Consider the following 143,513-nt stretch of genomic DNA (forward strand, 5'->3'; position numbering starts at 1 on the left):
TCTTTCTTTCCTTCCATACAAGTTCCTGCAATTCATTTTGGTTCTTTTTTGCAGTTAGTTCTCTCCCTCTTTCTCTTCCTCCTTTGCTCCTTCCATCTTTCTTAACAGCTTAACTCTGTGGTAACCAGCCTGCACACAACATTCTTCTCCACATCATCTGGTGTAGAGGATGCTGAAAATAACAGTGATTTTAAGGTTTTTCTGGGTTGCAGAGCTGTCATTCAAACAGATCACCTATAGGACATTACTGAAATGAAATCCTGCATTGTTTTCAGATAACTTAATGCTTGTTCTGATCCATGTATATCTAAGGCCTTCCTCAGTTCATGACATGCTGCCCAGGACAGCAGTACTCACACTTGAGGTAGTCCATGCCTTATTCTTAAATGCCCTTTCTTGTATAAGGATTAAATCCATACAATCACTTTCTTTTTTTCCACCTAGCCCCAATTTCTGACTAAATCTGGAGACAGGATGAGGACCCTGTTGACCCATGACCAGGCTCTGTGACCCAGAACACATCTGCGAAGGAAGAGCAAAGTGATCTCTGGTCCCAGCCACATCTGACATCCCCATGCCTCCCCAGTTTCCTTCCTCCCTCTGCTGCTCTGAATTCCCAGCCCCCATTTGCCCTTTAACTGCTCCCTAGTTTCTTATTCTGTTTATTGCCCTCTCCAGACTATTTCTTTCCCAAAGACGCTGCCTGATATTCCCCCACTACCCCCTGCCAGCACTGACATGCTTCGCTTTCTTTCCTGGTTAGCCAGTAGACTGTGATTACAATATTACAATTCTTCCATACACACACACCCCTGTAGCAGAGCTGCATTTTAGTAAAACGCCTGCAGATACTTCTCATATTTCATCAGCGAGCAAGGTTTAGATTTACACTGCTTGGGTGTGACATGAAATCAGCAACCAAAGTATGTGTCCTCAAGCAATTAATTTCACATAACCTCCAGCTCATGGGCAGGGACTCACTAGATGTTCTGCCTGCCAATGCTCACTTTAATTCATCTGGTTCCTGACAGTCAAGCATACCTCACTGCCGAGACTAATCTCTGTCTTTTTCTTTGAAAATAAAACAAAAACCATCTTTCTCTGTCTTGTTCTCTATGGAAATGGCAGTTTTGCATAGAATGTCTGAGATACCTGGGACAAGGGTGAATCAAGGGTGTGTGAATTTTCACTGGGAGGAGCAGAGTTATACATACATACACACACTGGATTTCCTCCAAGAAATGATGTTTTATTCAGAAAGTTATGTCTCTGAACATCTTGCTGAATTCAAGGTCTGGACCACTAAATCAGTTCTTCATCGTGAGCAAAGCTGTACAATTTTTGGCAAGTTAAGCATGAGTTTATGTTCTTCTATGGAACAAAAGCTTGCAAATGTAAGGAATTCTCCACCTAAGCTACAACAAAACTGGCAATGTGCTATAATAAAATACTTGAGGGTTCTGGCAGTCACAAGGCTGGAATATAAATGCAATTCTTCTTTTCTAACATAAGCATTTTAAAAACAGTGATACTGTAGTGGATAATAGAGCTATTAGAAGTGTGTATTTGATTAAGAAAACCTAGGCTACACCAGAAAAGACAGTGGTACTGTCTTGTAACTACTACCCCAATATGGACTCTGTGTCAAGTACAAGATAGCTTTACTGTCACGGCCTTCTCTGTGATCTGGGACATGGAAGACCACCCTCCATAGAGGCTTCTCTCTTCTTAATGACTCACAGATGATTTTGCTGGCATTTCTTGCAGTTCCTCCCTGAAGAAATTATTGAAGTGTTTAGGGTTCAATTCTTTCTGAATCAGTGCATCTTCATGTAACAGGAAAGACTCTTGTCTTGCACAGAGGTTAATTTAAAGCAGCTCTTCAGCTTCTTCTGGCCTGATTGCCAGTTGTGATTTTAAAGTATAGCCAGTGACATCTGAAAGCAGTGGTTCTGTTTGTTTATTGGTGGGCACAAATATATCTGGTAAGTGCAGTTCTGCAAGAAAGCACTTAAAACAAATATATATGTAGATCACTCTGAAAAAAATGCCTCATTTATATTTCCATTGAAACTAGAATAGATATGAAGAGCACAGTAACACTGTTTCATAGAGTAAATTCTCAGCTATAAACCACTGATTTTCAACATATTCACCACCATTAGCTACACATTTTCACCAGAGATAAACAAGAGCCCACATGCTGCGCTTGTAACAATCTGCATGGCCATCCAGAATGTGGCTTGTCTTTCATGTCATTGTCACCACCGCTGAAACACACCACCCACTGCTTCACTGTGCTCACATCCACTGTTTGGTCTCCATAAACATTCAGCAAGTGTCAACAGATGTCAATGGGTGCAATTTTTTTCTGCATGGAGGAATTCAGTGACACATCTTTGCTTCATCCACACTTCCACTTTAGTCACCATTGTGTCAGACTACGCTTCTGCTGCCATCTGTCGCACAGCAACAAAATGAAATGGAATACTGGTGGGAAGGTTCAACCTCTACTGCTGTACCACCAACATCCACCTCTGACATTGTGGGCCAACATAATAAAATAGGAGGCATTTCTTTCAGAGCAGCCCTTGTATATGCATATGTGTATGTATATATGTAAATATATTCTAGGGCCTCATTCGCACATTAATTGTAATTCACACAGTCATTTGCACCAAGGACAAATATGGTGGATATGATCTCATTTATGGAACTGATGAAAAACTTTCAGGCTTTGATAACCTGGTTTCACAGTTGTGGCACCTTGGTTTCTTTCAAGGATGGTTCTCCTTTCAGAACGCTATCAGAAAGCGCCTTGCCCTCAAATGAGATAACAACTCTCAAATACTGTCAAAAGCTTTGTTCCTTGAAGACAGGTCTGTGCTATAAAGGCCAACTATTCTTACTCTCCATTAATATTTTTTTTTACCATTAATTCTTATTCTGAAGCAATGAAGTCCTTCTAACTGTGAAATGGGAAAAAATAAAAAGGAGGGAAAGGAAGGGTACTTACAGCATGTCTTTTCAAAGTTGAACTCTGAGGTTTGGTTCATAACATCACCAATCTGCCACAGTGATCTGGTAGAGTTTTTTTCAGATAACAGCATGGGAAACAAAGCCCTTGCTTGTATATTTCCCTCACTGCCTTCTCAATGATTCTGCTTTTTCCTTGATTGTGATTGGATATTTGAACATACCTGATGAAACTCTAATTACACTGCAGTAAACATGAAAGACTTTCACAGTCAAACTGCTCACATAACAATGACTTTGGTTTGCTTTTGTTTGTAATATGAAAAAAAGAAGAAAAGAAAACCAAACCCAAGCATTCCACTGTCAGTTATATTTACTTTAATTAAAGTTCAGAGACAAGAGAAAGACCCCGATCACTGGTGCTATTTAACTCTCTTCAAGTAGCCAACTCACAAAACTAAAGATGTTCCACAAAAATGTTGAAAACAGTTGCTTACTCAGCCCACTGGTCTAGATTGTGTCACAGAGATAAAGGTTGCTGTTAGTTGCTCTTCCATAGTGCTGGTTTTACAATGGCAGAACAGGGAAGGTTATTCAATATGTAAACCTTCCCTTCAAAGATTCTGATAATGATTTTTGCCACAAAAGTGTTGTTGATCAGACCCTGTTTGAAAATGGGGAGTCTTTACTACCATCCAAGCTCATATGAAGGAAGGTATGCTGAGCACCAAGGGAGTGGATTCAGGAATGAAATGGAAATAGATCAAAAGAACACCGTTTGGATCTGTCTTTAGTTGAGGCTGAACTTGGAGGTTGTTTAAAAGTACTCCTTTGATCTAGAGTTTTTTATTCCTGAATCGCATAAATGCAAGGAACAAAATATTCAAAATATTATAATTATTTCTCTCTCTTCCTCTCCCCTGCCCCAGGAAAGTAAGCAGTTCAGAGCCTGATGAAGCTTTTGGAAATATAATGGTGTAGCATTTTTCAGCGTTCATTTTTACCCATGTTTCGAGCAACCAGTCAGAAAACCTAAAATTTCTTCAAAAATGAAAAATGAAAAAAATGGGTTTGGGCTCATGCTGAAATGAAAGACTGATTTTTCTAGTAACCTCTGAGGCAAATGAAATGGTGCCAAGTGTAATTTCACATCCTTGCTGATTGTTCTCTTTCTCCAGTGCAGTCATTCATTTGCTCTGTCACATGTCCCAAATTATGAGAACATTATAAAGAACATTGATCAGAAGATTTCTGGCCCAGGAACGTCAATGGCTGCGTGGGTTTTTCCGGAAGTTTCCAGGCTTTTTTTCTTCTCTGTTCTCAAATATATATATATTTGAGATATATATAAATATATATAAAATGTATATTTTCAAAAAGAAAGTGAAGTGTTAACCCTGTAATTGCTTCACTGGAAAAAAAAATGGTGCAATCGGTCAAAGCGAATGTGATCACTTACTTAATTAAAATACACCTTATGCAGAGCTACCCGGAACTTATCTTTTTCTACTCAGCACAACTTTAGCCAAGGGTGACTAAAACTGACTAGTACATATAAATAAGAACCATGAAGTTTTCCAGGAGTTTGAGCAACACAAACTTGCAGTTGAGGCTTTTATTTGAATATGGCTGAGGCAGCTGCTCTACATCACCCACTGTGTCTGTACAGCCTGGACCAGTTGTTCTGCAAATTCATGACTTTTTGCAGGCTTGTGTCCAAATGTTACTCCTTATTCATTCACCCACTGATAGTTTTCTTTGATGGAAGAAAATATGCTCCCTCTCAGTAACCTTTTCAGGATAAAAACTGCTTGCCAGAAGACTTTCATATACCAGGTTTTGGGGGAATGTTCCTTGGTGTCAGGTAATCTTATATTCAAGATATAAATGAAGTAGCATATAGGCAAAAGTGGTAGAACATTTTAGGTTCTTAGGCAGTGGAATGTTTGACAGTTATTTTTACTATGTCTACTTTTGTGTTTGAATCAGCAACTGCCAATCAAGAAGAACATTTGTCTTAGGGACTCCATCTCAAATCAGGTAACAAGAGGATAGAGGGCCCTGTATATCAACCAGAAAGTAGCACCATTTTTTGTCCGGGGGGGGATCTAGGTTCCCTCCACTCTGGTCCAGACATTGGCCAACTGTACTACTTGAATGAAATCAGTTTTTATTTTTGCTCTGGGTATGACAGCCACATAATTCCAGTAAACAGTAAATATGATATAAGTAATAAATTTTGAGTCTTTGTTCTACCTGTACTGTTTATATAATGGACGTTTGAATAAATCCAGTTTAAAAGAAAACTCCATGAATTGATCTTGGCATTTAATAACACGCTGTGAGCTCTAAGGGAGATTCTGTCTCTCATATCTTTAGATTAGTTTCTAAATCTTATTTCCTAACAATATTCAGCAACTGTTGTCAGTGCTAGGAATCAGCTCCATTTGATTAAAATTACTCTGTACAAATGCTGGGAAAAACATGCTTCTCTCCTTTACCATGATTTTGAGAGGCTCGCTGTACATAAGTGAAACTGCCTCAAGTCTCTCCAGAATTTCTGAAAGAGTATATATTTTCCTTCAAATGCAAAATAATGTACATTAACAGATGGGATACTTTCTGGATTTTGTTTCTATGAAGGACACTGAATAAAGTGAAGGGAAACATAAGGAATTTGTACAAGCTTTACTCAGCCAGATCTGAGTTCAGACTTGCAGAACTTTCTGTTTTTCCAAATAGAGTTTGATGGCATCATTAATATGTAGCATAATGGGAGACAGAGACCAGCTGTGCTTTGAGAGTTAATCTCATAAACATCTTCCAGAGAAGGTCAAATTCATAACCCTGAGGGCTTCCAATCTGTTCAGACTTGAAAGGTATGTCAAAGAGGAATTGATTTGAAACCATCCAATTTTAACACACAGTTGGGCCCCAGTGCTGTGAATCCCCCAGCAAGATACCAGTACATGGAGTATGCTGAGAAGTAAGTACTGAGTGCAGCCTGTAGGGCTCTGCTCTGATCTGTTATCATTCTTCACTAATGTTTTCAGACAAAAAGCCCCTAAATCTGCATGCAAAAGTTCACTTATCCTGCAGAAGGGAAAGGAACGGAAGGGAAAGGGAGGATTACAACAGCCACCTGGCTCCATTCTTGCTCACTATTAAATTCCTTAGAATTTTAGTAATAGTTGCTTAATAATAGGGAAAGTTACCCAGAAAGATTCAGTAAAGCTCATTCTTTTTAAGACTGTGGGTTGTGTCTTATTATCAGTCTGTCTCAAAGCTACTAATAATTTGATTTTTTTCTGCAGGAGCTAAGAGGATAAACTTTTTCACAAAGAGTGAGAAAAATCTGACTTCCACCACAGACCATGGAAAACGATTCAGAGTCATCTCAGTAGAAAAGCCTACTGCATTCAGGGAGATTTTGTATCTTATCTTCATAGGAATAGATTTTTTATGTCAGACTCTGACATAAAGGTGTTGGGCAGTACTCAAAAGCCTGAAGAGGATATATGAGGTATACATTTTCAAGGAGAGTACAGACTTTCAATCTACAGTCTAAGATTGCTAGCCAAGTGCAAACAGGAGGAATTATTTCTCATGCAAAGATATTCACTTTGTTTCTTGATCCAGGTATTGAAGCAGTTTTGAAAGTGAGCAACTCCAATTTTCTTCCACTTTTGATTACCACTGAAGATGTTTAAGACAGAATAACGTTTATGTGTCCCAAATGGATGTTCCAGGTCTGGGCTTCTAGAAATAAAACACTTTAATGTTGCACTACTTAATATTTATTGACCACGCACATATCCCAGGGGATTTTACTTGTTTGAGGGTAACAGTGTGGTACAATCAGTGAGTGCAAAATTCATACTGCAAAGGAGAATTGCATATATATACGTATATATGCTGTTTGGTTTAAGTTAAACTTTTATTGTAGGTTGATTCTTAAATTATAGTTCCCAGCTGGCATCACTCAGAATTTATGTCCAGAAGGATCTTAATGTTTCCACAACATTTCCATCAGTCTTCACTTCCACCCATTTATAGAACTTGTCTATCTCCATATGTCAAAGGACATTTATATGTTAGAAACAATTCTATGCTAGAAAGATGAAATGGCAGATTCCTATGTCGGTAAGGGATAGGATAAAAAACTGATAAATTGTGAAGGACCAAGAGGATGGATTCTCCTTTCCCACATGTGACCTTTTCAGAACCAAACCAGAAACCATGTATGGGGAGTTTGTTTTGTATATTACTGTAAGTGACCACCCTCTCCAGATACTCAACAGGAACTAGATGGTTATTTACAGTGCTAAGGGGAGAAGACTTCCACTTAATCTAAGTTTTGTACTCTATAAATTAAGTACCTTAGGTAATAAGTTATGTGTGTAACCTCACTAGTGAGTGGAGAGGGACCAGCAATTATAGAAAGTGATTCATCCCGTTAATCATATGGGTTACTATATTAAGATAAATCCAAGACCATGTGGCTATGCAATTTCTTTCCACAGACCACGGAAGGAGTCTAGATGGCTAGCTGAGAATGGATGCCTAGAATCCATAAATCATACCCTAAAGTACTGCAAAGCCTTTAAAATCTGTCCTTTGCACAATCCTGTAGTCCAAGCGAGCACTACAGTGTTGAGCTAAGAGGTCTATTTGCTACTTCGATATATGCAGCTTGCAGCTTATACATACCATGTTGTACATGTTCAGTGATAAGAGCAAGGCCTTCATCGATTTATTAAAGAAAATCAGAAATTATACAACTTTCTTGTCCAGAATCTTCACTTATTGCAAGATACTATAGGAGCAATAATTGAGTATTTTTGCTTGGGAGTACTGTGAAGCTGTTGCTTGTCCATGGCACACTAGTCCCTGGGTCAGTTTTCCAAAATATGAGTATACTATAGTTAAGATCCATTTCAAAGCTGTGCTTTATGCATTTCTTCATAATGAAGACAGACTCACCTGCCAAATATCCTCTCAGAATCCACAGACATTCAAAGGTACTAGGCCTGCTAGATGACATTGTTTTATCTTTAGAATTTGCAAAAACACCCCCAAGATATCATAAATTTAACAGTTATTGTCATCTGTAGCCTTTGGTTTTATGTCCTTAATGTTGAAATACTGGCTCACGACTTCTGCTGTTTCCATGAAAGTGAAAATGGTGCCAGTTCAGCAATCAACATACTTTTGTATTTTGCAAATTGCAAGCTCAGAAATAAAAATAACTAGAACAGTGTTTCTTGGTGAAAAGACTTTGTCTATTTTTATCCTTATGCCAAAGAACAATAAATCACAAAACACTATTGCCCACAATAGTAAACTTATGGACAGCCGAAGCAATCACTTTTCGTTTGATACGCCTAAAAAAGTACCAGTGAAGTCTACTCTGGTCTTAGCAAGAAGATCTCTTATTGCAGTGACACCAGGCAATTGAGCATATGTGATCTCAGTCTCATACTTGATCAGCAATTCTATCCTGAACAACAAATAAAATAAAATAAAATAAAATAAAATAAAATAAAATAAAATAAAATAAAATAAAATAAAATAAAACAACACATTAAAATAAAATAGAAAAGGCTTTTGTAAAATAAATAAATAAATAAAAATTGCATAAATCAGACATTCCTGTGGAAAGAATCAGTGTCAGGAAGCAGATCGTTTCCAAAAGATATAAATAAACAAAAAAACTTACGCTGTCAGACAGGTTTTCCAACAGTTCTATGAGCGTAAGGGAACTTAATGTCACTTTCCAAATTATGCTACTATTAGAAATTTTCACTTGGTATATGAGGTCACACACCAAGAGTCCCCTTCATGCACAAGCATACTTTCTTCTGGGATTTCCAGACACAGGACTTATAATGATCATCACATTTTCAAAGATGTCCAGCTTTTGTGGTCTTAGTCTAAGTACACAATACTTGATGGTCTCTGGGAAGCTTCAGTAAGGATTTTAATATCTGATTTTTTTGAAGTATCATCTAAGAGCTGCATTCTTTTTCTTAAGATAATTTTTGGATGCTGTCACTCAAGAAAAAAAGATTATAACTCAAAAGCACTTTTAAAGTACTGAAACCAGGAGATAAATGTGAACACAACACTGATATCTTTAGAATATTTTTTTTCTTGTTGCAGTCTGCTGTGGCATTTACTATAGAAAAATGCAATTCTGTTACGTTATTCAAAGGCCTCTGAGTATGTATATATATATATATATATATTTCTATATATTTCCATAATAGAAAAAACCATGGACCATTTCACAATGTTTATTAAATCTATACACAAGAAAGTCTGAAGTAGATGTTCTTTCATCCTGATGATTACTTTTCAGTCAAATATCTTTCCCCTGTCACTTTTTCTGCCATAACTTCTTTGTTTAATCCTACTTGTATCTAATTCAGTAGTGAACAGGAAGCCAATTCCAAGGAGCAGTAGCTCTATACATGTACACACCTATATCCAGCCATATTCAGAGGTGTTTAATAATGTATTATAGCTACCTTTTCGATGCCAGTTCCCATCAGCTTATCTAGGCTACTAGATAGCTTCTGCTTAGACATATTTGGAAATACTACAAATTAATTATGTTTTTTTTTGTTGTTGTTGTCTTTTTCTTCACCATAGAAATGCCACAGCACTGTTGTCATTACTCTGTACTCCGTCTGCTCATAGAGTGCTTTTTAGGCTTCCCTGGGAAAAGATCAGATTCCCAAATCCCAAACCCAGCAAGTAATTCTTTGGCCTTCAGTCTTTTTTTTTCTCTTGTCCACAGTATATATCTGCTGTTTTCTGTTCCTGGGCACTTGCTTGACTTTGTGATGTGAGGAGAATAACATTTAATTAATTAATTTATTAATGCTTCATTTTTGTCCTGGTGTTGGGAACTACAAAGCAAGTGTTAGTAAGTTGCACTGAGCAGAGAGAGAATTCAGTACAACAGCACACGTTGTCATTTGCTTGTCCAGGGCCACAAAATAGTTATTATAAAGCGTGTGGTCACTGAGCTTGGGACAGGCACATGTGATATCTATCCAAAATCTCTAGGACAATTCAGCCTTTTATTTCCAGCCTTCAGACCTTCTGTAGAAACCAGAGCTATATTGTGCAGTTGAAGAGGTCAGAATGCATAATGCAATACTTGGTCTCTTAGGATCAAAAGGTAAAGAAAAATGCTGTGAGAAGCTAAGAAAATTACTAGCTTTAAATAAGCAGTGAGAGAAAACAAAGGCAAATAACACTTCATTGTCACTGCATTATGCAGTTCAGTGTTTGTCCAGATGCTCTGTTGCCTGATACTTATTGACTACCACCAAACCATTCTCAAAACACTTTTCTACTTTTCTTTTTCTTTCAAGCTAAAATTGGAATGTCTGTTGTCCATTCCCTGTTGAGCTGGACTGAGATCCAATTTCATGGACTGAGACCAGCTGCTAGGTACCAGAAGCAGTGAAGCTGCTGGGGAAAAGGTGCTATTTACTTTTAGCTTTAAAAACATGCATTTGGAGCTAATGTTTTTGGCTCCAGGAATTCTCATATGATTATCTTAGGAAGCTCCTGAAGTCCAGAGTCATGGAGAAATGGAAATGTTTTAGAACTGTGGAGTAACACTGCCCCTCAGTACATGTCAGACAGACCATGCTGTTCCCCAACACAAAGTTTTCAATGTAGAATGACAGAAGACAGTAAAACATTATTATTGTTCTCGCTAATTTATAAAATGTTCCCAAGCTTTTAATATTTAAGTACCAAACTGTCTTTTCATTCATCTTCATCTTGTTTTTCAGGAATAATTGCCAACTGCTTCACATATTCAACAAGAAGACTAAGGAAAAAAGTAGCTATGGGCATGTGGTCACCTTTCATCAGTTTGGGGGATTCACTCCTCTCCTGTCAAGATCCTGACTTTCTTATTTTCTTAATGAGAGAACAGTGGAGATTGGCTTAGCATGGTTGGACTCTAAGACAGGATCTAAGTGTAGTGAGCTGGGCTGAAAGTTGTTGAATAGGGAGGTTGTAACATGAGTGAATATCACCTACAGGAACGTCATCAAAGAAACAAGAGTGATCCAGGGAAAATGCTCCAACAGTTGCAGAAGGCAACATCCCAGTACTGGGCAGAGGATCCCCTGCAACATGCTGCTCCGTGCATGCTGCAGCTTTAGGAAGGCTCCCTCCTGCCTGTTGTTTGCAACATATCTAAGATGTTCTGTAAACTGGCTTGCAAAATAGACTTGGTAGTTCTGTGCTTGGGCTAAAAGGTGACAGCAGGCAAGCATGCAGAGCCCAGCATCAAGGCTGGGGACACCAGAGTCAACTACCATCAAAAAACATGCTGCAAAAGCAGAAGCCTGCCACTGAAATCCCCATCGCTAAACAGAACTGAAAAGAACAGTAAGCCCATTGCTTCTCAACTTGTGAGACGGGTTTATATAACCATGAACCATCAGCTCTTTCACTTCAAGTACTGCCTCAGCTTACGTGGCATTGTAACAATCTGGCTTTGATGGAGAAAAATGTGAAGGAATGTGTTCCCAGGGGAGTAATGCAATATACAGACTATGTGAGTAAGAAGGCGGGTGTGCTGGTAAATGATACACATTTCCATCCAGAACATTTTTATTACTCTTGGAACAAAATTAAAGCTTGTTTCTACTCTCATTTGCTGAAGGTTAATCCAGATTTCTGAGACGTGCCCAGATACAATCTCTTTAATCAACTGCTCTTCCCATTCATTTCTCTTGGTTTTTTGGTTTTCTCCTGCACTGATGCTATTAGAGACATACCGAAAGGAATGCAAAGGAAAAAAATACAAGTGGAAACAACTACCAAAAAAAACCCAAAAAAACAAAAAAACCCTCACCTCAGACAAACAGAAAAAAAAGAAGTCTCAGGATTGTCAGTTACAGATTCAGTACAAGACTAGATGTTTAGACAGTGATGAAACATGCAAAAGATAATTTAAAAATAATATGGCTGCATTACAGAAATATCTTAAGCACTCCTTTGTTTTTAATCTCCTTCTTTACAGTTTCTTAATTAACATTTTCTTTATTATAAAATATCCTTTAGCACTTGCATTAAGATAAACATCTGCTACAATCCCACTTCCTCGTCTAGCATCTGATGCTATTCAGCTTGAACTGTTATTGTCTGCATCTCAGAAAATCCACTATTCAGTCTTTCCACAATGTCTAAGCGCATAAAGCTTTGTATCTCCTGAATTTGTTAATTTATTCCATCATTCTTCTTTTGCACCTCACTGATCTCACACTTAATCCCTCTAAAAAGTACGTCTCAGGCACTGTCTCAACTGAATTATCACTGGCAAAAACAGATGTTAAAAAGCCACCTACCATCTCCATAAAAATTGTTCCCCTCCTTAAAAGCTTATTAAGATTCCTGAGGCTCCAGTACACCCGACAATTCTCTCAGACTTCCTGATTCTGAGACAGAAATATTTTTGTTCAGCGTCTTCAATAAGTTTCTTAAACCCTATTTATTTTCAGCAGACATTTTATGTCTCATGACATACGTTCCATTTCACTGACTTCATCTGATGGGATTTCCAATTTGTGGAATATTATTACTACGTCTCACTGAATGTTTTCTTCATTCCCAATATCTGGATTTGGTGTGCTCTTTCTGTGTTACACTACTGAGCATGCCAGAGTATGCCAGCAGCGTTTTTCTTTCTTTATGAAGCAGTACTCAGGACTAAGCCAGCAGGGTTACTCCACAGTTTAGCACCTCTGTTGTTAAGCATACATCAGCAGAAGAGTAAGAAGAAAAATATTTTTAGAAAAGTCTGACTCTAAAAGAAATCAGATCCTGGACCTTTGACTAGACACCTGCCTGCATGGTATTTACATGAACTACCACCACTGACCTGACAAAAAACAACAGTGCATTTCAAGTTTAGCACCCCAGATCCAGCAAATATGTCTCATATGAAAAGCACTAAGAATACTGTAAATTCCCACAACAATATTAGACCTCTGTTTCTGGTTAGCTTTTTCAACACACTACATCCTGTTAACACAACAGCTATTAAAGATCTATCTGAGATTTCAGTTTACCTTAGTATAGGCCTTGGAACAAAACCAGACCATGATCATCTGTGGCTGTGTCTTTCCCACTGAAGATGACAGCTGATACAAGACCACTAATGTACCACACATCTGCATCACTCATATCCCCTCGAAAAATAATTACCAGTCTCCTTTCCATTATATATTTTGTATCTCAATGCCTAGTTCCAGATGGTACAGAAGACCCTCAAGGGCAGCACTGCCTTAGGAGCTGCATCTGTTAAAATGAGAAGTGGTCTGCTCTACAGACCTACTGTCATGACAGCTGTAAAATATGTTGTAATCATTTGTACTGCTGAGGCCATGGAGAGAAACATTTTCCATTCCCCCCAAGTGTGTAGATTAATGGAGACAGTTTACAGAGAACACGCTTTAGCCCACGCTGTCCCACAGGCTCTCACATTCTTGAGGAGATGCTGATGAAATTACCCAAGAGAAAGTCAAATGAGCACCCCTTGAAGAAGCTTTTCCAGGATCTTGGTCCCATTTTATTACAAATATAGATGTAGCAAGAGTATCTAGGAGTGACTTATCAACCAAGTTCCATCAAATATACACCCGTATTTGTGGCATGTCATTTTGGTGTGAACAAGAATATGAGATGGCTGAAACACCTTGAAGCCAGTGTTTACTATTCATACTAAAAGAGGGATGCTCTTATGTTTTCAACATATATTCATATTCAATAAGAGGTAATCCAGTAAGTTTCTTGTCTTGAAACACGATATTTTTCTTCAGTTTGTCATCTTATAATAAGAGATAATCAAAACATTTCATCCAGAATTTTAATGATAAATGTACCAGATGTCTAAGTGAAACAGCCCTTATGAAAAACACAGAAAAGCAGAGAGAAGGATCTTTCTGTCCACAAGAAGACAAATTGGATCTCACTTTCTTGCACTGTGGATAAAATGTGGGCAAATGTGCTTATTTTGAAATTTTCCAACAATTTAAAATAAATGTCAAGTTATACTATGACCAACAATTTCCGTTTGTCTTGCATCACAATTTCCCTGACCTAATTTGACAGACTACATTAAAGAAAGCCAACCTATTTATCAACACTACCAGGTTTGTCTCATGTGTTCTTTTTCCCATTTGGATTTCTTCTCTTTCTGGAATTAAATCAACCACTGACTCAGAAGTTTCCTCAAGTTTGCAAATAAGTGACCTTAGGGTTTAATCGGTAGTAAAAGTAGAAGCAGGTGGGAAGAATCCTTGTAATTTTGTTTATAAGAACATACTTCCAGAAATACTGTCTGAACTCAGTGGAAACGTAGCTTTAATTTTCCTCTTATAAAGGATAACTTAACTAAGGTTGCAGGAAAATGATCCACTTCAAATATTTATGCATGTTCACTTGCAGCCTGTTAAAAATCTCTTCAGGCAATGGCAGCAATATGTGTTACAGTTCTTGCATTTGGATTTTGAACATGAACATAAGGAGCTGGACTCAGTTGCATCATCCTCAATCATTTCTTCGAGTCATACAGTGGCATCAGCATTTGAGGAAGGTCACCTTGCTTGACATCAAAAATCTTGAAATAATATCTCATATAAAAGCAGAAACAATTCATTAATAATATTCTATTCAAAACTCATCCCATGAAGGGGTTGTTAACAGAATTTTGTATGAAGAAAGGCAAATAAATAAACTTAAGACTTTGTGTCACTTTAAGAGAAATATGAATGTAGTCCAAGCTAGGTGTTATGTCTTTTCTGTTTAGATGTTAGAGTACATTTCTGCTTACATTCTAGCGAATTATCCCCAGAGACTGCAGAAGAGAAAAAAATACAAAGTGTTAAGTGATGAATCATTAGAACTTAGTGGAAAGTTGACTGTGGCTGAATCAGAATTCAAAAAGTGTGCTGTGCTTAAAAAATACATAGGGCATATCTAAAGAGTGAAGGGTAAGCTTTGCATAGCCAGCAGACTTTTTAATACTTGCCTAAAGGTTTGATATTTGAGCTTATGCAGCTATTCTTCGTGCATCTACTTAAAACCAAAACTTGTGAGTTTTAATAAAATAAAGAAAAATATCATTCATTCATGGCAATGTGCCTCAAAAAAAAACACAACAATTACCTAAAATTCTTTAAAGTGCTTTCTTGCATTGTTATATTTTGCTGTTATGTCTAAAAAGCTGTAAGAACAACTGGAACATCTTCCATACAGTGATACAAATGGTAAAGCAGAACAAAGTTCTTCTAATGTTCTTATATTATGATTGCTTGAGAATCACTGACTAATGGCTAGTATTGAGTCATTTCTAATTAGGTAAGTGGGATTATTTCTTGAATATGGTATCATAAAGTATCCAAAGGGTGTTTGAAGCAAACAGTAACAACCAAAAACAATAACAACAACAACAAAAAAACACAACCCAAGATAAATGGTCTCAAATTAAAGAATATAAAATATTTTTTTTAAAAAATACTGTATTGTATGCATTTATACCGTATCATTATCATGAAATAAGACCTCAGGACTATCAGAAAAACTTTATTGAGAAAAGACAGAGAATAGAAACCAAAGAATGAAAATCTCTCTTCTCTCACCCTTTCTTTCCTTTCAGGCCAAGACAGCAAGACCTTTCTTCCGGTCCTCTGTACAGCAAATCAGGTATCCCCAAGGTCACAATACTCATTCGAAAATGATATTTAAAATGTATTTATTCAATTAAAAAACCACCACCAACAACAGCAACAACGAAACAGTAAAAACTCAGTGCAGTTTCAGATGTGGATGTGCTACTTTTGTCTGTTAATCTCACTGGAGAAAAGTGACTGAAGACCAAATAGAGCTTTCTATAAACACTTCGGTTTCCTTAATCTTTTCTGCTCTTAAGCTTCCTCTAAAGGCAGTCAACAGGGCACTTTCTCTCCACATTGCTCTCTGGGATCAATAGGGATACTTACAGTATCCTGGAGAACATGCCTAAATGATGCAACTGAGTGTATAAAGCCATAGTTCAAAACCTTACTGCATTCAGTTATGCATGCATATTTTACCATGTGTCTGCAGAACGCTAACCCTCCACTAAACAAATACAAGCAATTTTAGAATAAGCCTCTCTCCTTCTCTTCCTCTCCCTCTCTGTCTCATCATTCTTTCACCAGAAATGTCATTCCTCTGAAGTACATGGGAAATAGGCTATATTCCTTATATATATATATATATATATACATATATATTTAAAATACAAATCCAATTCCCAGGAGACCAGCTTAACAAATTTACTAAGTAACTGTATGTAAATAATAATAATGATAATAAAAAATATTTAAAAAATGATCAGCTAAGACCCTTGGAGAGCTTTTCAGTTGCCTTTCATGGTAAGAAAATGAAGGCTTATTTTTAACTGAAGCTTTTAGTGAAGCAGCAATTCCTCTTTATTTTCAACCAGATGGGAGTGAATGGAATGTTATTTTTTATTTTAAAAATAAGTAATCATTTTTGCCATCAGAACTCAGATAGGACTCGCACTGATCACAATACTAGTGGCTGAAAGGTTTGTGCATATTTGTGGTTTCTTGAATAAATATCAGTCATTCAATTTTGGTGTTCTCAAATTTGTGGAATGTAGTATTTGGAAGGGTACAAGAGCTGAAAATCGTTCCACTCCAAGAAACAAATGCTTCCAATCTTATTACACCGGATAGAATAAATGCTTTTTGTTTTGCTTTGCTTTTTCCTATGGGGGCACAAGAACAAATAAAGTCTCAACTACACTTAGCAACAATTGAACTCACTGATAAAAAGATCTTGCTTATTTTAGGTATGCTGATGACACTTAGCTTATCAATAGCTTGTTCTTTTTTCAATCATTTATTTTTTTTTAGGAAGGGAATTGATGGCTTCCAGCCTCACAGTCTTGATTGTCTGTTCCTGCCTGGTATTTCCAGTATACGCTGCAAAAATCCAGTTCTAAAAACTAAGCCAAAACCCATGATTTTTTTTTTCTGTATAAAGATGAGCAAGATTTTTGAACTGTTTTAAGTCTTATTAAAATGTAAAAAAGCCCCAAAACAAGCAAACAAACAAAAACACCAACAACCATGACCACGGTTTGCCAGAACTACCCTTACAGTTTATGCAGTGAGGTCTTCTGCACTTTCTATTGCTCAGCTGAAGACAGAGGAACTCACCTCCACTGCTTTACCTATTGCCAAATGGGACAAATTCATGAGGAAGCCACATCTGAAGAAAGAAACATCTGGGAATACTGCATACAGTAACCATGCCGGTTAGAGGCAGAATTTCTTCCACTGGATGATAACTGTCATGTAAGTGCCAGGAATAGCTGTCACTGGAAAACTGTTTTATTTCCAAAAACAGGCAACTAGTGTTCTCTTTGGTACTGCTTAAAGGATTCAGGGCCCTTGAGACTGAAAACAACTATTTTTTAAATACTATCCATAAAATTGACTATTTAATTAAATGTCACTATTAGAAGTGTTGTTTATGAGGTTTTAGTTTGTCTTAGACTACCCAAAACTATGGTTGAAGAAAAAAAAAAAAAAAAAAAAAAAGAAATAAAACCTAAAGGATCTGCTGAATTTGGTCCCATGGTACTTTTGGATACTCACCATGCAGTCACCACTAAAAGTGACCCTAGCAACAATAAATTGTAATCAAGCAATAAATTGCTAAACTTTGGAGGAATCAGAAAATTAGTGGGGAGACAGATGAGGGTATCTACATACACAAGAAAGAAAGAAAAAAAAAAGAAAGGATAGAGGGAGAAAAAGAAACTGTAGTGACATAACAAAGAGCTCCACCAAATGAGACTCAGAGCTGCAGGAAAGAATATAATAAAGAATAGATACATAAGACAAGGTCTCAGCAGGGTCTGCACCACTGCAATCTGTTGCACACACTTCCCAGTGCCCTCTGTGGACAGGAGACTCCCAACTGGGTGACACCTACCCTGCTCCCCACCAGTCCTCACTGAAGAGAAACTGGACAAAGCAGTGGTGAAGTGACAAATATTAAGAAGTCCTCTGCAGCAGTGGGTACAGCAGCACCATCATTTGTTTGGCTGCAAACAAGCAATTGGCAGTCTCCTTCCTGTCTCTGCCACCACAGGAAGACCAAGGGGGAAATAACTGGCAAGTGAAGATTAAAGAGCTTTAAAATTGCATCTAACACTGTTTCTTTCATCTCTAGCTACTTCTTTGCAGTGCTGCTATCATGCTGAGAAGACAGACAAAAAATGTTGGCCTGTCTTTTTCTGCCTTATTTATTTATTTATTTATTTATTTATTTATTTATTTATTTATTTATTTATTGGGTGTTTGAAAAGTTGTGAATTCCTTGCCAGAGGATCCTCTACACAGCAACCCAAGTCAACAGACTCTTCCTGAATCAGTAAACAACTGACAAAAACACAAGCGGTTGCATTCATGTGTACGTTCCATCTAGAGTCTAATGCCAAATGCAGAATTTAAAGGAAAACAAAAGCATTAAAAGAAGAAAGAACAGAAATCCATAAGGACAATTATCATTAAAACCTAAGCATACAACTGGAGGATTTACATCTATACAAAAATAAGTCAAAACAAAATGAAACAAAAGTCTCTCTCTGTGTGAGGTACAGCTCAAAGATTTGGGGGAGGACTTTTCTGAAGAAAACAAAGAGAAAAAAACCAGCCTATCTAGCTGCAGAGATTGTAGTAATTATGATCTTAAGTAGAATTTCTGTGCTAAAAAGTCACTCCCGGAAGATTTCTAGGCAGAAAAATTTAATATGTCAAAAGTTAAATCTGGCAGTTGGTGAAGAGACAAATATGGGTGGTGAAAGATGAGACAGGAGAGATCAGGGGCAGGATGGGTTTTGTAGTTTCTGATTATTAAACAAAGTTGGATTGCAGGGATGACGGTTCGACTGTATAGACAGATGCTATCTGAACTGATGTATTGAATAGTGTTCCAAATATCACAACAAGAAAAAAGGTTACAAAATATTCTAGAAATTCATCTCTGAAACAGTTTTGCAACTAAGGTACGCTTTTATTAGCCACTGCCTTCCTTCTCTCTTACATAATTTGGCCTCCAACAAGACAATGAGAATCAGGTAAGCAAGTGAGATTTAAGTAAACAACTAAGAGTGGAGTTAGTGTGTACCTAAACAAATTTATGGGACTATGAAAATACTCATGAGGGACTGATTAGATAGGAAGGGGAAAGGGAGGAGCATTCATCTACACACTGAAACAGGGATGGAGAGGATGCTCCTGCTTTCAAATACAATTTTCACTGCTAGACTGAACATTCTAATTTCAGTCTTTAACACTCACTCATAAAATGAACTGATGTCAAGATAGATCCTCCTCACCCCTCAGTCCCTCACACAAACAAATACAATTTTCAGAGTTTCACACAGATCACACAAGTTTAAGATCCTCCAAACTCTCGAAGGCCCCAAACAAACAAACAGTGTTCAAGATTTGACACATGGGTTACACAAAACTTCAAGTTCTCCTTTGCTGTTTATCTTGCTCCACAGCTGCTGCTCTGAACAGCTTTTCTTGTATTCCCACACTCCTTCCCTCTAACAGCTGCTTTACTTGCATGGGGTGGATGCACTGGAGATGAAATGTCTCGTTTGTACATGCTACTGCAGTAAAAATGTGAAATGAAAATGAGTTTTCAGTTTCTTTGCACCACTGCAAAAGCTGTGCAAGGGAGAACAGTTCATACATACACAGGCCCTGGGAGGAAGCTTGCACCAGTTTCACAGAGGCACTCTGGAAGAGAATTAGGTGCTAGAGGGAGACTTACACTAGTAGAATCAGTAAGAAAATGATGTGGTGTGCTTTTGTTCTGTTTAAATTTCAAGACTGAGAGCTACACAGCTATGATGAGCAGTTACAGTGGCTACAGTAACTTCTGAACGGGCACTTATTGTCTGCTTTTACTATAACAACAAAACTGTGAAAGCAATACCGCTATGGCAGCCAGGGCCTGTGTGAGTGTGTGTGTGCATGGAATAAAAGGGAGGAGAGGAGCTCTGGGCTGCAGTTGCCTCTTGGAGTACGTCTGGTTTGTGCTCGCTAACCTTCCTGCAGCTTCCAAGAACAGTTCAGTAAATCATGCCTCTCCCAGTGAAACTGCATGTACACCACTGTACAATTTCAGCAGGGATCCAGATGTGAGCAATTAGGCCATGCTGTGCTATTATGCAGCCTCCCATATGTGAGACATGGTTAAATAAGAATAAACCCACTCCTTCTCAAAAATGCACACAGTCCTTCCCAGACAGGCAGTGGTTAGCCCTTGCTGGCAGATCCAAGGAGTACTTTCCAAACTCATGGTCTGAATACATGCCCAGACGAAGTATGGGCTGCGCTGGGAGATGGTCTGAAGTCCTGATGCTCTCCTCTTGCTCTGCAGATGTGAAGAGGACTGACACAGAGGCTGGTGGGCGGCCACGTTGCACACAACCCCTTCCTGGCCCTCAGCCACCCTGCTCAAATAACCAGGAAGCAAAACTCACCTGACTGGACAGACTCTGTTATTTGGACTGAACCCCCTGAGGAGAGCATCTAGGAGTGCTGTAAGTCCCTTCTGGGCTTGAGGCTTCACAGGCCGTCAGAGGAAGATGTTGTTTCCATTTGATGTCAGTTTTATGTGACGAAATTCCAGAAAAAAAAGATAATAATAATAATAATAATAATAATAATAATAATAATAATAATAATAATAAAATCCATCTACAGAAAGCTGGAGATAAATGTTTAGGCCTTCAGTAGAGTCTAAACACATAGCAACAAGCCACTCGGGTTGAGTTTTGTTTCCTCAAGAGATTCCAGCCTGCTCTGAACCCAGTAAACAAAAACTGCCACTGGGGAAGGCAGATGTTTTTTTTATTTTCTCTTCAGAAGTCATGGATGTAATTCTGTGTACTGTGACTGAGAAAAAAAATTCCTGAAGTGCCTGGAAGGCCCATGTTAGTCAGATGTTGAATGAAAAGCTGTATGACAGCTCTCACACTAAAGACAAATAGACAGACAGACATTGCCAACAGACTTCAAGACATTAAGGATACCATTCCAGCTCTCCTCCAAAAATATAACACTGCATAAACTATTAGTTGCTCACTAAGATATCTAAAATGCTGTTCTAGTATTGAAGTATATGGCAAGTCTGTTGGACCAAGCTGAGCTGACCGTAACAGGTGATTATGCTGAGAGAAACAATGGCTTTTCTATGCCTTTAACTCTAGCAAATCCATATCTGAACTACACTCACTTGCCCAGAAAAGCCTGCAATCCAGCCAACCAAGAGACCATCTAAGAGTTAGCTTAACCAAGTGTTAACTATGATCATAGCATGCTCACAACAGCTGAATATTTAAGGGAGCAGGGAGATGACAGCAACCATTTAAATGGATGTAATGATTTTTTAAAGAACTATATTCACAAACCTAATTAGACAATATCAGATATGAAAAAAATATATATGTTGACCCTTTAGTTTCAAATATGTTTGTACCACTTCTGAACAAAGTCTAATCTACACTGACACCCTATGTATTTCTGAAGCTCAAACACCTAATTACCATACTTGGCTTTTTGTTGTATTTTGTTTTGTTTTGTTCTTTGTTTTTTTGTTTTTGCTAAATCTTCAAAGAGCTGGCTGCAGGAGTCTGGCCTCGTGGAAATCTTTTCAGCTATAGAGGTTTGGCTCTGCCTGCTGGTTGATATGCCACCTGTCAGAAAGCCCTTTCCTTTTGGTGTAGATTCCTGATCAATCCATCTGAGCAGCAACACTGAGCATGGCATGGAGAACTTTCTGCATTTCAGTTCCTCCACAGGAATGTCTGGGGCTGCTCCTCAGGAAGGATCCTGCTTTGACCCTGCAGGCAGGGTCCTGAAGGCCAGAACAACCACAAGAAATTTTCATCTGCAGGTCTGGGTGTTTTCTTTTATTATTTTTGTCAATCTTATGGCAATGACAAAGCCTTCTCAACAATGGTGGATTTCGCAGCACCCTTTTTCTCTTAGCATGTAACCCCACCAGGCCACACAGCAACATAAGTAAGCAGACCCAGCAACACTTTTTCTTGTGCTTTTTTTCATGTTTGTTTTGTTTTGTTTTATGAAGTCTTATTTCCCAGATAAAGATGCACACTCCTGTGCACTGATGCATACACAAAGAACATTTCTTTTCCATGGACATGGAGCGCCTATAGCACCAGACAGCAGTGCCTATCCCTTCTTCCCTTCTGATCCTCAGACTTTCTCAGTATCCTGCAGGTGACCTGTAAAAAGACCACTCTTCTGAAGATAACCACGATCACCCTTCAGCTACTGCTAGCAGTAGTTACGACAGAACTGGATTCCTGGTGCAGGGTGAAAGAATTTTTCTGGCAGCAGGATGAAACAAGGGGTTTGATATATTTGCTGAAGAGGATTTCTCAAACTGCATGCTTAATTACAGTCTTTTTTTTTTTTTCTTCTTTCTTTTTATTTTAGCTGCAAACTAATGAATAAAGTGGTAGTTTACAAGCTCTCCAAAGCTGAATGCATGGAACATTTCAAAGAAAGAGCACATGAAAAAGCATCATATTTATCTCACAAAGTTATAACATGGGCGGCAATTTATCAGAAACCTTCCTCTGTCATTTCATGTAGAATTCTTTCCAGCCCCTGCTACGTGGTATATTAACAATCCCTTTCTATCCAAAGCAGTGGTAAGACACGCTTCAAAACTGCACTTTTTAAAGACTATGTGTGACCTCTCCATTCTTTAGGTCTTCCCAGAATAGGATGATGAATACAGTGTCTCTTGTTTGAATGTTAAACGTGGTCAACAGTGTTTCTGCTGCATGTGGTGACTGTAAGGCCTACTATAAAATACACTGAAGGGTGACAGCATGCGAGGTTACAATGCTGGTAAAGCTGGACAGCTGTAGATGCCTGAAAAAGTCTTCAGGAAAAAAACAAACAGCCACTGAATTCTGGTATGAAAAATTCTAAAAGAGTATTTGAAAGCTCTACCCAAAGAAGTGTGTAGCTCAGATATCCGTACTTATGATTTTTGATCAGACACCAAGACACCAAGAAGCTGAGTCAATGCCAGAAATGCAGCACTGGGTAGGATCTCACTGCCCTCTGCCTCCTGCTGCCCAGGGCCCAGCAGGCTCTGAGCAGTTGACACAGCTGCTCCTGGCCACCAGTGACCTGAGCCAGCCTGGCTCAATGCAACCACCAGCACACTGAGGTAGAAGCTACAGCAGGCTGGAAAACTCTGGCGCTCATCAGGATACCACAGTTGTGCAGTCTTGAGTATTAAAGAACCATTTTCTCCTCTTTTGTTTGAAATTCATGTGCACTCTCTCCCACTCTGCATTTCATTCTGAGGTCTGGTTTTGCTTAACCCTGAAATGCAAAGGGAATAATCTGGGCTTGAAAAAAAACCATCACCCCCACAGAAACACCCACTAAGTGACCCCTACCCCACTGCAACTTCAGACATTTCTCCAGCAGCAAACCCGAGAATGGTTTTTCCACTCAAAGATGCAAACTGGCCTGAGTTTGCTAATACCTGTAATACCGCACATGAAACCTTCAGCATGCCTCTAAACTGTTTCAGTTCTGACCCAGACTGCCTATACAGCAGTCTCTTTTGACTGGAGGAGGGAATAATCAATGATCTCCCCTTCTCATCTCCCCCAGATCTGCTGCTGCAACGCTGGAGCTTAGCGAGCCCCAACACCGCCCCTTGGTGGCTGGAGCCGCCTCATGCGGGATACCACGGCAACACGGGGGACACCAGGGTGTTCCTGGAAGGTGTAAGCTCCCCCATCATCCCGAAGGAATTCCAGCATGAGATTGGACTCAGCAGGATGTGTTGTGCCCTCCCACCGAATTAAGCCTTTGCCTACCCTACCCTGAACCCATGTGTTGGTCCACACAGATGGGCATGCTGCCTGGTTCACAATTCCTTTAGTGCACTGCATGAGTTTAATTTTGTTCTCTGAAAAGCAAGGGAGTGCTGAGGTACGCAACTGATTCCTTCCCCAGACAACGTGGAGTCAGCAGACTCAGTGCACATGTGAGAGGTGGGAAGAGGAGCAGATGGAGCAAGACAGAGGTGCCTGTACCACACCTCTGTACCTCCTCACAGTGCTGGCATGGCCCCACTACAATCACAGCACTTCCACAGTTGCTCTGTGTTTTGCAACAGCCAAGAATACTCTGCACACAGCCACCTGCCAGGCTGAGCATGACTGCAAGGCAAAGGATGCTGAGTGTGCACTAGGACCATTTTCCCTCTCCTTCTCGATGCACACATCAGTCACCAAGGGCAACCAGCACTGGTCACGCAGTCACCGCCACGTGTACGAAGGCAGGGTGATCAGTTGGTCCTCTGAGGCCTCACTTCTCCATTGAATCCCAAACACTTGGGCATGTGTAAAGCAACCAGATGTGGCCAAGCCTGGAGATCAGGCAGAGCACAGCACGCTCCTTGTTAGTGGAGCAGCAGCAAAGGGAGTAATAACAGAGCCGACACATAAAGAAACAACGTTGCCAGCCCAGGTGGGAGCACTCCTTACTCCCAAGTGGGGCCGTATATCACCACTGTGCTGCTCTTTGCAGCAGGCTCTGTGCTATCAGATTTACTCTTTTTCAAGACAAGGGCTGATGGCTCCGTTATCAGGCCCAGGCAGAGCCGACTGCTGGGTGACACAGAGCAGACGGCCTGCATCTGCTGAAGCCTGGGACAGAAGATGGAAGCCGGAGATTACAGTGAAGCGCAGCTGACCGATAAGCGTGTTTAACTTTCACAGAGATTAGCTGTGAGAACAGGAAGGAGCTCTGTCTCTCCCTTCTGTTTGTTTAGCTTTCCTTAATTGTTTATTTTAAGGATGAAAAACATGCCCGCTCGCTCTTATCAAACAAATTAAAGCAAGCCGAGGGGACAGGCCTCGGCCTGCCGCTCACACCACCACCCTCCCGCCGGCAGCAGCCTCTGCCCCGCCCAGCGCCACGTCCGCGGGCGGCTGGCGGCTGGCGGCGGCCCCGGGTCCCCCTGGTTCCCCCGGTCCCGAGACAGGAGGCGAGCGGGCTGCGCGGGCACCCTCTGCTGGTGTAAAGAGATTATGACACTAATATGTGGGCAGAGAAAGCGCAGCCAATAGAAACAGTGCGCTTCTTGTGTTTTAAACGATGGGGTACAGCAAATTTGATTGCAAGGTTTGTAGAATTGCACAGAAACCAGCTGTACATCCTGGCAAGCCACATCACGCAGCTAACAGCAGCCTGCAGCTTCACCTGCTGGCCCCCTTCTTGTTGCCCCTGTGAGAACTTATGTATGGGGCAGCAGCATGGGGCTAGGCAGGGTGGATGGCTGTCCTCAGAGCCTGCAGCCCTGCCTGTACTGTAGCAACACTGCTTCTGTGACTTCACCGTCAGGAGTGTGATCTGAGTGAGAATGTTGATTTGTTTCAGTCAGCGCAGCAGCTTAGGGCCCCCTTTAGGGCTGAAGCCTCGTAGGTATTTACGACTGGTAGTAAAACCAGCATTCGCTCTAAGAAGATTCCTGTGTAATTAGATGTATTACTCCAAAAGTTATAACAGAATATTGCAGTCTTTTTTCAGTGACAAGTACCCTAGTAAGTACCTTAAATACATGCCGAAGATTCAAAATGACACAAGGAATTTCAGGTGCTGCATAGACAACAGTTTTCTCTAAAATTGTATTTTTATTAGAGATCACCTGAGATGGAGATATGCATCATATAAAAGTTATTTGAAGGCTTGCATATTCCAAATATATTCTCCTCTTTTTATATTAAAATGAACCAAATCAACTTCAAAAGTAATTTTAAGGATCTTAAATGACAACAAAGTTTTCAGACTTCAAACTGGAAGTTACAGTACCCTTCTTTCCTCAGCTTGTTGGTGCCAAATTGTGCAACAGTTCTTACCACATTCAAGGGGGACTCTGAATGTTCAGAGATAACAGATGCTGTAAATCCAAACAGCGGTGTCACTGGTCCTTGTGTGCTTCACTGCAGTTGCTGTATCAGAACCCAGAATCTATCAGGTCACTTGTATGAAGTGGTCTTTTTATGTTCTCAGAGGGATGGAAGGAGAAGATTTGAGGCACCAAGAGGTGAGGGACGACTGGGGCAGGAAAACAGCTTGAACCTTTAAAGTAATGGTGGGTCAAACTGCATGTGGTTGCTGTTAAGACCTGGTTTGTTGCCTTTGTACAGAGCGTGCTTCCACACAGGAAAAGCAGCACTAGCAACAGAGATACTCCACAGCCCATTATGTGGCAAATAAATAAGTGGATTGGCAAGATAATGAGGTACAATACCTAATAACTGTGGGTGTTGGTGGGTTTTTTTGGTTTTTTTTTTTTGTTTTTTGGTGGTTTTAAATAGGTCACATCTTTCTTCTCAGTCTGAATCCAATCTTCTTCTGAGCTTAGGGCCAGGCATGTGACCTGTTTGTAGCTGTAAAAGAGAGCAGCAGCAGACCCTTGGGCTATGGAGATATTACAGCAGCCACGCAACACACTTCTGGGTTCAGGAAAGCTTTTCAGGGCTGGGTCAGGCAGCAGCTACTAAGCAGGGACATATGATTTTCTTTTTTCACATTGTCAGAAGAAAATGTGGAACTGATAAGAAACACCTGTGGAAATGGAAAGCCATCTCAGAAAACAGGGTTTGTTTCCATGATGAAGAGATAAAATCTAAAGGCATGTGTTGCAAGGCAAGATAATCTCGAACAGAATGTCTGCTTTAAAAAAAAAAAAAAGGGATGAGGAAGCAGCAGTACATTTCAGGTAATCAGATTTCTGTGCAAAGAAAGGTCCTTGAGGATCATAAGGCAACATTGGTGCAGTGTATAAAGCTGTATGAGCTGCATGGATGTTGTTCATTCATTTTTCTTCATGGAAACATGATTTCGTTTACATTTTATTTGCATCTTGTAAATATTTTCTTAGAAAGCCGGCAGTACACTGGAAACCATAAAAGCATACACTGCCACCTGAACATACGTAATCAAAGTTTTCTCTTTGCTTGAAGCTCAGCCTCTTCCATGTGCATCGGTTTAAAGCCCAATAATACACTTAACCGCATAGGAATTTGTGTTTAGCTACATTTAACTTTTTGAAGGAAGCAAAAGATTTGTCAGGTGATTTGTTTTACTTGATGCATACATATCTTCATGCCTTTGCCCTGTTTGAGGTGAAATAAGCATTTTTTAAAGAAAGTCAATCTCAATATTTCTTTTCATAATCTGGAATGGCTGTGGCAGTTTAATGTTGAATACTGGGAAATGTGCAGCTCAGTGCGGAGTTAGTGGAAATGCTGCCATGAATCTGTGCCTCAGTGTCACAGCATTAAATCAGTGGGAAAGCAGAGGCAGCCTGCCGGTGTGTGCGATGCCCAGAGGAGGAAGCCATTCCAGCAATAACTTTAAGGACTGGGAAGTGATTCTAAAATGGAAATCTCACCAGCAGCTCTAGGAGGGCTCAGCTGGACAAGTTACACATGTGCATGCCTACTTAAAAGCACACAAATAGACTTGAAATCAATGAGACCACCCGCTGCCATACAATTCCTTTGAGAATTAAGGCTTTTACTGCTCAGTAACTGCTGCAAAAGGACATCGGGTTTCCTTGCATTACTCAATATTGAAATGGGCTTTGCCAGCATGAAACTCTGCAAGATCCCAAGCCAAATCAAGGAAGAAAGGCAGCCTTACAGGATGGCTGCCCTTTGCTAAAATTCTGCCTACTTCAGCCCACATTTGGCTGCATCTCCTGCTGAGGTCCATGTTCAGCAGCACTTATTTTTAACCAGGATACTGGGGGCCTAAAGTTCTCTTTCCCCTCCACCTTTGAACAATGACCAACTGACAAGTTCTGGAGGTCTGGGGATTTTTTTGGACGCAGTCATCATCATCCCCCATGCTAGCTACATCCACAGCAGACCTCTTCAAGACCTGCTTGGGATGCCAAGCTGCTTGGTGTGAGGGTATTTCTGTAGCTTCTCGAACTGTGTTATGTGAGCTGCAAACTCAGAGCCAATCCTTTTGCAGCATAAGGGATAGGGAAGCGTTAATATCTCTGCCTTATAGATGAGCAGCTGATTCACCAGAGGTCAGAAACCTCAGCTGCAAAAAAAAATATGGGCAGCTAAGTGGAGCTGTGCTGATTTACACCAGCCAAACACATGGCCCAAAAAGATAAAGTCGGTTGTGTGAGACATCTGTGCCACATCTGGGACACTGCAGGGCTTGAGTCCTAGGACCTTCCTTCCTTCCTGTCTGCCTGTAACTTGCATACACGTTGCTCTGGTGCAGGAGTCTCTGGTAACTTCTTTGTAACTTCTTGGCAAAGCAATGATGAAATTATGTGAATGACTGAATGCAGGGAATGCTGGCATTAGCTTATGTTGTTGACAAAGCTGCCTTTCTCTGGTTACTTTGCATATGGCATTAATTTGTACAAAAATATATATAAAATAGAGGATTGTTGCATTTGCAGATGTATTCTAAGCAGAGACACAGATAAGCAATTTTCAGAGTCAATTGCAGAGTCTGTCAAAATCTTACAAATCGGATCTGTTTTTCCTTTTGCCTCTGTCCTGTACAATACTGTCTAGGAGCAGCTTAGCACCAATAGATCACTGTTGAGGTGTTTTCCTGAAAACATTAGTTTATTATCAAGGGTTTTATTTAAGCCCAACATAGGCACATGTACATTTTCATCGCTGTCTTTTCCCAAGCAAGAGGGAATTATTAGTAATACAAAAGGTGTAAGTAAAATCACATGTGTACCTTAGTAGGCTATTAAAGCACAACCACTTTGTAACTGGAACAGCTATTGTAAGCAACAGAAGTATTTTGGCTGATTGGTAGGTTATTGTGACGTTCCAGGCATGGCTTCATAATATTACAATGTTAATTTGTTTTAATGTTCATGCTTGCAATGCTAATTTGAAGTAATGATACTGGTGAGAAACAACATGGCACCAATCAGTCAGAAATAACAGGAAAAGAAACTGTGATGAAAACTGATTTGGAACTCGGTTTATTGCTGCGCTATATTTAATTAGGAAAAGGCATTGTATTGAGAGTGTCAGTGTTGTAAGTGACATGAGACAGGAGAACAACAAATACATTTCATTTCTCACAGCCCCAATCTGAACTATACATATAAATATATGGGGAAAAATATAAGAAAAAAGAAATGTAATCAAACTGTTCCAGAAGTTAAGAAACACAAAATTTCCTTATCAGTTCTCACAAAATTGACAGACAATATGCAAGATCCTTAGAGGACTAATGACATATTATACTGTGAGCTATATTTATTCCAAGCCTCGGAGTATTTATTTTAGCAAGATTCATTTTAAAAACACACTTCTAAACATTCATTAAACTGCCTATTGAAAAGGGATAAACAGTAAGTGACCCTCCAATGAGGAGGGGAAAGCAGAGGACAAATGTTTAGCAATCCAATCTTTTCAGTGAAGAAGGAACATCTGTAAGCAGCTTCTCAGTGGTTTGCACAACCCAGCACCACCACCTGCTGTTGGGGAAGGAGGAATCAATTTCCCTTCCATGCTTATTCCATCTCCAGTCAGATAGAGGCACACAGAAATTGCCCAAAGGTTAAAAGGAGAGGAGGAGTACGCACAAGGAAAGAAAGCCAAATCTCTCACCCCATAAGAAGGGAGAGGCAGCTCTGCTGTTTTTAGTCAGTGGTGGTTGGTAGGGTGAAGAAATGGAGCTGGGTGCACCAGCTTCAACAGTCCACCATTTCTATTCTCCGGGCTCAGGTTCCCAGTCTTTATAGAGTTCAGCAGCGCTGCACACATTCTGTTTGGCTCCAGTATGTTACCTGTCTTCTCCCAGGTCCTGCAGCCTGCTAGCAAAACAGCTTGGCTGTCTTAAGGTTTTTCTGTCTGCAGAGGCTGCTGAAGTTTCCTTACATGATGCTTTTGTGGGGAAGGGCAAATGAGAACTGGCTTATAAGCATGGGGTGTAGTAAATCCCAAAGGACTCCTTTCTGAACCACTGGCAAGGAAGGCTCTCACTGGGCTGCAAAGGGGAGGCAGGGCCCTGCACAGCACAGACCCATCCTGTGGGAGTGGATAGGAGAACCTGGGATGTTTCCTTTCTTTAGTATTGCAGAACCATTATCACAGAATCTTTCAAATTGGAAGGGACCTTTAAAAGTCATCTGGTCCAACTATCCTTCAATGAACAGAAACAACTACAGTTAGATCAGGGTGCTCAGAATCTGCTCCTGCCTGACTTGGATATCTCCAGGGATGGGGCATTCACCACCTCTCTAAGCAACTTGCTCCTGTGCTTTGCTACCCTAATTGTAAATTTTTTCTTTCTATCCAGTCTATGTATGAGATCAAAAAGCAAGATTGCACCCAAGCAAGCTTTAGGAAAACCAAGGAGAGTTATTTAACACCATTCTGCTGCCTGCATCTGAAGCTGCACCTGAGAATCTGACCCGGCTTCAGACTGCAAAATAAGCAGAATTACAGCCGATGGGAACAACTGCTGAGAGCTGAGCTCCTGTGGGTATTAAATCACAGCACAAAGGTTCTTTCTTCCCACCAGCTTTCCCTCTAGGCAGGTAAATCTCCAGTTAACCATTTATGTCTATCTATCTGCATATCTAATTCTTTCCAGAAGTGATGTTCCATCTTATATTTTGTGCAGACAGTCACAAAGCATACTTAAAAGGGCATGTCTTATATTAATGGCAAACAGAACAATTCTCAGCAGATAGTAAAGCATCCCCCTGCTGCTCAATGGTGCTGGAAATAAACTGCATTCTAGGGAACTAAAAGCACGTCTGAGGCTGCACCAGCAAGGTGGCACTGGAGCTGGAGGAGCAGCACACAGGAGGACAAGTGCCCTACTACAGGAAGCATGAGGCTTAAGTGTTGGATACATGTATTGGAGAGCATCATAGAGAAGACAGATAAATTGAAATAACTATGTGTGTGTGTGTGTGTGTGTGAAATGCTTACAAAACAATGAGCTAAAAATTTTTGTAAGCATCAAATGCACTCAGGACAAGTCTGGAATATTTCCTACTATAACAGTTTCCTGCCATATGTATTTTTTTTACTTTGAAAAGCTGAACAGAAAATAAATTGCAGTAAAAAAGTAATCTCAGGAATCTGTGCAATGACATACTGCAGCACTGAACGTATTGACAACATGATGGAGGTCTTTTTTCACCAAGGAACAAAAAGGTTTTGCTATTTTCGCTTTAGCTACTTCATAGAGATTGTGAATACAGAGATTTATAAAAACAAACTACTTCTAACTTCTTTAAAATACATACAGCATTCTCTTATTCTTGTGACTGTGGTTAACTTCATGTATTATTGCAGTTTATTATTGCATAGGCAGAGGTCAAAAACTAACATCTATCCAATATCTATCTATTATTTCTACCCAAAGGAAGTTCCACTCTCTGGTTGCTCTCTGTGAACTCTCTGCTTTTTTTTAATGTATTTTAATAAAAATGGGCTTAGTCTTTCAGGCATATGAGTGCATGCAAATAATTATCAAGGTTCACGTGTACAAGAAAACGATGTTTTCAGCATTATGACTGCCACAGAATGGGTCCTTTGGCATAGACTGAATATGTGTAGTGAAGACAAAAAGAAACTGTGATGTGATAGGAAGTTGCTGAAGTATTTATGATAACATATTGCATCATACCTCTCAAGGAAATAAATCTTCCTTGTCTTGAAAAATTCTGGATCCTATGTGAGGTATATTATTGCTTTACAGATCAATACGAGTGAGTTTTCCAGCTTTAAAAATACTTCTTGGCTCACTAAAGACATCCTTCAGAGAGAAGGCAATTGCTGTGGTGCTCCAGTGAGCAAATTCTCTGCCCAGTTCAGGTTTTCCAGTTTGGTCACATTACCAAAAGCTGCCTTCTTAGTGTTCTTCCCAGTAATTTGGTTGTGACTGAGATCAAGCTTTTCTAGCTCTGACAGTTCTCAGAAGACATCAGTAGGAATTACTGACATTTTGCTGGCTGCTAAATATAACTCTTAAGTCATAGATGGAAGATTGTTGGACTATTCCTCAGCTGACTGAAAGTCACTGTCATAATATGCAAAGATTTTAGGGAAAGAACTGCCTCCTTAGAGGAGTATTGGTGGGATAACCTGTTACTGAGAAAACTCAGCACTACTCAGGTTCCTGTACTGAGTGCAAGTCTGCTCTGCTGTTTCTGGATCTGCTGGGATGCTCCTAAGATTGTTGTGAGCCTTTGCAAGCCTTCAAATGGTTTTTTGTATCTCCATCACTGATCTTATTTGCTGATACTGTTGAATATCAGATTGTTCATTTGCTGATTACATGCATGTGGTTTATAACTGCACAGGAATTTCATATTAATTTGGCACTACCAATTTATATCCTATGGAACAAGTATTATTTTGACTTTCTACCTCCTATCCTCAACATGTTTACACAAATACCTTATGACAATTATTTTCAAACAGTTTACTCTCTGAATGTAACCAACCTGTTTTATCTGGAGGACTCAACTGCTAGAGCAAGCACACTCTGCAGGGCAGAACTGATCTCCAAAGAAATGTTGGCAATCTGATTGTATTATCTTCCACTTCCCTATAGTGATATGACTGCTTTTCATTATATTATTCTTCTGTCTTCCACACTCTTTGCAAGCTTATTTCTAGTTTCAAAGATGTTACTCTTTGCTTTTTCTGTTTTAATAGTTCTTAAACCTTAAATTCTTCCATTCCCTTCTGTTCCCTTCCATTCCATTCCCTTCAGTTCCCTTCTGTTCTGATCCTTTCCATTCCCTTCCCTTCCCTCCTGACATTTTGTTCTGGACTGAGCCTGACTCTCTGGTGCAAGAAAGTACACATCTTGGCCTGGTTTCTGATTCATACCTCAGACAGATTGCATGGCACTCTGCCTGTCCATGGGAATACTGGGACAGAAGGCCTCTCTCTTGGCTCTCCTTGGATGTCACCAGTTGCGCTCCTATCTAACAGACCATCCTTGACCTCTGCAGCGGAATCCATTCAGGCATGTGGCAGCAACCAGAGGATCACTCAGCAACACACACACTGTACCTCCACAATCTTCTGCAGCTTCTGTCACTGCATTTTAAGACTGAAAGAATGCTGTTGTGTTTCAAAGGCAAAACTGCATTATTAAACTCCTCGTTGAACTTATGAACTGATTCGAATGTCTTCACTGCAGTTTTTCCTGCTTTCACATTTTTTTCCTGTTTATCCCCCATTGTCTCTTTCAAGGAAAAAAGAAAAAAAAAAAGAGATACATAAACAATAAAACATATTAACTTAGATAAAAGCCTGTGGATTAAACTTTTGATCTGTTAATTAAGAAAATTTTTATATTAAATTTTAATTAAATTAAGAAAATTTTGCTTAATATCTCCATTTTTTTTATTTTTATTTATTTTTTATTGATACCAGCCCCTGAGACATGGATCCTCCAGTAATGGAGAATATAATTTCTTCTTCCACTGTCAATGCCAGTGGATTTTTTAAGCTATTCAATACATTTGTATTTCAGTATGAATCAGAATAACATGGTTCTTTAATTTAGACATTCTATATAATCCATCTTTTAACATTGGATCAGTTTCAGTGCCTTTAGACACATGGCATGTGAGAATTCCTGTGTTAGAGAGACAGATTTCCAGAGGAGGTGTAGATTTAGTAAAAACGTGCCAAACTAAAATAGTTTATCCACATCTGTTTTATCTGCCTACCTCAGAAAAGTAAAAGAATGAAAAAATTATGGCAGCTAATTATTGATATAAATAAAGTTATAATTAATAAATTATTACTTTCTATTTTTTTCCATTGTCTTTCCATCCATTCATCCATCATTCGCCAACAGTCTGTTCACTAGACTACACCTGCAGTTAGGACAACTTTTCTTACAACCTTTTCCTTTCATTTCATTCTTACTTCTATCCTATGGGTGCAACTTCTTGCAGGTTTTCACCTGAACATGGAAGTCACCGCAGTGCAGAGTGCTGCTTGGCACTGCCAGTTGCCCCATGTATAGACAGCACAGGGCATGTGCTTTGAACTTCCCTACTCACATGAGGTGTTTGCCTGGAACTGGCTCACCTTGTTGCTGACTTGGAACAAACTTAGGAGTTCAAGAAGGGCTGGAGAATGAATAAAGCGGTACGATGACGTCACCACCTTTGTTAAGGATGTGCAGCAAGATAGTAATTACTGCAGTCTTGTAAGAGAATTTGAAAAGACACAATTGTCTGGTAGGAGTTAATCTATACAATTCTATTATAAGCTGAGAAAATTCTTCCAAGTGAATTATCCTTTAAGAAGATTGTTTAAAACAGTTTTTGTGATGAGATTTCAAACTAAACAGAATATGAACCATAACATTTTCCTCTTTGCACCCATGAATTTGTTTTGAAAACTCTTATCCTCAACTACAAGCTATGGTTATATTTTTGCACAACTCCTAATGTTACTAACTTAAACGCAGGTTATCCAAAGACCAGACTAGGAGAAAAAAGGAACTTCAGAATGTATCAGTTGTAAGTACAAAAGAGGTTCATTTTGTCAGTGTTGAAGATCAGCAAGATTTTCACATATTATTTCACCCAATCTTTGCATGGATTGTCACTGAATTGAAGAAAGAAAAGAACATGTTTTTCTCAACTGCATGTCTCCATTAAAATATATATATATATATATATAAATGATCGACTGAAATAATTCTGAACTAATTATAGCTCTGCCTAAAACAGTTTTGATTTCATTCAGGTAAGATGAAAACCCAGCAGTAATTTTCCTCTTGAATGCTTGAAATAGGATTGAGGATTGCCTCAAGGTTTCACTTTGCAATTATTCCACTGTGTATTATTTTTATAATCATTTCCACGTCAACTATGTGCTGACATTTACAGGTTATGTTATATGCTTCAGCATGTTCTTAGTTCTGCCTGTGTTTTTCACTGTAGGCTAAATTCTTCTGCTATTACTGCTGTTACTTTTCTAATGTCTCTGCCTGAGTTGTACATATGGTGCATGCTCTGGTTTGATAATATTCTTTGCTGGGATTAAAACTGGCTTAGTTAAGAGTTGTTAGCAATCAGAAGCACCTCTTGTTTAATGACAGTGCTTAGCATGACAGCAATGTTTTTCTGCCTTCTTTAACAAGAGAATCGTCCCCAAAATTACATGTACTTCATGATAGAAGAAAGACCAGAAGAAGTAAGTTTTGATAATGATACCAGTAAGGTAAACACAATTAAATGCTGTGAAAATCTTAGCTGTTATTTCACACACTTAGATAATGTTAATGTCTGAAGAACTTCCAGATGTGAAACAGAGTAAAAATTAAATCATCACACTTCAGCCTATTAAAGACAGACTATCCCACTTAGTATTTCCCTACTGCTGTATGATACAATCACACAGGGCTCTGTGAAATGCCATTGGTCTATGTAGCGTGGGATGCTCACACATCTTGGTCTTTCTCCGAAAGGTTTTTGCCAAGGTGCAGATTCTCAAGACACCATGTCTATAGCAGCATATGCCAAGTGAGAATAGAATCAAACAAGAATACTGGAAGGCCCACGTGTTACTTGGATGATTTTTTACAAGACACAGTCTATTTCATACAGGATAATATGGAAGTTTCATGTAATAGAATAGTTCAGATAAGATCTTCACAATGTTTCCATTCTTAGAAACCTGGTTATATAATCCTTGGTGTTCCTTGGGAACCATAAGTTCCTTCTGAACCATTATTCATTGGCACAGGGGAAACTTTTGCCCTAAAACCTCTGCCGTTCCTTGATGTACTTCTCTAAGGCACTGGAATATCACCATGACCACTTTGAGAAGTTTTTATAACTTTTTTTGAATTTTTAATTAACAATATAACTTACTTTCACCTAACTCTTAGTTTAATAACCAATTATGCATTTTTCTCTCATTCCAAGCTTTCCTCATTCCTTTTTTATGGAAATTGAATAAAAACATCATTGTCATGGAAAATGGTACAGTCTGGTAACATCAATACAGGTCAGCAGAGTGATTGATAGATATGCAGTAATCTGTTTTTCTACTTGGTGTATGCACTAAGGTTGCTCATTCATCTGGATTAAAAAATAGCGCTTCCCTAATACATGTAAAAATCTGCTCCCTTGAAAGTAGAGCAAGAGGTGCAGAGAGGGTCTTGAGTTGATGGTTCTTGCCCAAAGTGGGTCCAAGTTTGGTACATATGAGAAGAGCTGCATCACCTGCCAACAGATGGTGTCAGAGCAATATATTCTACTGCTTATTGCAAATGCATTCTCTTGCTGCATCTCCTAAGGCTCATGACCATGTTCTCTAACACGAGTTTCCTAGTTTAGATGGTCTGCCTTTATACTGGTAGTGTAAATGCACCCGAGAGCACTCAGGAACATCAGGACAACAGTCATGGAATGCACTCACATTATTTAAATTTTCTTATCTTTGAAAGCAAGTAAGACACTCTTCCACAGCTAGACTGCCTGGAGGGAATGGGTCCTAGACCCTGCAATTGCTAAAGCTGGAAATTGAAGGAGACAGCGTGAGCTGGCCTTGGCCAAAACTGTGCCAGAAACAGCTCTCATTATTTACAAAAGCAGCCTATGTTCTAATTTCAGCTGATAGTTTAAGAAAATAAATTAAAAAAAATGTGGCTGAAGATGGAAAAATATCTAAGAAAGGTGAGGTAGTTGGTAACTAATGCTTTGAGAGCTTTTGCACAGCTTAGCAGGAGACTTCTATGAGATGGGAATGGAAGGAGTCTAAGGACTAGCAGCCACTAAATGTTCAACTAGACCAAGGTTCTGCACCAGGAAGACATCCCATAAGAAATCTGAGTGCAATTTACATGGGGTGAAAAGGTACTGAAGAAAATAATTTCTGATCTAGCAATTCCTTTGTACAAAACACTGTGTTGTCAGTGAGACAACTGGGGTCATAGACATAGATTTTCTACTTATTTTCTCCGAAAATTAGTTTCTGGCACAGCTCAAAATGCAGTTGAATGAATCAAAGATTAGTCATCATGCATATTTTGGTGTTGCCATTTCCAGAGCGTTCCTTCTAAAATCATCCTTTCAGAAACAATATTCAGTTAAGGTACTGAGGAAGCTCATATATTCAACATCTAAGTCAAACATTTGAAGCTGGCTTGTTGAATAAAAAGTTGGAAAAACAGCCTAAGCTAAGATTTCCTATTTGCTCAGTTGTCCTCGTGTCAGCCACTTGTTGCCTCAAAAATTGGAGTTGTTTGCCTTGAACATTTATAGCAAGTCTACACAAAATGTAGCATATGTGCAAACCAAGAAAGGGACTTCTCACAAAATAAACATATCCTGCTCTGAAGTTGTTGCTGGTCTGTGGTAGAGCAGCAGAGGTGATTTTGTCTGGAGACATAATGAATCTCTGGGAAGTTAGATTCTGCAACAGTAGTAGGGTATCACTACTGAAGCTTTGTAGTCACTTGTTATGCTGAGGAAATGTTCATAACAGCTGAGGAAAGGGTTTTGTGGTGCCGCTTCTGCAATGAAAGGGAGTGAAGGTGGGCTGAAAATCAGAGTCCTACTCTACAGCATTGGAGTGCTGAGTAAAGCTCTGTTTGTAGATAACTCAGTGTTATATCTGCTAGGGAAACTATTTCCCTGTTCTTAGACCTGATCCAAATGCAGTAACAGAGCTCAAGTAAAAAGTGTTGCTGTCTGTTCAAAAGTAGTTGAAGAGTTTCCACCCTGCCTGACAGTGTGATAACATCGTACTGTGAGTGGAGAGCGCTGCAAAAAATTTCTAAGCTGTAAAAATCAAGTTTCCAAAAAGGATACGGCTTTATTATTATTTGGGTGAATTTTAAGCATAGCCATACATGTTCTTGAGATCATACTGCACTATGAAAAAGCACTGAGATCCCCATAGTCTTATGTCCTGAGCTAAGGGCCAATACTCTTCCCATATGTCACAGAATTGTATAATCATAGACTGGCCTGTGTTGAAAAGGACCACAATGATCATCCAGTTCCAACCCCCCTGCTATGTGCAGAGTCGTCAACCAGCAGACCAGGCTGCCCAGAGCCACATCCAGCCTGGCTTTGAATGTCTCCAGGGATGGGGCACCCACAGCCTGCTTGAGCAACCTGTTCCAGTGTGTCACCACCATCTGTGTGAAAAACTTCCTCCTAATATCTAACCTAAACCTCCTCTGTCTCAGTTTAAAACCATTCCTCCTTGTCCTATCAATATCCACCATTGTAAAAAGTCATTCCCACTTCTATTTATATTCTCCCTTTAAATACTGGAAGGCCACAATGAGGTCTCCCTGGAGCCTTCTGTTCTCCAAGCTAAACAAGCCCAGTTCCCTCAATCTTCCTTCTTAGGAGAGGCGCTCCAGCCCCCTAATCATCTCAGTGGCCCTCCTCTGGACTCATTCCAAGAGTTCCACATCTTTCTTATGCTGACGCCTGGACACAGTACTCCAGATGAGGCCTCACAAGAACTGAGTAAAGAGGAGTCAATCACCTCCCTCTCCCTGCTGGCCACTCCTCTTTTAACACAGCCCAGAACATAGGTGGCCTTCTGGGCTGTCTTGTTACCAGTCTTTCTACAGACACAGTAATAAGTTCCCCTTCCATCAGTGTCATTTGATCATTCTAAGCTTTTTACACCTATCCCTAAGGAATGAACCCCACAATTTCCATCCCCTCCCTCATATCATACAAAGCAGTCTTCCTGACCTACTGTTTTGGAACTTTCTGCTACAAGCTGAACTTCATCTTATTTAAACCTCTCATCTCTCTTTATAAATCTTCCCTCCTCCTTCTCTCCATTGCTGTTGACAACTGCACTCTTCTCCCTCAGATCCACACATTTCTTTTAATCTTTGATCCTGCTTCTCCCAGCATCTATCCAACATATGGTTCTGGCAAAGTATTTCTCAGATGCTGCTGAGGTTTTGTTTTGCCGTATTAAGTGTCTTTGTTTGTTTATGTTTGTTATAACATTAAAAAAATAAGTAAATAACAACCACGTGGCTCTTCACTGAAATCTCAGGATAATAAATTGTTTACATGTTGACAACCCTGGCTACACATATTGCAACCATCTCCAGGCTTATTTTGACAGTATTGAAGTCAATTCTCCCCAGAAATCTCAAGAGTTCAAACTTCAGTCTTATCCTGTTGAACAGGGTAAGTTACCCTGTTCATTAGCCTTTGTAGTCATGTGTGTTTTTTTTAATGTTACTCCATGTAGCAAATTTATATATTTTAAATTTGAGGGTCATAATACTACAGACCGGTTGTAGAGATTGTAACTAGTTCCTTTAATGTACTCATCCTCGCTCCAAAACTTCTTTTACTAACCACAGCCCTCTTTTTGTCTTGCTTTCCAGGATATGCTAAGGGCTCACAGTAAAATCATATTTTACCATTCAGTTACAGTGTACAGACTTCTCCCTGCCTTTAAAAATGAACCTCTCTGGCAGATGAAAGTCTTCTGCTTTCACACACTGTCTTGGATTGCACAGAAAGGATTTAAGACCAAAGCTTAGCATAGAAACCCATCTGCCAGCCTAGAGGCTCCAAAGCCCTGGGGAGATCTTCTAGCTGAAGTCAGCAGTGCTCAAACATAGCTATCCCACTGACCCCAACTCAGAGAATAAATTTAAGGCCTCTGCTTCCTCACTTTCCTCTCAGCACTGCCTACATCATCCTTGTGGCTCACTCATGGAAATGAAAATAAATATAGTCCATGGCAACTCCTACTATATAATTCTGAGTCTGCTTTCTCCATCATAAATGGTGTGTTATATAGCTGCTTTGCCACAGCTGTTTTTTTCCAGCTCTGAGCACTTTATCACAGCATCTATTCTTTCCCACTCGAGCAAAATTTACTTCCAACTGATAAATCTCATAAAAGATTTTTGGGATTTAGCACCTCCTCATGCATCAGCTTTGGAGAAATCCACTGCTGACAGAAAGACAGAAATATCCACTGCAATTGCATGGGGATGTTAGAGCAAAAGACCACCTGTATTCCTTCCACTTTTGGTTACTCACCCTCCTGTCTTTTGAGCCAAAGAATTGTGTAATCATGCACATCTGTGCAAATATGGGATGCAAAAAGCCCATAGTAGTCTGTATCAGCTCTCTCTCTCCTCCTTGTGGTTTTGGCTGAACCAATTCAGCTTCAGATAGAATAAATTTATCAAGCAGACTTACACAGAAAGTCTATGTTACCCATGGGCTTTCCATTTTCCATCTGGACACGTCTGATTTTGTTTTTAGTTCCAAATCTAAAATAGGTGTAGAGGTCCCACAAGTGTCTACTCTTCTTTTTTTTCTTGGGTTTTTTTTTTTTGTTTGTTTTTTGTTTTGTTGTTTTTTTTTCAGCTGTGAAGTAGTCACTAAGCATATCAATAACTCAGTATGAAGAAGTACAGAAATACTAAAAACTCAGGATTATATCACTTTAACTATTTCGATTCTAGAGTCTGTACAAGTGTAAACAGTTGCATGTGATGGGGAATAGGAAGGAGGAGCTGAATGGTAACATTTATAAATGAGTGAATCTACCAGGAGATACCTATAGAAAGACAGTATTTTTTCCTATATGGTAAGAAAAGTCCTGAAAAATGAGTCTGATAGTGAATAGGTGACTGGGCAGAAATGGTGCAGATGTTCTCATAACAGTTGTGCTGCTGTTCATGATAAGATTATTAGTTTGTTTCCAGGGACTGAAAGCGTTTCTTCTTTAGTCCAGAGGTCCATGAAGATTTCTGAGATGTTAGTAGAGGAGTGAATTATCTCTAATACCTCTGCAGTACTGTGGCAGGTAAATCATTAACCACAAATAACAGCTGCAAGCAATGGGTGATGAGTGTTGTCTGCTTCTGTGTGTGAGATACCGAGACTCACATAAGTTCACAGAAACCACCTGCATTCTTAAACAACTTTAAATTTAGATAGTCGAAATGATTCAAATTACATCTTCACTTTTGAAGACCCCAGTGGTTTATCTCCATTCAGTTCTCTTCAACACTTCATCATTTGCAATGCCCTTTCATTTCAGTCAGTCTCCACAGCCCAGATGAAAAGTTTTCAAGCCAGCATTTCCAGTTTTCTTCTGTTCTGAGCCTCATCTTAAGGAAGCGTGTCCAGTAGTTATATATAAATCTACATCATTTTCTTTCCTCCCTAAAAGCCTAACTTTGCTTCAAAATCAGTTTGAAGCATTGGAAATTATTACCTTGATGATGTGCTGAAGCCACTACCAATTCCATTACCAGGTAAAGTATTCTTAGTTCACTCCTATAAATCAGTTGGGCTTTTTTTATTGACTCTAAATGCCTTTTTGTGCAGTGCATGCTGTGCACAGCATTGTCTGGTCCAGGACCAGGCTTTCAGACAACACAAATGACTATAAAGTGAAGTATGAGTGTGCATGTGTGGGAGCACATCCGTCCACATTTTTTTTGAGTGTAGAGCAGTAAGATGTATCAATATACCAGAGTACACTAATGCAGATTTAACTTCAGTTTTATTCCACATTCCCAGTGCTTGTCAGAGCAAACAGTAGAATAAAGATTTTATTTTTCCTTTTTTTCCTCTTTCAGGTCTAACAAACTTCTTCTCCAAAAAGTAAGAACCTAGAAATTTACACCAGTTTCTTTCCTAAGAGGCAGCACATTAAGCTTCCTGACAGTAGAAAACAGTCTGTTAAATGTTGCTCAGCAGCATGCCAGAGCTTCAAAGAGATGATAGCACTTTCCTTCTCAGAGAGGCCTTAAGCTTAAAGCATGCAGATGTAAAAAAAAAATGAGAATCTAACACAATGAACTTCTGAAGATTCAGAGTAAGTTTGAGCTGCCAAATGTAAGTGAAATCTATTAGGCTTAGTTCAGTCATTTAGTTTGGTACACTCACCAATGAGAATTAACGCTTCTCTATTTATCAGGCAAATAATGACCAGAGATGTTTTGACAACAGTAATCCTATAATGGGTTTCTTTGTATCTAATAAGTTCAAAGGAAGAATAAAAAGCAACAAAACCGACACATCATGAACAAAAATCCAGGTTGACTATTGAATGAGTGCACTGAAACTTGCCTGTTAACAATATAATCTTACAAAATCAACTGGTTTAATGCATCTGAGGACATGTAGAAGAAATCAGCAGAGATCTGCAGAGCTATTTAAATTGAAAAACTCATGCTTCAAACAGACAACTTTTTGATCTATGATTAAAAAAAAAAAATAAAATTATATTATATTATAGTTATAATTATATTGGCCATAATATGACTTCTGTTGTTATCAGATCTCAGCTCAGCAGCTTAGACGTATCATCTCTTTTGTACCTAGAAGACACAGAGGAAAACCAGAATCAAAGAATTAGTCCAAAAGTTTGAGAAAACTTTATTTGAGATTCAGAATTTTCAATTCTACCATTAAAAGTATTGGGTTATCATGTTTTGGCTTTAACTCTTACTAACTGGCAAGTAGTTCTGCTTTTACCAAAGTCCACATTCCAGTCTATTGAGTCTTTTCTAGAGTAGTGATTGAGGACTGATAAGTTAATTCACTTTATCTTCCCCTTCAGCTTTCTGTTTGATCTAATGTATTCTCATTTTCCTTCACTTGCTTTAGTTGTATCTCCTTATCACAGTGAGATTTATGTTTGTCTTATGGAGCTGTATCTACCTGACCAGTGTAACCTTTGTTACTGACACCTGAAGCTTCCCTCTAGGCACTAAATTGAAGTATAAATCAATATGAATAGTCTGAGGGGATATCCTTAGTCCTCCGTTTCTCCTCCTTTTTCCTGTCAGATGACCAATACAAATGACCCATCAAACCATTTCCTTATTTTGGCCTGCTCTTTCCCATGTATCAAGGCATAAGCTTGGATTGTACTTGCCATACCAAGAATGTCCAAATAATTTCCCAGCCAAGAACCACAGATAATTCAGGCACAGCTGCCTGAATTTTCTCAGAGGACAAAAAGCACTGAATATCTGTGTACTACTCAGATATTCATGGACTGGCCAAACATCTTTCTTTCTTTGGCCATACCTCATCTGAAAGCTGAATAAAATACCACGGCTGTCCACACAACTGGAACAGCTCCTCCCTCAAACTGAACCATCTTCTACAGCTGCAATAAAACTCCACTAATGAGTAAGGCATTTGACTCACAGAAGCATCACGTTATCTTTCAGCCAAGGTCAAACAGAGAGATTAAGAAACATACAGAAATACTGATCAGAATTCCATCTTACTACTAAAGAATACCAAGAAAAATTTTGAGGAATAGGGAATCTGGAAGGAAAGTAATTTCAATTAGTTGTTTCCTTTAGGTCAGAGCCTTTATTCTCTATTTCAATAATGCTTTCTAAGATCTATTGCTGAATTTATAATAGAGTACATTGTTCTGTTCTTTGAAGTTTGGGTAGAAACTTCCAACATCTTTCCAACACAGTTTTTAAGCTTATAGTGTCTTTCCTGAATGAAACATCAGTTTAAATAATGGATTTTGAAGAACCTGATTCATTTTTTCCTTTTTCACTACATCAGTGATGTGTTACTGCCAGGCAAAAGGTGATGAAAGATCGTTCTCTGGATGACACTTTAAAAGATATAACCTTTCTTTTGTTAAATATGAGATCAGTTTGCCAAATCTACCAGCTGCATCTCATGAGGTATTGCTGTACCAGTTTTCTGGAACTGATGGAAAGTTCCAAGTTGAGAAGGATTTATGGATCCTTCCTAACTGTTTCAGTCTGTTCATCTGTTTAGTTTCCAGCTGATGAAAGCACACCTACTATCTCTCATAAAAAGTATCAGAGAGACAACACATACCTGGAACAGAGATGCACTGTGTACCTTTTTTTCCATCATATTCTACTAAATTATTCTTTTGTTTACTACTGGTAAGTTCAGGACCTGCAGAAAGATGTTGGACCACAGACTATGGACAACTCTTTGAATATGACTGACACTATCTCATGTCTGTGTGTGCTTTATCTACTTTCAATGTCTGTGATCCAAATTCATGAGGTTGTTTTTAATGAACCACATAATAGTAAATTAAAGAAAATGAAGCTCCCATCTATGACAAGAGAGCCAAGAAGTTACTTATTTCTATGGGCTGTTTTCACAGCCCTTGTTAGTACTGGAGTAAGTTTATTCTAAACATCTAGAAAAACTTCTTACCTCTGCTCCAAGTTCAATTCTGAACTGAATATTCTTGTATCTCTTTATACAAATTGCTCCAGCCCGTTCAGGTGGGAAATCCAAGCGGCGAAACAATAATCTCAATATGAATTGTCATGATTTGTTTAATATGGCAAATACACTTAAAATATATTTTTACATTTTATTTCTTCTATATACTTCTGTTCAATGAAACTACATCTCTTGTCCACAATAGCTTCAGCTTCTCCAATGATAACTGCTGTGAAAGAATTAATACAAGTATACTTGTCTATTAACAGTACCTGTGTAAATCGGCTTTGAGCAGCACTCACTGTCCCACTGCTTAAAGGTAAAGTCATCAAGTAAGGAACTAGTTCCACTTTGTCATCATTCATGTGACAAGCTGTAAAGAATGGCTGAAAGGGTGCTGGTGTCTGCTTGGATGGAGATCACAATGATTTCTTTGCCAGTGCCTTAATCTTGTCAGTTATGCTACATCACAGGTGCATAAAATGATAACCAATATCTGGTGTTATTTCAATATTAGTACACCCATCACTGCACTCTTGGAAATATGAAGATATCATTAAAATACATAGTTATATATCAATGGAAAATCTATTATATTCATCCAATTCTGACAGGATAATTTGAAATCTTTTTGTACTAAAGGTACATGATGAATTGAACATATTCAATATAAGCAGATGGAAAACTAATAACAACGTGTATATTTTCCTAAGGTGGTCTTGAAGTCTCTTTAACACAGAATGAACTTTCCAGGAGTGAGCTCTTACTTTTTCTCATCTGTTAATAGCATACCCTATCAAGTCCAAGTTTCCAGCTTGTGATTCTTTAATGAATTTAATTTCAAATGGTTTTGTTCACTTGTTTCTGTACTAAGCTGACAACATTGCAGTGATTGTGAATTTGGACTTAATTTCTATTTTGTGTTCAACAGAGTGATTTCTAAGAATTACATTATGACTGTAAAAGATACGACTACTGTGTAAGACATATATCTGTAAAATTATTGAGCAAGAAAATCAAGGTCAACATTAGTGATCCAGTAGGAAATTCCCCTTGGAATGTTTTTTCCCTCCTAGTGCTTTCCAGCAATGTCACTTTACAGAATACAAACAAACCACAGTCAATACAGAAAATAAGCCCTTTAACAATACTTTTAATGCAGAAAATTATTTTCTGTGTGTAACCTTAAAATATTCCTGAAAAATTATTTTGATTATCAAACATATGGTGTCTGCCACACCTCAAAAGGTGCTTTTCAACTTTAGCTCAGTTCACAGACATTGTTAACAGACTCTAACAACCAGAAACTGAATTTAAAAATACATTATCTGGATTCAAGAGTTCTTGTAGTTCTGTATTTTTCGGGTTGTGGATTGTGTCTTCTCCTGACTGAAAGAGCATAAGTTTTTACTGATGCCTTGTAATTTGTTTCAGCTTCTGTGCACAAGTCACTTTTTCTCATCAAACCAGGACAAATGCAATGGTTGCACATTAATCACAAAATAAACAAACAGTAAGAAACGTAATTTGATGTGCAGAGCACAGAACAGTCAAGCATCTAGATGCAGGTTATGTCATGGACCTAAATTCAGGAAGAACAGGGGATGTAGACATTGAATGTATCAACATTTATGGGGTTCAACCACTGCAACTTTTTCCAAAGCCAACACATTTGTCTCATGTGAAAACAGCATCATAGTGAGTTGGAAGCAACCTTAGGAACCTGCATTTCCAGCTCCCTGCCACCCACCAGATCAGGCTGCCCATCCAACTTGGCCTTGAGCAGCTCCATGGAGGGGACGACCACAGTTTCTCTGGACAGCCTGTGCCTGTGCCTCATCACCCTTTGGGTAGAGAATCCCCTGCTACCATATAATCTAAATATCCTTTTTTAGTTTAAAACTGTTTCTCCTTGTTCTATCACTGTCATGCTGTGTAGACAGTTGGGTATTCATCTTGTTTATAAGCTGCCTTTAAGTACTGAAAGTTTGTAATGAAGTCTCTCCAATGCTTTCACTCCTCCAGGTTGAACAGGCCCAGTTCCATCAGCCTTTCTTCATAGAAGAAATGCTCTAGCCCTTAAATATGGATGAACTCCACGAATTGTCAGAAAGACCTAAGCACTACAGCATGGATATTCTGGAGGATAGTTAATTGGTGGCCTTCACTTCCTGACTCTCCACCTTCCTTTCTAGTGCGACGGAATATGACTTCTACTGAGACATATACTTCTGGCATCTTCCTTTCTCTTCTTACTGTTTTACCTGTAATAATCTGTTAATTTTTTTATTCACTGGCATATCATTTTTCGCAGCACCTTGCAACAATAACTCTATGGAGTACAGTAAACAAAAAAAGCCTTTGCACACATTGCATATGTTTGTGATATTTCCTATTGCATCACATATGCAGGATCATGCAGCTGTTCATATCCCCATGGATTGTCTTTCCTGTTACAGATGTCACATATTTCCCATTTCCCAGGGCAGTGATGATTCAGGGTGACTTATTTTGACATCTGAGTTTTACTATTCTGCTATTTCCTATTGCTCCTTAAACCCCCTCAGCTCCATGACTTGAAATTCATTTACATGCATTACGATGAAGATTTATGGGAGCAGCTTTCACTCCTTTGATGAATAACTTTTCTCTAACCAAGAACAGAGGGAAAGGTTTAGTAATGATGGCTTAGTTTTTTGACTCAAAGAGCAACTCTGGCCTTCTTTTCTGCTAATCCCTAAAAAAAATCTGCAGAAATGAACATACAGTTTATAGGGATTATGATGGTTGGTAAAATAAACAGTGTTTAAAACAAATATAAAAACCAGATCTTAATTGTTCATACTATCAATTAGACATGATCATGTGCTCACATTCAATTTTGATTATTTGAAATTTCTGACAACAAAATAACATAGTTATACGAAAAGGGCTATTGAATCTCATTTGCAATGAGAATGCTTTCCCACTTGTAGAAAGGTTAAGAACTCTCAGTCATTTGTGGTTCATAGCTGAATTTTGAGGAAGAAGTGGTTTGCAGCCAGTCGTTTCACTGTGATTCACTGCATAAGGTTATTAACTATAGGATCTGCTTGCAAACACTTCTATGTGATAGAAATGTCTCTATCTCATTATAAGGTCTGGCACCAGTATCTCCGGTTATGCGTGGATGTTCCTACAGAAACTGATGTAAAACTAGCAGAGTTAAAATTAATTTACACTGGAAAATACATGCAATGTAATGCAGCCCTTGAAAACAGTAACCTGGGCTGAACAGAAACAAAGTGATTCTGTAATTTCAGCCTCGAATGGTAGATTTAAAGCTGTAGTACCATCTAGTGGATGAAGGAAGAATTCAGTATTCACAAGCAACTGTAATTCTGAAAATAGCAAGTATTATATTCTAACTTGGGAAATGCAAGGGAAGGAGATATGACTTACATGATCGATAAGATTTCATGTTAATGCGAAAAATCTATTTGATGAAAGAAATTTAGGGGAAAAAAAGAATTTGGTATATATGCACATATATATATATATATATATATATATATATATATATAGTCATTACAGGTAACATACCAGCTTAATATGATTTCTCTACTGCCTCTTTCTCATCATTTTTCAAGATCATGACAGCCTTTAATGCTGTTGGCTTTGGACTGTGCCTTACCTCTGTATAGACCCACTAAGGTTTTGTTTAGATTCCTCTTTTTCTTTTCTGGCCTCACTTTAGAGCATTTTGGGTCTCTGGGGTAGTATAGTATACTAGTCTTAAGACCTACCTAATCCATACAGTATAGATTGCTCAGTACACTAGGTACTGTAAAATTGAATGCAAAATGCTATTTCTATTTCATTATCTCACTCCTTGTGGGATGATGGATAATCAGTGCTATCAGAAGTATTCACAAAGTAGTTTCCATTTGCAGTGACCTCTGCTTTTGTTCTTCTGTAAAAGGCATTTATGTTCACACAAAGAAATCACTAGAAAACAATAGCACTGCTAGAGTGCCACTTTCACAACCTGTTCTCTTCTAAGTGTGGGACAGCGTCTCTGAAGCACAACTAACTGAAATATTTCATGGACATTTCTATGTGCTGGCCAATATTCTCTGATCTTTCATTTCTGTCTTGCTGATAGTGATTCATCAAATTACAGGTATCTCAAAAGGACTGTAATATTTTTGCAGGATAATTTATGAGTAATGAATAGGAGTGCAAACCTTCTTGAAAGCCCATCCCTGTTTGCAATCATGCTGAGGAACCTGAAAGGGCCATACTGTTGTGGCTATCTTCAACCTGCCAACAACTTGAGGATGTTTCAGAGAGGCAAATTTAAACACGTTTGTTTGAACTTCCTGGGCCAGACTCTTAGCTTACATGTTTATCTGCTCATCTCTGATGGAATTAGGACAATCCACAAAATCTATGCAACTCCTCTCTTCCTCCAGTCAGCTTATGCAGAGAGTTATTAGTAATTAATTCATATCATACACTCCTGAATCATATAGGACTCCCCCTGACAGCTATGAAACAGCAGTCAGTGATGACCACAGGCACAGAAGACTGACAAGAGCAAAATCTTTTGATAGGATGCTACTGCAGACATTGATAGAAAAAATATATACAGTTTAGTTCTATTAGACAACATTTGAACTGAGTGGCTACAATAAGAAAAGTGACATATCTTGCCTTAGCTTAGAATCTATTCATCTCCTTTTACCTAATGGTAACTCAAGCGTAACTTATACAAAATGCATATAACAAAAGATAAAATCAGCAGGTGGCGACTCTGCGCTGAATCCCAAATTTTATTTGAGTTACAGAAGGTTCTGCAGGCTCCAACTTTACAGTGCCACTTTTGCAGGGACTGTAGAAGTAAATGAACAAACAGAAGTTTGGGGGTCAAAGATTTCTTCATCTAAAACGTAATAAAAGCTGTTAAAAGCAGACTTTTTCACATGTTGGATATAAACTATCCTAGAATATACATATTCTGGTAATAACTGTCATTTGCCTTCTCATAGCACATCCAGGACTTTAAAACTACATTCTTTTACTGCTGTGTTTGTTTCAGGGGAGCGCAAGGGTGACATCAAGTGGTCTATTAAGTTATTTGTATAGAAGGATTACCAAGCTTTCAGTGAAGAGAGGTCTCTTGGAGACAAATGACTCTTAAAGCTAAGAACAAATAATATAAAATAAAATAAGGCTTCTATATCTCAAACAGCTTTTGAAAATATGTGCAGTGCTTTTATAATAGGAATATTTTTTAAAATATAAATCTTTCATGAACAAAAATCTAATAAATCACTCAAGAAAAAGGGGTGAAAAAAACATTGAGGTATACTAGTTCATTCTATTCCCAAATTACAGAACTGGGAGCATTCCTACCTATGTCCCTAGTTCTATAATTTCAGGGTAATTGTTTCTACGACAATTGGACTGACATCACCTCTCCTCAGTAAAATAAGAAGTTGATTAATTCTTGAAGATTTGACAGTTTGTACATTTATTTGATATTAATCTGGGCTGCATTGGCTTTATTAAATTATCTTTTGGAGTCATATTACATTGTGATACAGCGTTAACAAAAATTAATTTTAAGAAGGTCTGCAAAATCAAACTTCCAGAAACACCATTATTTCGCAGCCCCATGCACCATTTTTATCTGCCACTGGTATTTTGTCATGAATAAGATGATCCTAATCAATAAATTCAGGTCAGTTTCCAAATTCTTTGGTGGTATCCCTAGCCCAGAATCAGACAGGTAGTGCAACAACACAGTGAGGAGGGCTCAGAGAGAAAGGGGCATCTTTTATGAGACCAGCCGTTGTTGTTAAAAGGAACTTAGGAACCTCCTGGACCTTTTTCACACTGAACTTAGGGTAATGACTTAGGCATCCTATGAACAGAAGCAAAATGGAAAAGTTATAGGCTGACTGAGGACAAGCCTGAGCTGTTCAGGTGCATTATCCAAACTTCTCTGCAAGATGGTGCTGTTTGGTGGAGGCAGGAGGTGCCGGTCTTGAGATAATGATGTAGAGCACCGACCTTGATCTCATATACAAAAAGCCAAAAGGATGAATGAACATGCCTCTTTTGCTTGCACAGCTATTCCCTGCCTGGCTCTCCTTCAGCAGGAAGAACCTAGGGCGTACCACTCTCTGGTGCCTGCAGAGATCTGAAGGTCCATCTCAACAGTGGCAGATGGATGCTCTAGCCAAAGGGATATTCCGAGTTACAGATGAGAGGCAGAGCTGCTGCCTCTTCTCCCACAAGTGTCTGAGTGCTTTATGTGTAGTGTTCAATAGAGCTTCAGCAGAAGTCACCCCATCCATCTCCCCAGGCCACAGAGTCATGCTTTCTCTGCCCTAATAATTACTTAATTATTGCCACATGGAAAATTTCAACAGATGGTCTGGAGCTGAATAAACTCTATTCCTGCAAGCCAAGGATTCAACAAAATTTGGAGCCCACACCCGAATGAGCCCTCTAGCAGCTGAGCCTACAGAGCTGGCAGCAAGCCCTGGGCTTTTCACAAGACACCACCTTTTGTTAGTGTTCCCCATGAGTGCCTATGGAGAGTGGAGACAAAAAAGCACATGGATCCAAGCAGCAGCTGAGCAAGGATTTTAAGGCTGTAAGTTTTATATCTACACAGAGGCAAGGCACCTGTATTTTATTGACTTGTTTGGTTTGGTTTTTTTTTCATTCCTATTGTAAGCACTAGTTAGAAGTATCTGAAGTATCAGAAGTATCTGAACAAAATGGGAAGGCCACTATGCTCAGCAGAATGTAATGACCGTGCTAAAGACCTGATACTTTCTACAAAGAAATGCACAGGCCAGGGATAGGAACATTGTCCTCAGCAGCCACACAAACTTAGAAGAATTCACAGGCAAACCAGGCTGTGGGAGGGCAGCTCAAGCGGCTGGAACAATAACATGAGACAGCTCAAACAGGACTGGCTTAAATATAACTGATATCCAAAAGAGGTTTCCAGGGATGAAAATGAAATTTCTCTTACATGCAATGATAGTAACCACATCAAAAAAGACTGAGGGCCCCTTGTGCTTTTAAAATGTGTTTGATTTGGGCCGTGAGCTGGGGAAAGACTGAGGAAAAGATCTGACACGAATACTTGTTGGAAAAAGAACAGTTGGTGTGTTTTGTCTCAGTTGTTTTCATCAAAGTTACAAATGATATGAGTGAAATCAGCTCAGCATCGTTGGGTAAGCACTGTGTAAAAGCTAGAGACTGAATTTATATAACATATGCAAGGGAAAAAGCAGCTTATTTTTAGCTGTATTTTCAGCCGACTGTGGAGCAAATAGGTGCAGGAACTGAAACTGAAATATGACAGAATGGCACTGCTCTGAGAAACCCAAGTTAAAAAAATAACAAAAACAACAAAACAAAAACAGAACAACAAATTCCTACAGATTCCGAACCCAATCTAATAGCGAGTAATGAGCACAAACTCAGGGCCGACTATTCTGACTACACAGAGCAGGAAGCATGCAGTGTTTCTGGTTTTACTGTTAAAGAGATGTGTGATTGTTTCACACTGCACCGCCTTGAGTAGAATTACTTTTTTTTTTCTGTTGAAATGTTCCAATCTGTTCTATTTCTGGCTCTTTTTATGTCTCTCAACACCCAGCCAGGGGTGAGGGTCTGAAGAAATGCTGCGTTTAGGGTAAGCAAAGACAATGCCAATTTGCAGCAACTTTGAAAGTTTCAGTGTTTCACTGCTTAACACTGTTTTCGAGTTCAATTTAAGAGCAGATCTGTACGTATCTGTTTTGTCATGTGGGGTCTGGTCAGATGGGGGGAACATCTGTGTCACCTCCTCACTGGTCCCCACCACCCGAGCCCTGGACTCCCACAGACCCACTTGTGATGAGACCACCAGCCACAGTAAAGCAGAAGGGGAACAAACTACAAACACATCTGCATGAAAGACCAACTTCTACCAGCATCCTCCTTCTGCAGAAAATTAATGAAGCATGAACTTCAATGGGCTGTTATCAGTTCAAACACTCATGTTAATAAAAAACTCATTTTTGGTTGTTAGTTCTGGGCAATGCACGCTTTCCAAATAACCATGATCTAATGAGAGGTAAACCATCCAGATGCTCTTGTATAGCAAAATAAAACATGTCACACTCTTGATGTTATAAACCCTGTAACCACTACAACAAAATTGACAGAGGTACTTCAGAATCACTTTTCAGAAGGAAGAAAATAAAACCACAACAGGACCAATCTCAAGTACTTCAAGTCTAAAGCAATCATCTGAAATATGCTCTTCATATTATAGCCCTCACTGGCACATCTTTCCACATTCAGCTTAGAGCTACCAATGTAAGTAATGCATGCATTAATTAGCTAGAGATACACAGGCAGTAATTCATAAATATACAAGTTCTATGTAAAATGTCTATGGCACACAGTTTGACTCTTTGCTTTGATCTGCAGATAATCTCCAAGTGTGTGGATTTCAGCAGGCCAAATAATTTTTATCTCTGCCGGGAGTACTTTTGGCAAGTTTTCCATCAGTAGGAAACGAGCTGGAAAACTGCGGTGAAACTTCAAAGCAGCAGCTTAAGGTGATCATTTACTTCATGAATTTCTGACTCTGTCTGCTGTTTAACAACATACTGACTTCTTCCTCCCTCATGCACTTTTAAAAACTGTGATTAGGATGTATTTATGAAAATCACACCAGAGATATGTGAGAGATACCGTCAATGTGGAATACAGAGCATTTTCCAAATAATAGAGGAAGCGTTAAAGACTCAAATGCTGTCTTACCAGTACATATGGACTTGTTAAGTCCTTTTACACCTCAAAGTTGTATTTGCCGAGGTGGGAGGTGTGTTGTTTATTCGGCTGCTTTCAGCTTCATTTGTTTTTAAATATCATTCTTCTCCATATCACACGCTGTGATAGAGAACTTATGAGCTCAATACCCTCAACTACCACACAATTACAGAATGGTTTGAGTTGGCAGAGACCTTAAAGATTATCCAGTTCCAACCCCCTTGCTACACGTAGGGCCACCTCCCATCAGCTCAGGCTGCCCAGGGCCCCATCCAGCCTGGCCTTGTACACCTCCAGGGATGAGGCACCCACAGTTCTCCAGCTGCATGCCTCACACGACTACAATAAATTAGGGACCCTCCAAGGTTTGCTGTACCAAGGAAGGGACCACTCTAGCTAGAAGTTCAAAGGGCACAAAGGCAGTCTTTTCCACAGCTTACATTCTAAAGCAGGGCAAGACAGTACTAGAGATAATGAGGGAAAATGAAATGAAGTCTGAATAGCCATTTCTTCAAAACTATCCTTAAAGGTCACCTGGATTCAGAGATGAATAACATCCAGAGAGAATTCCCCCATGTCTTCTCTTAGAGTAACAGATACAGTTATTAATTGTTCAGACATTAATAAAGCTGGGCAAGTATCTTCAAGTACCAAGCAAAACCAGGATATATTTGACTTTTGGAACATTATTTGTAATTGTGTTTCTCTTCCTCTTAGTGTAATCATTATCCTTAAAATAGACTGCTTCCTTCTCACAAGTAATAGTCACTTCACAGTAAAACCACTACTGAAAGTCACAGAAAAAAAGACTGTAATTACATAATCATTGTTTCAGTTAGGGACTAAACACCTACAAAGCAACACAGCAGGATCTGAACTAATTGGTTTCCATGGAATACATAATGCATAATCCTACCTCAAGCAAGTGTGGAAGCCAAAGCAAGTCTTAAAAGTGAGTTAAGAAACTGTATCAATATGAAAAGTTTCGGTATTTGTTCACTTGATTACCAAAACCTTGAAGGAAAAACAAGGAGACTTCTACAGTTCTGGGAAAGAACGTATTTATCAGAGTGCTGGGAGAACACAGGATCTACTGACCTGGAACAGCAGCAAGAATGACAAACAAGCCCAATGACAGTGCCCCTGGCAGTGGCTAAAAGCTGATGTTTCACGGGCAGGGGGAGGACAGGAGCTTGCCAGACCCACAGCACCACAGGCAATAGTGATGGATTTTGTCTGCAGCTCATTTGTTACCTTGCTGTACAGCTGCCTCTCCCATATGGTGTAGCATGATATATCACAACCCACATGAGACTGTGTGCCCTGCTTCTGCCTAAAGTCATCTGCAGATTAAGGATGCATACACCCAGAGGTCTGATTACCCTCCTCTTCAGTTCACAAATGGATGCATGAAAGCAATAAGGAAGGAAGGTAGAAATGCAAGGTAGGTTGGCTATTTGCTGATTAAAAGAAATACTGGCAAGAAAGGAGCATGATCAGACATTCAAAGAAGAATCTGCTTCTGCACGCCCTAAGCAAAGTAGGATAGACTGGAAGCTCAGCAGATACGTGTGTAACACGTTACAGAGAAAAATTCCTCAAATCCACTGAAAACAGGACCAGACCCAAATGTTCCTCCGAGTTTGCAACATGGAGCACACTATCACACACATTCAAATGAGGATAGTTAGATGCTGTGGCCAAATCTGTTGGCTGTGTATCAGGGCTGTGGACTGAACACGCATCTTTAGATTTCTCCAGGAGATGTGACTCCCCCATCAAAGAATTGTCACAGAAGAGGAGAAACTACCTTCCCTCTCTACTGCTCCATTTTTAGTACCAAACTGTCTAAATGCAACCAGAGATCCATGTTTGCTTTCGCTAAATGCTTATCAATGCTTCAGGAGACATCCTGCAAGGCAATAATGAAAATAAGCCCAAGTTGGTCACAACAAAGCCCTGATACTATGTCCCTGATAAACACACACTAAATAACTGCAAAAGCCAAACAACCAACAACAAAACCAGGAGTATTTTCTATCTTCCAAAGCCTAGGCTGCAGACACTAACAAGTTCTCACGCTGTGCTGTGATGACTCAGGACTGGGACAAGGAGCTATTGACTTAATGGCCTATAACTTCATTTCACCAGGGACTCCATCAGAGAAGCCACTTTCACCTCACTGACATTTTAAAGGCAAACCATTGTAGGCTTGCACAACCTATGCTGTAATCAACAGCACGTCAGGGTTTACTCATCTCCTACTGCTTTACCACAAACATGAAATAGGCATTTCTTCTTAGAAAACTGAAACAATGCATTTTGACTGTGAAACCAGTTACTACACTTCCATGAATAAATAAATAGATAAATAAATAAATAAGAATAAAACAGAATGCCATACTGGTTTTGAATTTTAGGACACATGAATGTTCCTATGAGCTTAAATTCCTCTTAGAAGTGGCTTAGAGAAAAAGAAGGAAAACCACTTCCAGAACATTCAGCAGCACATTAAGTTCTGTATTCTATGTCCTGGAGGTGAAACATTTTCTGCATTTATGGCAGCTCTGGCATTACAGGCCTCATCCTGAGCCAGCTATTAATATATGACAGAAAGCATCTGTGATCTGCTGCTCAGAGGGCTGAAGCCCCAGAGCATCCAGAAAGCTAGTTCAAAATCCTCCACTCACATGGCCGATCGACCACACCATGCATAAGTCAGAGTGATGTACGCATTCTGACATGATGAATCTATTATATGACACACTCTACATAGTATTTGATCTTAATTAGAAGAATGAGCGTCTTCCAAATGACAATTTTAGGAAAAGGCATAGGGCATAGAGAAGCATCAACGTTAGCATCAGTCATCATAAAACACACAGGCAAGATTGACTTTAAGGCTTGTGGATATGAAGTTCACATTTAAAATGGGATTTATGCTGTCGCTAATGGGAACACAATCGCTGTTCTAACCTCCCCCTAACCAGGCTGGGGTAGCATCACAAACTCAGCTACTGACAGAGAGAAAAAACACCCAAGCTTCAGCTGGAAAGTGCCTGCCCTGCTCCTCTGATTCCCCAGGGCAGATACAGTACATAGGACCAGGTTCAGGCAGCCCCAGGGCATGATGCTGTATGTCATCATTGCCACCAGCTCCCCTTGTTCACCCTGCTGTGTTTTTGAGGGATTTTTTTGGCTGCAGGATTGGATGAAAGATGTCTAATTGGAAAGAGATTTCATTCATTCAGCATGGGAATGTGTCTGGTTTCAGCTTGATTTTTGAGAGGAGTGTTTTCAACACTTGGTCTTCTCTGAGCAACAATATTACCCCTTTTTTACCTGCTGTGGTGTTGGCACCTGCTATTTAGCAGCTTTTCCCTTTTGGTGCTATTTCTGCAATTAAGATGTCAAGCTGATAAGCAGGGAAAATTATGCAAATGGTGTCTAGGGGAACTCTGATGGGATGGAAAAAAAAATTAAAAAAAAAAAAAAAAAGAAAGAAAAAGGTGTTATGACAATACCTGGCAAAAGCAGGCTGGTTTAAAAAGAAAAGCATCTCTTTTTACCAGCTCACCTCAGAGCCATGCACAGTCACAGTCACACAACAGCTCCTCAGCTTCACCCCCCAGGCAAGAGACACAAAGTGCTGACTTGAGGCCCCAAGATCTGGGGAATGGCTTTCCCAAGGACAGCCAATCCTTGCACATCAGGGCTACCAACAGAACACAACAAGGATCTCCTTACAGGCTAAATAAACAAATGTGGGGAATGGACACTGCTATCTTGGGACCTGCCAAGGACTCACAGGAGAATTGTGGTGAATTTTATCATGTTTGGGCTACATCCTTTAGTCTATAGTCTTTTTAAATCACTTGGTATCAAAGGAGCCCTTGAGCCTCACTCTCCACCTCCACAAAAACACACTGTTTTTACTTTAATTTCACCATCTCCAGTCTACCCCACAGCACAAGCAGAGCCCTTGGCTTGTAGACGAATAGAAACTGCATTCAAACAGTCATTGATCTAACCCAAAACCTACAAGAATTAAAACTCGTAATGTTGACTCTAAGTGATCAGATCAAAAATCAAGGTCCTGCCGTCCCTGTGTTTGGTCTGTCCAGAAGCCACGGGATAAAGAAACACACAGAGCAACGTCAAACAGTACATTGGATCATTGTAACGTCTGCAGCAATACGCTGCATCTTGTCCCAGTGACAACCCATAGGCGTCCAGCTCCGATATTTTAGTCTTGCAAACATCTTTTCCTCCAAATGGATTGCTCAGCAGTGCTGATTATTCAGAGAAAAGTGGCAGACAGGGTCAGGCAGCAGCAGAATGAAAAGTGAAAACTTGAAAGATGCGAGATGAATATTTATGCGGAGCAATCTTCGCTCTCGCATTATGGTGCATAATGGGATCAGCAGAGCTAACGGAATTCACGCTGCGTGCACTTCCTCTGTGAGAACTCAGTTTAATCTGCACAGAAGACTGACAACCCGTGAACACAGAGAAAACGTTCAGTGGCATGTAAAAACTTCACTGAAATAATGTTTCTGACTACATGAATGTGCCGATGATGACAGAGTAAGTTGTTTTGTTGTGTTTTGTTTTTTTTTTTTCTGGGCTGGTTTTAAGTCCATGGGCCACTTTTTTTGAAGCTCCATCCAAATGCTGCCAGCTTAGACTTTGTTCCTTTGTTTTTATGTTGGTTCTGGATATACTTTGGAAGCTGAATGCATCCATAGAGACACAAGGATGAGGGGTTCAGCACAGCCCACCCCCTCACTAAGCCCCAATCCACCCATCCACACGCGCGGCTGTTTACCTCAGCTAAAAATAGCCGGCGGAGCATGACAACTGCCTTCTGATTGGTGCCGCCTGCGTGCCGCCGGCCAATGGGAGCGAGGGACGCGGCGGGGCGGGCTGCGGGCTGAGCGGGCGGATGAGGGAGGGGAGCGCTGAGGCGCTGAGGCGCTGAGTTGTGGGGCTTGTCGCTCGCTGCCTGCTCCGCCGTGAGCGCCGCACCACGGGGCTCTGGGGGCCGTTGCCCCCGGTTGTGCTCAGGATTTACCGCCTGCCCCGCCAGGAGGCGCCGCTGCGCCGTGCGGGGTTCCTCGAACATTGAGCTGGCGTGGGGGTTGTCTGCTGTGAGGGAGCCGAGCTGTGCGGGCGGGTCACTGCGCGCTCTGTGGAGTCTGTGTTGGGATTCTGCGGCGTTCCTTTCCAGATTAGTGTGCCGCAATAACAGGGTTTCGTGTTAAGTTCGGCCTCTTCGCAAGAGTCACAGCGAGGTTTGGGTTGGGAGGGACCTAAAGTCATAACTTCAACCCATCAAGCTGTGCAAAGCCCCATCCAGCCTGGTGATGTGAGAAATTGATTGTGAAGTCAGCAAGGGCCGATCAGCAGGCACAGTATTGAGTCTGGATGTATTCGAGTGCTGTCTGACAGCTCTAGGCCTGCTAAAAGAGGCTTTGGAACTTGTAAAGATCATCATTTTAACATTAGGAAGTACTACTTCTCAGAAAGGGTAGTCAGGCATTGGAATGCACTGCCCAGGGAGGTGGTGGAGTCACTGACCATGGGAGTGTTCAAGAAAGGTCTGGATGTTGTGTTGATGAATATGATTTAGCCGTGAAGTATTGGTAATGGTTGGACTAGATGATCTTCTAGATCTTTTCCAACTTTGATGATCTTCTAGGTCTTTTCCAACCTTGATAATTCTGCGATTCTGTGAATTTTGAGTGACTTTAAGTACAGGTAACCTGCAGTGAAGGAGAAAGATGTTATTTGTCTTGTCCGTATGAGCTGCTGGTGTCAACTTGGAGTTTATATTCTAATTGCGTGCAGTTTTTTTAGCAGGAGAAAAGTTAACTGTCCACAATTCAAAGAGTAGCTTAATTATAAAAGGGAAGAACTCAGTGGCAGCCAATAATTACCTATTGCCAAGTGCCAAAACACGTGTGAGATGAAAGTTAACTGCTTGGAACAGAAGGGAGCTGATTTCCTTGTGCAATGGAAAAAATAATTGTTGTTTACGTCTTCTATTAACTTGAAATGTAGTGGTGCTTTCTGTGTGGTGATGGCAGTCGAGAGAAATAGCTTAGTAACTCTGGTGCTGCTATTTCTAAGGTGATGCAAGTTATATAGAGGGGGAACGTTCTCTGTGTGGGTTTAGAGCACTTCTGAGGGTTTGTATCACCCTTGCAGCTGATGAGGCTTTTCCACTGTGCACACAGTCACCCTTCCTGCCTCTGTGCAGCAGCAGAAATGCTGTGGTTTCTAACTAGTTCCATCTGATGGTAACCAAAACCTCTCCGGTGTCATCACCTCGCAAAGCAGAGTGAAGAAGTTAAGGCTTTTTAGCAAGATAGATGGCCATGTTTCTCCGAACTTAGCTGGAAGATTTTTCATGTGGGTCATAAATGTGAAACTACTTTAGATTTGCCCTTCTGCTGTATAAGAAAGTCCAGCTGGTTTTGGTTTTGCTGTGTGCAGCTGCAGATATTTCCAAAGTTTAGAGAAGTGCAAAGGCTTGGATATCTGTGTCTGAAGAGCTTCATTCTTACTTTTGATATGACATCTCTACTCTTCTTATCTTTGTGCATCTTATTTTCATCTTCAACCCTATTTCTTGTAATTTTGTATAAAGCTTCATTCTCCTTTATAACATCTGGATAGCTGATTTATAGTGGCCTGTCTTTCAGCACATGCTTCGTATGTAAATATGATATTTTATGTTGATTAAGGTATACAGTTCTTAAGGGCATCTGTTTAGGGACGCATGTGTAATTGCCTACAATATTTTATTTAGACATTTTTTGAGATGTCTGTATTAAGTTTTCTTTACCTTTCTGCACAACCAGTGCCTCTAGGCTGCTTTTCTGAGGGCTTTAATTGCCCTGATGTCTCTATGACAATTATATAACTAAATGGCTTTCATTTTCATTCTGAATTTGGAATTGTTTTGTTACAAGAAAGTGTCTTTCTTATATCCTATTTCCTGCACACTTGTTATTCTATCAAGCAAGTAAACACTCAGAAATGGAGAGTACATTTCATTTGTGGTGTTCTCAAAACCCTGCCCAGTTCCTTGAGTATTCTTTGATTTAGTTCCTGTGAAAATCTGTTTGTCAAAAACAAGTCTAAAAATTAGCAGCTGAGCTCCACTGAGCTCAACAGTAACACTTCTATCAACCACAAAGGGAGCAGCTCAGGCTGGTTTTTCCCAGCTTTATTAAGCACCTCACTCTAAATCCATCGGAGTCACCTGAGTCTCACTGCTTTTAAAAATCAGGTCATTTCTTAAGGCATCTGAGCATGTATTCAAAAGACTGAGGTCCTTATTGTGAAAATACTAGATAATTTCTGCTGCAGTGCTGTGGAATTGAGGTTTCTAGAATTAATATATATATATGTTTGCTCCAGGGAAGATTTGGAATGCTACAAGTAAAATGCATTTTTCTAGCCTCTGGAGTCTGAGTCTATCATACATGTATGTATGAAACGTTATCCATGCAACTATACAGTGCAGGACTTGTGAGTAGAATGGTAGTGACGTCTCTGAAAGTCCAGATGAAAAATGGCTTGAAGCAGTGTGAGGGCCTGATTCAGTCAGAAGTTTCACATACAGTTACACCACCAACATCAGTGGGTATTTAAGTGAGCATTTGTGATCTTTGAGGAGTCTCCGCTTCAACCTGTAGGAGTGTCTGTTCCAGTGCATCAAGTGTATCTTGAGATACTTGCATTTCTATCCGAGTGGTGGGTGTGAATATTTGTAATTTAACATTTATTAAACCCAAAACAAATAAAAGTTACATAAAATGTACAATATGTTGTTTGAAGACTCATTTCTAATATACTACCTGTGGAACAGGTATCTTATCTTACTAATCTATAGTAGAGCCTGAAGAAATCTGTATTTGTGTCAGCGTGCTTGTGGATATAGTGTAGAGCTTCATCATAGAGGAAACCTAGGCAGTCATTCATTGAAGTGATCCTTTTTCCTCATGTGAAATATATCTTAAGAATGCAGTGATCGTAAAGCTCTAATTCTCATCCAAATATAAGACAATAAAATACAGAATGAAAAACAAAACCTGGAATTTAGGGCTTAAATCAATCTCTGAGTTAAACTGAATATCAGAGTGAATCTTAACGTGGTGCTCACAAATGCTTGGTTCCTTAAGTCTTCATAGGATGAAATGGGTCAGATGCCTAATCTAGTAAAACAATTCCACTAGTTTTCCAGGGACTTTCCTGATGAATGCTGGGTTAATTTGAGAAGCAAAACATTAGAAATTTGAGCTGACAGAAAACAATGTGCACAGTTTAGCACTGTGCTTCTCTAGCTACAAGTCACATAGCTTTGATATGTGGCCCGTGGCTGTGGTGTCTGTTAAATAAACAAACAAGCAAAAGATAATGCATTCTGTTAAAGGTTTGGTGAGCAAGCTATGTGGAAATCTATACAAAACTTAAAAAAGACTGATGATTGTCCTTTGGCTCCAAAATTTGGGGAAGTTGGTTTGAGGACTGAGGTCTTGTTGGTGTTTTTTTTTTAGAGATCTCTCCATATTTGTGTCAGGCTACATTCTATCTCGGAAAATTAACAAGTCCAATCAGGTGTTCCTCTAAAGTTTTCTAACAGCCATGTTTTACTGTTTTTTTTCTGATAAATCATACTCCAAATATTGTATTTGTATTCAGTTTCTTCCAGCTCACGTTTGCCACTCAACATTCTGTGAGCAGCTGTTACAGGCAGAGTGCCAGAAGGGTGTCAGTACTAATTCACATCTGAGAAGGCAGAAGATCCCTGAGACATCTTAAGATTCATTATTGATCAGGACTTTGTCTCCACAAGTTGAGGCCATTATTTCAGGAGTTGTACTGCTTTGATGAGGAAGGAACTTGGACCTCATCCAGATATTGATATTTCTAAAGTGATGATCTGGCTCTAAATCTGACCACAGCTATGCGTTGCTTCACCACACAGATCCTATTACATGAGCCTGTCATTAGAAATGCTTCTGATTTTGACTTTTGAGTGCCTTGAACGTGGAGCCTAGTGGTTTTAGGTTTAATAGATTTTGTGTGGATGATTGTTCATCCTTTTACTCATATAACGTTGCCACTTGATTGCTTACTTTTCACAGTCATGTGAGAAAGTTGCTGTTTGTGCAAAATTGGCTGCCTGGGGGAACTGTGCAGTCCTAGAATCCTTTTATGTAAAAAGTAATGTGGATTTCTCCAGAAGAGTTTGGAATTTAGTGTTCAGATCAAAATGATGTCATGTTCTTAAAAAATATTCTTCATGTTCATAAATGTCTTTGTATGACTCATTCTGCAGTATTATCTGCAGAATATCTGCTGCTGCACGGAATAATGTAGAGTCACTGGTCCAGAGTTACTTTTAGATGTTGTTACAGCTCTTAGGAATTGATGGAAGTGTCTCTGAGCTACAAAATAAGTAACAAAACCTGGATTTGGTCTGGTGTCTTTCACAGAATCATAGAATCAGAGAATCACAGAATCATAGAATGGACTGGGTTGAAAAGGACCACAATGATCATCTAGTTTCAACCCTCCACCATATGCAGGGCAGCCAACCACCAGACCAGGCTGCCCAGAGCCACATCCAGCCTGGCCTTGAATGCCTCCAGGGCTGGGGCATCCACAACCTCCTTGGGCAACCTGTTCCAGTGAGTCACCACCCTCTGTGTGAAAAACTTCCTCCTAACCTCTAACCTAAACTTCCCCTGTCTTAGTTAAAAACTATTCCCCCTTGTCCTGTCACCATCCACCCTCATAAACAGCTGTTCCCCCTCGTGTTTAAACACTCCCTTCAAGTACTGGAAAACCACAATGAAGATGTTGAAGAGCACTGGTCCTAAGGCTGACCCCTGGGGGACACTGCTTGTGACCGGCCTCCAACCTGACACAGAACCATTTTTTTGCAGTTTTTGACTGCTGAAGAGCCCTCAGCACACACTAAATCAGCATGCATAGATGTGTATGTGGCACCTGTGCTGAGCTCCAGCAGAGTAGTTCATGAAAGTCCATTCTCGCCTGCTGTGCTGTGAGGCTGAAGGGCAAACCAAGCAAGGCCTACGTCATGTTGGCTAGGCAATGGATGCTCAGGAAGCCAGGGTATTTTACTCTTTTTTTAGGCATATGCATATGCTCTATTGTCAAGTTGCTGCTCTTGTCTGACTGCTGAGTCAGCCTAGACAGTCAGATAAAGTTGCCTGCCTGTATTCCTTTCGTGCTATTTGTACAATGTTTTCCTTAAGTCAGAACTTGACTGCTGAGCGGTATTTGTCACATCATCTGAGATTCTTTGCACTAGCTTTAAATACTTGCTTTACAGAGTCCTAATCTAGATCACAGCTGTCTCATTTTAGTGTACGCTTATAAGTTGGACAGTATCTGGTAGATGGTCATATTAATCATTTGAATCCCAACTTCCAAACTAGTGGGGAATATTGCTGCCTTGCTTTTTGCATGCTCTTTTATCAGGAGCACTTTGTTTTGTTCTGATTTGATTCCTGTGAAACTCTTTACTGATGAGCAAGCCTTTTGAAGGGCTTGATTTCCAAGAGAAACACATTCTAAAATGACTCCTTAGGAGTTAGCCAATTTAAGCTGCTTTACATAGATCTCATATCCTTGTGCTGAAAGATATATTATAGATATCATGTTAATTCTGGTCATGATGTATGTTAAAAGAGAAAATATCAGTAGTTGATTTTGCCATTTTGTTCTATTTGGAATAAGGAACAAAAATCCCCTGACATATTTCTAGTTTTATATACATTTCTTAGCACATCCTATGTACTCAGTATACCCTTTGGGCTGCTTGAAAGGATTTTCTTGTTTGTTCTCCTTCCCTTATTTTAAATGGAGGTAAATTAATGTAATTTAACTCTATTCAGTAGGAACATTTATTAATCATAATAATTCTTTGTATGAAGCCTGAACAATATCTATCCTAGCAATGCCTTACTTCTTGGAGTGTTGTACTTCACTCACTGTAGAAACAAGGATACGGAAGAAATAAAAATCTAATACCAATGAGATAAAAGTAGCACAATGCAAAAGAAGATAATTACATTGCTCAGCTATCACAAGGCCAACGTTAGAAAAAACAAAGTGATTCATCTTCCTTCACATGCACAGCCTGCTCAGACATACGTACATCATTATTTATTTGTATGGTTTTGATTTTTCAGCCAAATGCTGCTACTTTATAATGTGGTTTAACTACTTAAGGATTTTGTTCAAAGTGTGCATTTATAGTTTTGTCACTGAACCACAAAAAAGTATCCTAAGCTCAAATGTGATTAAGTTGCAAGCATTGTCAGTCATTAGATCTTCCTTTGTATGAGTACATCAGTTCAAAGACAGCTCTCCAGCAAAGATAAGATGTATGCAGTGAACAGAGGCTCCTTTCTAGGAAGACATATTTCATACCAAATAATTGTACCCAGCAACAGTATGGTGAAGACAGTAATATAAAAACATTAATAAATAAGTAATTAATATTAATCTTTAATTTTAATGTTAGAGGTAAACGGGCAATTAATTCAGATCCCTTTTTAAATAAATAAACTATGATTTATAAATTATCACTGTTTTTGAGAGTTTTGCCTATGATCTTATTGTATGAATTTGAATTTTCAAGCTGAAAGTGAGTTGTTTACAAACTGTTTGCTTTTACTGATCACCATGTTCTATTAAATATTATTTGCTTCAGTTCAGCCTATTGAATCTAATTAGTCAGTGCCAATTCCAATATACTCAGTGTTTAGCAGTGCAAATGAGGGGAACCCTTTTGCTTCTCTAACTGACATTGGGAGGTGCTTTGACTAATTGTAATGCACTTACAGACTTCTGCATCATTCTCTTCATTGAAACAAAAACAAGGAAAAGAGGTAAACAGGTTTTTTTGTGTTATTAATAGGTACTATTAGGAAATTTAGTGATCTGTATGAAAATCAAACCAGCGAAGATGGTACTGTGTAAAAGTAAACAAAAATTGCTTAGTGGTATCATTTTCTTGTCAGTCTTCACAAATATCTACTTATGGGTAAGCAGTGTAAATAGTGACCCACTTCCTAGAACTGAATTTCCCTTCATTTATTTTTTACTAATAGCTTGAAAAAATTAATTCAAAGGAAATAAAAAGGTTGAACATTCTGTAATCTATCTTTAGCTGAGAAAATGGGGCTGTTTAGTCTCAGTCCCCTTCCTAGATAAGGGAAAAATAAGCACTGTCAAAAATCATGTCATCCAGTGCAATAACATGTCTCTGTGATAGGTCCTTTGAGGAGAGCTGTTTTGTTTTTTTCTCCTGAGAGACAGAGGTGCAAAAAGAGCTTGCTTAGAAATGATAAAGTTAAATATGATAGAGCCAATGCCAAAAGACATGGCAAGAGGTTGAAACAAAAGAGACACAGATAGACTATAAGTAAAACCTTTTCACAGTAAAGCAAATCTTTCCAGTCTGAATGAGGATCCTATTTCACTCCAAATTCAGTCTGTCCAGGCCAAATGTACTGTTTGGTGAGTTGCTGGATCTCCACTGATATCTTTTGTCTCACAAAGTTGTTGAAGTTCTTAGAAAGGAAAGTTACATTGCTGCTATAAAAGTCTTTCCGAACAATATGCTGTTGGAAAATAGTCCAGTTTGGCTGAGAACTCATTACTAGAAATTGATTTTATTTAGTCTTTGCACCTGCAGTACCATTATTATCTCAAAGACCAGCTGAAGTAACTCTTTAAATATAGGTTTTGTGACATCTCTTGTTCCTCTCCTCTTTTCTTTCAGATTTCCCGTATTCTTCTCTGTTCACTATTGTCAAATTTAGTGCCAGCCCTGCAGTAGATCACGATTAAAGTAAAGCTCATATCTACCTCCCCATAAAAACAAACAAACAAACAAAAAACCTTAGTTTCCATCCAAAATAATTTGCTAGAAATACATCTAGTTACTTCACTCAGTCCACTAAAGGTATTATTTTTTCTGGAGCTTGTTTTTTTTTTCCAGAGAGTCAGACATGTTATCTTATATGTATGGCATCTCCTTAATTTCTGTGTGAGAAACCTACTATGTGCATCTTAGCATGCAAAGATGTTAGCAACACAAACAAGCTGTAAGCACCACACTTCAACAGAGGAAACACAAAATGAATTATGAAGGTCAAAATCAAAGTGACAGCTCAACGGGAAATTGTCCATATTCACTTTGTCCAGAGGTGAGAGTTTTCTGAGAGATACCATGCAGTCTTAACAGCCTCGGCTTCATGTCCCCCCCTGTGGCGCAAGTGGTAGAAGTGCCGCTCTGCTACACAGCAGGCTCGAATCCCAGGGGTTGGACTCGATGATCTCTAAGGTCCCTTCCAACCCGCACAAGACTGTGATACTGTGTGATACTGTGATACTTAATGACAGCTGAAGTAGAGCAGATAGAGTCAGGGCAAAAAAAGAGTTCTAAAGGTTCAATTCTACCACTCCTTTCATGCACGTTACAACTCGTTTCTCATTTTATGGGTAGCAAAGCAATGAGGGAGGCATGGATGAGAAAGAGAAAAGCTGTCTCATTGCTTGTCTTTCCCCAGAGATATGACTCCTGACTTTCAATGAAAGGTAGTAAATTCTGGTTTGACATCTTGAGAACCTGGAGAAGGGAGACTTGAGTCCTGTGTATGTGGGTAACTCTGTGTATTATGCAGGACTATTAGGCATTTTACTTTGCTGATCTCCTGTTTCCCTACTTGCACTTTTCTTGTGTAATTTTATAGGAAAAAGATGGAATCTGGCAATTTTTTTTTTAATTATTATTATTTTTTAATGTCATCTAAGATCATCTAAAATGTTTGAAAAACATGACAACCACTGATCTCCACAGCCTGGTAAATTTTAATGCTACTAATTATTGATTTGATTGGCTTAGTTTCTAATCACTGTCAATGTGTTCCTGTCACAAGCAACCTGTGCTAATTTCACATTAGATAGAAATGAAACACTTAAGAAGAAAGGCTCAAAGGCTATTAAAATATTTTTCCATAATGGGTCAACAGCTGAGTTTTGCATAGTTAGTTCTCCTTTCAGTCTCCCTGCAGGAACTGGCTGTGTTTATAGTCCCATCAGAGGGCTTTATGTGGAACAAGTCTCTTCTGAAAGTTGTTTGTGCTAAGTCTGCAGGGATTTGTTTCACTTTGTGGAAAAGACACAGAGAAAGACATTTGAAAATGATGATGGAGATTACTGACTTCATATTTGATACTGAAAGCCTATAGAAACTCAAAACATACTTTCTCTTGCACTCCATATCCTCTGTGTCTGCCTTAATTCTAGCTGTTACATCTGATTTTCTGACCACTTTTGTTCTCTTATTTCTTATTACTGCTATTTCTGGGAGTTACTTGGGGCTTGCTGCAGCACCAAGATGTAACTTCTCCTTGAATAAAGCAGCAGCTGAAAGGTGACTTTAGGCCTAAAGGAATACATCTGGTGGAGTGCCTGCTCCTGGATTAGTATTTGGAGGGCGTGATACTGATTCTCTCAGTGCCTTCAGGCTCAACGCCTGCTGCTTTCATGTGTATTTGGAGGACTGGCATCTGAAGAAATTCTTTGGGACATATGCTCCTTCACATGTGTGATGAAGTTAAAAAATCTGCCGCTGCTGTACTTCCTCTTTCTGATGCAGTGAAGGTTTTTGCACAGGGCACTGTTTTGCAAAATTATCAGAGAGAGGGGGAAAGTTTCCAGGGCCTGCTGGTTTCTACTGTGCTTTAAAAATGTCTCAATATAAGGATTTGCTTTGTTCTGTGCTCTGGTTCCATTCGCATCCAGAGCTCTGCTTACATGCAAAGCCCTGTGAGTTTGCTGGTAGGCAGTAGTTCTGTTCAGGTGTTGGAAGCAATTGATGCTGGGCATTTTATAATTCTTGATTAATAGTTGAGAGGGTGTAAAGCTTCATTTCTGACAAACTTCACCTTGCAAAAAAAAATGGGACCAAAAATTGCCTTGAGTTTGAGATACAGATTGTATTTCTCTCACTTCTGGTTTATTCATCTGGATTTACTACTACTGGCCCTTGGAAGTTCAATTTTGCCAAAAGAATCTTAAGAGAACATAGAAATTTAAAAAACTAAGCTGACAGCAATTATTTTCCATTTCCAATAAACATTTCTAAAGATCACTTACAGCCAGGAAATCAAAAGATATTTGAGTCAGAAACAGAAGAGAAATAGAGAATAGAGAAACAGAAATGGGTCTATGTGTAATGTCTGTATGTATTACACATGGAAAATTTCTCTAGTGTGACCAACAAATTATGGAGACAACCAATAGTTTTGTGTTATAAAATGTAGTATTCAGCACTTGGAATGATGCTTTGTGTCTTCTGGAAGATGAGCTTTTCCATTTTATTCCTTAAATTTATAGCTGATTTTGTGAGAGTTGTTTATTTTGCTTCACTTTACAAATCCATACAGACCATACTGCTGAAATGGTCTGCTTTTTTTGCTGAGCCCTGCAAGACATTAAAATATCTAGGGAGTTGGTCTTACACGTATCCCTTGTTCTCTCTTTTTTCCCCTGCAACCCACACTAATTGAGAAGAAGGCCATTCAAGTTGGATGCTTGATGGCTGAGAGATCTGATCTGAACAGACTGGGACAAAGAACTGGAGATAGAGAAACTGAGTCTAAATTGCGGTGGTGCTGGACAAAGAGGCTGGTCATAAAGGCTGGTACTTTCTGAGGATGGAAAGACAGACTAGAAACTGCGGGAGAGAATTAATTGCACTGGAAAAGAAAGAAGCAGAGGAGAAATAAATATCACATAGATGAAAATTTGGTAGAGAGTGAAGGTAAACATATGCTTAAAATTGGTAATGTCCAGTCTCACTGAAATAAGATGTCTCGTATTTAACTCTAGTGAGCTTGAAATTGCACTGTAAATGCCCTTGTAAAGCAATTAAGTGAGCATAACCCCCATACACACATACCTTACAGTAACCATATTTTGTGCTTTTCACCTATACAAATATATATTATATGTTAACTGTCCACTTCCACATATTAAGCTGTAAAATGTGAAGTGGTCTTTCCTGATATATCATGCAATTGCAAGTAAACAAAGCATTGGCAGTTGTAAGAGCTCTGTAGAATAGTCCATTATCAGATTCACTCTTTTTGTTTCCATTGTATGTTTCTGTAGAAAGCTGATAACACATCCAAAAGTTGAATGTAAATTTTTATGTATATACATATACATACACACACACACATGTGTATATATAAGCAGTACAATTCGAAATGTGATTTTAAAAGGGGAAACTTCAATGCAGTGCTTTAATAAGCTCAAATAAAATACAAAGACTAACAGAGATAAAAATGTCATGAACTTTTTGGCTACAGAAATCCATAAGCGGCTCAGATGTCGCTGATGTAATGTGTTTGGTCCCTTCATGCTATTAAAGACCTCATTTGCTTTACTTCTAAGGGTTTTTTTTTTTTCATGGGCTCCAATATACCATTTGTTCTGCCTTTTTTTTTTTTTTTTTTTTTTTTCTTAACATGCCTTGATCACTAAAGGATATCTCAAATGTTTCATTCTTTCAGATGAGGAGCAGTTCTATGAAGTAAATTCTGAATTCTATTACTGAAAAAAACTGGGAGCCTTGGAATTGGAAAGTTGAAAGCAAAACCTCAGTCGGCTTCTTTCACTTGAATTCAGTCATCTGTCACACGATAAGGAAGACCTGAATTCAGAGTTGAAATAAGGACAATTTGAGAAACACTGGCTTACTAGCCTACTTTCAGGTAGTATCTTCTCAAAAGTAACAGTAATCCCTTTATTTAGTGCATTATCCTTGAAAGAAAGAGCTGAAGAAAATGTAATTGTTTTCTGGGCAAAAAAAAAGTACTTATGTTCCTGTAGTTTTACTTATAATAATCATTTTGTTCTTTTGCCTGCTCTTTAGCGTTGATATTGTAGTTTAATTCAGGCATTGCTACTGTCATCAGAATTCAACAGTAAAATGTTTAAAGAGAATGGCGTAGAGTACAGGTAAATACTGATGTCACTAAGATCTGTCTACACAAGTCTTACACCATGGCCTCCTTGCAAACATGCCAGGGGCAGGCCTGTCAGTAGGCCCATGATTGCAAATGACTGCCAGCAATGGCAATCTGAGATGTGGACACCAGACCCCAGTGTGTTACTACTGCTTGGATGTGCCTTGCTACTTTCAAAGGGAAGCTGGTAGAATAAGGAAGATAGGAGTTGTGCTCAGGTGCCATGTCCAGCTCTGCTGTGGGCTTCCTGATGCCTTCCATTTCATGGCTCAATATTCACTGCTTGGCACAGGCAATAGAAAGGGGAGCCTACCTCATCCCTTTACTTTTCAAATCTTTTTTTCTGGGGCTCTTTCCAACAGACATAACAGTGCTCATAATAGATGTCTGAGATTACCTCTTATAAATGTCCTTGATTTTAGTGCAGGTCTGTATTGTGTGGTTTTAGTAAAATAGGGCTAAAAATGTCATCTTTAGTGTTTCTGAGTGAAAACATAATGTGCTGAGCTCAGAGATGCTGGATGTCATCAGCAGCAAGAAAATACTTCCAGACAGCAAATGGTCAGTCACTGTGAGCTGGAAGTGTATTGTAGAGCAATCCCGCCCTTCTCTTTGAAGAAATCAATATGTCTGTCACCCTGACCTAGTGACATTTTCTGTCTTTTTCATATTGAGCCCAGCATTTATGAAATATGAACATTATCTCTTTCAGTTTTGAAAGGTCTTTTAATACATCCAGGGACAAAAAAAAAAAAAAAAAAAAAAAAAAAAAAAATCATGTTATTCATAGTGGCATTTGTGCTTGTAAGTGCAGGAGAAAAAAACAACGGTATAATTCCAGCTATCAACACTACTTCAAGTAAATAAGAGAAAGACAGTGTTGTTTATGAAGCCTTTTGAATGGCAAACTGCTTTCTCAGCAATCAGAACTGCACACTGATGAAAATCAGATGCTTACATAATGCCATTATGAAAGGAGTGTGACAAAGAGCTGGGTTGATTAAGATACTCTTTGTGTGTTAGCACTGTGTTGTCCTTTCACTTTGAAGAAAACAGAGGCAAATTAACTGCTCGAAATGGGCCATTCTAAAACCACTCACTATAAGCACATCTCTGTACTCTGCTGACTTTTTGCCCATTGCTTTTTTTTTGTTATATATATATATATATATATATATACACACACACACACACATACATATATAATATATATATATATATATATATAAGTAATATATATATATATATATATAAAATGAGGTTCTTCACTGAGAACAGCAAGGATCAACCATCTCTTCTCAATGCTGTGTCTTAGGACAGCATTCATATCTCAGATGCTGTGCAGGGTGTCACATGGCTGCAATTAGAACACGGTCTTCTGCTAACATGCTTATGAAAAGGCAGCTTCTAATTTAAGACACGTGCTGTGCTTTACTGCACATCCTGACATACCAATTATTGCATTTGTTTATCACCTTGAAGTAGATGTTTTTAGATAGATCTATGTCAGGAATCAGGTTAGAATCTAATCTTTATTATTTTACTTAATTAGAACTGCAATAAGTAAATATGTTGTAGCCATCTAAGATTTATTTAAATATCAAAATAGTTTCACTTACTCTTCTCTATGTTCTTCCACTATTATTGTTTTGCAGAAATTCTCTGGCAGATATATTGAAAAGCAGATCAAATAGGAAAGGCAGAGCTTTTTTCTTCTATCCAATGACAGTGTAAGTATGCAGTGTGAATTTATTACATATCAGATACTGAATGATATCAATGAACTATTTGTGCACAGTCTAAAGACTGATGATGAAAATGGTAGAACAAACAAATTAGAGACAGTAATATGTATCTTCTTCTAACTACTTTTCAGGTCTGGATAACATGCATAAGCATTAAAGCTGATTCAAACAGATGTAATTATTTTGAGACTGGTTTTCTGCCTGTTTTTTTTTTATTGTAAAATAATTCTTGCCCTAGTATACAATAATGGGGAATGAATTCAAATAATGTTATCAGGGAGTCAGAATGAAGGCTTGTTAGCTGCTTTGTGATAAAATAGCAGAAACATGAAAAAAATAAATTTGGCAGTTGTGTGAATTGCTACATGTGCTGAATTAGGATAGTTAAAGGCAAGTCACAAGCAGGGGAGATGGTGAAGAAGAAAACATTGTTAATTTGTATTACTTCTTTTTCCTTCCTTCATGTTTCCCCTGATGTCAACAAAACAAGGAATGCAGAGTACTTTTACTGCAAACAAGCAACTAATGAAGTGCTGGCAACTGCCCCAAAGAAGGGAAGGAAACAGGAGGAAAAAAAGCAAAAGAGAAAAAAATGACTCAAAACGTAACATGCATTTATCCAAGTGTTTATACTATGCATTCGGTCAGTGATCAGTATTACTGTTATTTGCATCTTACCTGTAGGTTTAATCTGAGATTCTAGAGATGGCTGTTGAAAAAACATGTATTTAGAAATGAGAGCATGTTTCTAAAATAATGTGAGCATTTCAGACTGAGAGTTGGGAAGAAAAGCAGATCTAACATACCTCAGATTCTGTTTTTGGTTGTGTACTGATCTGATTTTGATTATGGACTGACTGCATGTGAGCAACAGTATATTTTAAATATCTGTTTATATACAAAATGTCTCACCGAATGTCAGAATTCAGATCCGTAGCAGAGCCAGAAATAGAAACCAGATCACCTGGGAAACCAGTTTATTTCCTTATCCTGAGATTAACTTATTATGTATAATGTGGTGATAATTTAGCTGAATGAAATCCTCTTCCACCTCCTCTCCTTTTAACTACTTGGTGATATTAATTGTATTTCCACATTATGAGACCTCATGTATTTATTCCAGTATATTAACAGTCTTCCCAGAGAATTTAATCTCTGCCCACAGGACATCTCCTTGTAAAATAGTGCCCCTAAAAAAAAGTACTATGAATCACAGAATCACAGAATCGTAGAGGTTGGAAGGGACCTCCAGAAATGGTCAAGTCCAACCCCCCTGCCAAAGCAGGTTCCCTACACCAGGTCACACAGTTAGGCATCCAGGTGGGTCTTGAATATCTCCAGAGAAGGAGACTCCACAACCCCACTGGGCAGCCTGTTCCAGTGCTCTGCCACCCTCACCGAAAAGTTCTTGTGCACATTCGTGTGGAACTTCCTATGCTCCAATTTCTGTCCATTTCCCCTTGCCTTGTCTCCATACACTGCTGAAAAGAGTCTGGCATCCCCACTTTGCCCCCCACGCCTCCAATAGACCTGGATCAGGCCCCCTCTCAGTAATCTTTTCTCAAGGCTAAACAGACCCAGTTCACTCAGCCTTTCTTTTTGTACTGGGGAGCCCAGAACTCCACCCATCCACCCAGCCAGTCACAACATCATAGAAGGCTACCAGGTTGGTTGAGCACGACCTCCCTTTGGTGAACCCATGCTGACTACTCCTGATAACCCCCTTTTCTTCTAATTATCTGGAGAAGGAGGTTATCAGGAGTAGTCAGCAATAGCAAATAGAGAGACCTTGGTAGCAGCTGTGTCCTGTTATGTCAGATGCATCATCTAACTCATAATGCCAGTTAAAATAAACAAACAAACAAACAAACAAACAAACAAATAAATAAATAAATAAATCACTGATATGAGTTACTTTACATCTTTGAATGTACTGCTATTGTAAGTGAAACTTAGATGGAAGACAGTCAAAGTCAAAAGTAAGGACATTCCACCTTTGTCTAAACTTTCTTCTAGTAAAATCACAGATCTAATTTAATTGGGACATTTTAATGTATCATATTTCCCCTTTTTGCATTTAATGAAATATTGAAGCTTTGCTTTTTTATGTGAAATAGACAACATGTTCAGTAGTGGGTGCCTTTTGACACAAGGTACTACTGTCTGTAGCTACTTCTTTTGGTATGCTACTGACAGATATAAATATTTTCATGTCTATAACATGGATGGAAACTCAGGCACTGACTACCTGAAGTATACTGGAAAATGAATAAACAAAGTGTTTCTATGAATGTTGCCTGGAAGTGGGAGGTAATAAAGTAGCAAGAGCATAGCAAAAATTCTACTTTCACATTCCTTCTGCAGCACTGCTTTCCTTCCAGCTGGGCCTTGAGAGAAACCCTGGAAGGGTACAGCTCAAAGACTGGGGACCAGCTCTGCTGTGTTGCAGAGACAAGTTAGCCAAATACACGGCCTGAACTGCTTAAAAACAAGAAAATGACTGGCACCAAACTTAAATCCTATTTGTTGTCATTCTTTAAAGCTGAGTATCTCTGTTGGAGCTGAGACGTGGGCAGGAAGAGAGATGTCATGACTAAAGCTTTTATTGTACATGAATTTCTAATGTTTCCAGACTTCCATTTGCTTTCCATTTCAAAAACCAAGAAATCATATTTTGATTGAAATTTCACTTTGACAAATGATATTGAACATACACAAAAAGGTTTCCTTTAAATTCAGTTGGTGCCTGAATAACCTGCTTCAGTATTGTGCTTTGTGAACCAAGGAAGTACCATATAAATTGAGATTATAGAAGATATTTTACAGTAGTCTATAAGAATTATACTTCCTGACTTCATTTGTTTGCAGACTATAGCCTGTCACTTATGCATTTTATCATGATGCTGCTGTCATTGATATGGCAATGACTGCTAGGAATTTTTGGCTGTACCTTAAGGTTAGCTTTTACCCTAAAATTGATCCTTTATTTATTTGTATGATTATATAATAATAATAATAATAATAATAATAATAATAATAATAATAATAATAATAATAATAATAATAAAGATAGTCATAAAGTGGGTTCTATTTTTTAATGTGCTTTTCTATTCTTATTACTATCTCTGTACTCGAAGTGAGTCTATAGAAGGAGTTGCTGCTGTTGCAGTGCTGCGATAGCTCAGCATCCAGAGACAGAAATGAGAACTGACAGTGACGCAAGATGAGTCCATTCCCATCCCAGCAGCTCCAATTGTTACAGGAGGCACCACATTTATTTGTTCAGGCTGTGACAGGAATGAGTAATGGGACAAGGGCAACTCCATTTTCTTACAATGTTATGGTTTGAAATGTTTTCAGACCTGAAAATCTGCAACAACAGCTGGTTTATAACACTTTTTCTACCTTTCTCTCTTTTTAACCAAAGTCATCCCTGGGGGGAAAACTAAATATATTTTTCTGTATGGCTCCATCCTTTCTCAAGAATTTCAAATTCTTGAAAAAATAGTGAATCTGACAGAGAGTGTACAGAGAAGACACCAAGGACATGGAAGTCATTTAGAAACAATGTGTAAAGCTCCCCGATCTTCTCACAAATGTAACATCGGCAGGAAAACTTATTTGTGCTAAGAATAGTAAGAAGTTGGATTGAAATGATCCCATTCTTGTCTATCATGTATTATAAGGATTGTGTGTCTGCATCATCTCCAAATTGTTAAGTTGAATTTTAGGAATTTCCTTGAGTGGTCACATCTTTGGAACAAATTTATGTTTATAGTTACAGATACGTCTACTGTGCTTAGATCCTTTTTTCCTTGACCACTATCATGGCACATGTCAATAGCTAGAGACAGAGTCCTATCCCCATACCTCAGCTCTCTCGCCTTCACAGATAGGTTTTCTGTACTCTTCTTTCAAAAGCATTACATTTAAAAGCCAATGAAAATACCTATGATAATAAGCATACATGCCTCGGGCATCATAGTTTTAAAATGTCATGCTTACATAGACAGCATTGTTTGTTAGAAGTCAGCAGTCTCAATAACCCATTATAACATTGTTTACTCAAGGCACACAATAAGTTCTAATTTCATCTCCCAGCCAAATACTCCTTTGCTTAAACCCACATTACCCCATAATGAATTCAGGCTGCCATTCACCTCACAGGCATTGTTTCTGCACACATTTTTTTATGATATAAATTTATACCTCTTGCCAGCCTTGAAACAAAACCATCCTGTGAAACAAAAGGCACAATCACTTTATGACATTGGTCTGCAATTAATAAACTTTTAATTAACTTGTTCCTTTTGCAAGGGTTCAGTAGTTAGGATCAAGAGAGAAAGTAAATGTTGTGCCTTGAGATACTGAGTGGTAGTGAGACACTGGAGTAGCCACATTTTGAGAAAAGCAAATACTGTTCTTGTAACAACACACCCTGAAGGACCAGAGAACCTCAGGATTCACAGCATTGCAGAATATCCTGAATTAGAAGGAACTCAAAAGAATTTTTAACTCCAACACCTGGCTCCATACAGGACTGCCCTAAATTCAAACATTATGTCTGAGAGCACTGTCCAATTACTCCTTGAACTCTGGCAGCTTGGGGCATTATGCACTGCCCTGGGGATCCTCTGCCAGTGCCCACCACCCTCTGCTGAAGAGCTGTTTCCACCCGACCTGCCGCTCCCTTGACTCTACGCCGTTCCCTCCAGCCCTGTCACTGTCACACAGAGCAGAGCTCAGTGCTGCCCCTCCTCTCCCTGTGAGGAGTTGCAGCCGCCATCAGGCCTCCATCAGCTCCTCTGCTCTGCGCTGAGCAGACCCAGGGCCCTCAGCCACTTCTCGTATGTCTTGCCCTCTAGACCTTTCCTCATCTTTCTCATGTTGTAGCACCCAAAACGGCACCCAGTGCTTGAGGTGAGGCTGCACCAGTGCAGAGCAGAGTGGGACAACCAATTACCTTGACTGGCTAGCAGTGCTTTATTGTAAGGTGGAGTGAATTGTGTGGACTAATTTTGTTAAAGGAGTTGCATATACCATGTTTTTTTTTTCACATCAAGGGAAATAAAATGGAAAACTAGAATTTAATCAGTTGAGTTGCTTTCTGTCCTCCCCTTTCTTATTTTTAGGATAAAATTTTAGGACTCTTATTCAGCAAGAGCCATTTTTACACTCCTGATAATTTGGATTGTTGTCTGGAGCTGTTTTTCATTTGCATCATCCTATTTATGGATATTAAATAAATACCAGGTCATGAATTTTTGCAAACTTCATCATGGCTTATATCTGCAGATAGTTCGTAGTTTCATCATTTTTATAACTACATTTTTAGTTTGCTAAGTGTCAGATGAAATATTTTGAGGTTTATTTATTTTATTATGTTGCATAAAATATTATTTTCCCTCCTTCTGAGGAAATTGGAAAGGCAGAGAAAAGTCTGTTCTCAAACTCAGCTGGATCCTGCAGAGAGAGAAGCAGTTAAGAGACTGCACATGGTGCTCCTTGAGGACATGACAGCTGGTCATTTAAATCATGGATGACTTCTTGGGAATGATTCACAATTATGTTTTAGGAGCATGCTTGCCTACTATTTTCTTGTAGAAGGACATCTTTGCCTGTTTTGGACAGTCTCTGTTATTTGCATCATTTTTCATCTCTGGTACAAGTTAGTTCTGAGCGTAACAAAGAAGTGTCTTGTAAAGCTTTTGTGATTTTCAAGCAAAACAAAATGAAGCACATAACAGAGAACTCCATGCTGGAGTGTTTTCACATACCAGTAGTGGCACTGTGACTACCCTTCCTCTTAGCCCATTGGACATGCTACAATTGCTGCTTTTGCACAGTCTACAGCTTTCAGTACATTCTCCATTAGTTTTCTTTAAAAGAATAACAGTGAACATCCTTACAAGCATAACCAGTTCTCAGCAATATTTCCTCTTCTATTCGTGATGAAAAGTCATTTAGAAAGTCACCAATCATTTCCAAACATGAAAGAATTGGAAGCTGTTCTCTGTAATGTTTGAAGACCTCTACTCTTGAGCACATCCTTAGAACATCCTCTGTTCTTCAAGTAGTCCAGAAAGTGGGGTATGTTGAAGGCAGTATATATCAATTGCTTATGATTCACTAAGACAGGAATGTGTTTGCTTAAATTTAGGGGTGATGGGTGATCTGGCATTCTCTTTTTGAGCTGAACTTTTTTATTGCAGAAAACTGAAATGGGGCTTTATGCATCAGAGTATGAAAATAAATAGAAGCTGGGAGAGCATGCATATAATTCACGCTGTGGTTCACCAATTTTGAAAAGCTATTTCTTTACTCATTGAATTTTAGGTGGATATGATGTCAATGTGTCAATTTCAGAAACAATACTCAGGATAATAAGAAGTTAAAAAAGACTAAATTGTCACAGTGCTGGACTGATCTTGATTTTTTTCCATAAAGCATCAACATAATTCCCCAATCTGGCAGAGGGATGAATACATAGCTCTATGTCACAGCTCACTGGGTGGGGTCTCTTGAAAAAAAACACATCTCCTGGCAGTGATTTTCAAAGACATTTCACATTTTATTTCTGTGAAATCAAGAAATCACACATCAGCCATCACATTGTCAGGTATCAAGAGCAAATCCATGTCTGGCTGACGTCACAAGGTCTGTCCTGTAGTTTTATTACTGCCACTAGTTTTATTACAGGGAGGCCATCGGTAAAAGGGCAGAAGATGACTGATTTGAAGATGTGTGAGCTAAGCCTACCAGAGAACAGTTTTCTTAAGAATGGTAATAGTATCAAACAACTTCTAGCATAAGGTTATGATCCATGTCATTGCATGCTACTTGAAGGCCTACAGATGTTTTCTTAAAAGAGCAGGACAAAAACCAAAAGCAATAACTATATAAAAAATATAGCAAGAAGAAATGTCTCAGGAAAAGTACTTGTTAACAACAAGAAGAAAAAAAAAAAGAAATAGACATGAGGAAGGTATAAGACATGCTACTGGAATACCAGGTACATGATAATGAGGAATTCCTAATAGTTTTCACATATGTGAATGGATGGAAACTGTGAAGGCAGAACTGGATTCGGAAAATATGAATAGTCCATAACTGTTCTGAAGCATTAGACGTGTCTCATTTTTCCTGACACCAGAATTCTTCATGATATTATTACCTGTTAGATATTCATCCTACTCTTGTTTGTTTGGCTTTTTGTAAGACTCAACCAATCCTTCACCGTTTGGTGGCCAAACTTTTGCATGTACAAATTAACAGAAGAATACATATGCTTTATATACCTATGTGTTTATTCTTGAAATATACATGGAATATACTTTAAAATATATAACCACACATGCTACCATTACAAGAAAACATCACATATTATAAGCTTCTTTATGTAATTTCTGATTTTAAAATCAATTTTAAAAAATGTTTCTTTCAACAGTAATGTATCACTGCTCTTGTTATACACACATGTATGAACAACCCAAGGGTAAGCAGGACAGAAAAGTTTGAGGATAATTTGTTTTCCACTGTGAACCCTTAAAATATCCTGTAGGAGATCCAAACTGATCATGAAGTGCCAACCTTGTCATCACTGAAGATGATGATGGTTCAGACAAAAATTTTGCTGTGCAAAGATCAGTGCAACATGATGTTTTATAGTAGCTTAATTTAAAAGAGCCCTGAAGCTGTTTTAAATTTATTCCAAAATATCTCTGGATGCCCTTGAGAGTGAAAAAAATGGGAAATGGATAGGAATTCACATTGGAAAGAAATAGCAATAAGCCACTGCCTGGTGGAAAATTCAATCTGGCATATCAGAATCTGTCTTTAGTTCTCTGCACAGAGTCTCCTAGCACTGGGTAGGAGAAACTGAGGGTTAGAATGAGCCCCCAGAATGGGCATCTTATAGAGAAATTAGAGTCTCTTTTGCAGGGGCTACAAATGTAAAGTTTTGCAAAATGCTCAGTGGAGAGCAATCTGGCCAACAACTTGTCAGAAGAAGAAATGTCAAAAGCAGTGAAAAGATCTGTGCTGAATCCACATTTTAATTAGCTGTTCAGAAAACAACAGTGACTAAAAAAGAATACTGCTGTATACTAAATGCTTACTAAGCCCTCAATATTTTTTAAAGGGTGCTGCTTTAATGGTGGAATTAAATTCACACAAGTGCCCAAAACATCCATAGAAACACTTCCTGAAACTGTAAAGCCTGTGCTTAAAGCATTCAGAGCAAAGAGCTTCATTTAACCATACCATGAAAGATGTCTCTGTGGCCAGGAAAGTTTGAATTCATCACTTAGTCCTGGAAGGATATCTGTCAAAAGTCTAGACTCCCACTGTAGTGGAAGGAAAGAAAAAGACATTTCTAGGACATGATTTCTCTCATCCAAAAGTGGGGATCTATGATAGGTCAGATTAGTCATTCTGTTCAAGTACCAATTTCTCTCAATTTTCTATAAAAGGAGCTCAAAAGGAGGCATCTGAATCATAGATACTGAAGCTTTCATGAGATCAGTCTCACCATGTCTGCCTTGGCAAGTCATGTAATTTCAGTGGGAATGTTTGTAAATATATCTGAGAGGAATTTTAGGATAACAGCACTGAAGATAGTGATGCACTCAGGTACTGAGGTAATCAAGCTAGTAGTAGTCTTATGAACAAAATTAAAGAATGATTTGCTTTAACTTAATAGCCTGGATATATTTCATGATGTAGCCTATTGAAACATACTAAAAAAATCAATGTTGTGTTCAGTTATTTTCTTGAGTAAGAATACAAGGGTATGAAAAAATTTTGATTTCCAGATCTAAACTTCTGAACTCCCAATTGACAGAAACAAACAAATCTAGAGCTGAAAATTAAGCCATAAGATCTTGTCTACAATAGGTTTTTCACTGAAATAAAACAAAAATGAACTCTGCGCCCCCCAAAAAATATTCATGAATTGTAGCCACATGCACAACTTTCCTGACTCAGCTTGGTTTGATTTCAGGTCCTTCATATTATTTCCTTAAGCTTTTCATAGTTTGATTTCCTTTCTCCTGCCGGAAGGAAGGAAGGAAGGAAGGAAGGAAGGAAGGAAGGAAGGAAGGAAGGAAGGAAGGAAAAAGACATTCTTCCAAAAGAAAAAGAAAAAAGGAAAAAGGCATTCTTGTTCGGTCTGTAATGTGAGATTTGTTTAATTTATTACATCAACAGACACTCCAAAGTGTACCTTGTCCACAGATTGTTGGCCTAAACCACTGACAAAGCATTTTCCTCTTGATTTTTCTGCTTCAAGACTGGTGACTTTTTTTGTTCCATGGATCTACCCATGTACAACAGCTCCTATAATAGCAAAGAATGTTGTAGTGTTATTCTGAGATCTCAAGATTTCTTTGTGACTACTGATTCTGGGATGACCTGAGCTATGCCTCCCCCTTGCCTCAGGCATGTACTGCTCTTGTGTCACCCTATTAGACGCTGCCTAGAGCTGGGTGTTTAATTGTAGGCATGTAGGTTTTGGTATTTCTCTGTGGATCTCTGCATGGAGGATGCAAAGCTACAAAAGATTATGTTCTATTGTGTGAGATGGGTTGGTGGTTGCCCAAGGCCGTATTTCAAGCAGACAATGTGAACACATATCAAACCATGATGAATTTCATATCTCTCAGAGGTTCTCTGGCTGAAAAATGGTTTTCAGACAGCAGCTAGTAAAAGTTGTAGACTGTAAATCTCTCAATATAAATCACTTGTGGGAAGTGTTAAAAGATGTAGTTGGAAACAACAGTAATTCATCTGAGGTAATTGAATTAGTTCATAAATTTAAAAAGAAAAAAGAAAAAAGAAAACTTCAAGACCCATATTGATTATTTTTTTTTTCCTCTTTAGATATAATAGCTGTTGTTTAAATGAAAGAAAGAAAAAGTAGACTTTTTTTGCAAACTCAGAGTGAGAGGACTACAAAAGAACAACAGCAAGGAACAAGATACTGGCAGCCAAAGTATAAGGCAGGGACTTTTAGAATTTGTTCACAAGCTTTCTGTGCCAAGGGTTTAATAAGGCAATACTAACTTAAAGGCACAAATCTTTTGTTTTTGGTTAATCAGTACTAGTGAATTCATTCTTAGTCAGATGTCAGTGGTGTTGTCTATACTGTAAAGTAGGTGTACTTAGAGCTCTGCCAAGCATTTCTGGTTGCCCATTTTTACAACCTCTTGGAGGATATCAAAGCACCCCATGTGTCCAAATTCCCTGCTAAAGGGCACTGGAGTGAGTGGAGGTATACTGCCACCAACATTCACATACAGCATTATGGAGATTCACATATTTCCCTGTGGTATAAGCACAGCTGCCCTACCATGTAAAATAAACAATTGTCACGTTGTTTTTGCTCATTGTTTCAACACTTTAGTTACAATTTCAGTCTGATTATGTACACTCAGTAATAAGATGAGAAAATTAAAATTATGCAAATATTTTTGAAAGTCACTCTGTCCTGAAGTTAGAATTTGGAGTAATGTGCGTTTTTGTGTGTATATTCAAGAAATAATATGACCACTTGCTTTAAGTCAAATTGATATGAAATTAATTGGGATTAAGTTAAATTACCTCTTGTTAAAAGAATGTAAAGACAAGTGGTAATGCATGGAGTTCTCTGACCAACAGGCTGAATTTTAGTGGCAGATCCCAAATTCCTTTTGCAACTATACATTCTTCATGATTGCAATTACTGATGTAATGAAAACCTAGTTAAAGTGCAGTTTCTGGTGCCAGTTTGATAAGGGTTATACACTGTGCTGGTTCCTTCTAAAATGCATTTTGAAATCTCCTTATCTTGTTGTCCTTTCTTGTTACCTTCCTGTTTATCTCATTCATCATTTAAGCAACGTGTTTTCTTACAGCATTCACCTAACTTTAGCCATCTAAAAGTTAATCATCTTGACTAAATGAGAGTAAATTGAGAGTGACAGGAAATTCCTGAGGGTGATTCACTTTTTCCTAAAATAGATCATGTAGTCAGATTGGAATAAATTGCCCTCTGGGAGTGGGCCACTCACTTACCTGCAGAGGGAATGCAGGAAACTAGCTTGGAGAAGATGGTGAATCCCAGTTTTTAAGTGGAACTTGTTTGGGAAATAAATTTGGGGCTGCAAGTTAATTTTTCCAAATGTTCCACTGGGAAAATGCAGTGGGATTTAAAATAATAGTAATAATAAAGAAAAAGGAAATAGACTCTCCAAAACAACAAAATAAACACCCAAAAAGACCTATTTGGCTTCTACCAATAATTTTCAATTGCCGTCTTCTTGATCGGTTTTGAGAATCTTAGAAAAGCTGGCTTTTTATGTACAAATATCTGAATAAGGCACAGAAATCTTAGGGCTGTTTGAGACCTGATGAAATTTTCAGGAAGTCCAAGCCTTAAGCATCCAACTGTATTGCATAGTCCCTAGAAATAGATTTCTTCTTACACTGACTTGCAGAAGCTTGTAGTGTGCACATCTGACTTTTTAAATTTATAATGATTTTTGTGCAAATGTGAAACTAAAGATATTCCATAAACATTTTTGTTACATCAGGTGGCTTCTTAAAAGAAAAAAAAAATAAATTATTTTTGTTAAAGAAAAAAGATTTTTAATTCAAAAATCATTCTTTCCTTGTCCTTCCAATACAAGGACTCTAAGTTCATTTTGGTTATGAAATCAAAATTTTCAAGTAGAACATTGAATTTAATTATTTGGGTTTTTTTGGTTTGTCAGTTTGTTTCTCAAGGCAAGCTTTTTGAACATGTGCTCATCTTCAGTTGTACGAGCTAAGCTACTTAAACTTATATTTCTCAAACATTTTGATTTCACAAATTACATAGAAAACTGAGCTTCTTTCAGGAAATGAATGTCTCCACTGGCCAGGTTTGGGCAAAACATAGACCTTTTTCACTGCCTCAGAGACTAGAAAGAGTCAGGATGAAGAAAGAGAAAAGATACAGAAATCTGCTTTGAAAATGTAAGCAATGTCTGCAAGAATTATGATGAAAAATGGTGTTTATTCTCTGATTATTTTAGAGGATTATGTCATTACTCCTGTTACAAAGATGCTGTTTTGCAGTGTACTTATTTACTAATCTTTCAGGGTTGTTTCCTTCTAGATTATATACATAAGAGTTAGTAATGAAGAAACAATCTTCTCTAATTTTCTGTGTTGAAAAAATTACAGTGGAAGAATTTTTTTTGATCCTCAAAATAAAATAAATATTGCTTCTTACTTCCTTCTCGCATTATGGAGAACATCATTTGTTTAATCCTTAAGCAGAAACTTCTAGAGGCAGAAACATCTATCAAAACCAGTAGCAATTATATTAAACATGTTTATGTTAGTTACAATGTCCCAGTATAGTGTACTTGTATGTGCCTATTTCCTGCTCATTGCTTTTACACAGCCACAGGCTCTGAGTGGTGGGACTTTCAAGCAGGGCTGACAGACGGTGCTCCGTCATCCTCTGCATAGAGGATGGGACAGGCATTCATGCTTGCATGGCTCTTCTTCTGATCCACTGCATCTTCCAAACCTGGGAACTAAAGGTTTTTTTGAAAGATTTCATTAAGGCCATTGAACAAAAATTGCATTTTCACTCAGCTATTTTCTATGCCTCTAAATTCCTTCTTACTTTCCCCAGCAGTTACAATTCTGTTTTCTACAGGACCATGAGTGTTATAGTTGGGTATTTCAGAATCTATATCTTCCATTCAAACATAAAGGGAATCCTGCAACATGGCACTTTTCAGTGAGAATCCAGCCCCAAGGAATTCATCTGCTATGTATCCCCATGACACATGCACAGTAAACACACAAGATATGACTTTACATAAAAAGTAGTTGTAACTACTTATCACTACAAATTACTTCTAACACTGTAGTGGAAAGGGCAGTTTCCCAGGATGTGTAAGGATCCTGGGCTGGTCGTCTCCTTAGGCTAATAAAGTTCAAAGGCACTGTTCTTGTTTCTGAAGTGGTGACCTTTACCATCATGTTACAAATACTTCTGGATTGGGCAAGCTCCCCTGTTCTGAAGACTTTACATCCAAGACTTCAGAATAAGCAAACATTACAGAGAACCTAAGTCTGCATTCTGATCTTCACATTTTAAAGTCAACAACCATTGATTAGATTTAAAAAAAAAAAACAAAAAAAAAAACAAAAAACAAAAAAAAACCAAAAAAACCACACCCAAATTCTAATATATAAATCTAGCCATCATAAACAAAGACATTATTCAGGTCAGTTTAACACTCAAGCTTTTATTCTTTTTCTTTCTACGCAACTGTCTAGCTCCAGCAGAAGGGCCAGAAAACATTTTTCCCACCACAGGTCGTTTTCTGTCAGGTAACTGAGGTTTTCTTCTGAGATAAAATGTGCTTTTTGAGAGCTCCTGGATGGATGTCTCAGTTATTTGATTATTTCATACAGATGGATGTAAAGAACAGAGGCCCTTACCATCAGGAGAGTCTTCTGTTCCCTGGATCCCAAAGGATGGCGGTATCTCTAAAGCCTTGGCTCAAGCATTTTTAGGAATGTGGCTGAGCATTTAAAAGTTAGATGCTACAGTCTAAAATCTGTAAGCACTGAAATCCTTGCTTCACTTAGTTCTTCAACTCTGGTTTCAAAATCTTACCCCTGTGAGGTGATGTAAAGATATAACACCGGAGATAGGGGTGACACTTTGGCCACATGTCTTTTATCAGCTGTGGGACCTTAGGAACCAGGTTGAAATGGCAGTATCTAATTTTCTTGGAGTTTTTCCCATGAGTGACACCTTTTTGCAGTGCACTTTCAAAATGTTGCCCTCCTTAATTACTGTGGAAAAGTGCTTAAGGAAAAGCACCTAGGGAATATTAACAATTTTAGAGTGGAGAAAACATGAAAAAATCTGAATGTCATAGAAATGGATATGCCGGTCAACTGCAAGCAAAATGAGTGGATGAAGCCAGGAGATGAAAAAGCTTTGTTTCTCATTATGACTCTGTCAAAAGGTTCTGATAAAAGGAAATACACAAAGCTACTATTAGTTAAAGGTGAAGCTGCCTTCATAGAGCAGTGCTGTTATTCCCTATATATACGAACAGTGTGATTTGGTTCAGACATTTTTGTCTCAAAGCTCTTGACAGTCTCATACAGCGTTACACAAATTAAATCTTGTCAGTAAAATAATTCATGGATGACAAAATTAAACTCATTGTCTTGGGTAATTCCTTGGCCTTTGTTTTCATTCACTCATTGCAGAATTAGTTTATTTACTTGTAATCTGTTTCCCCTGAACCCAGAGAAAAGTGAGCATACTGTGATCCCATATGCATTACTTTTTTTGTTGTTATTGTTGTTTCCAAGAAACATCAGCATTCCTAGCACTTCTGTGAGAATTTGTACTTTGGAGGTTGATTGAGGCAATTATGAAATGACATCATTTCTTCAACTACTGGCAAGTGGAGTCTGACATTGGGAAGTACTTATGTTTAAGAACAGAGCAAAAAGATGATAAGAGCATTGCCAGGTTAAAGGTTTATAGAACCTTGTTTGAAACACAAGTGACTGAATAGCATATAAAGAATATGATTTGTGAAAAAATGACCTACAAGCATCTCCTGTCATTAAACAAGTTTGTGGTGAAAATCCTAAATTTCTGTAGTTAGCCCTGTTGAAAGCGTTTTACCTACTTTTCCTGTCATCATAAATGTACTATCTGACAGGATCGCTTATCTGCAGAACATCACCTCTCCTCTTTCCCATCTCCATATTCGTGCTCTATTGGCCACACAGAATTACTTCCTCTCATCCTTCACTAAATTGAAACATACAAGTACCACGCACAGGCTGACACAAAGATAAGCTGCCAATGAAGAGATTTTTCTTCTAAGCAACCCCTGAAACTAATTATTCATTTAGCTTTTGCTAAATGGGTGACCTCTGCTATGCAGGCCCTAGTTTCATTTCCCAAAGTAGTTATAGCCTTGAGCTCTTCAATATATTTTTCATGTACTGAAACAGCTGTGTATACTCTTGTAGAGTGGCATGAAGGTTAATCTAAGTAAGTTTCTGAGACTTTCGATGAATACTTGGCTTTGATTGATTTGCTTGAATCTGCTCTTAAACAAGATCTTCTAGCTGAAGCTGAATACTCTCAAATGAAATCCCTCAAGAATCCCATAGCTTATACATGATAAGATGTAATTGTTTAAAAACTTATCTCTTTCACATTAGTACTCCCCCCGCATTTACCACATACAAAAGAGAAATCCAGCTGTTCAATTATGAAAAATAATTCCCATTTTAGAATACAGGTAATATATACAAGGTCAAAAACCGGGCAAGAATAATTTGCAACTAAATTACTCAACGTAATACTTTGACTTGATAGTCCTTAGGAGGAGGCTTTGCATAAGTCAAAGGTCTTTGGAGTAATATGCAAATCAAAATCCTACCACTCTCCTAAATCCTTTTAATCCAGTTGTTAATCTCAATAATGACCTAGTTTTTGGAACCTTTGCTGTGTTCAGCCACTTAATCACATTACCTAGCTTGCCCTTTGCAAACTTTTAGAGGAGAAATACTTGCACATAAATAACATCCTGCTAGAAAATAACTGAAGCCCTGCTGAACAAGTGCATTTATGTAGAAAACATTCTACCACCTGCTGAAGCCTCACATAGTCTCTCACTTCACTGCAGCACTACATTTTTTAGGAGCTAGTAGAGCTTTGAATAATGTAAAGGAAAAAAAGAGGAGGGTAAAAAATTCTTGAACTTAGCTGAAGAATGCTACAGAAACATCAAAGTGAAGTATAAGCAGACATTACATAGTCAGAGATGTTTTTTTGTTTGTTTGTTTGTTTGTTTGTTTTTTGTTTTTTTCCTGTGTGTTGTATGATCACTGATGTCTGTTTATCTGTAAAAATGTGTGATGAAAAATCACCAAATTCATGTGAGTATTGAAAAAATAGCTGAAAAAAATACCAGCCATGAAAATACACAGAGTAGCTTCTTTTCACTGATTTTCTTGTGGAGAGTGAGAAATGTTTTCTCTTTAGTGCAGGACACATCAGGTATATCAGCTTTTGTCAATAAGAGAGGAATAGCTGTGTATTGTGTCTGGGAAAATATGCCAGATGAGTTCTACACATTAGGAGGTTTTTCACTAATGTTTGGTCTTTTTCAAAAAAACAAACAAACAAACAAACAAAAAAACCTATTAAAAATACATATACATATACATATACATATACATATACATATACATATACATACACATACACATACACATACACATACACATACACATACACATACACATATACATATACATATACATATACATATACATATACATATACAGTAGGTAACTGTCGGGTAAAAAACTGACTCAAAGAAAATGTGACATAGTTACTTTCATGAGGATAATTCTGGGGTCAGGTTTCAAAATGGCCACATTTTCCACTCAGGAAGTTTGTGTGAAAAACAGTTGTAAAAGATGCAGCAGAGAAACAGTCATAGTGAGTGTATGGTAGTCAGCTTGTAGACGTCTACCAGAAATGTTCTATATCTAAGCTAATCAGTCTGATCTCTTTTTATAGCCATATAGTTTGGGAATTATTCATCTCATCATCATCTAGACATATAAGTAGATGGACTTGAAATAAAAACATTTTTGTCTCCTGATTGACACAAGGGATACAGAAATGAGCCTGAGAGGGATGTGTTTTCTGTGTAATTTCATCAATGAGGTAATCACATACCTGCCTGATTGTCAAATATCTGTCTGTCAAAGATGTTAAGGGCATTTTTGAATGACCTGGTGGAGAGAGAGAGCAGTGATTTGTTTTTATTATTTTATATCACTTTGCTTTTGAAAGAAACTTTTTCAGCACAAGCCAGTCACATTTTAAAAAGAAGACTTCCATCTCTGATCTTTTATAGCCACTCTAAACACTCTGCTTTTTAAAAATTAAATCATTTTTGAAATTAAATAATATTTCTAGCACTCTCTCTGACTCAGAGAGAATAGTGATGAGTAAAAACTGAACCAGACCCCCATGAAGTTGTCATGAAAACAGAGTAACGTATCCATATTCCATAAATTGTCACAGTGGATAAAAGCATTTGCTAGCTCTCCCAGGTCTAAAAGACCATGACAGGTTTAAGCTTAGGACCTCATCTTCAGTTTCCCTGTAATCCAACAATTAACCACTCCAATGGTGAAGAGTTTTTGTTCCATAATCCACATGAAATTTCCTTCCTCAGGACTTTCTACTGTTGCTTCATGAATGAGTCCTAAATTATCAGTGAAGGGTACAGGCAACTCTACAGATAATTCAGCACAGATGATTTTCGAGCTAATGTCCTGTATTTCCTATCTTGGATCAATGACACACTGGAAGGATCGGGTGACTATTCTTCCAGCACTGACATTTCCCTGCACTACTGCTCTTTCTCAGGAAAAGAAATAGATGCACTACCTTTAGAAATGCTGATACTTCCCTTACCTTTTATAGCAGAATTCTTAAGCTCTGCATTTAAAACACTCAGCCATTCAGTTGTACCTTTTGTGACTGCATTGCTTTTTAGTGCTTTACCTTTTAGAGTCTCTATTTTATCTCTATTTTATCTCAGACATGTTTCACGATTACTTCATTAAAATATGACCCTATTGACTCTACTTTCCAATGCATATTTTCAAGGCTTTATAGAGTTATGCATTCATTCCTGTCTTCAAGTTGGCACTTACTGATGACCCCTTTAAAATAACAATTTGACTAAAAGTTTGTTTCGTTAAAGAAAATAGCATGTTACTGGTGAATCAGTGGAGTATGCTACATGTACACTCTTAACCAGACATTTATCTTCTTGTGTATGACATGGCGAGTCACCTGCAGATTGAATTAGAAAAAAAGGTACCTTAAAATAAATTGATTCACGATCAAGATTCTTCAACCTTGAACTAATTTAATTAAACAAAGCTGTGTTTTTATGAGTAATTTAGGAATTCTTGTGTGTTTGTTTTTTTTCCTTACTTATCATAGAACAAAAATTAAAACAGACCTCAGGGTCATCCAACATCTTTTCCAACATACATATCACCTCAACAAAGAGGCTTAGGTCTGGCTGTGTCTATTCAAATGCTCATCAAAGACAAAGAATAGCTTTTGTCTACCACCCAATTAAGCAATAGCAGCAAAACTTTCCCCACAGAACAGTAAATATTTCTGAATGGAAGTGTCTGTGGCAAAAGAAAAAATGCCTGGTTAACAGTGCAGGAGTCAGCCTGCCACCAATCGATAAACTGAAACCCAGTGCTTCCAGATTCTAATACAATCTGTCAGAACAAGAAATCTGTGCTGGCTCATAATGCAGACAGATATGATTCAGACACAGAAAGAAAAAGAAAAGGGGGATAGGGAATCAATATTGGGAAATCTCATCTATAGCTGCCATCTGCAGGTTGGAAAGATTGAGCTTTCTATAACTCGAAACATTAATCTCGATGATGTGCAAAGGCTGGGAAGATGAAAAGGGAGCACTAGATAACAGAATGAAACCTCTTAATTTTATCAGGCCCAGATTGCACTGCCACTAGCATAAAAACTGAAAGGGCTAGCCTTTATATGTGCAGACATTCAGTACTTAGGGCCTTCAGTTTATATAGTTCAGTAAAGTTAGTTTCCTTGTTCAACAAAATAAAAGCTGAGGGAACCTGAAAGAAAGAAACAATTATCACAAATGTCCTTCTGAAAAGTCTAATAATAATAAAGTATTGGCCATTTCACTATCACCAGGGTGACACACACTACAGAGTGTTTTTAGGGTATACTTTTGTGAACACACAGCACTTTTACCAATATATGAATCTTTCCTTATGCTTATCAGAATTCTGCACAGAATGAGCTCTGTGAAGGCAGATACTGATACAAAGAGTAGTAAGAACTATTGCTGTTTAATATAGAGACAAGATTAATGTATTCAAAATGTCAAAGTAATTTGAAGTATAAAAGGGCAGCAGACCTAAATTTGTAATCATCTCAAATCCTTTATAGGGTGAAAGTCATTCACTCACTGGATGGCTAATTTGAATTGTCAATTGTTTGACTCAATTTTGATTGCATCACAATTGTGTTTTTTATGTGCAAATTTTTCCACTTTTGATTAGTATTCCTACATCCTCCAGGTAGCAGCTATAAATCATAGAACAGTTATGACAAAGTTTGGGTTTTTTTCAATGCCTATTATAATTCCATTTTTCTCATTTATACCCTAGGCAAATAAATCACACTGGAAGTTATCCAAAGGACGGAGCTACAGCAAAGATTATAGTGGTCAATACTTACAGAATTTATGCATGAGTAAGAGTAAAACTGCTTGTGTCTGCAGTCACAGATAAGATAGAAGGTTACTACAAGAAGAGTGTGCCAATGTTCTCAAAGATTAAACCATCACTGTAGAAGCAGATTTCTGAATGTTTGCATGTTTATGATTTTAAAAGCTTAGGTTTCTTCAGAATTAAACCTTGTCTCTGAGTGCTCTATCCTTGAATTGATTACTTGTCTTGCTTGTCATAACTATTTGGCTTTAGTACTTCTGTTAACATTAAAATAGTGTGGGAAATAGACACTAAGATTTGTGTTCAGTAAGAATATTACAGGCACAGAAATATTATGCAGTACTTGATGGTATTCATTGGTTTCACTGTAAAAGGAAATCTCTGCAAGTGTATATTTTAGTTTCAATACACGATGGCAGAATCCATATGATACATTATCAATGCCTTTAACCTCTCACTTATGTTCTGCACTAAGCCATCTCTGCAGGGAATGCAATATTCTGGAACATTTTTTAGTAGAAGTTATTAAAACACTGTATGGGGTACAATAGTCCTGAAGCAAAGACAAACTTTGAGACGTAAGACTTTTTGTTTATTCTTTTGGATTATCTATCTATCTATCTATCTATCTATCTATCTATCTATCTATCTATCTGTCTGTCTATCTACCTATCTATCTATCTATCATCTACCTACTTATTCCTGATTCAAATTAATAATCCTAGTTTGCACAGTGGAAAAAAGCAACACAAGATAATATCTTATACATATTTTACTGAACAAAGGGAGGTTGTTTTGTTGATATATGCATCAAGAAAGTTGGAATATCTGTGATAGAATTGCTACAGTGTCTGTTAAACCTACGCATGTCTGACTCATGTTGATGCAGAGGCTGATTTGCATATGTGCCTGTTTACAAATGGAAATGAAATGAAACACAGAGCTGCAAGACTATAATCCTGTGTTCTGCATATGCAGGCTGGGATCAAATCACTGCACACTGTTATCTAACAGTTTAGGAAATCTCTATCTTATTGTCTTACTTTGCAACAGCACTGTCTTTTCATTTTTTGGTTATGTTAAAAATAATAAAAATGGCACACTGTGATGAGAAACACATTGGATTTTTTATTGGCTTTTTTTTTTTTTTTTTTTTCTCCAGTTGCATTATCAGCTTATACCTCCAAGTAAGTCAACAAGAACGGTATATACACATGAATGCTGGTGGGCTCTGATCCTTAAAACCAAAGCAATCCTGAGTGATACCGGAAAAAAAATATACTGCTTTACCCTTTGGCTCCAGTTTGAATCTCAAGTTCATTCGAAGAACCTTCAGGTTATACTGGATGCACTGAGCTACTCACCTGGTGAAGTTACTAATACATTTACCTACTCTATCTTCTTGAGCAGACTGCCCATCAAAAACGTATTTCTGCCTTAGAGCTGCCCCCTCTTCCATTCTGCTGTCTTTGGAAATACACACATGAAAAGAAGATGAGCCTGGGAGATGCCATAGTCCAATTCTGCACCCTTCAATATGGTTTTAGTTCACTGGTATATTCTTGTGATATGCACCCATCACGTGCTCTTACTTGAAAATAGCAAAGACAAAAATCTGTAGCTGTTTCCATATTTTTGAACTTACAGTATGCTTTCTTCTAGAGGTTACAGTTTTTTGGGTTTTCAAAATTAATGTAAAAATTACATCCTGTTTAGACAGGATTATGAGAATTCTTCAATTTATAGTTCACGTACAGAGCCCACCACAGAATTCCTAGAACTCTAATTCATCATTTAATTTCAGAGAAAATGCTCTTGATATATCAATTTATATACTAGTGAAAACATTGTTGAGCAATAAAAGCATCTATAATTTTGCAAATTAAATTATCTGGCAGTTAACTCCTGGCATGGGAGAAAGATCTACCTTTGAACTGCTCCAAGAAAAGTTCTCATTTTATTGAAAGCTGTTGTGGGTGCCTCAAAACTAATGGCTGTAACTCTCAGATTAATGCTTTATTCAATATTCTGAAAAGAAACTAGTGAAACTAGATCTAGAATTACACTAGGTGCAAGGTCAATGCAATCAGAAGCTAAACATAAATGACCTCACATATATGAGGAAAAGATGGAGAATGGGAGTCAGCTGATCAGCTGATGATCTCCTCAGAGATCCCAACTATTAAAAATAAAACACATCACAATTTGCTGCCAATTCCAAAACTGAAAGCTCAGTTGTGATCTTGAAAGTGTTCATGCTGACAGTTAAAAATTTAAAGAGCAAATAAACTCAGTTGGCTTTGATGATCTGCTGTAAATTATGCTAATTCCTAAGGTTTTTGTTTATTTATTCTAGAAGTGGGACATGAGTAATTGAAATCATCCCATGGGTCACTCTCTTGGTCACACAATGACTCATCTGCTGAGCTGGTAACAGAACTGTCTCTGCTGGATCTGTATTACTTTCCCTGTGTTTCTGGCAACAGTCTTACTGCTAGTTCAGTATGATCTGCAAACCTAACATCGCCATCTGCTACCACTCAAGTGGTACAACTCTTTCCCAGCATTCCTGATGTTTGATGTGCCAAAAGCGGAGGTTTTAGAACTTGATAAGTGCTTTACAGTTGGAAAGTGCTGAACTACAACAATTTTATGTCCACTCCACCTCACCACTTGCACACTTGAATTGGATTTTGAGTTTCCCCAATCTGATTCTATAGATACTTAAAAATAAATACAAATAAGAATGCAGAAGTCACTCTCACGGCATATATTTATGATGATTGCCATAAGACACACCACTCTACCCACATATTCTTAGTGACTGCAGTATAACAGAATGACAGAGACAAAACAGTTGACTTAAACCACAAAAAAACAGTGAATCAGATCCTTGCCAGTCCTGGGTGGGAAGGGGTGATATAAACACAGAAGGCTTTAGCAGAAAAGTTAGCATCAGTAAAACAAATGAAATGAAAATGCCATCCATAGAAAGATGGAATACATTCTAGGTAATCCTTCCTGAAGGAAGGCTTAAAAAGACTACACTTCCACTTAAACTGTCCATATGGCAGATTAGGAAGACTGAAAGAACAGAAGAATCTTAAGAAAAACATACCACAGTATAGGAAGTGGTTTCTTTTGTTTTGTGTCTACAACTGCTCCTGCTGCCATATGCACAGTCCGTGATGAAGGGGTAAGTGAGTATCTAAAAGCTGTTGACCAAGCTGAGAATAAGGGAATTTCAAAGTACAGCTATATTCTCCAACAAGTGCAAGATCATCCTGTTCATACTCTGAAAACATCCCCAGAATGATATCCAGGCAGTTGTTCTACATGTCTCTTCCATCTGATGGGTAAAGAAAGTGAAATGGATAATTATACATTGATATAATAATTTTAAAATTTCAAGGGAAAGGCCTTGAGCAATGCTTTTGTCTAATGACTGCTTTAGCCTAAGAAGAATCCAAGTTACTCAGATACAAAAAAATGAAACAAACATGAATAACAGGCTATAAAAATAAAATCCTACCCTCTACTTGGAGCTACATGTGTTGAAGTGAGTATCAGTATTCAAAATCGCTACTCCCTGAAGAACTGGAAAGTATCTCTATGTCGACTGGATAAGATCTATAATAAAAGCAACTGGCCCATCCTCAAAGATTTCACCAAACTCGAAAGTGACTTTGTTAATGTCTGCTAGGGGATAGGGAAGAAGAGTGGGCAAGCCAGAAATACATTGGTTTTGCTTACTTAGTGTTATGTACAGGTAGCATTTCTGCTTTATGTGAAGATAAAGTGAAGAAAAGCATGCAATTGTAAATAATATAAATGTGCCTACAGCCAAATAAACCTTCTTTGAATGAGTCTGGGCTGAGTTGTAGGTCTAATGTGTGTCTCCATGAAGGAAAGAGAAGAAAAATCTCTAACCATTTGGAGAAGTGAGGGCTTAAATGAAAGGAAAAGGAAAGGGAAAGGGAAAGGGAAAGGGAAAGGGAAAGGGAAAGGGAAAGGGAAAGGGAAGAAAAAAGGAAAAGGAAAAGGAAAAGGAAAAAAGGAAAAGGAAAAGGAAAAGGAAGAGGAAAAGGAAAAGGAAAGGAAGAACATTACAGGACCCTGGAAAATCTGCTAGTGAATTTAACTTGGCCTTATCTGGCTGGCATCCTTGGGTGTGGGAAGCCCTCCCACAACCATTTTCACTCCTTCGAAGAGGGCCAAGGAGCCAGTCTAACACTCAGCTGTTTAACAAAACACTCAGTGTGCTCAGTATCTGGGGCTGGAACTGGGAATGCAGGTCTTCCATAAGGAGTTCTGATGAGAATTTAAAGTACTTCCAAACAACTGCTTGTCCCACTCTTCCGAACAGCACGGACACAGCAGAATCTGCTGAGGTAACTGGTGGTCTCTGTGGATTGGTTTGTGTTTAGCGGTTTGTTGGGTTGTTTTTGGATTTTTTTGTGGTTTTTTTTTTTTTTCTTTTTTTTTTAATGACACTTGCATATGGACATGTAGAAGTGAAAGCCACAGCCTACTGAAGTCAGTGGATGCCTTCCCAATGTTTCCAGGCAATTTTAACACTAATTCAATAGGATGTTAACTTGCTTGGAGAAAGCATAAACTAAAACATCAGCATTTCTGCCCTGGGCTTTGCAGATACAATCTTCCACTCAATGAAATCCTTGTAAACTGCACAAAATCCTTAAGTTTGTACCCTTGCATTTGTTTACTAGTATTCAGCACAAACAGGTCATGTCATTTAGCTACTACTGCAACACAGAATATTAGTATGGCCATCAAATCACTCTAAGTTCTAGAAAATCTGAGGCTGGTTTTGTTATTGCCCACTCTTTAAAGTTCATTTTGAATGCTGCATTTTTGCTGCTGAGTACTGCATGCTGTTCACGTTTAACATTGACAGATAGTGATAAAGTGGAACAGTTTCAAACTAAAAGAGATGTTAGGTAGAAATTTTTTACTTGGAGGGCAGTGAGGCACTGGCACAGGCTGCCCAGAGACATTATGTATTCCCCATCTCTGGAGGCATTCAAGGCCAGATTTGATCAGGACCCGATCAGCCCAGTCTGGTGGCTGGCAGCTCTGCCCATTGCAACAACTTCAGTTGACAACTTTCAGATGATTAAAACACATTCCAAAAGCGTTCTAATGCTTTAAAAATTAAAAAAAATTAAATATAAATAAGTAAGAAAGAAAGAAAGAAAAAAAGTTGGAAGAAATTGCGAAACAGATCTTTTACCGAATCTTCTGGGTAAGAAACTTTGATTTATGGTTGGAGATACCCCAGGTTCTTTTCCGCACAATCATAAAATTCCAACACACTCACTGTTTCGCCTAAAACTACTGCACTCTCACGTTGCATCACCCACAGAAGAAGTCACACTAAGAGACAGAACTTCAAATCTGGTGTTCACTTGTGTGACTTTAGGCTTCAGCTGATTATAGATGCAGCATATAATGCACTGAGTTACCTATGTGAACCTTGTCAGTCCCTTGAAGCTTGTAATTATTTAAATTAGACAAGATCAGGGAATATGCAGTGAGGAAAAGAAAAAAAAAAAAAGTGGTTTTAGAGCCTTGAGTTCTTGTTTTCATCATATTCCATTGATAACCCAAATTTTGTCATGTCTAGATTTTTCAGCATTGAAATTAAGTGGAAAATACAGTTTGGCAGCTCACTAATGGTTTTCCCATTTGCGAGAAAAGTGGCTCTAGTTAGAGGAAAACAATGTTAATAGTTAATGTTCAGCATGCTCTGAAGAGCAATTTGGCTTTCAAGTCTGGCATGGTTGGTTTTATATTAAACTGACAGAATTTTTGCAGATAGAACTAGCATTGTCAGAGTTTTCATTTTCCTTTGTTTTTCTATTTATGTGTCTCCATTTACCATAGTGATAAAAATTGGTAAGATTACATGCAGTACTTTCAAACCTTAAGTGTTTCTTATCAAATTACCAGAGGAAAATTTGTTTTCAGGTAGTGAGTTGATTTTAATAAAAAAGGCCCTGGAAAAATCCGAGCTGGAATGATCCTTTTCCCATGTTCATTGTGCTTTTTACACCTTGCATCTTAAAACAGCACATTGCTATTAAACATTTCTTTTTCTTTTCAATGGAAAAACTTCAAGAACTACAGCTCTGTTTTGACTTTTTTTTTTTTTCTGATGAAATTTTATGAATATTAGTTAAGAAAAAATGCCTAAGCAACGCATATGGTTAAAATAGTTAATATTTGCACACAACTCATCACTAAGCAAGAACTTCATCTTCTCAGAGATGCACTCTCATTTTGCTGCTCGTAGGAGTTTCTTCAGCAACAAAGGTGAGTTGAGATGTGAAGCAGGCAACCCCAGGCAAACCCAAAGAATTAAAGGACTGCTGATAAACAGTGAAACCTGTTGAACCAGTACCTCAGGGTAAGTGATGCTATCATCAATGGTTCCATAGGAAAAATAAATAAATAAATAAATAATCTGAAACTTGGGTTTTGGCAAATAAATACAGATAACACAATTCTTAAAAGAGGTAAGTCTGTATTCTCAGACATACTGATCTAAAAAATATGTATATATATCTTTCTCTGAAGGGCACCCAGGACATAAATACCTGTGAGCATTTTTCCTCTTCTTTTTCATTTTTCTTTCTTTTTTTTTTTTTTTTTTTTTCCAAATACTTTCTTTCCTTCTTTGTCAAGGTTTGTCAAACTACCTGCAAAGCTAAACACTAACACTTTATTTATTTTTTATTTTTTATTTTTAAAAGCAAAACAAAGACATTTTAACCAAAGACAGGCAAGTTTTGACACTGTCACAAGGAGTCAGAGAGCAGCCAGCATCTCATATGCAGCTAAGTCAAAATCCAAGAACAAAGGGGTTTTTTTTTTGAGACCTCAGGAGTTCAACTCAGAGCTCTGAGATCTCACCTTGAGACATTCAGGCCTTGTATGTAATGCACTTGTCATGCTATTAGTAAATGCATATATGCTGTTTCACCCCATAATGGCTCAAACATTTATCAAATTGGAGAAAATCTTGAGCTTGTTTCCCCATCATACTAACAATTTCTCTTAGTGAAAGCATTAGGATACAGTGAAGGGAGTTCATATATACTTAAACTGTGTGAACAAGACAACATAGCTCTCCATCCTGGGGGTTAAGTTCAGGATTGGGCAAAACTGAACCTTAGCTTCCTTGACCTCACTGCTGGACTAAATTTAACCTGCAGTAGCAGATTTGAGATGATAGCACCAGCTCAAGTTCTTTTTTATTTTAAAGGAAGAATTTATTATCCTGTTTTCTGGGGCAAATCCTGTGGAGAGCAACCAATAGGTCGAACCACATTCCTGGAGCTTTCAGCAGGGAGCTAAGTGTGCTTAAGGAGGCAAGCTGTAGAACACATAATTCTCCACATCTTCCAGCTCCAGGCTAAGCCTGCTTTTCTCATGCTGAAACACTCATATTGCCTTTGAACCCAGCTAGCTCTCTGTCACAGGAGATTAAGGTACACCAATGTCTATAGCCATCAACACACTAGGAAATGGCATGTTCAATACTGCATTTATTATCAGAGTGACTGCTGTACTGAGGACCAGTTGTGTTTGCTGGGGAACATAGGAAGCCAAGGAATCTTGTGGGTCTATAACTATAGCAAGACATTTGCTGTAGTTGACAGGGATCTGGACTGGTGATTTGAATTCTAACCCTGGCACAAAGGTAGGTTGTATTAGTTTAATACAATGTGATCTAAGTCCCTGTGTAATGCTATGACCATTACTTCATATTTTTAGTGAAAGAAATAAATTTTCTTTAATAAAGAATATAAATAATCTCTATTGTCTTCAAAATGTTCAACTAAATGTGTCTGTAAGAAACAGGCAATGAAAAGTGAAAAATTATGTGTTCAGTAAAAATGACTACAACAAGAAAAAAAAAAAAAAAAAAAAAAAGCATTAGTAGAGAATACATAAAGAGCTGTCTCCCAAGACAGAAGACTGCTTCATAGGTGTTACATGTTGTTTGTCCACACTACTTTTGAAATCACAACAACACATCCGAATTTCAGAGAACTTACTTTAATCCTGGCTTTCTCAAGGAAGACTGCAGAATTATCAAAGATCATCTATTATTTGAGTTACTGAACATAAAACACAATTTTGGGGGAAAAAAAAAAGAAAAAATATTTGGGTTGATATGGTTAGAATTTCCATTCTCAGAGATCCCTCTGAAATCCATGTAGGGAATAGAGGGGAAAAAATCAATCACATTTCAAGTATTTTTATTTTTTTTTAATTTGAATCTGAGATTGCAATTCCTTATTTATTCATTTATTTGAGAGGTGGGGAGAGGAGGATTGTGTAAAATGTTGCCTTAAACAACTTGTTTAATTCCCTTAACAGGCCAGGCCAGTAGACTGGGAAAAATAGTGAAATATAAGATTAAAAACTACAAGTACAAAGGTGTTAATTCTCTGAAGTACAGTGGTTGAGATTCACATCTCTGCTGACTGTTGGGACACCAAGAGAAGAGTGGCTGACATTTTATGCCTCCGCCAACCTGTGAGCCTGCTAGCCCAGCTCCTGAGATGAAGATTCCTGTTGTTCTTGCTTAATGGAGATTAGTAATTGCTCCCCGGGCTGTTTTCTTAGACTTCCAGTTTAAGCAACCAATCATTAACTTGATTTCTTTGGAAGAAGGAATCCAAAATATCAAAAGCTGTCCACTTTAAATAATGACTCAAGCATGGCTTTCTTAACTCCCGTGAGAGCCATGGAGATGATTCAGTGTATTTCAGGCAAAACAAAATGTCACTTTCAGCACTAATCTGAAATTCCAAGTAAATCAAGTGAAAAAAAATGAAACAAAGAAAACCAATTTTTTTTATTCTTTTATTTTTTATTTTTATTTTTTTGCCTCAGGATACTTGATAATAAGCATCCTGTGAGGGATACATGCATTTGTAATAACAGTCCAGTGGCCTGCCTTGTGCTCATTCCACATTCAAGCAGGACCTCAGAAATTAGAACTAGCAAACATGAGCGAAGATCTTCAGAATCAGGCATTATTTACTTCTCTCTCTCTTTTTTTTTTTTTTTTTTTTTTTTTTTTTTTTTTTTTGAGCATTCAGGATTCAGGAGAGGATGAGGTGCGTAGAAAAGGGAAAATACTGTGGGGGGCTGTGAAGGTCATCTAAATAAGTAATAAGTGATGAAGCATTTGCCATTACAAATAAATCACTACTTTTTCACTATCCATTTTCCCATTAAAACTCTTCCCAGATACGGCATCAGGTCCAGTCTTTTCCTACCAACACTGATGCTTAACTACTATAAAATGGAAGCACTAGCAGGATGAAAATGTTCAATGTAAATTAGTAATAACATTCAGAATCAGTAATCATATTGTTTGAAAATGTGTTACTCTTGATGCGTTCTCATTCCTGCTGACATTTTTACTATATAAAACAAACTATTAACACCTACTTTACTTTGTACTTTTGGCAAGGTAGCATGTTTCTCTTTACAAAAGCAATTATTATTTGACTTTTCTAAACTTGTATACACTATTAGCAGAAAAATAACACTGTTACAAAGATTTCTAATCCAAGAATTTCAGAGCACTCTAACAATTTATCTTAATTAAAATGTGTCCCTGGAGAAGAATGTTTTCCCTCAAATCACTATTCAAATGTACAGGGTAATGTTATCCACCTCATAATAAATTAAGAATATTCTGCCAATATCTTTGTCTTAACAGTTAATCTACTTTGTCTCCATGTGGATGCTCTTACCTTGTGTCCTTATTGTTGTTTTTGTGATTCATTTCAAATGGCTTTTGCTGAATTATAATAAAGAGTTATATAAAAGGCAATAATTCTTTTTGATCAACTGTTGTTCTTTGTATAACTAGCATATTAATGGTTCTCTTTCTGAGAGGCAGGATATACCCACTTACCAAAAGGATTTGTTTGGATTTAAGTCAGTTATAATACAGAGCACAGAAGTTCGCCCATCACGTACAGTAACACAGAATGACTTAGGTCTGAAAGTAAATTAAAGATTATCTAGTTCCAACACCCTGCCATGGGCAAGGCTGCCACTCATAGTCTCAGGCTGCCCAGCGCCCCATCCAACCTGATCTTGACTACCACCAGTGACGGTGACACACAGACTCTCTGGGTAGCCTGTGCCAGGGCCTCATCACCTTCTAAAGGAAGATCTTCCTTCTCCTGTCTGATCTAAAACTCCCCTCTTCACCCCTATCCTATCACCATTAGACCGTGTAAAAGACATTTTCTGTCCTGTTTATAAGCTCTTCATAAATACTGAAAGACCTCACTGAGGTCTCTCAGATACTTCTTTTTTTCCAGGCTGAAAAAGCACAGCTCCACCAGCATTTCCTCATAGAAGAGGTACTCTAGCTCTCTGATCATCCCCATAGCCCTTCTTTGAGCCTGTTCCAGCAGCAACATGTCCTTCTTGTACTGGGGGATCTAGAAGCTGAACACATCACTCCAGATGTAGCTTCATGAGGGCAGAGCATAGTAGGACACTCACTTCACCTTTATGTAGTAAGTGCCTAATTGCCAGCACGTGACAGCTGCAGCAACACTGAACACATTAAATAAGAAATGAATCAACACTGGGAACTGTCATATTACATGACTGATTGAAGGAGTGGTTCTGTTCAGTTTCCTTGTATGTATGTACTCTTTGAAACTGCTTATTTCAAGAAGTTAAATCCAATTTTAAAAATTACTCATTTTAGATCTGCAAGCAGAGCATAGTTTGCTTGGGGCAAAGAGCTGGGTAGCTTATCTCATGACAGGAAGAGTTAGTGGAATTAGAAGAAACTCACACGGCTAAGGTAGGCTAGGAAATACTTCGGTTTACAGTTTGGTTATGACTGGTTTCTGTTGCCTGATCATTCTGGAGTTCTACCAGAGCCTGGATTTTCTATTTCTGGGGAAACAGATTTGTTCTTACCTACAAAGGGTATAAACTTTACCAAGCAAATAACTTTCAGTTTCAGCAGAGCTGTTCACATGCAGGGTTCCTAAACCTTGTCCTATTCTTCTTGTCTGATTCAAAGTATCTCACGGCCTCTTAAGAAATAACTTTGTTAATAGTACACCAGCCCACGACCATCAGTACTTTAGCCCTCAGGGGCAGTGCATCCCACTTCTGATGAACTTCCAGGTGTGAAGCTGACTGTTTACTCTGTTGTCTGTTCTTCCACCTTGGTTGGCACTTTAAGACACACCCTAGATTTATGGCCAAGGAGAGTGACAGCCACAACCCCACACTTTTCTTCAATTTCTCCATTGCATACAGGAGCTGCATTATTTTCCAGAAGACTGACACAGTGTGTGGAAACCTTGAGTGTGTTTTGTTGCTGCACTTGCAAAACACACAAGGCAATGCTAGTAGCTTTTGTGCAGGCTAGGTGATAACAAGACTAACAAATGGTATCTAGCTTGGGCCTAAACATCAGTGAATATGAAATTAAACAGAGCGATTTCTGTAGTTCTGTTCTTAAAGTATAGCTGAAGCTTATACTCTGGATATATTCATGATTCACCTTTGCTCATATACAAAGACAAAATTTGCATTAGCAAGAAAACATGTTGTAGTCTGCTAAAGGAATATACCTCACTGCACTGATAACACTACATGAAACGATTGCACTCAGTGTGTCGGTTAACTGTCTGCAAGAAGAGCAGAATATTCTTTACTAAGCTTGTTACTGTGAAGCTCTGGAAGCCTTGCTTGGGAGCTATATAACAAGTGTTACTTAGCTGTACAATGAAGTTATTTGAAAAACTTACCTAAAGATACTACAAATTGCTTCACAAGGAGTAAAAAAATAAATAATATAATGAGTGCAGTTTATTCTGAACAGATGTAAAGTAAGTAGAAAGTCATTTGGAATCCAGAGCATCAGAAGACCAATGTAAGCATTTCAGAAAAATATTAAACTCCTCTTTTCCACAAATGGATTTTGTGTTCTTTCCCAGAGACTGTTTAGATCAGTTCTACCTTAAGTCAGTTTGCCACAGTGTTGTATTTTCAGGGGTATCTTCCACCTTCAAAAGCTCATAGTAACAGATAACCAGCGATCACAAGTCATAAGTTCTGCTTTTCTTGGCTGGAAATGCACCATGCAGTTTCTCTCCTACATTGTATGAAGATCCTTCCCCTGGAACTAATGATGTAAAGTTCATCAGAAGATGGAAATTCAAATCCCTTGCCAATTTTGATGTTTGAACAATTGCTTTGACTGAAAATGTATACAAGAGTCAGATTGTTATGTTTTCATCAAAAAACATCTAAAATTGTGTTCAGAAAAGTCAACATGTTTCCATCTGCGTCAAGTCAGTGATAAGCTGAATCTTATCATATCTACTGAAATGTCCCAAGGAAGCTGTACATCAAATGTTGAATAGATCTCCTCACCTTTGGGTCAAGTTCCTTAGCTTGATAATATTTTATGTATTCCAGATAGGGCCATGGTTTTAGTGTATTGCACTGCCTCAGGGAAAAGTATCTGCTGTCATGAGTCAAGTAGTATCATACCCTGGCCTAATTCACATAAGGTATCCCTGATTTGAATTAACCAGTGGAAAGTACTTCAGGAATATTTGTACTTGGAAATATGGGAGAAATACTGTTTTCAGAAACAAGGTAGAACTGATCTGTTATGGAAATGTAAGTGTAAAGCAGTAATTGAAACTGCTGGATAAAATTTCCAAATGCATGGTATCTATCATATGTTTGGAGCTCTCACCTTTACAAATACCTGAAGTATTGATCTCTGTTACTCTGGGCCCTGAGATTAAAGACTTGCACTTGAGTTCCTGTCTCCTTTAACCACTGGTTTAGGTTGTACGCATGGAAGTTTAGGCTTGTGCGAAGCAACTTCAGTGGTATTTCAAGGTTACAAGTTGTTCAGTGAGCCTGATACGTCTGACTGGTAAATTACTTTCTGTAAATCAGGAAAAATAAAGTAGTTATGAAATGTGCTTGTGAAACTTGGAGAATGACCCACTCTGACTGACTCACTTCCTTGTTTTATGGTGCTCCCAGGGGCTGTGTTTTGTTTAGAGTTTGGTATTAAGTAGTCTAATTGGGACCGTAGATGGGGGCCTTTTTCATTTACATAATCTTCTCATGGGACTCAGCTGCTAATTTGGTGATTAATTATCCATATTACACACTGTTTATTTGACCATGCCTAGATTAATTTCTCTTTCCAAGCAAATCACATTTAGACATGAATTTGCATATCTTGATTACATTTTAATGCCTTGCCTATCATTGTTTCTTCCCAGGGTACCTCATCAGATTAGAGAAGAGAGCTCAAGCAGAGAATGATGAAATGTCTTAAATGACATTGTGTATCACTGGACAGACCATGCAGAGGACTCAACTTTAATGGAAGGTATGCTCCTTTTGCATTCCTGAGAATCCTTTTGCCATTCCTGAGAATGGTATGCTGCCTTGACTGCAGGTTCTTTGAAAGTTTTGTGGCATCGCTGCTTAAAGAAATGTTTCAAGCAGGATATGTTAGCAAGGTAAAACAAAGGAAATAGTTAATATAAGATTGCAAATGAAAAAGATACAAACATTCATAGATTTCATTTGTACTCAAGCTGTTACAAAACTTTTCCACCTTTATAGGAAGAATGAACTTATAAAAAATTTTTCTGCAATTTACTAGCAGCAGTTAAGCACAAGTATAAAATATTTATTTTGAGAATAAGGTACAAAAGGCAACATGGTAAACCCTTGCATATATTTTAATAAAGAGCAAAGAGCCAATTTGTTCCTGACGTGCTTTTGCGAGAGAAGATTTTGCTAGAATTGCATTCTAACACATCAAGAATCTGCTCAAATTACAGGAAAAAAATGGATTACTGTATTCACAAAAAACCTTTCCAATAATCAATTTTATATCTCAGTGGATGACAGGAAAATTCTCTTTTTAAGGAAAGATGCCTATTCCACACACTTTCAAGTTTATGTACACTTCATATGATCAGAATTCTGTGTCTCACTGTAGTTTACTTTCAAAACACATGCACTACAGAGGAAATATATCCAGATATTGCCTTAAAAAGAGAGTAAAATTTATCATAGGAAGCATGATTTTTTGTAGTTCTTATCATTAAGGGGATGTTCCCTTGTGTACATTTTTCTATTTCATCAGGTCAATGCTACATGATATAAATTATAAAATATAATACATCCTAGTTGTAGTAATTAATTCCATCATTTTTTTTCCTAGAAAACAGAGGCAAAAAAACAAAAAACAAAAAAAAAAAAAAACCAAAAAAAAAAAACCCAAACAACCCAGAGATCTCCAAATGTTTTTGCATACAACCAGGGGAAACATTATACATGCTAACTTACACAAATCTTTGATAGTAATTCTAGTTGATCTCTTCTGAGTTAAATGTTCTTTCAACACTTCTTGTACCTAGGAAATGAAAGCTAACAAGTGAAACTGTAGTTGTTAAAACCTGATAACCCAAATATGTTTCCTTCTTTTGGAAGGGGCTTGTTGGTGTTCAAATTATTTTTTTACAATATGAAAGTCAACAGCTCCTATCTACAAAACATTTCAGGAACTATGTCAAAATATTGGGAACCAAATCCTAAAAAAACCATTCTGTTAAGATCAGTCTGATTATTCATATGAGGGAAGTTACTCACATGTGTTAGTATTTGCTTAGCAGACCCTTGACCTGTGGCTTTACAGGAAGACAACGCAGTTGTCATGATTTCACGATATAAATAGACACTATTAAAAGACCCAAAGTAACAACATAGATTTACTGGGATAAAAACAAAGCTTCATAAATGTTTATGGATGTCACAAAGAAAAGGGCAACTTCAAGTTCATGTGAGCTCGGCACATTTGTTGTTTGAAGTCCAGGTTCACGGGCTGCAGTCCTTCTGGAGAAGTGCCTGCCAACACATGTACGCATATTTCAGCATCAGTTTGATCCTCCTTTAAAAAACAAACTGTGTTTAGTTGCACAATGAAGATGAAAAACAAACCAGAATTAATACTCCCTGAGGAATGAAAACCAGCTTTGGAAATTGCGTACAAACTTTTAATTATTGTTTTACTGTAGCTCATAAAACTTTCAAAAGCCAAATTAACATTTAATAAAGAAGTGGGTGGGTGACTACATCTCGAAGCCCCCAAACACAATAAACAAAGCAGATCACAAATACAGTGCCTTTCTCCATTCCAAAATAGTGCTCTTTGTGTTATTGTCTTCAGTGAGGCATGAAGGGTTTGGATGAAATTCTTGCCACATTGAAATCAATGGTAAAAATCCTATTTACATTGAGCCAAAGTTTCATCCTTTGTGTTAAATCAAAAAAGAGATGGGGTGCGGGTGGGTGAAGGAGAAGATAATGATTGAAGTGTCCCACAGCACTAAAAGGAGAGCTTGATGTCAGCTGCAGCCTCTGGATGGCCATGTTGTTTGCTCCCCAGGCTCACCCCTGCTCTACAGTGGGTGACTTTGGTCCCTGTTTTTTCTGTGTGGCCCAGAGACTTACACAACCGTGGCAGCCACTCCACCCACTCTCTGGCACAGGGGCTCCAACCAGCAGCAACTTGTCTTTGCAAATGTGCTTTTCTAGCTTGGGAGATCTAAACAGGGAGGAGTACCCTAATGAAGAGATTTACTGAACGTGCAAGTACTTGGCGAATTGTGCTAGACGACCTCAATCTGTCAGGCTGCAAGTCACCCTCAAGGCCCTGGATGCATTTAGTTTGCTCCTGACAGCTGGATGCACAATAGGGGTGGCTCAAGAATGTTTTAGAATGCTAGTGTGTATGTTCTCCTTGTCTAACTGAAAAAAAAAAACAAAAACAAAAACCAAACCAAACAAACAAAAAAAAAACCTTCTCTGAAGAACCTCCTTCACGTTCATCTCACATGGAAGGCAGTGGGAGAGAAATATCATGATAACATCCGTTACTTAAACACACTGCTTTATATACAAAAGGGACTCAGAGAAACTTGGACAGAGGTGGGTTTTCTGTCTGCTTGAAGCAGAGGGATGAATTTTATTTTCCTTACAGGCATAACTCTTCAGAAGACAGGGTATTGTGAACATGGACAAGCTAATCTGATGTGACAAATCTACAAAGGAGTTCAGTAAAAAGTCAATGAAGAAAAAAGGCTGTTATTGAAGAGAGAAGCCGGGCCAAAACAAACAAACAAAAAAAAACAGAAAACAAAAAGCAAAACACAACAATAACAAAAAGCCATTATATGATACAACTCATCTACTTGTGTGAGATTTCTTTCATGGAGTCTCTGAACACTGCTTTTACTGGTGTAATAAATTAGGTGTGTATTTATTACTTGGAAGTGTTCCTTATTTTTACTTTTCTTCTGACTAAAGAAGAGGAAAACTAAAGAAATAGCTGCAAATGGAATAAATTGGGAATGAGTTTCAGAAATTTCTGGAGTTGCTCTCATGAACTAATGTGGAAGTCCTGTTCCCATTGTTTTATTAAGATATGCAGGAAAACTGCCTACGCTTAATAAAGAAGACATGGGAGTACTAAATTTGGCACAGATCACCATGATATTGAATGTCAAAGGGGCTATGATGAAATTCTTTTGAAAGACTATTGAGCAATATTTTTTTTCTTCACATTAGTGTATACTTCTCTTTAACCAGTAAATATGTACTATACCATTGCTCTGATTCTATAAAAATATATATGAACTCTTGTATCTATGCATTTATTTCCAGCAAAATGTTCTAAGACGCCGCCTTGCAACACTGGGGCCCGGAGTTCGAATCCCCCCTGTGGCGCAAGTGGTGGAAGTGCCGCTCTGCTACACAGAGGCTCGAATTCCGGGGGCTGGACTCGATGATCTCTAAGGTCCCTTCCAACCCGCACGAAACTATGAAACTATGAAACTATGAAAATCTTTGCTTGACAGAAACCCTTAAAGTCCATGAATTTATGCCAATGTTAATGTTGTATGAGAACAACCCATTGTTTGGCTACTAGTTTACATAAGTTGTAGCTGTCCACAACTTTTTGCATATTGTGGGTTGTTTCACTTTTAAACAATAGCTCTGTGTCTAACAGTGTGTTCCCTAAGCTAATACACAGCTTTATAGCCCTTGGAAGCTATCAGATGTATCTTAGTTCAGAAGTATTTCAACAATTTTCTTGTGGTAGTGGATATACTAAAGAATGGAAAATGAGGAAACATAACTTGTGCCATCCTATTTTGGAGTTTAATTTATTGCAGGCAGAAAGAGAACTTATGACACGAGATGATTTTTTTATAAGCTATTCACAAACATTAGTCTTCTCATTTATGAGTGATATTGCCAGCCAGAAGAAGCTGATATCTCCCTTAATCAAATTTGCATATGACTCAATATACTAAATGTGTAGAGTTATTTAAAACTGTCAAAAATATTTTTAATGAGTTTCATTTATGAATTACAGTCCTGAAAATCATGATGGTGATTACTAAGAGCATATTTACAGGATTTCTTATATGAACGTAGGAAAATAAATAAGGTTTGTTGTTTGGTACAGATAAACAAATATATTCTAATAAGCAAGCAGAAAGGATGTTTCCTTTCTGCACAGTAACCATCTCAAAAACAAGAACCTGGAAAATTTATGGAAAAGGTCCCTTCAGAAAGAAATGTGAAGTTAAATTTAGTGCATTTGTCATACACCATACAGAATGAAAAGGTTAGCCTAGGAACTAATACATGCCTGGCGGGATTATTTGGCATACCTCTTCATCTGCTCTTTTTTAATCAGAGTGAAATTAAATCCTCTGCTGATCAGTATATGACTCAACTGCATCCTGAGCAGAGCATTTTGCATGACCTCATCAAGATTCCTAGGGAAGAAATTCTCCAATGGCTCTACAACAAAATTCCTAGGTAGGGCCACATCTGCACCTGACCCAGTTTCCCCCACCTTCTTTTGCTCTTCCATCCTGATCACAGTGGTGTGGAGCAGCATTTAGGACCATATCACTGGTGATGGGAGCTAGTGGGAAATTTCTTTGTGTACCAGGGCTTTCTAACAGGAATTTTTTCATCACCTTTCTCTGATTTCCTACGTCATGTACCTACAGAGATGTGCCACACTCTGATGTATGCAACTGTTAACTCACTAACCCCACTGCCCTAAATTTTTACTATTCCTTGAAAGCAAACTCTTGAATAATCTGACATGGTTCAATGGTTCATCAGCACACTGGGCTTATCCACAGACACACACACACACACACACAAAGAAAAAAAAAAAAAAAAAAAAAAAAAAAAAAAAAAAAAAGGCTCTTGGCCATGTGAAAAAACCAAGTTGCCCGGGATGAGAACTTTTCCCTTTCCCCTTCATTTCTTCTGGCTCCAGGACAGCTCCCATTGGAATAAAAGCCTCTCCACGGTCCTGTGCCTACCTTGGTCCCCCAGGAAAGGCCAAGCTGCTCCATTTAGAGGGGCAACTGGACATTCTGGAACTTAACTGGTCATAAATGATTCCCACCAGGAGCCAGCAACCTGTACTGGAAACAAGTATTGGAAACTACAGCAATATCTGTGGAAAGGTTTTTCAGTCTCCTAGCTCCCCCTTCCCTCCAAAACCTGCAGTCTAGAAAGAGCTGCAGATTGGTGATGATGAGTGGCTCTCTACATCTCATAAATCCACACCTGCCTGCCTCACAGGTAAGATTCTGACTCTGTCCTCCCACAAATAGTCTTCCTTTGGGAGAATTAAGGATGGAGGATCAGTATGTGCATGTTTTTAAAACCCACAGGCAACCTGTGGGCCACAGGACGGAAAAGTGGTGCCTCCCACTGATGCAGAAATTACTCTGTTCATTTTGTCCCAAGTTCCATACACATTCCAAAACTTGAAACATATTTGCCTTGAACTTCTCTTCCTCTGAATTAGCAAGGGCTTTTGTATAAGCATTCTCAACCTGATTCAGCAAGTAATTAACTGTCTACCTCAAGGCCTTCTAAATCAAGAACTTTGTGCTGATGGAAGAGCATTGTAAGCACCTGTGTTAATTTTAACTTACTGTGCACATCAGCATTTCTTTCATGACTTCTCAGTCATAAAGGCTATTAGTTTTTATGTTTTCAGTGCTATGGCCAGTTCCAAAGGTACTAAAATATTTCTCCAAAGAGTAGCATCATAAGGAGCACAAAGCATATCTTTGTGTCTTGTTAAGTCCAAGACTGTAATTTGGCTAATCAGTAGCTTGCAAGTGCTAAAGTAGCTGGCAGAGTGTTCATACGTGTAGAGTCATAATCCAGCCTAATACAGGCTAGTTGACATACATATTCAGTAAATTGCATATAATCAATTAAATTGGCTGTGATGTAAGACATTGCCTGTTATGATAAACTAAGAGGTATTAAAAGGCACCAAATATTCATTATTCATACACACTGATAGTACAGTGGAGATGGAGAATTAGATTTTGGAAACTAAACAAACAAAAGATGTTGAAGGAAGTTAGCAAGAGACAGGCAATTCATTTGATTTAAGTATGTAAATTGAATTATTGTATGAGTCATACTAAAAGAGACAAATAGCCTTTTCTGGTTGCTTTAAAGAAAGAAATAGTATTTATGTTACATTCCATGAGGCATAAAAACTCTAAATAATGCAACTGGTACTGAGATCATATCTATTTCTCAAAAAAAATATATATTATATATCCAAAGAAGGCTAGCTTTTTTTAATGAAACACATCAGTGTGTCTGGCATATAGAGATCCACCTACTTGGGTAACTAGGCATGGCTTGCATTAAAACTACCTCAGAAACGAGTGTCAAGAGTTTGAATGTTTAAATAGTATTGAGATAAATAACTGAGGGACAAATCTGAAGCACTGGTGACAAAACAAAATTCTTGTCCAAATGAGGTTGAGAGAGTTAGGGTTCTTCAGCCTGGAGAAATCTCCAGGAGGACATTATAGCTTTCCTGTACTTGAAGGGAGCCTATGGGAAAGCTGAGGAGGGAGTTCTTATAAAATCGTATTGAAACAGGATTAGGGGAAATGACTTTAAAGTGGAAGAGGGTAGATTTGGACTAGCTATTAAGAAGAAATTATATACTGTGAGGGTGGTGAGACACTGGAAAAGGCTGCCCAGAGAGGCTGTGGATGCCCCCCTCCTGAAGGCATTGAGACCAGGCTGGATGGGGCTGTGAGCACCTGGTCTAGTGGGAGGATTCCCTGCTTACAGCAGGCAGGTTGGAACCAGATGATCATAAAGGTCACTGCAATCCCAAACAATTCTATGATTTTATGCAATAAAAATGTCTGTTTATGATAGTCTTAATATAATCCTAAAAATGTAATGTTATTTATCTGCAGCAAATCTGGATACAAGCCTTACTCTAAACTACAGATATGTCTTGCATGATCATATTGTACTATGTCCTGTAAATTTATTTTTCTGATCCTTTTGGCTCATGATCATGGAAACTATGTAGGGAAGAGACTAAAGGGTGGAAGGGCATCACTGTCATGGTCTCCTTTAGGCAGCCTTGTATATAGGCATAGAATTCAATTTAAAGACTACCAGAAAATAAATAGTTAAGAAACATCAATTGAACACATATTTAATTCCTGTGGTAAAAATCATGTATCTCATCAGCTGTAAACAACCATAATCACATTTGTACAATGAAGAATGTCGTAAACTTTCTGGATTTTGAGAATGCCCAAAAATTAAAATCCTGTTACATTATGATTACTTGATTCAGAGTGGCTCTTGTCAAGTAATTTTATGCTTAATGTGAGTCCTTCCATTCCGTTTGTTATCCATTTTCCTTTCATAGGATCTGTTATGGTCTCAGGTACCAATTTAAACTGTCATAAAATATAGATCTTAAAATAAAATAAAATAAAAAAAACATCAATGATATCTCCAGGATTAATGAACACTTTCTCTTAAACAAACAAACAAACAAACAAACAGTTTCAAGGAATTCAGATTGATTTCTGTTTTTCCAAAAGAAAAATCTATTCCAGTGAATTCGTACTTTTTCCCTACCTGCAAGGACCAAAAAATGTAGTCAGGATAACCTGTTAAGAACTACATGATATGTGTGTCACCTCTCCTTAAGTCTGTACGTCAGTGTGAAGTATATCCCATAGATATTTAAGAGTCATACCATTCCCTGTTTGTTGCATCCAAAAACCAATCAAGAGACTGTTGTTGGTTTGTAATTAATTAAGGGAGGGATGCCCAAAGTCATTACAGTGAATGGATATTGGCCAGGAACCATATTCATTTTTTTGCAAATTTCATCTTGTCAAGCTGCATCAGGACACATTTTATTATACTACCTTATCCTTTATGACAGCTGATATGATCACAGCATTACACAATGTGGACTGAACAATGACAAGAAATAGATTGAAATATGATAGAAAATGTGGGCTTTTTGTTAAAAAAATACATTTTTTTTCTAAATATGAATGTGAAAGGATACAGAATGAAATGTTAGCCTGTAATCTGTAATTTGCATTAAACTGAAATCCCTTGTCTCCCCCACACATGGCATGCATGTGAATAATATGCCAACAAGACAAATGTTGTTTCTGAACCTGCGTATACTGCGACAATCCATGTGAGTGGAGGAGTCACAGAAACTTCCAGTCCAACAGCAGCTACACCTAGAAATGCACTATAAGTCTGCAGAGGTCTATCTGAAAAATGAAATTTATGGTTGCCAATGAACCGAGGGAGCCATAGTTTTCCCTGCAATGCTTAGAACTGAAATGATAGGACCCAACAAGTACCTTGAAACCATACTTTGCTCATGATCTTTGAGCTATAAGCACACACAGCCACCTGGGAAGGAAGGTGGCTCCACTAAGCAGCACCAACACCACTCAAGTAGGTACTGTCCAGCTCTTGCAAATTCATCTCTGTCTTGTGCCTAAGATGGAGGACAACTCTGGAACAAGTGCAGATGCAATTCTTGCAAAATTTGGCAGGGATGCAAATACTCATATCCCATAAGACACTTAGCTATCGCTGTCATTCCTTTCTCCTTGTGCATAATTCTTCCTTGATGGCAAGTGATAAAGGATGTAATATGTAATATTATCTACTTTACATTGACTACTGATGCCTGACTTGCAGTCACTGAACTGGCATGTGACTGTTCCTCATTCACACCAGGAGCCCACGCCTTTCTTAGGCATCCATTTACACTGTCTCTTTCAAACTTTACTCCATAAAAACAAAGTTGCTTGAAGAGCATCATTTTTCATTGTGATATGTGAGATTAATATGGTGTACAGTTGATGAAATGCCTAATTTTAGTCACATTAATTAAATACTGGCTCAGTTCTCCTCTGGGAGCCATTAAATGGAATCTTAAGTCTGTATGAAAGAGGCCATCTCACAGCAGTACCCGTATCAGCATCTGACAGAGTTTGTCACAGTTGGGGCTGAGCTTTTTAGGAAGTGGTTTGGCTATGTCTGTGCTTGTGCCACACCACCCCAACAAGAAAGCATTCCTCTTCTCTGCTCTAAAGAGCCACAACCCCTCAAAAGGAAAAGGAAGGCTTTGTTTGCCCCACCCTTGAATTGTTCTCAAGCTTGGTGTGAGGGGAAGCAAAGATATGACTTTTGGGGGCAACAGCAATATGATCCCTGCTTTCTCTCCTGTCAGACGACACACTCTGCTACCCAGTGCCTACAGTGTGCTTACTGTAGCTAAGAAATCCTCCTCCAGGAGATTGATTTGTGCAAATGGAATCATTCTGTGGCAGATGGAAATGATATGCTCAAAACAGCATCCCACCCCCATCAGTAAATGATCCTCTTACATGTGCAAATTCATTATCTCTGTAGGGGCAATGCGGAATTGAGCCATGACATAATCCAAGGTTATCTTTCAGGAGGAGATGAAGCTGCCTGGCGTAATGTATTGATTGATGAAGACAGAGAGTCTAGAAATGAATATATGATCTGCTCAAATTAAAAGAAAATTCAATTCACAGGCTAAAATAGCACTGAGATAGCATTACGGGTGAGATAGAAAGAAACCAAACAGTCAGGAAATTCTGCAGTAAAAAGCATGCCCTGTCTTATCTGCAACTTTTCTGGCTTTTGTAACTTTATGCCATAAATGTAAGTATTCAGTTAAAATGTTCACGTGTCCCCATTTTTTCATCTGTGAGACAAAATTTTAGAAAGCATATTTTTAGGATGGAGCGTGTCATCATTACTTCTGGTAAACAGAGCACAATGCATTTAATATATTCTTGACTTGCAGAATACGTACAGTGGGTGATGTTTTTTTGATGTATTTAATAATATTTTGGTGTTAAGTCATTACATAGAAGAAAAATAGAACAGCCTTTTGCAGAAGATAACTCTGCATAATATTTTGATAACCACAAGTGCTTATTTGTTTAACTGCTCTGTATATACACAGATCATGCATTTACCATGCCAGTCCACTACTCACAGAGTAGTGTTTTGGTTTCAGAGGATGCATTATTGCATAAACTGTTTATGGTTCACATGGTGAACGAAGTGTTTTAAATGGAAATTCATAGCTTTAAATTAGGTGTGAAATTTTAAAAGGGGGAAAAATTACTTATTCTGTATCTAATCTTTCCTAGAGTTTCAGCAGTTGCATGCACTCTTGCACACACAGCTGCACACAACCACTCCATTTAATCTTTACTGTGGATAGAATGTTTTCATTAGAACCTTTCCCTGCCCAAGACTGGGAGCCTATTGGTGGGGTTAGTACAGCAGTGGGGTCCAAATAGGACACAGATGTCATCTGTGCATCTGGCCACAGGCAGGGAGCCAGGGCTGCTGGCCTTGCTGAATGGCCAAGGCCTCGGCCAGATCCCATTTCAGACTTTTACCATCACTTCTTGAAACAATGTGTGATGTGACAAGGGACTTCAGGTTCTCCAGATGGAGCAGACTGGGGAGCCGAACTCTGAGGACTGCTCTAATAATGATTGTGGATGTTGTTTTGGAGCGCTGACTCAGTCTCTTTGTCTCTTTCTCTGTGTTTTTAACATATGTGTTGGCATGCAGTCATGTTATTGCATCCAGGGGCAAAGACAAGGCTCCAGGATGTTTTTATGACCTCTTCTGAAACTCCTATTGTACAAAAGAGTAACATGCCTGGTAACACAAGGACGTTTGACATCAAAATACCAAGAATGTTTTGGAAATCGAGAATGTATTAAAAAGTGTTTGTTAAGTATTGCATTTTTCTGGTGAAGAATTGCTTCTCACTCCCTCTATTTTTATCTCTTGAACATCTGTTGAATCTAAACTGCATTAGAATTCCCACTTGCTCTAAAGGAGGTCAAAGATATCTCAGGCCTCAAAAGACTTTAGGGATCAGGGTAAGAATGTTCTCCCCCAAGTCAGTTATGCCTGGACATGTTACAGAGAGCCTGTTCTATCAGAGAAAGCCGTGCTGGGGTAAATATCTTGCCAGTGACAAAGGACCTGTAGAACTGCAGACTGTAGAACTGTTGTGAGACTGATTTTTGTTTTCTTATACGTAATGACATTTTTTTCCCAGAACTGTTTCAATTCAAAATTTCTTACTGTTTAAAAGACGTGTCTTAGAATGTGCAATTCTGCCTACTCTGCTGTGTTGATGAAAGGGATTTCATGATAGAAAAGTAATATTGTTATTATTACTATTTTTGGTCATCTGCATAGAAGTGACTAAGGATTTAATGTTGTCAAAAAAACAGCTGTTCCAAGTGCATATGCCCATTATATTAATTATATTTCTGCTCAAACTCATGCTGAATGAACGTTTTAATCTGATGTGAGAGCTCTAACACTTTCACAAATTTTAACAGCAATAATAAAAATTGTAATCCTTTTATTTACACAATTGTATAAGTCAGGGTCATTAAATTTCAGTCACTGTTCATGGTACTTAAAGGTGATCCTATTCTCATTCATATACTTAGGAGTCCTTTTGAATTAGGTGACTTTTATTGAAATTCCCTTAAGGGTTTGAATACAATAGTATATCAAGTTATACCACATTTTCTTTTAAACGACACATTATGAATTTGCTTATTGCACTATTTCATGTAAAATATGTGTTAACTTGGTTTGCAACTTGATGATCATTGAGATCCCTTCCAACCCAAGCCATCCTGTGATTAACCCATAGAAATGGCTATGTAGCTGCAGGAAAAATGCACTTCAACCTAAAAGTGACATTGAATAGCAAGACAAATGTTGAGAGTGTATTTGAAGTGACAGGCAGAGCTCAGATATATGTCATTCAGAGACCAGTATTTTATGTAAGAGCACTACTTGCATAAGCAAGAGATCAGAGCCCCATTACATTTAATGCAGCCCTGCATGGACATGAAACAGTTCCCACCTCAAGAAGAAATTAAGCACCTATTTCTCCTCATTTCCAAAGGTGGTGGGTGTTGGAGCCTGGATTTTGCAGAGCTGACTGTTGTGGTGATCACGCTGCTTCAAAGAAGGCAAAAAACTACTTACCCTGAAATGAAAAATGGAACATGTGCTGGCACAATTATCTACTGCCAGCTCCAACAAACCAGAAACCACACTGCAGCACGAGCATAATACTTAGTTATGATATTCCCAGCTCCTATTTGGACTCTGAGGTAGGATTTACGCAAACTAACTACAGGTATTGAAAATCTGAAGTCCCCAGTGAGTAAGCTGTGGACAAACATGATGTGAAAAACATGATGTGAAAAAGAGGCACTTCAGTGCACATCTTACACGGGACATCTTACATCTTACATCTTACTTGCTCAGAAACATCTTACCTAAACGTAGAAATTCAAAACAGATCAGATGAGTTTCCAACTTACAACCAGGTCTATCTGAGTCTTAAAATTAGTTACACTTTCGGTAATATTAACCCCAGCTTGGTACCAAATGAATGAGTACCCTAGTCTTCCTTGTGAATCTGCTTCAAAGGCATTTAAACTACTTAAGGGCCAATTTAATATTTATTTCATAAATATACTGCCCATTACTCATTACAAGTAATTCTGTATAGATACAGAAATCTGCATCAGTGTGGTCTTAAATGGACAGTAACATAAAACTTCTCATCTAATGAGTGGTAGGTTGGTTGATAAGGTTTCTATTCCCTTGGTTTTGTTTGTTTTTTAATACCTCTGTCTATTCTATTTTAGGGTAGAAAGTACACTCTTTGGGTGCTATGAACTAAAAGACATAAAGAGTGAGGAGAAAAACCAGTGGTGCATTGTTTTCAAACTTTTTATCCAGTTACATGCTAATAGCATACACACCACTGCAGCACTATAAAAGAAGGGAGCTCCACACACCCTTTCACCCTGCTGTCTATCAATATTTTTGGTTACCTGTTTTTTTGCCTGTCCAGCAGCAGTGGACAACTGAGAACCCCAGATTACATACCTTGGTGCTCAGTTTGCTCAGTGCCCCTCTGAAAATTAGACCCAGTAGAGACCCCATGAGTGCCAGAGCAGGGAGCTGCCTTGACCTATACATCAGGAAACACTGCTGAGGCTTGTGCCCTGTGTTACAATAGGGAAGTCTTAAATGTGGCCAACCTGTAGAGCAGGGATGCTTCTTGCTGCTTAACAGGTTGCTGAACTTTTGGAGACCCAGCCTGGAGAGGTTTCCCAAGACCAGATACCTATAAATCCTGTTGAGTAATTGAGTCTTGTTCACATATCCTGTTTTCAAACAGCAGCAGAGGAATAGCATTCATGCTTTCAAACACTATCTTGCTCGTTATACAGTCCCCAGAGAAAGAATTAGATGCAGGTGTTCCCTTCCAAAGCATCATAATCTGCTTCCTTCTTTGATTTCCTATCTTACTGATTAGGATATTCACCTGAAATACTTGGAAAAGAGGCTTTCCTGCTCAGACAAGAGTATAAACCCAGGTCATCCACTTGCTGGAAGGAAGCCTCAGCAATACTACCACAACATGGAAAACATGGAAAACAAAGACAGAGATCTCTTGGAAAGAGTCCAGCAGAGGGCCACTAAGATGGTGAAGGGCCTGGAGCATCTCCCCTATGAGGAGAGACTTAGGGAACTGGGTCTGTTTAGCCTTGAGAAAAGAAGGCTGAGAGGGGACTTGATCCAGGTTTATAAATACCTGAGGTGTGGGAGCCACAGTGGTGAGGCTGGTCTCTTTTCAGTAGTGCGTGGGGATAGGACTAGGGGTAATGGGATGAAAGTACAGCATAGGAAGTTCCACACGAATGTGCGGAAGAACTTCTTTACAGTGAGGGTGACGGAGCACTGGAACAGGCTGCCCAGGGAGGTGGTGGAGTCTCCTTCTCTGGAGATATTTAAGACCCGCCTGGATGCCTACCTGTGTGACATGGTGTAGGGAGCCTGCTTTGGCAGGGGGTTGGACTCGATGATCTCTAGAGGTCCCTTCCAACCCCTACAATTGTGTGATTCTGTGAAAACAACCATCACCACCCCTTTCTTTTCCGAAGTCCTAAAGGCAGAGGGAACTACAGCTACATTTGAACAAGGAAGCTTGCTTGGAGACTTTCCATTCACTCCAGTAACATCTGCAGGATGGAGAAGCTTCACATTCCGTCTCAGTTAGACCTGGCCATACTGTGGCTCTTTATAGGTGCTGAGAGCTTCATCTGCCTGGAAAAGTGTCTCAGCATGTCAGGCAAACATAAAAGTAGATGCAAGGAAGTGAAGCTTTTTGAGCTTGCAGCTTCAGACTTGGTTTAGAGCTACAGTATCTTTTAGATTTGGCTCGAAGTCAACAAATAATGTTTTAGTTCCTGGTTTGTATTCCATTGTAGCCAACTCTCAGCAACAAAATCCTCACTAGCTTTAACTAGAGAAGGCTAAACTCTCATGCAGACTGTCACTAACTGAAGGGAGCTTACAAGCAGAAGGGAGACTGACTTTTTACCTGGTCTGATAGAAACAGGACAAGGGAAATTGGCTTTAGACTAAAATAGGGGAGAATTAGGTTAGATGTTAGGAAGAATTTTTTATTCAGAGTGTGGTGAGTTACTGGCACAGACTGCCCAGAGAGCTGTGGGTGCCCATCTCTGGAGGTACACAAGACCAGTAGGGCTGGGGTCCTGGGCAGCTGAGCTGGTGGATGGAAGTCCTGTCAATCTAATCTAAGCCATTCTGTGATCTTATGATTTTGATTATTGCTGCATATTTCAGTGCGTTTACACTATGGATGACCTTACTTCACAGTCTCAGGGAGGGAAAACAGCACATTTACTCTGAGCCACCGTTAGCAGAAACACCTACTAGACAGGACAATATTTTCCAAACCAGGCTTTCTTGGAGTCTAAATAAATAACAAATAAAATGAGCATATCCCTTTGTTGCGTAAAACCAGAATGGAAAAGAAAGCAGCCCAACTGGTGGCTGTTATGTTTGGTCTCTCTGGAGTTATTATGCTTGAGGGAAAAAAAAAGAAAAGCCTATCAAAACCAGAGCTGCTTAATGGTCTTTCGGTTATGTTGATTACAAAGAAAGATATGAATCACTGTTGTTTTACTACCCGTGAATTGGACCATTAGTTTTAAAACCTTATAGAACAGTTAAATAACAGTCCTTTCTGTTTGTTTTTTGTTTGTTTGTTTTTTTAATGAATCTTACAGATAACATTTTTGTATTGTGTGATAAAATAAGCTAAGGAAACATCTAAAAGAAAAGAGGAACAACACAAATTTGAAGAAACATAGAAAAAATACTGAAATTTCTGAAGTTCTTTATCTCATTAAATTAAAGTTAGGAATGATTTTTTCATTCTCTTTATTGACATGATGTAATGAAAAAGAAAGGGAACAGAATAGTATGGTCTATCTTTAGAGATATCTATTTCATTTTGCCTTGTATGGAAAAGCTGAACAGAAGGGGAGGTTCCTGGCTGTTGTCACTGAAGTTTCAAAGTAAGAGTGAATAAAAGCCCAGCTGCCAGAAATGATACATCGATGCCTAAAGTCTAAAGTCCAAATATTTCATTTTCTCATTAAAATGTGTTTTTATTGCCATTGGATGTAAATAGGCTGGGAGGTCCATTTCTTCCTGTCTGGAGAAATGAACAATGGAAAACATCATTTCAGTTTCAGAAGCAATATAAATATAACATGGGTTCTATCTGACTGCTGCAGATAGTGCATTGGTGCTGGTCCAGAATTCACTGGCACTGCACAGGGGCTGAACGTTGGGAAGTTCTCAGTAGAATTCCCAACAGAAATGCCTTAAATGCAAAAGACTTGTCAGTGAATCAGAATTATCACTATATTTTCAATGTCCTTAAGTTTCAGCTTTCCAAAATGTGGAGTAAAAATATAGATCATAGTCAGTACTTGCTTATCTGATTTTTATTTTTTATTTTTTAGGAGCTTGTATAACAAAGTTAACAATAGAAATATGTGACTGACAAGCCCAAATTGCCACTTACATGGTCAAATTTGGCCAAGCTAATTTAAGGTTAATCTCTGTTTTTATTCTACAGTAAACCCCACAGGGGTGATCTTTAAATGGTTTCAAAATGAATTGCCTGGCTGAACTATTGGCCTGCCCCACAGGGATTGAAGGTTGGGACTGCTCTTCGTATTGGCTTCATGCAGAACAGGACCGAGGTGTCTCTGATCTAAGCACTTCACTATCATATCTTATATGTAACAACCAGTTCCTAGCTGGGAACCCAGAATTAGATGCCTGCAATCATTGAGGGAGAATTATGTGACTCAGACTGGCAATCTAATCAAGCCTACAGACTGAGCTCCTAGGGGCAGGAAGCAAGCAAACGTACTTTTCCAAGTTTCTTCACACTCACTTCTTTTCTTAACTTATTCAGGTTTCATGAAACAGCTCCACACATGGTCACCAGCATACCTTTTACTGGTGGATTCTCAGAGTCTTTCAAAAACTGTGTGTTCACTGTGACAACCTGCTGGTAGTAGTTGATTTCCACTCACAGCTGGGATGCAAGCTGCCACCAGACCTGTTCTAGGCCAGTACAGCCATGGGACTCCACACAAACACTGGAAAGTTGCAGTTGAAGACCTATGGATTGGTCATCTCTGTACAGGTCGTTCTCCTAAGGCAGGTGCCAGTTGGTACTAGTGAACCTCTCTGAAAATAAATATCACTTCTGGTACTTGAGGAAAAAAATGTGAGAAGCATGAATAAAGATGTTTTACTGTTGAAATGAATAAATTCATCATTTAATCTAGCTCAAGGTCTCTAAATACACTGTTTGCTTTTTGTCCTGTGCATCTGTTTCTATATTTTGTGAGGTAAAACTAGCTACCTGGTCTAAGAATACTGTAACTAATTCACCTTTGAGATGGATGTATCTCCCTTGTATTGCAGGCATGAAAGATTCTAAAATAGCAATGTACGTCAAGAACTTAGACAAATGGCCCGTGTTTGTCTCTGTGACCTTAGATCAAAAGCTACACAATTATCCCCCTAGAATTAATGCTTGTTTTTGTTTCTTGACTTAGGAAGAGAGATGGGAGGAGAAAGGAGAAGGGGGAAAAATAATCTAATTTTTATATATTTAAGGTCTTTCATAATTATATTTTGTTTTTCTTTCAAAATATTTTCCTGGCCCTCCTCCAAACTGAGGGTATGGGAAGAATGAATTGAAAGAAGAGGAACAAACTATAATGGAGACAGTAATGAAAAAAGTTAAGCAGGCTTTTAATTCTGTATCCCTCAAACATCAATTGCTATTTACATTTCACTGACCTCAGAGAATACTCACACCAAAGGACACAAGCTTTTAAGTCAGGTATTTATTGCAGTTTTTTCCTTTCAAAATGTTTGAAGAATTCTCTTCACATTTTATACAATATCAATAGATAATAGGAATAAAATAAAACTTGGGAAGTTGTTTGAGATTCCAAAATTCAATGAGATAAAAACAATGAGATGTTAGAAAATTATTTAAAGTTCTTGTAGCCAAAACTCACATATTTTCTCAATAGAGGCAGCAATGACATTACCTTGTCAGCTTGAAGCAAGTTACTACAGAATTTCACCTCCAGCATTCCTTCAGCTACCTGCTTTGTGAACAAAGGCTGCATTATTTTCTCTCTCTGCACATACCCCTACCATCCCCCCTTTTCCTTATATCTTTCAGCTCATGAATGACACTCAGACATAGAAACTGTTTCGGTTTTCCCTGAACAATTTGCAATTCCAGTTCCAACAAACAAACAGCAATTTCATAGTCATGTGACAGCCAGAGAAGACCTCACCTGGAGCCAGAACTGAGTCATCCTACACTTAGATAAACTAAAGGTCATCCAACACTAAGTCTAACCATACCCCACAAAGTCACAAGTAGGTATAAACAGGACAAAAGCGGTCATCACAAGCAGTGCCACCTGCTTGATCTCTATGGATTAACTAATAAAGAAACTCGCCCAGGACCCCCCAGACAGCTCCCATTTCAAGTCCTTCTACTTAAGGTTAAAGTTTAAGTTAGCTCAAAGCTTTCTCAGGGTCTCTTGAGTACCACAGAGGTCTCTGGTGAGGTCTGATGGCCCTACTTCAAAGAGAAGCTACTGTTACCCTCTTGCAACCCTGCTCCCAAGTGAAGGGAGCAGTTGAGCTTAGTTAAACAGTTACCAAGCAAAAGTCAGCTTCTTGCGCTGCTGTACAAAAGGTTGCTCTAAATATTATTTTCACTACTTATTAAACTTCACTAAAAGGGGAAACAGTCTCTTGACAATAATCCTTTGACTCAGTCAGTAACTAATGTATTTTGAGTATTGCTGGGCTATCTTAAGTAAGATTTATAATCTAGGTCTTCATTCATTAAGCCTGTGGGTTTTGCTTTATTGTGTTTTACTTTTTTATTATCTATTTATTTATTTTTAATGGAAAGAAACTACATGCTTTTATAATTCATAGACTTACAAATAATTTATAAAACTATTTTCTATTTTAAAGCCTACCTCATGGCATATAAAAATACCTCTTCATGATTTTGTAAAGTTATTATTTTGTCATAACAAGAAAGTCATATTTTGGTAGGAAAAATCCTCTGTGATTAAAACTAATACTAAATGTTTTGTGTTACGAAGTCTGTTTCTTATTTATTTCAGTTTGATTTAAAGATCTTTATCAGACTGTTCCATTCATCTTGTGCCTGCCTGAAGCCATAGATTTAACTTAATGAAAAATTTCTATCTCATGTACTGTCCCAATTTTGGACAGCCTTTTTCATATCTACCTGGATCAGGATTCTGGAAAACAGATTACATGATCCTCATCTGGGATAATTCTTTTAGCACTCCATGGACATCATAGAAACTATGGATACCACTGGAAGACCTTCATCTGTGTTTTTAATGATGGTGCATTTAAGCAAAACAAAGCATGAGCAAGTTTATGTTCTACGGAAGACCATGAATCTGGCTTTCCCCCAAGATAACTTTTTTAGTCTTAACATATAAGGAAACCCCATCATCTTGAACTTTAACACAGAAGGATATTTGAATTAGCTGACTCATATATTGCAGAATTCTATTTTAGATGTTTCAGTTCCTGTTTAGATTTGGTTAAACTTAGCCTCACATTGGCACTAAGGAACATTACCAAAGTATTTGTATCGAGAGCTGTTTATTATCTCTTTCCAGTTTGAAGAACAAGGAAAAGGTCTGAGTATGCTCAGAGTGTGTGTCTGTCTCCCTGTCCTTTCTGGAAAGGAGAGAAGGAAGTGAAAATCAAAAGGACTGAAAAGAAGTCCAAGAAGGGCAAATTAGTTACTTGATATAAACTATGTCACTGTATCACTGACATTTTCCAGTTCTTCCTGCTTGTCTGTAACCCTTTGACTGTTGAAGAACACCCAGTAATGGTAGCGTGTTAGTTATGATTGATGAAAAGCACTAATAAATTCAGTTATTATGCTTTCTTTTGTCATTTACGCAGCAAAGAGCAGACTGGAGAATGACATAGTCCAAAAGCACTAACACATTGTATTGATAAAAGGAATTCGAACGCACACTGAAAAATCAGTCTTTAAATCTTTAAATCAAGCTTTAGTGACTGATGTCTGCTTCTGTTACAGTTTTCACTGCCCTCAAATGTACTAATTAGGTTAGTTATTGCTATAATGCTTGAAAACTTTTGTGCTGAATGGCTTAGTGGCTTCATAAATCATCATCGAGCATTAAAAAAAGCCCCATTCATATTCAGAAATCTGCAGCAAAATGCTATCACAAAGCTCAAACAGAAAGTATTCAAGGCTGATAATGTGTTTTGATTGTTCCCGCTGTAAGAACTGGCAAGACCAGTGGATCCTCAGTACTGAAGGTCCTGACAGAAGAAGGAACTACAAACAGAATTAACATGCGCACAGTTTCAAAATTCTGTATGTCAGACACCCTAAAATAGTAAGTGGTTCAATAAGACAGTTGAGTGACTTGTATCTTTTGCTTCTGTTTTCAATGTGACTATACACTGAGCCCTTAGAGTGTCACAGATCTGTGTTGACAGGTACTTACAAGACCTGAAAACAGGACTTTTAAAGAACCACTTGTTATGACAAGATCCACAGGACAGTTATAAAAGGCAGCAACCTTCAATTTTTGCATTTTATTCACACCTGAATAATTATTTTGCTGTGTGATTTTGTGCAAGTTTTCCATTCCCTAATGATGGGAGGATTAAGATTAAATATGGAACATCTGTGAATGGTAATAAATTCAGAATGAGCCTGAGGAATCATACAAAATATGTCAAGAAAAAAAAAAGTCAGAAATTTTAATATCAGAGGAAATAGTTCATTCAGACTTAACCAAAAACATAGGAAAATAATTATGTTAGATAGATTTTTTGAAATATAGACATAAATGTGATACCTTTTTATTTCCAGAATATGGACTAGCAGACGTTAACAATTGAAATATGGAATGGAATGAACACAGGGCATTCAAAGAAAACAGATTCAATGAAAAAGTCTCAGTAAAGAAGACAGGAGAAAAAAAAAAAAAGAAAAAAAAAAAAGAAGGAAAAATGTGCAATTGATCACAAAAGGAAAAGCAAAATGTGTACTGTAATTAAAGTGGCAAGACAGCTACTTGATCTTAATTGCAAATAATTTCTCAGTGTTTAGCAGCTCTTCAAAGGCTGTAACAAATATGGTTGTTCTCTAGATTAAGAATGTTTTCACCATTTAACACAGACATTTCTGCCAAGTGACTAGAATTCTGCAGTCCCAGCCTTTTAGAAATTAAAGTAGCAGATGTGTTGCAGCAGTCAGGGATTGTATGAACTGAGATACACTTTATAGAATAAAGCTGAAAACAGATTTAAAAGCAGTTGAAAAATAGCATTTTACTTGAAACTAGGTCAAGAATCCATAAGGATCTCTCATTTTCTTTGAGTATGTTATCCTATTATCTCTTCCTTTGGTTTTGGAATCTATAATTTTGACCTGGTTTCCTAGTAGTTGGTTTATTTCTACAGAATGTCATTTCTGCACCACTGGGGCAACTACAGTTTTAACATGAAGATTTTTTCAGAGTTCCTCAGTGGTGATCCACAAAGCCTGCAACACTCAGTTTATTTCATTTTGCACTGTAGTTCTGCAGTATTCAGAGCCTGGATATAAGACCGAAAGCAATGACAACAACAAAACAAACAAGCAAAAAACTTCCTGCTGTGATCTGTGAGTCACTGGTGTTATTTTGCCACAGTTTTACTCCTCAGTATTACCCTGCAGTATTTTGTTCTTTTTTTTTTTTTTTCACCCTTTATTAGGCTATGGAGAAACCCAATGGGAAATTTGGGATGACTTTGTTTCTGACAAAATCATGCTTTAAACTTCAGTTTGTGTACTTGAGAGAGAATGAAGGCTGCAGAATACACCAATTTCACTGCTTTGAAGGATAGTGGAACAATATTAGAAGCCAGGTTCAGTGATTCACCTCCTAAGGGAGGCAGAGAGGACACAGAGAATGGTTTTAGACTGCTCTTGCAGTCTATCTAGGGACTGCCCTACACTCTGGGCTTGAGAGATTACAGAACATTGCCCACTCTCCTCTTCTGTCCTCTGTCTGTTTCCCCAGAAAATCCTTGTTCTGGGAACAGCAAGAGAAGGCAATTTCATTTTATTTAATAGATCATTTTTCTATTGTGTCAGCTCACCACAGGGGAGCTACTTGGGGCTCAGAAGACATTTGGGATGCTCGTAAATATTTGACAGAAGAAAACTTAAACTCAGAATTGTGCTGTTATCAACACATAGCTTCTGGGGCATCTTATGAAAGTGTCTTTTATTACAAGGAACTTCAGTGAAGGCAAGTAGGCCACCACTGAATGCATCACTGGTAAATCCTTTGACATGTATATTCATAATGATGCTCCTCAGTGTGTGGGAGCAAGGATGCATTGGCTTTCTCAGGGACACAATCTCTCAAACACAGACTGTGAAGCTTATCAGATCAGTGGTGTGGGTACAGCTGAAACTGGGTCGGTGCTCCTCAGGTCTTCCCTACATGAACCTTACTACACAAGGGACCATCTAGGTCCCCATGATGTGATTGATATGCATATGTTCACTACAGATGAGTTTCACTTGACTGAAAAAAAGCTGAAATTCACCTTTATAGTTGCAGTAGTCACAGGAACCATGAACAACTCTATTAATTATGTCAGCACAGCTGGACATCTTGCTTTTCCAACTCTAGTGACTATATCTTGGGTGTCACAGTCAGTGGAAAGTAGGAAATTTCAGCTACAATAGCAGAAGGTACTTAACTGTTCTGAACTGCTAATCTTTTCCCCATAGACCTAGCATACCAAACTCCCAAAGGATGATACTGCTTTCTGAAATCATTGGACTAGAAAAAGAGATACTGCTATTCTTTACCCCATACCAGCTCCTGGAACAAAGTCATGTGAACAGCTTACTGAGGCTCACAACTGGAAGACAGTAGCTCACAGTAGGCATGGAGGCCAGCAGGCAAACATAGGATGATAACAAGGTGAAATGGGGCTGATACGTACTGCATAGGAGACTAGATTCCTTCCAAGGGGTCTGGGGGAATTCAGGTGTGTGGCTTGTGTTGATGCCAGTTGTAAGGATATATCTCTGAGAGGTGATACTGGGCATGCATCACAGAGAGCACTAACAAGGTCCTCCCCTCCAGAAAGCAGGCAACATTAAGGCTGTGTAGTACAAATATGATTTTCTCTTTTATCCTTTTGGGATGAATATCTCTCCCATAAAACCATTACTAGGACAGCCTTTGAAGTAATTCAGACATGTTAGAGTTACAACTTTAGTCTATTTAGTAGTAAATTCACTAGAGTACCGTTAAAATGATTGCTAGCTCAGGAGCAAACTTGTTACATTTGGTAGGGCTCATGGTCATCTTGCAAGTAAACATATTAAAGCATTGGAAAATACATTTTAATAAAGACTTACAGTGATTTTTATTTGTAAATAAGTCACCATACTCAAAACTTAATTAAAAGCAGGACTGATATATCCATCATGATGGACTCAAAAGTCTCCCTGTAGCCTTGGAAAACAAATAGCTTTCATTTCATACAAGTAATGCTATTACAGTTGTCTAAAAATTAGTGGTACTCAATGTAAACACTGACACTTTTAAAATCTGTATACTCATCAAATACCTTGTAAGCCATTACAAATCCCATGCTTCTGTATAGCATCAGTTACTCATTTCTATAACTAATGAATCCAGCGAACTGAATGAGTAATGAATGCTGTATGAGACAAGGTATGCTGTCCACTGCTTTATTTGTATAGGACTAATTACTCCAATATAGATTTGGGAATTCAGCTTAAAAGGATGTTGAACATTTTCAGATCTCCCTGTTAGTTGATTTCACATAGGGCTTCTCGTTTAGTTTCCCTTCTTCATGTCTTCGTGTTATGCTGATGTCACATCCAGAAAACATACCACCAAGGAAAGCCTTTACATTTTAAAAGGCTGGAAACTTCTCACATTGCAAATCTAAAATTATGGAATTAATTAAAAAATTGGAAAGAAATTCTTCTTGCTCCAATTTCACTGGGTTGGTTTTTTGTGGGGGTTTTTCCAGCTTTATTCTCATGCTGGTAAAATATGGTAAATTAAATATCATATTTTGGCATTTTACAAATATTTTAATGGATTCCATCCTAGAATGAATATGTATGGAATAATCTAACCATTTGAAGACTTCGCCTGGGCTCACCCAGCGTTCTTGAAAACCATGATTACTACTGTTCTTTTATGCATACAGATGCACATTATGCATATGTTTGGGGCTAATGGCATAAACTAGAGGATAATACCAACTGATTTGGCCACAGTTTACATAAAAGCAGTTGTGGTTATTGCACAGAATTGTACTGTCTTGAATGAATTACCAGTGTGCTTGTGTATGGATCCAATAACTGGTCAGTTGCCCTGATCTCTGTTTCTGTGTGACTGAAGAATCCAGCCTGGCTTTTCTTTGTTTTTAGCACACAAGTTTTTGTCCAATTTATTTCCACTGATTAAAAACATTTGTTGGCATATTATTCATCGGGGGCTAGAGTTTAATTCAATGTCACTACAAGGCATGTACATTCAATAAATTAAACAAATGAATGAATGTAGAAAACTTAACAGCTCTGTGAAAGATTGTGTACCATTGTGCTGTACAGAGTCATGTCAACCTAAAAAATCTTTTTCCTTTCACAATATTCAACTTATACCACCCAAGGTTCATAAAGTACAATTTAGAGATAATGGAAAAAATACAAGATGGAACATGTTTCTGGCTGATACTATTGATTCCAGGTGTTCTGAGAGAAAATTAATTCAGTCATATGTTCCAACTATAATACTGCTTACTCCTTTTGTGGATGCCTGTTGAAACAACTCCTAATATACTGCAGACCCCAAACCACAGATCAAAACTAATTACAAAAATTAAGCTAATTGTTTAAAAGCTTGCAGTGGAGTATGGATTAGAGACACCAACAGCTGCACAACACAACCTGATTCTTTCCTCACCCATGTGGAGTCTATGAAAGGAATGAGACTCAGCTGAAACTTAATAAATTTAATAGATATGTTTCGAAAATGCACCTTATTAAACTTCTCCCAGGCTACTATACTTGTACTCTTGGAGACTAGCTAATTCACTACTGTACTCTCCTGTTTTTAAATTTACACGTACCATATGTCAGCAGAGGCAAAACATTTCCATTTCTTTCAATTGATACATTAACCAGACCACTGGTTAGTAGGGCAGCTCGATTATTCATTATAGATGCTGACCTACTTGTCTGCAGATCTTCAGCAACTTGATTCACATTTGTGCAAGTGTAAGAAATAACATTTGCCAAGCAGTTCATTTGTTGCCAAATCTTAACTTACGGCATGCTTGTGAACTACTCTTTGGCTACATCACTGACAGCTTGCTTTGGTATTCATCATGCCCAATTTGTCATCTCCTGCCATGTGAAGTTATACTTGCCTCCCAACTAACCGACATTGTTTATGAGTGAGAACATCCATACATATGATGGCCAATGAATATTTCATACTGGAAATGAGTCCTTGGATGAAACTACATTTCTGTTGAATAACACAAAGATTTCAAGGCTACCATGTATTCTGTTAAAGTATTTCTATATTATTTCCAAGTATTTAAGAAAATATATGACTCATTTTTAGAAGACTGAAAGGTTTAATCATATCTGACTGTAGAACCAGTGTAATGAACAAGAACTGTTGTAAAAGCTACCTTTGCTTCTGGAGTCAGGGCTATATACAGCCAAACAATGGAAATATAATGGGCAGGAAAAAGTTATGGTTGTCTTATGCCATCCATAGCAGAGTGCATCTCTCACAAAGCTCTTTTAGAATTATAGCTATGAGTGAAAGCACAACTGTGTTAGCCATCAAGCACACATGGATTTTCCAAAACTGGTTTGCTATTGTGCTTAAAGAAAAAAGATTGTTTTTCAGGTACTGCTTAATTAGAAAGGCAATCTTGAATCAGAATCTAAATATGAATAAAACAAATCTGGGATATACATAAGCATTCAGTCTTTGTTTGCATTCACTCATGCTGGCCCTAAAAAGGGTAATTGACAGTGATATACCAGGCGGTGAATCTGAGTTTCCAGGGTCTTCTGCCTAGCATGAAAGTAAGCACAGTTCTTATGCCATGCTGCCAGAAAGATCTAAAAAAGCAGTCTGACAACAGAGCTATTTCCAAGGTCTTTATTTCCAGATTATTCAAGTACATATTGCCTTGTGAGACATAATTCTAATTCAAACTTAATTCTATTTTAGTTTTGCTATGAGACTATTTTGGAGCTACTTCAGAGACGATTAAGTTGCTTGAAATTAGCAAGCAAATTCCACAGCAGAGAAAACAAAATAAGCTATTTAGCTTTTTTTTTTTTTTTTTTCTTTCTCTCTGAAACTCTGTGGCGCTACTGTTCTGTATCCCTTTCCAATTTGTATTGGAAGTCATCACAAATACTTCTCAGATATCTCAAGCCTATCTGAGAAAAGTGCATAGCATGTATCCATTATCATGGGAGTGAAACTATAAGCAACTCCTTAAAAATTTCCACTCCCTGTATAGGATTCAAGCCTGGGGTCATAAATGGACCCCAGTCCTGCACAGAATTTCTTTCTCCTCATTGAGCTTTTTTTCTGTTACTCTATAACTCTAAGCCAAACGTGCAGATACTTAAAAGGCCTTGTGCAAATAAATGAAATATATGCAAATAGCAGATGTAGTCATCCTTCACAGAGGACAATGGAAGGTGAAAAACTTGAAATTCACCTTCTTATTTACATTCATTGTTCAAATAATTGAAAATATGTGGACAGAATTTACTGGGTTTTCTATTTATGAATCCTAATAGGTTGCAGGCAAAACCTTTTGAAAACAAACCAGCCATTAACAACTGGAAGAACAATGCTGGTCTCTGTACTGTGTAATAATTTGTATATCTTAACTAGAACAAATAGCCTTATCCTTCAGTATGGAAACTTTAACTGTATTAATACTCAAAGGGAACTGAATTTGTTTGTACCAGGTTTAGAAACATACAAAGCGTACCACCTAAAATTTATCTTAAAAATAAGAAGGTTTAATTCATATTTATTAACAAGGTAGCTAAGATTAAAAATATTTATATAAATACTTTTTCATGTCAATCCTGTATTGAGAATGGGCAAGCCAGTATCCAAAATATTCACTTTATATCAGTTGTTTCCAAGTATTTAATTGAAAGTTGCATAAAGCTTCCTGTAAAGCTTACTCTAAATAGTATGTATTTTGAATGAAAACAAGTGAATACAAAACTGTTCACTATTAGGATGCCATTGGGAAAAATAAAATTGCCATCGGGGAAAGGAACTCCTAGCGATTCTGAATGAAGTTTGTTTGCTGAGGAATGAATTTCTGCAGAGTTAATACATGAATATATTAGTATATTTCATATCAGGAAGTTTCTCTGCGAAAATTACATTATGCCAATAACAGCATTGACTGTTATTACTTTGTGTATCATACCTGTGGATGACTTTTAAATCAATCCATCACATCAGACTGAGAGCTAGGAGCACAAGTATCTTCATTAATTCAACAGCTGAAATAAAACTGAGTCCTTAGGTCTTCTTGTAATTAAATTATGAAAAGTTGGAGGAAACAGGAATGCCATCTGATGTAGGAAGAGGGTGTTGACTTACTGTAGCAAGGAGCCTCACAGGTGGCAGACTGTAAGATGCTGGGATGGATAACGACAAAGTCCTGACCACCTGTGCATTTTTTTTGAAAAGAGCTACTATTCCCAGCTCTGAAAATCTGAGTTCAGTGCCTGTATCAGTTGTGTGGAGACAACACTCTACGTGTTTGTACCCACTGAGGTCCTTATCATCCAACTAACCAAGTCCCCATTTATTTTATTTTATTTTTTAGCAAAAGAAATGTAATATCAAAGTTCTGAGAGTGAGGCATAGAGACAGTAACATCCTTCAAGCTATATCCATCTAAAGGCTATACCCCTTGTGTAAAGCAATTGGTTTGCCTTTCTACAGCCATGGCAAGGATGACACCTTGAAAGGTCACTTAATTCCATTCACTTCAGACATACTTTAGCTAGATGGATCATCCTCCAGAGCACTCCCTCTGCTGAGTGCAAGAAGAGCATCAGTAACTAATTTACACTAGATGTCTAAGTTCTAAATTGCTAAGGTTGGTGAGCTGAATCCCATTTTGGTTCCACAGTTCCAGAAATGTTGGGAGATGACCTGATTGATCATTTGCACACTGATTTTGCCAGTGCTGGCCCTGAGCAGATGTTTCTATTGAATTGTCCACAATAACTCCAGAGCTTCTCCAGAGCTTCTCCTAAATGTTGCAGTTATTTTAAGTCAGTCATGCATGTGCAGTTTAGATTTTTACTCCCAAAAGTCTGTTATCTTTGTGATGAATAATATTTATCTAAACTAGTATACATATGCTTCAATTTATCTAAATTTCTGAGGAAACACTTAATGTAATAATCTAAGTCTGACTAATAACACTTAAACTATGTTTTCTAGCATTTATGGGAGAATTTCTTAACATAGATTTTCAAGAGGTATCCACAAAGGAAAACAAAGATACAGATTCAGATGACGTAATTAATAGATTCACAATTAAATAGTTGGCAGACTGACCCAGAAATTCTGAAGAACATCTCTGTCATTAAATAGTGTTATTTCAAAGTGTATAAACTCACCTTGTTTTCATCATCAGACCCCAGATAAAATATTATCAAGGCACACAAAGCATGGCCAGATGGAGCACAATCTCAAGAGAGAGTTAACAGATAAATTAGTTACCATTCAAATTACAATAATTACAGTTCTGATTGCATACAAATATTTAGCTGTCAGATCTAAGCTTTGTTTGGAAAGACTGCATTTGCCCATACTGATGGATGGAAGAATCAGAGTAACTATTGACTAGAAAGCTCAAAGTCTCTTAAGCACATGCATCTTTGGATTCCACCCTTTGTTCACATACACATCGGAGTGACATTTGGTTAATAGCTTGGTCTTGATAATATATTTAGTGTAATCTCTCCCACAATGTGATTAACTGTACTGGAAATGCAGATGAAAAGGTGTATTCAGTGTTTTGCAGAGGGTCGCAGATGGGAAGCATTATTACCTTGAACATTTGTAGCTATCTAGGCATGGAAGAGATAATCCATACTCAGTGGCAGACTTCCAGGACTTTTCATTATATAATGTAATGACCATACATAATAGAATTGAGAATAAAAACTAATCTTCTCATCATTCAACCAAGAGACAATAACAATCCCTAATAATTAAAGAAGGGAACCAATAACTCATTATACAATGCTTAAGATGAAGAGTTGGAAGATATAATTACCAAGAAAGAAACCTCGCTTAGGTTCAGTCATTTATACTTAGTGGTCAGACAAGTATGAATAACCTGGTTTTGGAAAGAGGTGTTTACATTTAAATACTCCTGTGCTCATGCACACAAACACATGCACAATCCTATTGTGATCCACTGTATATGGCATAATTGAAGTCAATATACCTACTCACAGGGTCTATTAAATGTTACTTATTACATTATTATTTCCCCTGTATTTTTTCTTGCTCCACTCTATTTTAAGTACATTTTGATATCAAGGAAAATGAAAGTTTGTTAGTTTTTTTGTTTTAAATTACTGATCAATAATCAGTAATTTCATGCACCAGGAAGGCTTCCTCTCCCTTCATTTTCTTTCCAATAATATGCATCATTTCAGCAGTAAAATAGAAATGAAATTTAGGGTCTTTTTCTCTGGACTTTCCATGCAACTATCCAAGCACAGAACTGCTGATGTGGTGTAGGCAAGATGGTCTGTGCTTTGAGACAGCATGTTTTGCAGTCCTCTCCCACATCCACAGTGCTAACCATGAGTAAACCATCAATAGTCACAATCAATGCATGAATAACTTACCACATTCACGAAAATATTTTTTCAGCTTATACATGGTTGGACCCTCTTGTGGAAATATTATTATGATGGTTTGCTATTTGTGGGCTGGATGCAGCAAAGACTTGGAAAATGGTCACATTTCCTCTCATATGGAGAGCATACATGAAGTAATATATCTGCCAAAGCCATAGATTGAATCCACTTGTCTTCAGTCATTCACCAGAATGGAATAATGAGCATACTGGTCTCAATTTAGCTTCATAGGCAGCAGTTTAGTTTGCTGTCACATTTCCTCACCAGAGAGAGCAAAAATTAGAGTGCTTTGCTTATAATGCTATAACTTCCCAGTTGGGGCAGGGTTTCAGTATTATTGAGCTGTGTAAACATGATTTTGTGTGTGTTTACATGCTTAAAACTATAAGTTATTCCCATACTGGGAGGGGAATAAACTACTAGTGTAAGCATACTTATGAATCTGAACCTATGTCCATCCCAGTGAAGCTGTGTTAATAAAAATACCAACATGTCAGCATACAGAAAAATAGGGTAAAATTCTGGCAGATTAATAAATAGACATAAGTAATTTTGGATATGCCATAGCTGTCATAACTACAAAGGAACATATGTCAACTTACACCGCTTTTGATGGAGTTTAGCCAATTACATTACAAGGGGATTGGTTAAGCATATGCACATGGTCAGTTGGAGCAGCTGAGATGAAGAAATGGAAACTGGGTATTCTGTGGCAGCTGGACTGTTCCAGGCACTCACTTGCAGTTCTGCATTGTCCATCAAAAGGAACCACTAATGCCAGATTTTTGCCTAGAATTGTTCCAACTGCGTAGAAAACACTTTCAGTGTACTTTGGAGCTAATCAAGACTTCTCAAGTCTTCAGATTACAAAAATGAACATCTCCAAAAACTGGATATCACTGCCAGAGGATGAAAGCTCAGAGGCTTGGTGATAACAGTTTAAATGCTTTATTTATTAATTTTGATCCCAGTGGAGTAGCAAGTAAAATATTTGTAAGACCAACACAATATACTCTAAGCATGATTTTATATATATAGACATAATATGAATTTACACACATACTTTATTAATGCACACACACACACATATGTACATATGCACATACTTAATTCAGTTCTAAACACTATACAGTTCATTGACTGTGGTAAATGTAGCTGTCATTTTCCCACAACAAGAACACCTCTGCATGACATATTAGGAGGCAATATTCGATAACACTGACTTCTCTTTGCAGGTGTTAATGCACTTAGAGGTGCTACACTACCATGATTAAATTTGCCCTCAGGAAGAAAGGAAATATTTGTTCTTCATTATCATTTTTACTAGATGGTATTCCACAATCTAGCCTCAGGAATATATAAGGCATTTTCACTCATCACTGCAGATACAGAATATTTGTAAAATAGATGTTAAGAAATGCAAATTAAGCAAAAGCTATTAAAAAAACATGCAGAAGGAAAAAATCCCAAGCTACTGATAATAAGAGTGCCACTCCTCTTTGGCAGCACTCTCTCCAGGAAAAGCTCACAGTTCAGGGCTTCAAGCAACCACCCTGACTTCACTTGTCTGGCAGCAAGCACAAATCCCTGCAGTCTAATGCCTGTGTGATTTTAATAATCTATGTAGGTCTCTCTGAAAGTAATGCCTCTTATTTATTTCCATGGAAACTACAACAGATACAAATAAGACAGTAACACTCAGAGCAAATCCTCAGCTACAAAATACTATTTTTCAACATTAGCTGGTTCACATGGATGAGCTGATTGAGCAGCTTTTCATTTCATGGAGTGATAGCTGTGGATAGTCATCCAGAATGTGGTTTGTCTTTCACATAATTGCCATCACTACTGAAATGCATCACCCACCACCTCACTGTGCTTACGTCCACTACTTGGTCTCCCTAAATGTTCAGCAAGCATCAGTGGATATCAATGGGTGACATTTTTTCTGCATGGAAGAATTAAATTTCATATGTTTACTTCACATACACTTCCATGTCAGATGCCATTCTGTCACACTGCCCCTCTGCTGCCGTCTATCACATGGCAACAAAATATAATGGAAAAGTTGTGGGAAGGTTCATACTCAAGTGCTATACTATCAATATGCACTTCTAATGTAATGGATCAATGCAATAAAATGGAGGAACTACTTTTGGAGCTATGAGCAATATGTTTGTTTGATTATGTTTCCAAGCAAATAAAGATCTCTGTTGGCTGAGTCATCATTCTCCTGTCTCCCTCCCTCCCCTCAGCATTTATCGATAATGGAAGGGTCCTTAAGTATGGTTAAGTAGGTTCTTCAAAGAAGAATATTTACATTTATTGAAGAAAAAACAACCAAAAAAAAAACAGGCTTCATCATGCCATTCAAAGTACTAAAGCAAAGTCTGAGTGTGGAATCCAGGATGGCAGGACACACAAATTATGATTCTGTGGGGCATATTAATATTGTTGTATATGCCTTCCTTCTCATCAAAACTTTCCAGAATACAAAGTTGAAAAGAATAAATACTGCTTAAAGATTATTTAAGTATTTATTTTCCAGGAAGAAGTAGCTTTTATTTATGTAGCACACAGTATATTGTGGTATACTGTATAGAGGGCAATGTACTTGTATAACGGAAAAGTCTAAATGAAAGGAGCTAGAACTAAAAATATGGCAATTTTTGTGTTATTATAACAGCTCCTTGCAAAAAAAAAAAAAAATAAATAAAAAAAAAAAAAATTACCCTGGAGGATTCCATCAGAACTGATGTATTCTCAAAATATTTCCATTTCAATGAAATTCTGTTTTCTGATGGAGTACAATTTTCCTCACCTTTTAATCACCTCTCTCCAGCTCTTTGTTAAATGTGAAAACATGTTGCTCAGTCTTTTCCTCCTGGAGGCAAGTGCTCAAGTTGCAAATACATTTCCTTTGTTAAACTTAGGGATATTTATAATATTTCTCAGCTCATTTTATACTTGCATTGTCAGAAAGTGGCTGCAGTAAATATATTTTAAAAAGCTATTAGTGAAGAATTTGTATTTAATGAAGCCTCCACATAGTTACTTTAAGCACTACACTTGCTGCCTCAGTTTTATGTGTTTCACATGGGTAACTTCTGAATTTCTTAAAAAACTGAGATTCATAGTTCAGACTACTACTTCTGTTGCCTGCCACAGATATATGTGTCAGATGGAAAATTAGCACCATGTTGCTAAATGTTTCCTTTCATCACACTCTCATGAAATATTGATAATACGCCCTGAAGAGGCTAGACCTTGTTTCCGTGCTATATATTTTTCTGTGAAGCTGTCAAAAAAATTCTTTTCTCTTACTCCATTTTCTCACTGGTAATATCCTGGCCCTGCTGTTTATTTTTCATGCATTCATGCAGTTTTCTTTCATTAGACATGGTTCAGCCCTCCTGCGAAGGTCAGTCCATGGCCCACTGCTAAGGAAGGAGAAGCCAGTGTACAGGTACTTGCCACATTTGCTTTCTTCATCTGATCTCTGTGTTCCCATTGCCACTTCATGGAATGTTTGCCTCTGTCTCAGAAGTACCTGTGGCACTCAACTGGCCGTGGGGTCACTGAAATAAAATCTAATTTCAGGAGGTTTTTCTTTTAACCATCTCTGTAACATACAGCATGGTCGCATGTCACTTGAGAGGGTGAGGCAGAGAAATTAGTAGTGTAATAGATGGGAGATGAATGAAACTTCATAAACAAGCTTTGCTGCCAAAACCAGGCTGACACTAGACTATTGCTTCAGGCAACTGTGCTAATGTGGTAATTGATGGTTTACTAGAATCAGGGCTATAAGTCAGCTATTTCATCTTCAGTTTTGTGTTTGACCAGTCTCAAATGATAAAGGACAAATAAACAAACCAATCTTTTGCCCAGACCTGATTAAAGTCAAATATTTAGCTGGTGCAAATCAGAAGGGCCAAGCGACGTATCTTCTGCTTTTGGAAGAAGTAGCACAGTCTTGTGAAAAAGAGAAAAAACAAACAAACAAACAAAAAAAAAAAACAGAAATAGAGGCAGGTAAACAAGGGAAAAGTCAGAGCCCTCTTTAAGCCAACGTTAGCTAGAAGAGTGCAGAAACATCACACTGGGCTCTGCTCCTCCCTCTGTAACAGAACATAATTACGTCAGCTGCCATATCTTCACTTACAACTCTTCCAAATTACCTACTTGCTCTGAGTATTGTTAATGGAGAATAAGCATGTGGATTCAAAACCCCAGCAACCCCAGAGATCTATCTAACACAGCTGAGGTGACTGACTTTTTGCCACCTTTTGTGTTTGTCTGGTCTCCAAGCTCATATGTGTCTGAAATGCCTGTCTTTCTTCAGACAAAAAGTATTTTAACTTCTACAAGGTGACTCTGGGCTGGACTTCATTATAATGGATGAAAAATGAATTAATTGCTGGACCAAAAGTGAGTAGTTGCATAGGGGGTGGTAATCACATATTGCTCAAGAAGTAGGTAATAGAACTTTCAGAAAAGGAAGGCAAAAAGGATTATTTTTGGAAATTGACGCCAGGCAGTTCAAAACAGAAAATAGGTACTAATAATTAGCAAGTTCATCCATCAAATATCCTCTACTGTCTATTTTTCACCCACTGCAAATCCTTCATACTTGAGAAACATTTATAAATAAAAAACTAGGAAAAAGTTATTTGTATTCATTAGAACTCAAAACTTCAATGTAATGAATTGCAATTTAGAAGAGTTAAGGGGGAAAAAAAAAAGAAGAAAAACAAAATAAAAATGAAAGCAGTAAACAGCATTTTCTCAAAGCTAATTTTATGACAAAATAGTCTGAAATGGCATGCCAGAATCTGTTTGCCTGTCAGCCCCACTGCTATGAAACTTACAAATACGCTATTAGCATTTTAGCACCTCTTGCTAGCACTTACTTTCATATAAAATTAGCCCTGAATACAAGATGTACACACATGTTTTTTTGTGACATAGCAACGCTGATTTAAAAACTGGAATTCATAGTAACCCAATAAAAATGAGGGCTGTAAATTAACAGGGCATAATGCAGTCTTTGCACTTCTCCAGAGTCCTTGAATAAATACAAAAATAAATGAGGAAGAAATGCAAGTGAAAAGAAACAGCCTTTTCTTCAGCTGGTCTGCATTTCTAATTGAAAATTTTGGCTGGCATTAGTTGGCTGGAGTATAGAACACACAACACGAAAGGTCAATAAATGAGTCCATTACATGGAAAACGTGCCTTACTGGAGAGCTGATAGATACCATCAGTTTTAGATTTACACAGCTTGCATGTTTACCTGTTTCAAAGTCCTTTCTAGCACATTTGTGACACAGGTGTATCACATTGACTGTCAGGGATCTGATCACTTCCAGTTGCAAATTAGGAAATAGTTAGTACTTAATGCCTATCTTGTTCACATAGCTGGCAACGAACCCATATTTGTGAAAGGAATAATGCTGAAGAGAAAATACACATCTCATTCAGTGGCACTAATAGGTTGCACCAGGGGTATTTTAATGGCTTGGAAAATGTTGGCATGGTACAAGAAGAGACAAATTAAAAAGAAGCCTTACAAATTGTACCTGAATCATGGTGACACTTCACATTCATCCAGTGCTGTTTTATTTAACAGTTCACAATAATTGTATTTTAGACTATTTTGTGTTTAGCCTCAGGGGAATTCTCTACTGCCTTGTACAATACAGAATGAATATAATTACATAGATGGCTAGGCCTCCAGAGAAGAGGACTGTCTCTTATTGTGTGTCTTCTACCAGGTCTGGCAGAGTGGATTTTGTCTTGATGTTGTTGCAATACAAACAGGTAACGTATTTGAAAGAAGGTGCACTGCAATCACCTGTTTTGATTTCCTAAACAAAATGACAGGGGTTTAGAAAAATCCAACTCCTTCTTGCTTTGGAAGTGATTATGAAGTGTGCAGAGTGAGGACTTTAATGGTTTACTACATGATGAACAGAGGTAATCGTGCCTAAGAAGTAGAATATGAAACCTTTCACATTCACTTCTCTACCCCAAGCCACTCAGTAATAATAATCATAATGAGGAATAATGATTAATAGCATCAGAAGCAAGAGAAGTATATTTAATTTCCTTCCATTTCATGCTTCTGAGAAACTCAACAGTGGCTCTTTATAAAATTGGATGTTTACATTAGGCTGCATTTTAAATAGTGTTTAAGTTAAATCTGTCAGATGGAAGCTGAAAGGCCATTTTCAATGATGGTAAAATGGACGAAAGTACAAAACAGGAATTTAAGAAGCCAAGGTCTTTCAGCATGGCCAAGGCTTTGCTGTACTTATAAAAGCAAATTTTTCAGATAACCTTTCTCTTCATTTTTCAGTACACAGCTTTGATCTGCTTTATCTGATACTTTCAATGTTTAAGTCCTCGGGGATTCATTGCTTCAGATTAGCAAGAAACACTGCAGTTACTGAAGCACAGGGAAGGGTTTTGAGCAGGGGATCAGCACTTGCTTTGCAGCTTTCAGTGGAGTTTTTCTTCAGCCATCAGAAGAGTAAGGAATGTGTAATGCAAAACCAGAAACTGCCATCAGAATGAGCAGCATGATTATACACCAGCAAATTCCTTGTCAAAAAGTAAGTTTCCTTGGTAAGATGTTAAGTAACCCCATTTGACTAAGAAACTGACACTGCTAACTCTGCTTTCAAGGGTTGGTCCTTTCGAATGCCTCGTCAGCTTTTTCATGGTTTCTCTTCTCCCTCCTCTTGACCATCTCTGTGGTTAGTTTAGGCTGTAATGGTGTTACTGTCATTCCTAGAACTGCTGAAATCATCAGGTTTATGGTTCTGCCCATCCATTGCTCCAAAGGGAAAGCTTTCTTAATCCCACAAGAATCACCTATTGGTTCCCAGATGAATGAACCACATTTCTTGTATAACCCAGGTATTCCAGGATTAAGTTGCATCTATGTTGAGTATTCTCAAGGTTATAATTTTATTTCTGTATCACTTAGGTTTTGTCTTTATTAGAGCTAGCCTGACTTGCCCAAGGTTTGGAGAATCAGTTTATAGGAAAGTTGGATCTTCACAGTGCCAGTTTCATTCATCAGAGTATGTGATCATGGATATGGAGGAAGGGGATCATAAACTTGCAATGACCTACGATGAATTAATCAGATTATTTGCTTTCTAGTTCCCATCATGATAATACTGACTTCTTCTAATTGATTGCAAGCTTTGGGTGATCAATTCTAAGAATGTCCCTTACCAGCCTTGCATGTCAGCAATGTAGGAGAAATACGAGAATGAGAAACAACAAGGTAAAGAGAAGCACGTTAGCCTGGAGGAAATGAAGGAGGATCTGCAAGTGGCTATGTCCATCTGGCCCAGCCTGTGTGGCTGGCAGGTTAGGTGAAGACATGGCAACCCTACTGCCATGCACTGCTGTCACCAAGATCTGGTGGAAAGACATCCTTGTTCCAAGACTCAGATGACAGCTGGAATTTGACCTAAAAAACAGTACTTGTTCTGTGTTTGCACAGATTGAGAATCATCTTCGTCCAGCCTGCCTATATTCAACAAGCTGAATTTCTGTGCAATAAAACACTGTCTGTTTACTATAGAAGAATTTTGCTTTACAGTTAATGTAAGCAGTAAGTCACTTCAAAATAGCAGTGGATGGATTGTGGGTATCAACATTTAAGTGCTGCTTGTTCAGGCTTGTGCTGGTATTTGGTGCTGAAAAGAGCTTTTAGTGATATCTGTGGGAAACTTCAAATAACAGCTTAAAGAATTTGCCTGACAATGAGCTAGAGAAAATACCCTGGAAAATACCCAAGATCTTTTCCATTCAAACTAATCACACACTAATCATATATATTATTGTAAGAGATATCACTTCTTCACTCAATAAAATTTGGTTTCTGTATTTCTAACACTTACACTCAGGCTCAAGTCACCAGTGGTGAATACTATTTACAGTTATCATTCGCTGTAGATTTTCAGACAGAAGTCTTTCTTTCAACTTTGGTGAAATGAATAAGGAAAGTATATATGTGGTCAGTAAATGTACCTGTTTGGACTGTCACTCTGTCAGAAAGAAAAAAGAAAAAAGAAAAAAGAAAAAGCAAAAATATCTGGGAAGAAAAAAACTAGATATTCCAGATCAAATCAAAAAACTATTTTCTATGGCTTAAGCATGGGATTCAGCTAATTTAATTACTGCTTACCATGTGAGCATCTACAATGGTAAGCAATTGGTTACTTCAGATCTCTTTTCTTGTCAGTGGACAGTGAAGTGAATTATATGCTTTTACATTGCAAAAATCCAACCTATTCTACTTATCAACTTGAAGAAGTAATGAATTTTTTCCTATGGTGTAGTAGACATATACTCATAGAATGACTGGTTCTATTTGAATGGACTAAAGTAAAATTAAGCTCTATTGAACACAAACAATGGGGTTTGTAAGTGTTTGAGGGATTTCGGAAGGGGAAGGGACAAGGGAATGGAAGGGGAAGAAGGGAAGGGAAGGGAAGGAAGGAAGGGAAGGGAAGGGAAGGGAAGGAAGGGAAGGGAAGGGAGGGAAGGAGAAGGGAAGGGAAGGGAAGGGAAGGGGAAAAGGGAAGGGAAGGGAAGGGGGGGGAAGGAGGGGCGGCGGGTGAAAAGGGAAGGGAGGGAAAGGGAAGGGAATGGAAGGGAAAGGGAAAGGGAAGGAAGGGAAGGGAAGGGAACGCGGAAGGGAAGGGAAGGAAGGGAAGGAAGGGAAGGGAAGGGAAGGGGAAGGGAAGGGCAAGGGAAGGAAGGGAAGGGAAGGAAGGGAAGGGAAGGGAAGGGAAAGGGAAGGGGAAGGGGGGGGGAAGGAGAGGGGGGAAGGAGAGGCAAGAGGGAAGGGGAAGGGGAAGGGAAAAGGGAGAAGGGAGGGGAGGGAAGGGAAGGAAGGGAGGGAAGGATAAGGGAAGGGGAAGGAAGGGAAGGGAAGGGGAAGGGAAGGGAAGGGAAGGAAGGGAAGGGAAAGGGAAGGGAAGGGGAAGGGAAGGGGAAGGGAAA

The 143,513-nt window shown here is 38.3% G+C and overlaps 2 long non-coding RNA genes across 4 annotated transcripts; one reads left to right on the forward strand and one right to left on the reverse strand.

The window, feature by feature from the left end:
- Positions 1-57,128: 57,128 nt before the first annotated feature.
- On the forward strand, positions 57,129-92,520 carry LOC107311508. 3 transcript variants are annotated; one of them, XR_001554105.2, is made up of 4 exons: positions 57,129-57,804; positions 69,852-70,052; positions 71,963-72,037; positions 91,343-92,520. It is a non-coding gene; the product is annotated as an uncharacterized LOC107311508 (long non-coding RNA). The 3 variants fall into 3 exon arrangements; XR_001554103.2 differs by lacking the exon at positions 91,343-92,520 and adding an exon at positions 72,543-73,341; XR_004306786.1 differs by lacking the exon at positions 57,129-57,804 and adding an exon at positions 67,083-69,097.
- Positions 92,521-106,257: 13,737 nt separating this feature from the next.
- On the reverse strand, positions 106,258-109,951 carry LOC107311465. The gene is made up of 2 exons (XR_001554082.2): positions 109,891-109,951; positions 106,258-106,384 (listed from the first exon to the last, which is right to left on the reverse strand). It is a non-coding gene; the product is annotated as an uncharacterized LOC107311465 (long non-coding RNA).
- Between the last annotated feature and the right edge of the window lie 33,562 nt (positions 109,952-143,513).

The sequence above is a fragment of the Coturnix japonica genome, chromosome 1 (assembly GCF_001577835.2).
Source record: "Coturnix japonica isolate 7356 chromosome 1, Coturnix japonica 2.1, whole genome shotgun sequence".
Taxonomy (NCBI): domain Eukaryota; kingdom Metazoa; phylum Chordata; class Aves; order Galliformes; family Phasianidae; genus Coturnix; species Coturnix japonica.